This window comes from Dama dama, chromosome 15 (assembly GCF_033118175.1).
Source record: "Dama dama isolate Ldn47 chromosome 15, ASM3311817v1, whole genome shotgun sequence".
Classification (NCBI taxonomy): Eukaryota; Metazoa; Chordata; class Mammalia; order Artiodactyla; family Cervidae; genus Dama; species Dama dama.
In genome coordinates this window covers 48,554,948-48,699,126 of record NC_083695.1, presented here as the reverse complement: position 1 = coordinate 48,699,126, position 144,179 = coordinate 48,554,948, and the positions used below count along the sequence as shown (strand labels likewise).

General features: G+C 38.3%; 2 protein-coding genes across 2 annotated transcripts; one reads left to right on the top strand and one right to left on the bottom strand.

The window, feature by feature from the left end:
- Positions 1–59,106: 59,106 nt before the first annotated feature.
- On the bottom strand, positions 59,107–113,341 carry IPMK (inositol polyphosphate multikinase). The gene is made up of 6 exons (XM_061162068.1): positions 112,912–113,341; positions 92,685–92,770; positions 85,907–86,003; positions 78,520–78,692; positions 65,347–65,428; positions 59,107–64,258 (listed from the first exon to the last, which is right to left on the bottom strand). The coding sequence occupies exons 1-6, from the start codon at positions 113,099–113,101 to the stop codon at positions 63,639–63,641; spliced, it is 1,248 nt and encodes a 415-aa protein (XP_061018051.1). The 5' UTR covers positions 113,102–113,341; the 3' UTR covers positions 59,107–63,638.
- A 1,300-nt stretch (positions 113,342–114,641) lies between these two features.
- On the top strand, positions 114,642–132,342 carry CISD1 (CDGSH iron sulfur domain 1). Its single transcript, XM_061162067.1, has 3 exons — positions 114,642–114,800; positions 122,097–122,302; positions 131,933–132,342. Exons 1-3 carry the CDS (start codon positions 114,776–114,778, stop codon positions 132,020–132,022), a joined length of 321 nt encoding a protein of 106 aa, XP_061018050.1. The 5' UTR covers positions 114,642–114,775; the 3' UTR covers positions 132,023–132,342.
- Positions 132,343–144,179: the final 11,837 nt, after the last annotated feature.

Genomic DNA, 144,179 nt, shown 5'->3' with positions numbered 1-144,179 from the left:
TGGTCAGTTACTGCTACAAAATTGCTGTATGTCAATCAACTACAAAGTCACAGTGATATACAAGGAACATGTATTTTTCATACTTCTGAGGGGTTCCGCTGATCCAAGCTAAACATAGCTGATCTTTGCTGGATTTCTTACTCATTCATGTGGTCTGGCCAGCTCATGTTTCTATGTGGACTCTGCACCATGTGACTTCATCCTTTTCCTGGGACCAGGGCATGGGCATGGCCCACACCCTGGGCATGATCTTTTCATGGTAATGGCAGAAATAAAAGAGTGAAAGTTCGTTAAGCGAAATCTTTAAAGGGCCAAGCTCAGAAGTAATACGCTGGCATTTCAACCACATTTATTGTCAAAGAAAATCACATGACAAGGCCCAGAGTCATAGCAGAAGGGTACTGCAAATTTACATGAGAAAGAGCATGAATTCAGGGACGAGTGAAGGACTCGAGTCACTGTACAATCTACCGCAAGTCCACCATTAGACAAGAATTATGCATGTTACTCCCATGTGGAATATATGTTCATCAGCCATCCTAGGACTCCTGAGAGTTTTAGCAAACACAACATCAAGTTTGAATCACATGTAAGAGATGTGCATCCAAGACCTCCTGATCCAGAAGCCTATGAATGAAGAAGGCAATATAAGCACCTCACAAGCACACAGCACGCAACTGTGGAACAAGGACAGGAAAATCACAATGAACATTCCAGTTCAGAGAGGAGGAAAAAGGATGTCCCTGGTGGTCCAGTGGCTAAGACACCATTTTCCCAATGCAAGGGTCCTGAGTTCAATCCCTAATCAGGAAATAAAATCCCATAAGCCTCACAGTGCAGCCCCCAAAAAAGTAGACTTGGATTAGTTGGAAATATATACTGCAAACTATAGAGCAATCACTAAAAGAAAATTGCTGGCAGGAATGTAAAATGCTGTAGCCAGTAGGAAAAAGTTTGCTATTTCCTCAAAAACTTAAACATACAGTTACTATATAATCCTACTATATAATGCCTAGCAATTCCAATCCTAGGCATCCAAGAGAAATAAAAACATAAGTTCACACAAAAACTTGTATACAAATGTTCACAGGAAAAGCATTTATAATAGCCAAAATGTGGAACAATTCAAAATAGCCATCAACCGTGAATGAATATTTTTTTAAAAAAATATGGTATATGCAATGGAATATTGTTTCTGAAAAGTAGTTAACTACTATACAAATATATGCTACAATGGGCTTCCCAAGTGGCACTACTGGTAAAGAACCTGCCTGCCAATGCAGGAGACGTAAGAGATTTGGGTTTGATCTCTGGATCAGGAAGATCCCCTGGAGAAGGACATAGCAACCCATTCCCGTGTTCTTGCCTGGAGAATCCTATGGACAGAGGAGCCTGGCAGGCTACAGTCTATAGCATTGCAAAGAGTCAGACATGACTGAAGTGACTTACACTGAAGTGACATACACCCACACGCTACAACATGATCGAACCTTTAAAAAATGCTAAGGGAAAGAAGCTAGGCACAGAAGGTCACATGTTAAGTGATTCCATTGATATGAACTGTTCAGATTAGGCAAGACCACAGAGACAGAAAGTAGGTTAGTAGTTGCCAGACAAACCTAAAAGAAAGCTCATAATTTATATTTGTAAAATGTCTATGAATTTTTTATAAAATTCTAAAATGAGCAAAACTAATTTATAGTGGAAAACATCAGAACCCTGCTTGTCTCTGGTGGGTAGAGATAGGAATTGACTAAGAAGGAGCAGGAGGAAACTTTCTGGGACAATGAAAATATTTATATCTTAAAGAAATTAGAGTTACAGTAATCTTAATATATAGATCAATTCCCTTAAATGTAACCAGTCTCTCAATACCACTTTTACCACTCCTACATTGGTACAGTCAAACTCCTCTACCAATTCAAACACCCCATTCTGAGCCACCACCACTGTCCTCCCATGTAGACACCCTTTTCAGCCCACTCTGTCTCCAACACCCTGCTCTGGGCCACCACAGCTCACCAACACATGCCTGCTTTATTCAGCATTATCTGATGACTTTAGGGGAAAGGGCTTTTCTTTTACCTTTGAAAAGACCCTTCCATTTCATCTGAGCCCTCAAAGGCACTATGAAATAAGCAAGGTATGTAATTTTAACCCATTTTACAGGTCACAAAGAGTTAAAAATCTTCCCCAAAGTTACTTATTGGTAGGTGGGCACACTTCAGGATACCACATCCCTATTCTAATGTTGCTTCTACCACTTTACAATGAAGTCCTCATCCATACCTCTAATCCCTAAATCCCACTTTCAAAAACCAGGGGATTTGGAGAACAAAGAATCAGGCAGGAAAACAAAATGGAACCTGTAAACAGCCTCTGTGACTAAGGTGGGAAGCACCATAACACACTTTTCATTAAGTTGCACAATCTGCTTCCACAAATAACCAACCAGACCAGGATACTTACCTTCATGTACTTCTGATATACACTTCACATGATAGGCCCTCCGGTTCACTTCCCCAATCATTCTCATAATAAGAAGAGTTAGGGTAATGTATTAGACTCCTAATCCTGCCCTAAGAAATCATTACAAATATGGTGGCTTAAAAGAACCCAATTCATTCTCTTATGGTTCTGGAGGCCAGAAGTCCAAAGTCAGTCTCAGAAGGTTAGCAGGCCTCATTCCCTCCAGAGGCTCTACAGAAAAATATGTTTCCTTTCCTCTTTCAGCTTCTAGAGCTGCATTCCTTGGTTCATCATCCCTTTATCCATCTTCAAAGACAGCCAAGTAGTATTTTCACATCTCCCTGCTTCTATCCTCACATCATCTTCTGCCACAGTGTCAGATCTCAGCTCTCTTTTCACACAAGCTCTCTTTTCTTTCTCCTCTATCATAAAATCTCCCTCCGCCTTCCTCTTATAAAAACACTTGTGGACTTCTGGGGTTCATAACCTTCTGCTTCAAAATCCTTAAACATATCTACAAAGTCCCTTTTGCTACATGTTCCAAAAATTAGAACCTGGATATCTTCAGGGGCCATTATTCAGTCTACCCCAGGGAGCAGTGAAAACAGTATTACCTCCTTCAGAGGCAAGCACTAAACACATTTCTACTTAGAAGTGGTGTGGGAAGAATTAGAATAAAGCTGATTTATTTTCCCAGTCATGGTTAAGATAATGCCACCAGCCAAGGCATTTCAAACATTTTAGAGAGTCAAGAGTATCGTCCTGCTCTTTCTGTTTTCCACAAAAGAACTGTTTGTTGAAATTTACCAACTGATTTTCAACAGCCTCTTTCACTCAAGTAGCTTTTCCATCTCCAACTGATGTTCAGAGCCAGGGAATTATCATAGAAATGAAAATGTTTGGTGAAAACTAAATATACATTCCCTTAAAATGCAGTTTGAAAGCTTTGCCCAAGGAGTTTCACCCAAAGAAACAATTACTTTAAGCATGAAATTGAATGTTAACATTCTGAATATAAATAAACTTTCTCTGTCTCCCTTGGTCTTTGTCTTCAGGGAAGTGGGGGAAGGAGCCCCAAAAGCACAGAAATACGCAATTTTTTAGTTGTTCCTAATTTTTCTAATTATTTTATTTAAATTGTATTTTAGAAAGTTTCAAATTAATACAAAAGCAGAAAATATAACTTCATGTATCTATCACAAGCTTTCACAGTTTCCAACACTCTGATGCTACCTTTCCACATATTAATACTTCACACCACTTTTTTTTTCTGGATTATTTTTAAGCATATCTCAGACATCATAAAAAATTTCTCCTTAAGTCTTAGTTTTTATTATTAAAAAGGAGACCTTTTAAAATATATATATAACTACTACATCAATACCTCATTATACAAAATTCACAACAATTTACTAATAGTCTTCAGTATCACTCAGTCTTCAGTTACCACCACTTGTTTCAAAAATACCTTTTAACAGGTGACTTGTTCAAACCAGAATCCAAACAAGGTTATTATTGTTTTTAAAATCTCTCTTGTATCTACAATTACTTTTCCTTTTTAATTGTGTTATTTTTTAATTTTTGTATCTTTTCTCCTTTTTCTTAATTGGCATTACCAAAGTTCTACCAGTTTTAGTTTTGTGAATCTTCTCTATTATTTTTTGTGGCTGTTGTCCTTTTGTGTGTGTATGTTTGGTAAAATCTACTGATACTATCTTAACCATTTTAAGTGTACAAAAAAAATTCCATGACATTAAGTATATTCACAATGCTGTGCAATGACTACCATTTATCCATTTCCAGAACTTAGAAAGGATCCATTTTATAAGGAGACCCAAGAGAGTAACTATCCTAAAAAGTAGGTTAAATGCAGATTTCAAAAGTGATATTTACAGATTCATTAGTAGTTTCCAATTTCATGCCAATTTTTAAAGCCCTGACCTAGATTCACAGTTAGGTAGCTTTAACTGGCATTTAATAAATGTCATTTGCAGGAAGGATATATAACTGCATTATATATCCAAATAACTCATCCAAATAACTGTCAGGGTGCCAACTACTAGGTATTGATCTTTCATATTCAACACCCCATCAAACAGCATCACGAGGTAATTGAAACTGCTGATTTCATCCCAAGGTTCATAGAACTATAAAACTGTTGATAATGTCTAACTAATGAATGGCATCTCAATTCAGAAGCACTGGTTTACTCCTTGAAATGTTTGCACTCCATCAATAGTCACAACCTCACTTTGCCACTTTTCTTGCTATTAATTAGAAGAGGTACAAATAATTCATAGGAGAATAACTAGCAAGCTGTTCAAAATCTTCTTTGAAAATGTATTGAGGTTAAAGCAATTAGCAGAAGTGTAACCTGATTAAAACAATTGGTAACTTCAAGAGAACCTCTGTGATGCAATTTGCTCCTCTAGTACTAGTGGCAAGAGGTTGAAATAAAATGTGATACATGTATTAACTAAGTGTTTATTCAAGAAAATCACAAGGATAAGAGAGCAGACATCCTGAACACTGCATAGAATATTCCACATGATATTTGGTTTACAGCATCACAATTCACCGTCTTAGAAAATGTGAGAGATTCAGTCAGTGATGGGCAGGCCGTTAAGTACTCTGATGCATGGGTCTCCATTATAATGAGATTCATTTCTGATTGAAAAAATTCATAGAATTGAAGAGGAGAGGAAAAGGGGAAGAAGTAATCCTACTTTTACGTCTCATCCAAATGTGTAGATAACATTGGAAAACCTGCATGGGGAATAAGGTATGAAATTGCTTTCACGGTATATGAACATCATGGTCACTGCTAGGCTGTCATAATATTCTTTAAGGAGTTTTATTCCAAGACTTTAGATTTTAACTCTTGGCTGATAGGAGCCTACAAAACATCACCATGAATTAAACATGGAAGTTTCACGAAACTAAATGAAATAAGGGAAGGTTGATAAAGTTTGGCTTCTTAGGGGTACAATTAAAACATGAGAGAAAATACTTCTCAGAGACGAAGCAGTTTTACGGAGGAGTAAACAAATATGCCTCCAATGTAATTATCTTAACTAAATTGGAATAAGCGGAAATGGTTGGTTCAGCAATTTTACTTCTGCAACTGATTTTCTTGATTTGTAGAAGGAACAAGAAAAATAGCTCCAGAGCCAATGTTTTAGCTGTTTATTTATGGAAAATATGAGTGCCTGCCGTGCTCTGGCACTAGGCTAAGTGCTGGGAATACAGTGGGGAAAAAAACAACTTGTTCCCATCTTCATGAAGCTTCCATCCTGATAGAAGAGCTGATAAATAACCAGATACTTTCTAAAAATAGGAAATTAAGCAGAACCACAAAATACAAATAATTATAACAGTTTTAGCAAAAACAAGAACAACAACACCCCGGAGGAGACATGAGTGGTGACTCTGGTCACTAATTACTGTTTATGTAGTGGGTTTTCCACAATAGTCAGCCAGACCGCCACAGACTCAATTCATTGATGATGCTGGTTATGGTTGTAATTAAAATGAGAAAATAATCATGTGTGTCAAGCACTTAAGAAGCTGAGCTGCTTCTGGAAGTCTCCCTAACAACGACAAAGAGTGAGATGCAAACTGTTTTTATAAGAACATATGTATGTAGGTATATTCAGTGAATACAAGCAAATGCAATTTTCTACAGGACAGAAATGGCTCTAGAAAATGTGTCCCTAACAGAAATTTTATCCCTTATTTGGCCAGTTGCACACTCCCATGCTGTTCGTCTCGTTACAGAGAAAAGAGAAGTAAATGTAAAGGTCCAGCTTCCCCATCACACTCCTCCCTGGTCAAGCCCTGATTAGTGTGCAGGTTAAGGAAGCTGCCACACTCCACCCCAGCCCACTCCCTCAGCCTTATTGTTATTGTTCAGTCACTCAGTTCTGTCTGATTCTTTGCAACCCCGTGGACTGCAGCACGCCTATCTTTCCTGTCCTTCACCTTCTCCCAGAACTTGCTCAGATTCATGTCCATTGAGTCTGTGATGCCATCCAACCATCACATCTTCTGTCATCCCCTTCTCCTCCTGCCCTCAGTCTTTCCCAGCATCAGGGTTTTCTCCAATGACTCGCTCTTCACATCAGGTGACCAAAATATTGGAGCTTCAGCTTCAGCATCAGCACTTCCGATGAATATTCAGGGTTGATTTGCCTTAGGATTGACTGGTTTGATCTCTTTGCCGTCCAAGGGACTCTCAAGAGTCGTCTCCCACACCACAACTCAAAAGCACTGATTCTTTGGTGCTCAGCCGTGTTTATGGTCCAACTCTCACATCCGTACAAGACTACTGGAAAAACTATATAGCTTTGATTAGATGGACCTCACTCAACCTATGAACACTTATCCCAAAGACTAAAAGTCCCACCCAACATTTTCCTTCAGAGTTAGACATTAATAGCCTCTATTCATATTCATAAATGCTACCAGGTCCACTTGAGCCATTTCCTGACTGCATATGAGAATCACCTGAAAGGCTTCTAGAATTTTTTTTTTTTTTTTTTGGTGGCACAGATATTGATTTATTGGTTGGAATGGAACTTAGCATGGATCCATTTGAAAAGCTGCCCAGGTGTTTCCAATGATGCAGACAGGGCCAGGAACCACTAAGTAAATGCTTTAGTATAAATTAGTTTGCCCATTTGGTTTTCTTAAATTAATTAATTTTTGGCTGCACTGGATCTTCACTGCTGCCCGGGCTTTCTTCCAGTTGCAGTGGGGGGTGGGAGTTCCTCTCCAATTGAGGTGTGTGGGCTTCTCATTATGGTGGCTTCTCTTATGGCAGAAAAGAGGCTCTAGAGTATGGGTTCATTAGTAGTGGCCTATAAGAAAGCCTTCCTCAGTGATCAGTGCAAAGAAATAGAGTAAAACAATAGAATGGGAAAGTCTAGAGGTCTCTTCAAGAAAATTAGAGATTCCAAGGGAACATTTCATGCAAAGATGGGCTCCATAAAGGACAGAAATGGTAGGGACCTAACAGAAGCAGAAGATATTAAGAAGAGGTGGCAAGAATACACAGACAAACTTTACAAAAAAGGTCTTCACAACCCAGATAATCATGATGGTGTGATCACTCACCTAGAGCCAAACATCTTGGAAGTCAAGTGGGCCTTAGGAAGCATTGCTATAAAGAAAGCTAGTGGAGGTGATGGAATTCCAGTTGAGCTATTTCAAATCCTGAAAGACGATGCTGTGAAAGTGCTGCACTCAATATGCCAGGAAATTTGGAAAACTCAGCAGTGGCCACAGGACTGGAAAAGGTCAGTTTTCATTCCAATCCCAAAGAAAGGCAATGCCAAAGAATGCTCAATGGATATGGGTTTGGGTGGACTCAGGGAGTTGGTGATGGACAGGGAAGCTTGGCATTCTATGGTTCATGGGGTCGCAAAGAGGCTGAAGAGCAACTGAACTGAACTGAATTGGGAAGATTCCACATGCTGGGGAGCAACTAAGCCCATCAGTTCAGTTCAGTTGCTCAGTTGTGTCCAATGTCCATCGAGTCGGTGATGCCATCCAACCATCTCATCTTCTGTTGTCCCCTTCTCCTCCTGCCCTCAACCTTTCCCAGCATCAGGGTCTTTTCAAATGAGTCAGCTCTTCACATCAGGTGGCCAAAGCATTGGAGTTTCAGCTTCAACATCAGTCCTTCCAACGAACACCCAGAACTAAGCGTCTTTTAATTTCATGGCTGCAATCACCATCTGCAGTGATTTTGGAGCCCAGAAAAGTAAAGTCAGCCACTGTTTCCACTGTTTCCCTATCTATTTTGCATGAAGAGATGGGACCAGATGCCATGATCTTAGTTTTCTGAATGTTGAGTTTTAAGCCAACTTTTTCACTCTCCTCTTTCACTTTCGTCAAGAGGCTCTTTAGTTCATCTTCACTTTCTGCCATAAGGGTGGTGTCATCTGCATATCTGAGGTTATTGATATTTCTCCTGGCAATCTTGATTCCAGCTTGTGCTTCCTCCAGCCCAGTGTTTCTCATGATGTACTCTGCATATAAGTTAAATAAGCAGGGTGACAATATACAGCCTTGACATACTCCTTTTCCTATTTGGAACCGGTCTGTTGTTCCATGTCCAGTTCTAACAGTTGCTTCCTGAACTACATACAGGTTTCTCAAGAGGCAGGTCAGGTGGTCTGGAATGCCCATCTCTTTCAGAATTTTCCACAGTTTATTGTGATCCACACAGTCGAAGTGTGTGGTGAAAAGTCAAAGGCTTTGACATAGTCAATAAAACAAAAATAGATGTTTTTCTGGAACTCTCTTGCTTTTTCGATGATCCAGTGGATGTTGGCAATTTGATCTCTTGTTCCTCTGCCTTTTCTAAATCCAGCTTGAACATCTAGAAGGTCACAGTTCACATATTGCTGAAGCCTGGCTTGGAGAATTTTAAGTATTATTTTACTGACGTGTGAGATAAGTGCAATTGTGCAGTAGTTTGAGGATTCTTTGGCATTGCCTTTCTTTGGGATTGGAATGAAAACTGACCCTTTCCAGTCCTGTGGCCTCTGCTGAGTTTTCCAAGTTTGCTGGCATATTGAGTGTAGCACTTTCACAGCATCATCTTTCAGGATTTGAAATAGCTCAACTGGAATTCCATCACCTCCACTAGCTTTGTTCGTAGTGATGCTTCCTAAGGCCCATTTGACTTCACATTCCAGGATGTCTGGCTCTAGGTGAGTGATCACACCATCGTGATTATCTGGGTCGTGAAGATGTTTTTTTGTACAGTTCTTCTGTGTATTCTTGCCACCTCTTCTTTTTTTTTTTCTTTTTTTTTTTATTAGTTGGAGGCTAATTACTTTACAATATTGAAGTGGGTTTTGTCATACATTGACATGACTCAGCCATGGAGTTACATGTATTCCCCATCCCAATCCCCCCTCCCACCTCCCTCTCTACCCGATCCTTCTGGGTTTTCCCAGTGCACCAGGCCCAAGCACTTGTCTCATGCATCCAACCTGGGCTGGTGATCTGTTTCCCCCTAGATATTATACGTGTTTCGATGCTGATCTCTCAAAACATCCCACCCTCGCCTTCTCCCACAGAGTCCAAAAGTCTGTTCTGTACATCTGTGTCTCTTTTTCTGTTTTGCATATAGGGTTATCATTACCATCTTTCTAATTTCCATATATATGTGTTAGTATACTGTAATGGTCTTTATCTTTCTGGCTTACTTCACTCTGTATAATGGGCTCCAGTTTCATCCATCTCACTAGAACTGATTCAAATGAATTCTTTTTAATGGCTGAGTAATATTCCATGGTGTATATGTACCACAGCTTCCTTATTCATTCGTCTGTGAATTGGCATCTAGGTTGCTTCCATGTCCTGGCTATTATAAACAGTGCTGCGATGAACATTGGGGTGCACGTGTCTCTTTCAGATCTGGTTTCCTCAGTGTGTATGCCCAGAAGTGGGATTGCTGGGTCATATGGCAGCTCTATTTCCAGTTTTTTAAGAAATCTCCACACTGTTTTCCATAGCGGCTGTACTAGTTTGCATTCCCACCAACAGTGTAAGAGGGTTCCCTTTTCTCCACACCCTCTCCAGCATTTATTGCTTATAGACTTTTGGATAGCAGCCATCCTGACTGGCGTGTAATGGTACCTCATTGTGGTTTTGATTTGCATTTCTCTGATAATGAGTGATGTTGAGCATCTTTTCATGTGTTTGTTAGCCATCTGTATGTCTTCTTTGGAGAAATGTCTGTTTAGTTCTTTGGCCCATTTTTTGATTGGGTCATTTATTTTTCTGGAATTGAGCTGCAGGAGTTGCTTGTATATTTTTGAGATTAATCTTTTGTCTGTTGCTTCGTTTGCTATTATTTTCTCCCAATCTGAGGGCTGTCTTTTCACCTTGTTTATAGTTTCCTTTGTTGTGTGAAAGCTTTTAAGTTTCATTAGGTCCCATTTGTTTATTTTTGCTTTTATTTCCAATATTCTGGGAGGTGGGTCATAGAGGATCCTGCTGTGATTTATGTCGGAGAGTGTTTTGCCTATGTTCTCCTCTAGGAGTTTTATAGTTTCTGGTCTTACATTTAGATCTTTAATCCATTTTGAGTTTGTTTTTGTGTATGGTGTTAGAAAGTGTTCTAGTTTCATTCTTTTACAAGTGGTTGACCAGTTTTCCCAGCACCACTTGTTAAAGAGGTTGTCTTTTTTCCATTGTATATCCTTGCCTCCTTTGTCAAAGATAAGGTGTCCATAGGTTCGTGGATTTATCTCTGGGCTTTCTATTCTGTTCCATTGATCTATATTTCTGTCTTTGTGCCAGTACCATACTGTCTTGATGACTGTTTGCCACCTCTTCTTAACATCTTCTGCTTCTGTTAGGTCCCTTCCATTTCTGTCCTTTATTGAGCCTATTTTTGCCTGAAATGTTCCCTTGGTATCTCTAATTTTCTTGAAGAGATCTCTAGTCTTTCCCATTCTATTGTTTTCCTCTATTTCTTTGCATTAACATTCCCAGACCAGGGATCAAACTGGTGTCCCTGCATTGGCAGGCAGATTCTTTACCACTCAACCACCAGGGAAGTCCTAGTTTATCTCTTTAAATAACAGAGGTTGAACAGGAAAGAACGCATTTCACCAGGGAGGAACAGCCAGGCGGGGGATAAGCAGATTACCCATCTCTGGAGTGGGTGCAAGAATGGATAGCTTTGAGGAGACAGGGGTCATGAAAAGACACAGGAATATTGAAGGAGGCACAAAATACATGAGCCTCTGATGAGATAATATGCTCTTGGTCTCTGGAGCTTGTGTTGTGGGATTAAAGAAGGCTGATCCTGGGGAGGAGCTGTGTAATGAAAAGACTCAGTTCCCCTCCTGTTTCTCCTTTACTCTTCACATCACCACCATACTCACAACACTTCTGACAACAGCAGTGTGGGGGTTGTTTCCCCACACCCAGCAATTCTCTGAGAAATCTACTGAGTGTCCTACAATTTAACTCAATTCTGATGCTCTCTACCTGGAGATAACATAAATCCCATAGTTAAGAGCTTAGTCGAGACTACCACCCACTTCAGATGCCAATCACAAGTAGTAGGCCCCCAGGTTACCTACAATTTCTTTCCCACTTGGCTACATATCCAAGGTTCCCAAGACCTCCTCCTCCTTGGATTCAATTATTTGCCAGAACAGCCTACAGAACTCAAGGAAACACTTGCTTATGCTTACCAGTTTGTAGTAAGGATTTATGATAAAGAATATGATAAAGAATACAGATGAACAGCCAGATGAAGAGATACCCAGGGTGAGGTCTGAGAAGGTACCAAATGTGGGAGCTTCTGCCTCCAGAGTTGGGATGTCTCACACCCCTGGTATGTGGGTATGTTCTACCTGGAAACTCTCTGAACCCGGTACACAAACAATTGATATTTTAGACATATTATTCTTTAAGCATAAGAGGCATTTACTGCCCTATCCAATACTACTGATCTTTGTTTTGTAATAAATATTACAAAGAAAAATTGTTGCTCATTTCATGTTGATATTAAGAGTTCATCCAAAAACATTTTTATATTGGGTGTCAGCATACATGTTGCTTCTGATAAGTTCATTTTCATTCATGCTTGATTTTGGGTGTGACATTGAAATAGATACTGCTTTTACTAATACAGATCTTATATAATTTGTGATTGCATGTCAGAGTATTCCACATAAATATACACATCTTTTCTGTATTCCTCTGTTAAAGTATTTGCAATTTTAGATACTGGAAAATACCAGCAAACACTTTTAGGTATATTCTAATGCCTAAAATTCAGAACTTCTAGCAGTTAGCAGTACTACTAGAAATCATGTGTCAAAACTCCCAATTTAAGAACTATTTTGTCTACAAAACTTATTTTTTGGAATGCCACTCATATAAGTTGCATATAGTATATAATGCATGTAAACTTATTAATATTAATTCCTCTTTTACAGAAAGGACTCACTGTGAAAAGTAGACAAGGCCACAAGCCCCCAGTTATGTCAACAGCTCTAAGACTGAATAATTATATCATGACCACTTCCCTCCTATGTGCTCCTGTACCAGTTCCCAGAAATGTCAAACTCAACCTTCAACTTCACATGGCAGCTTTCCTGTTCTTGCTTTTAACTTGACTTCAGTGAAATCTCAAATTAGTAATATCTTTATGTTGATTGTTAAGCTTTAATTCCTTCAAGATCTGGAATTTTAAAAAAACATACAAGTCATAAGAGCTACAAGGAAGGATTCCTTCATGGAAATACAAAGGCTGATCAATAACTAATTAGTAAATACAGGCAATAAGTAAAATGTAACAGTGTTCAAGGTCCCCCAGCTGTGGACACCATGTTCTAGTAAAGCACTTACTTTTGGTCCACATGTATGAACTAACAATAGAGTTGTACTATCCCTGGCTTCTGGGATTTTTCTAAGGGCAGGAGCTTCCCACCATGCCAAAGGGATCCTCAAAATCCTCAAGAGTCCAAGGAGATAACTCACGGGAATACGAAAAAAAGATCGGGGAAACTTTCATCCTAGACATCTGTACTTATTTCTGTTGCCTTCAGCATAAGACTCCCTGCTTTGAGGCAGTGGTCTTTGAAAATGTGAAACAATTGACATGGGAAGCACTCAGCACGGTAGTAGAACATAGTCGACACTTCCGGTATGTTTAAATAAAATCCTTCCTAAGTAATACCCTGGCCTTGTCCCTTCCCCCTGAAAACCCATCTAGAGTCATTCATTTTCACTGGATTTTAATGGTCTTGTTGGTCTACATCCCCTCACCTCATCCTCTATGGTACCCACCTGTGTTGAATTCCTTCCTTTTGCAATCCTGCTCCACTGTTAATAGAAGCTTGTGAGCAGTTTGCCTTATTTCATCACGTCACTTCTGATCATTCTGCAGAACCCAAACAGGCAGTCAGAGTTCACAGGGCAGGGAAGAGGAAGGGACAATGATGCCAGTTTAACTCTAACACTTCCTAGTCCTAGCTGTGTCATTAAGATCTGGCCAGTGACTGACAGTACACTAACCAGGAATTCACAGCCAAGATGTGTGAAAACTGAAGAAACCTCACAAATGAGCCTTCTTTCTACCAGCCTGCTTCTATCCATTCATTTTGTCATCTTCTAATTTTACCTACTCATTCCCTTTTTACCTCTTCTCTTCTCTTCTCCTCCATCTCCTTTCTCTTCCTCATTTGCTCTTCTGCTTACTTTTTCTCCGTGGCAAAAGAAAAAAAAAAAAAATGGCATATAGAAATAAAAAGAACATAAACATTGAAGTCAGGTGAAAGAAAATAAACGTTGCAAAGCAGAAAACACATGCACATTAAATCATTTCTTGCTGTGTGTCCTTGAGTAATGTGTTTAACCTCTCTGAGCTTTGTTTCCACCATGAAGAAACATGTTACAAGAATTAAATGGGAATAATATATGTCATTTCTATTATATGTAACTAAAAGTACTCAACAGATGGTAACTACTAATATTTATTATAGGCAGCAACATAATTTGCTATCTTTTACAACAAACTTTGGAAAATTCTTAAATAGACGGGAACACCAGACCACCTGACCTGCCTCTTGAGAAACCTGTATGCAGGTCAGGAAGCAACACTTAGAACTGGACATGGAACAACAGACCGGTTCCAAATAGGAAAAGGAGTATGTCAAGGCTGTATATTGTCACCCTGCTTATTTAACTTATATGCAGAGTACATCATGAGAAACACTGGGCTGGAGGAAGCACAAGCTGGAATCAAGATTGCTGGGAGAAATATCAATAACATCAGATATGCAGATGACACCACCCTTATGGCAGAAAGTGAAGAAGAACTAAAGAGCCTCTTGATGAAAGTGAAAGAGGAGAGTGAAAAAGTTGGCTTAAAACTCAACATTCAGAAAACTAAGATCATGGTATCTGGTCCCATCACTTCATGGCAAATAGGTGGCAAAACAGTGGAAACAGTAAGAGACTTTATTTTTTGGGGCTCCAAGATCACTGCAGATGGTGACTGCAACCATGAAACTAAAAGACGCTTGCTCCTTGGAAGGAAGGTTATGATCAACCTAGATAGCATATTAAAATGCAGAGACATTACTTTGCCAACAAAGGTCCATCTAGTCAAAGCTATGGTCTTTCCAGTAGTCATGTATGTATGTGAGAGTTGGACTATCAAGAAAGCTGAGCACTGAAGAATTGATGCTTTTGAACTCTGGTGTTGGAGAAGACTCTTGAGAGTCCCTTGGACTGCAAGGAGATCCAACCAGTCCGTTCTAAAGAAAATCAGTCCTGAATATCTATTGGAAGTACTGATGCTGAAGCTGAAACTCCAATACTTTGACCACCTGATGTGAAGAACTGACTCATTTGAAAAGACCCTAATCCTGGGAAAGATTGAAGGCAGGAGAAGGGGACGACAGAGGATGAGACGGTTGGATGGCATCACTGAATCAATGGACATGAGTTTGAGTCAACTCCAGGAGCTGGTGATGGACAGGGAGACCTGGCGTGCTGCAGTCCATGGGGTTGCAAAGAGTTGGACACAACTGAGCGACTGAACTGAACTGAACTAACAGGCTGTCTCTTTCTCCCCAAACTGTGCTCTCTTAAACCCTCTTTGCCTCCCATCATTTTGCATCCCCCAGAGACGATTTTCATGATGATAATAGTGATGGGTTAGATGGAGATGAGTGGTTTGCAATTCATTTTGTGTTCATGATGGGCTATATCCTGTGCTATATGTTTAACACACATTATCTGATTTAATTCTCACAATAATTCTACTAGGTACCTACAGTATTAATATTATCCTCATTCTACAGATGAGAAAAGGAGGCTTAGAGAGTTGAATCAATTGGACAAAAAGTTCATACAACTAAGTTGCAATTGCAGATTTTGAAACTAGTGCTATGTCCTTAACCACTACAAAACTTGCCTATCCAAGGTGCTTCTCCATAATCAAAGGCAAGCACATCCACAGTGACATACCTCACTTTACATTCAGAGTTTTTATATAACTTCAAGGATAGAAATGCTCATAAAGTAAAACACTATATAGAGAGCCTGACAAATAAGTGACAGTGCAGGTGCCTGACTAAGCTTCCCTTGTTCAATCGCTCAGTCGTGTCTGACTCTTTGCAACCCCAGGATCTGCAGCACACCAGGCCTCCCTTTCCTTCACTATCTCCAGAGCTTCCTTGTGAATCCCTAAATTTTTAGTGTTGGGTGAGTGCAGGATCTATTTCATGCTCTGACATTTCACTGGAGAGGGTTCACGCTTTGTTCATATTCCTTTCAAGTACCTCTTACTTCATCCCAAAGACTAAGGAATATTGTTACAGACTGGTCATGTTCCTGGATTGCAGCTCCAAGAAGTAGATCTTTCAAAGGGATTGAAGTTCAAGCATATATGATCATGATTTCTCTTTAAATATACTTTATTCCTAGAGGCTCAAGAGGGCACAGGTGAAATTGGCTCAAAGAAGGTCTGACTAGATCCTAAACTTTATTTTGGACTGAGAGAAAGCAAGATGATCTCAAGCAACTGATTTTGAACAATGAACTGAATTGTACATAAAAAGAACCCCTCCTACACACACACACACACACACACAACCAACAAAAATAGTGCTTAAATTGGAGGAAATGCAAGGAGAAAGCAAATTAACAGAATTATCTTAAGAGATCTCCTCATTCATAATAAAATTCTCACAATTCCAGATGAAAAGGTACTCTGGCATAATGACAGTGCAAAGCCCAGAAAGGTTTAAGAATCATGCAAGACAGAAAAACACACAGATCCTGGAGCTACTCTCAGGGCATGACTTTAGAAATGTAGTGTCTTACCACAAGAAGCAATGAGCACTAAATCCCTAGAGAGAACCTACACTGTATGGACTGAATTGTGTGCCCCCAAATTTCATATCTTGAAGCCCTGAACCCCAGTGCAGCTACATTTGGAGACAAAGCCTTGATGGAGGTAATATTAAGGGTGGGACCCTAATCACATAAGATTGGTGTCCTTAGAAGAAGAAGAGATACCAGAGAGGTCTCTCTCTCTCTCCTTCCCTCTGTCTATCTCTGCCCCTCCCTCCCCCCTTCTCCTTCTCTCTCTCTGTTTCTCCCTCCCTCCCTCCCTCTCTCTCTGTCTCTGTCTCTCTCTCTCTCCCTCCCTCTCTCTCTCTCTCTCTCTATCTCTCCTTCCCTCATGTCTCTCTCTTCCTCTCTCAATGTGCTCACAGAGCAAAGTCCATGTAAGTACATGGCAAAAAGGCAACTCTCTATCTGCAACCCAGAAAGAGAACTCTCACCAGAAACTGAATCTGCCAGTCCTTTGGTCTGGGACTTCAAGCCTTCAGTACCATGAGAAAATTAATTTCTGTTGTTTAAGACACCCAGTCTGTAGTATCTTCTTATGGCAGCCTCACCTGACTAATACAGACACTAATTCAACAACGGAACCCAAGAAAGTAGGAAATCAAGAAGAAGTTGGAAAGAAAATGTAGGAGTTTTAAACAAGAAAATGGACACCAAAAGGAAGACGGAGACTTCAGAAAAGAACTGAGGGCGGGCAATGCCACTCTAGCAGGTTGCTAAATTTCCCAAAAAGACAGGAGCTTTAGATATCCCTCATGGAGAAAAGACAATTTGTAACAGGAGCAGATTTCCCCCTGGAGTACAAGAGCTGTTGTGCCGCAATTAACTTCCTGCTGGGAGTTTCCTTCCAGTGGAGTTTAAGTTCACATGTCCTCCACTCTAGAAAACTGGCGTGGATTCATCACCACCCTCAAAGCTGGAAACAAGGAATCTCTGTCTTTTGCTCTCCTGTTAACTCTATCCATCAACCTCTCCCACATAAATCTCTTAGTCCTTGGCTCATATCAACCATGTAGACCTAGAATATAATATATGTTAATTTCCAACTAATACTTTGTCGGAGGACATGCTACTCTCTGAAGAAACTGCTACTGTAGTTGAGAATGGCTGAAGCAGGAATGTAAGTTGCTGCAATTTTGTGTGTTATCTATATTATTGGAACTCTAGAACTGCAGGACACATGTAGAAGCTGGAATTAACTCAACTTTTTAGATGTTTGGTGGTGTTTCAGGAGTAAACTCAGCTCCAGAAGAAGTCAGTTGCAATAGGAGAAACCCAATTCCCAGTAAGCCACCACTGACAGCAGATGAGTCCACCGAGAAAACAAGGGCTGTTATACATATATGGGGACTTTATTCTTTCTATGGCAACAAGAAGAAACGAGATCCAGTTTATTATACTAATTTCTCTGGTGAAACAGGAATTGACTTACTAGGGAAATTCATATTGTTCAATGTTAGGTTAATGTGCTATAGCATTATAAAGCAGATGAACCTGGGTTAAAATCTTATATCCATCACTGATTAGCATGTTGTTTCAGTAAATTACTGAATGTTTCTGAACCTCACATGTAAAATGAAATAATGATACTAACCATCTCAAAAAGTTAATTTGAGAACTGAGTTAAATCATGCCTGAAAAGTACCTAGCACATCATAATTTCTCAGTAAATGTTAGATCCTCTTATTATTAATAATTACTATTTCTTACTGGACTTTATTCTGGGGCAAATAGCAAAACATTATCTGTTCACTGGGTTGGAGAAGGAGGCAAGTATAAGGAACACCTAGCACTGAATGAGCACTTACTCTGTGCTAGACCCAGTGCTGAGTGTTAAGACATAGATTACTTCATTTTAAAATTTGATTTATTTTTCAATTATTGTGTGTGTGCATGCTTAGTCACTTCAGTTGTGTCTGACTGTTTGTAATGCTATGGACTGAAGCCTGTCAGGCTCCTCCATCCACAAGGATTCTCCAGTCAAGAATACTGGGGTGGGTTACCCTGCCCTCCTCCAGGGGATCTTCCCAACCTAGGGATGGAACCCAAGTCTCTTATGTCTCCTGCATTGGCAGGCAGTTTCTTTACCACCAGCGCCACCTAGAAAGCCCCAATTACTATGTGTTTGAATTTTTATTTATTATTTATTAGCACCACCTTATGAAGTAGATACTATTACTTTAAAAATGATGAATCTGAGATTCAGAAAGCATTTTACTAAGGTCAACACAGACAGTAATTAGTGACTCTAGGAATGTAAATCCCAGTGATAAGACTCTAGGGTCTATCATCTTGACAAGGATCAACTAAAACATATTTCAACAAAATTCAAGTCAAAAATAAGAAGAGTATGACTTCTCAGGTACCATAGCGAATGGTGCTGGGTATAACCTCAAAAAGGTTTCTCGGGCAATGTCACAAAAGCCTTGAAAAACCAAGCTGCCCATTTCATGGTCACAGATGCAGACTCAGAGACTGAGCCAGTGATCTCAGTGAGGTCAGGACACTAACATTTCCTGACTTTCATATCTCATGCTATTCCTAAGGAGGAAAGGTTTATCTCTGGATTGACCTCTGTCCTTAAATGTGTATGTTCAAGGGAGTTAAAGATCATGAGCATACATGTAAGTTCTTTCCTTGTATTCCCTTGATTCCTTGAAGCTGGAGAAGGAAAACAAAAACAGGACCTGCCCTGTCCTGGGATAAAATATATTCATCTCCATTTCTTTCTGGCCCCTTTCTCCCTTTTGAGACCTACATCATCCCACCTGGTAAGGAAAGATGTGTCTGCTGATGACTCATTCCTGAGGGCTTCTAGAGCTTCTTATTCTTTTATTCATTGCTGGGCACTCTGGCCCCTGCCATTGGAGCAGAAAGACCTGAGACTCAGGGGTGCACTTAATGGGAAGGAAGCAGAATAGGTTAGTGGTTATTATCCTTGACTACACATTAGAATCCACCTTGATAGATTTTTTAAAGTTCTGTTGGCCAAGCCACATATTATACCAAATCAGCCAGTATCTTTGGTGGCAGAAAAGAGAAGAACCAAAAAAAACAGTGTTTTTTAAATCTCAGATCACCCCAATGGGCAACTAGCAAAAGAGGCTATATAACCTGTTTTGGTTCCAAAACTCAGAACCACCCTGAGAAGGAAAAAAACTTTTTTTCTTTTTGACTCAGTACAGATTGTTATAGTTCTACAACAAGTTTAAGGGTCATAGCCAGAGGATAATAAAGAATGCTCCTTGGTCCCACCATTTTATCCTGTTCGTAAGTATTCCCTTTGGGGACTTTGAATGATTAAATAGCAATGGTATTTGTTCCAAGGTTTTGGGTCATATACAACCCTCTTATTGCATGATATTTCTCACAAATTGCAGAGACCACGTTTCTCTCCAATCACAATCATGCTCTTTCCCTTTTCCTTTTCCCCCACATCTTCAGCAATGCATGAGCTAGAAATTAGTTTCTATATAATTATGATATTGTTCCATGAAATATCAGGATTGATTTTTTAATTTTTTTAATTTTATTTATTTATTTATTTCTAGATGTGCTGGGTCATCATTGCTGCACAGGCTTTTCTCTAGTTGCAGTGAGCAAGGGCTACACTCTAGTTGTGGTGTGTGGGCTTCTTATTGCAATGGCTTCTCTTGTGGAACACAGGCTCTAGGGTGCTCAGACTTCAGTAGTTGCAGCATCAGTAGTTGCAAATCCCAGGCTCAAGAGTGCTGGCTCAATAGCTTTGGCACACAGGCTTAGCTGCTCCAAAGCATGTGAGATCTTCCCAGATCAGGGATTGAACCCATGTCTCCTGCCTTGGCAGGCAGATTCCTACCACTGAGCCACCTGGGAGGCCCAGGAATGATTTTTTAAAGTGTCATAAAAACATTTCCAAGAGGATGAAATTCTTGTATCTGACGGAAATGTAATAGGTCAGCCAAAACTTCTATTTATGTGTCATGAAACAAAAATAAAGTTCTGTTTTTCCTAGAACTACAAAGAAATCACAAATTATCTTCACCAAAAAAGAAAATTTTTAAACAAAAATATCAAATTATGCACAGAGGGAGAAGCAGCAGTATCAGACTGAAACAACACGGTCATAGAAACATGCTATCGACTTGGTTCACATGTTACAACCTCATAGTGAGCTTTTTTTTCCTTTTTAATTTATTTTTTTATTGAAGGATAATTGCTTTACAGAATTTTGTTGTTTTCTGTCAAACCTCAACAGGAATCAGCCACAGGTATACATCTATCCCCTCCCTTTTGAACCTCCCTCCCACCTCCTGCCTCATCCCACCCCTCTAGGTTGATACAGAGCCCTGTTTGAGTTTCCTGAGACATACAGCAAATTCCCATTGGCTATCTATTTTCCATACGGTAATGTAAGTTTCCATGTTACTCTCTCCATACATCTCACCCTCTTCTCCCCTCTCCCCATATCTATTCTCTATATCTGTTTGTCCATTACTTCCCTGTAAATAAATTCTTCTGTACCGTTTTTCTAGATTCCATATATGTGCCTTAGAACATGATATTTACCTTTCTCTTTCTGACTCACTTCACTCTGTATAATAGGTTCTAGGTTCATCCACCTCATTAGACTGACTCAAATGTGTTCCTTTTTATGGCTCAGCAATATTCAGTTGTGTATATGCACAATTACTTCTTTATCCATTCATCTGTCGATGAACATCTAGATTGCTTCCATGTTCAAGCTATTGTAAATAGTGCTGTAATGAACAATGAACATGTGTCTTATTCAGTTTTGATTTCCTCAGGGTATATGCCTAGGAGTGGGACTGCTGGGTCATATGGTGGTTTTATTCCTAGTTTTTTAAAGAATCTCCATACTGTCTTCCATAGTGGCTGTATCAATTTACACTCCCATCAACAGTGCAAGAGCGTTGCCTTTACTCCACACCCTCTCCAGCATTTATTGTTTTTAGACTTTTTGATGATGGCCATTCTGACCAGTGTGAGGTGATATCTCATTGTGGTTTTGATTTGCATTTCTCTAATAATGAGCAATGTTGAGCATCTTTGCATGTGTTTGTTAGCCATCTGCATGTCTTCTTTGGAGAAATGTCTGTTTAGGTCTTTTTCCCACTTTTTGATTGGGCTCTTTGTTTTTCTAGTATTGAGTAGTATGAGCTGCTTGTATATTTTGGAAATTAATCCTTTGTCAGTTGTTTAATTTGCTATTATTTTCTCCAATTCTGAGGGTTGTCTTTTCACCTTGCTTATAGTTCCCTTTGCTGTGCAAAAGCTTTTAAGTTTAATCAGGTCCCACTTGTTTACTTTTTTTAATTTCCATTACTCTAGGTGGGTCCCAGAAGATCTTGCTTTGATTTATGTTCTTGGGTGTTCTGCCTATGTTTTCCTCTAATAATTTTATAGTTTCTGGTCTTACATTTAGGTCTTTAATCCATTTTGAGTTTATCTTTGTGTATGATGTTAGGAAGTGTCCTAATTTCATTCTTTTACATGTAGCTGTCCAGTATTCCCAGCACCATTTATTGAAGAGGCTGTCTTTGCCCCATGGTATTTTCTTGCCTTCTTTGTCAAAAATAAAGTACCCATAGGTGCATGGGTTTATTTCTGGGCTTTCTATATTGTTCCACTGGTTTACATTTCTGTTTTTGTGACAGTACCATACTGTCTTGATGACTGCAGCTTTGTAGTATAATCTGAAGTCAGGAAGCTTGATTCCTCCAGCTCCATTCTTCTTTCTCAAGACTGCTTTGGCTATTTGGGGTCTTTTGTGTTTCCACATGAATTGTGAAGTTTTTTGTTCTAGTTCTGTGAAAAAATGCCATTGGTAATTTGATAGGGATTGCATTAAATCTGTAGATTGCATTTAGTAGTATAGTCATTTTCACAATATTGGTTCTTCCTACCCAGGAACATGGAATCTCTCTCCATCTGTTTATGTCATCTTTGATTTCTTTCATTAGTGCCTTATAATTTTCTGGGTACAGTTCTTTTGTCTCCTTAAGTAAGCTTATTCCTAGATATTTAATTATTTTTGTTGCAATGGTGAATGGGATTGATTCCTTAATTTCCCTTTCTGATTTTTCATTGTTAGTATATAGAAATTGTTAGTATATTGTTAGTATATATGCAAGTGATTTCTGTGTGTTGATTTTGTATCCTGCAACTTTGCTAAATTCACTGATTAGCTCTAGTAATTTCTGATACTGTCTTTAGGGTTTTCTGTGTACAGCATCATGTCATCTGCAAACAGTGAGAGCTTTACTTCTTCTTTTCTGATCTGGCTTCGTTTTATTTCTTTTTCTTCTCTGATTGTTTTAGATAGGGCTTCCAGAACTATTTTGAATAGTAGTGGTGAAAGTGGACACCATTGTCTTGTTCCTGATTTTAGTGGGTGTGTTTTCAGTTTTTCACCATTGAAAATAAAGTTTGCTGTAGGCTTATCACATATGGCCTTTACTATGTTGAGGTAAGTTTCTTCTATGCCCATTGTTTCAAGAGTTTTAATCATAAATGGGTGCTGAATTTTGTCAAAGGCTTTTTCTGCATCTATTGAGATGATCATATGGTTTTACCTTTCAATTTGTTAACACGGTGTACAACATTGATTGATTTAAGTATATTGAAGAATCCTTGCATTCCTGGAATAAACCCAACTTGATCATGGTGTATGAGCTTTTTGACGTGTTGCTGAATTCTATTTGATAAAATTTTGTTGAGGATTTTTGCATCTATGTACATCAGTGATATTGGCCTTTAGTTTGCTTTTTGTGTGTTATCTTTGTCTGGTTTTGGTATCAGAGTGATGGTGGTCTAGTAGAATGAGTTTGAAAGTCTTCCTTTCTCTGCAATTTTTTGAAAGAGTTTTAGAAGGATAGGCATTAGCTCTTCTCTAAATGTTTGATAGAATTCTCCTGTGAAGCCATCTGGTCCTGGGCTTTTGTTTTTTGGGAGATTTTTGATCACAGCTTCAATTTCAGTGCTTGTAATTGGGTTGTTCATAATTTCTACTTCTTCCTGGTTCAGTTTTGGAAGATCAAGCTTTTCTAAGAATCTGTCCATTTCTTCCAGGTTATCCATTTTTTTGCCATAGAGTTGTTCATAATAGTCTCATAATCCTTTGTTTTTCTGCATTGTCTGTTGTAACCTCTCCTTTTTCACTTTTAATTTTGTTCATTTGGTTCTTCTCTCTTTTTTTTCTTGATGAGTCTGGCTAAACGCTTGTCAACTTTGTTTATCTTCTTAAAGAACAAGCTTTTAGTTTTATTAATCTTTACTATTGTTTCTTTTCTTTCTTTTTCATTTATTTCTGCTCGGATCTTTATGATTTCTTTACTTCTACTAATTTTGGGTTTTTTCTTCTTCTTCTTTTCCCAGTTGCCTTAGGCATAATGTTAGGTTGTCTATTCGATCTTTTTCTCGTTTCTTGAGATAGGATTTTATTGCTATAAACTTCTCTTTCAGAACTGCTTTTGCTGCATGCCATAGGTTTTGAGTTTTCGTGTAATCACTGTCATTTGTTTCTAGAAATTTTTTTATTTCCTTTTTTATTTCTTCAGTAACCTGTTGGTTATTTAGAAACATGTTGTTTAATCTCCGTGTGTTTGTGTTTCCTACAGATTTTTCTTGTAATTAATATCTAGTCTCATAGCATTGTGGATGAAGATGCTTGATACAATTACAATTTTCTTATATTTACTGAGATTGGATTTGTAACCCAAGCTGTGGTCTATCTGGAGAACTTTCCATGTGCACTTAAGAAGAAGGTGAATTGTTCTGCATTTGGATGGAATGTCCTGAAGATATCAATGAGATCCATCTCATCTAATGTATCACTTAAGACTTATGTTTCCTTACTAATTTTCTGTTTTGATGATCTGTCCATTGGTGTGAGTGGGATGTTAAAGTCTACTATTGTTCTGTTACTGTTAATTTCTCCTTTTATGTCTGTTAGTGTTTGTCTTATGTATTGAGGTGCTCCTATGTTGGGTGCATGGATATTTACAGTTGTGATGTCTTCCTCTAGGATCGATCCCTTGATCATTATGTGGTGTCCTTCCTTATCTCCTGTAATCTTTATTTTAAGGTCTATTTTGTCTGGTATGAGGATTGCTACTCCAGCTTTCTTTGGCTTCCCATTTGCATGGAATATATTTTTCCATCCTCTCACTTTCAGTCTATATGTGTCTTGAGGTCTGAAGTGGGTTTCTTGTAGACAGAATATATATGGGTCTTGCTTTTGTATCCATTCAGCCAGTCTGTGTCTTTTGGTTGGAGCATTTAATCCATTTACATTTAAAGTAATTATTGATATATATGTTCCTATCGTCATTTTCTTAATTGTTTGGGGTTGATTTTGTAGATCCTTTTTCTTCTCTTGTATTTCTTGACTATATGTGTTCCTTTAATATTTGTGGTAAAGCTGATTTGGTGGTACTGAATTCTCTTAACTTCTGCTTGTCTGAAAAGCTTTTTATTTCTCCATCAATTTTGAATGAGATCCTTGCTGGGTATAATAATCTTGGTTGTAGATTCTTCCCTTTCAGTACTTTAAATATATCCTGCCATTCCCTGCTGGCCTGCAGAGTTTCTGCTGAAAGATCAGCTGTTGAGCATATGAGGTTTCTCTTGTGTGTTACTTGTTGCTTCTCCCTTGATGCGTTTAATACTCTTTGTGTTTAGTCTTTGTTAGTTTGATTAGTATATGTCCCGGTGTGTTTCTCCTTGGGTTTATCCTGTATGGGACTGTTTGTGCCTGTTGGACTTGACTGACTATTTCCTTTTCCATGTTGAGGAAATTTTCAACTATAATCTCTTCAAATCCCTTTCTTTTTCTCTTCTTTTTCTGGGACCCCTATAATTCAAATGGTCTGTTTGATATGGTCCCAGAGGTCCCTGAGACACTATCCTCAGTTCTTTTCATTCTTCTTACTTTATTCTGCTCTTCAAAAGTTATTTCCACCATTTTATCTTCCAGCTCACTGATTTGTTCTTCTGCTTCAGATATTCTGCTATTGATTCTTTCTAGAGTATTTTTAATTTCAGTAATTGTGTTATTTGTATGTTTATTTTTTAACTCTTCTAGGTCTTCGTTAATTGAGTCTTACATTTTCTCCATTTTGTTTTCAAGATTTTTTATCATCTTTACTATCATTATCCTGAATACTTTTTCAGGGAGCTTGCCTATTTCCTCTTCATTTATTTGGACTTCTGTGTTTCTAGTTTATTCCTTCCTTTGTGTAGTATTTCTCTGCTTTTTCATTCTTTTTTTTAACTTGTTGTGTTTGAGGTCTCCTTTTCCCAGGCTTCAAGGTTGGATTCTTTCTTCGCTTTGGTTTCTTCCCTCCTAAGTTTGGTCCAGTGGTTTGTCTGAGCTTTGTATAGGGTGAGATTTGTGCTGAGTTTTTGTTTGTTTGCTTTTCCTCTGATAGACAGAGCTGAGTGAGGAGGTAATCCTGTCTGCTGATGATTGGGTTTGTATCTGCATTTGATGGGCCAGCCTCTCTATTGTTAGCTGCCAATGCTGGCATGTTGGGGGAGAGAGGCTGTGGTGATGGCTCCACCCACCATGTATGACTCAGCAGTATCACCTTGCTTCCATGGCTGCCTGACTTTCCTCCTCCACCGGCATTTCCCACCACAGTCCCCTCCCTTACAACCCCTCAATCCATGTCTCTGCAGTCAACAGCAGCCCTTGCCCTGGGATTGCTCCACAATCCCTAAACTCCAGCTCCCAGCCTCTGTACCTTCCAGGGGATCTATGACCCTGTCCAGGGTTTGTATGGCTGCAACAAGGACTGTCTGATTCTCATTCCATTTAGGCTGCCACAGATCAGTTGTTTCACTCTCAGCCTTAAATGTTTCTCCTCTGACTCAGACAATTGCCCCAATGTAGGGATTGGACCCCTGCTTCAGTTCCCCCACCTGCTGAGGGTGGTCCAGTCCTACTAACACTCCTGTTTTTCCTCCTAGTTCCTTCATCCTACTGAGTTTTATGTAGGTCTCTATATTCTTTTCCACTGGTCAGGTCCTCCTGTCTGCTCTCAGCTGGTGTTCTGCATGCACTTCTGTGTCTGAAGGTGTATTCCTGACGTATCTGTGGAGAGAGATGTACTCCACATCCACCAACTCTTCCACCATCTTGTTCTCCCTAGTGAAAAATGAATTAAACCAGAATCTGTAGAGATGAGACTTATATATGAGGTTGGTGGGGTGGTTTGTTTATTTGTTTTTTCAAGCTCTCCAGAGGACTCCAATATTCAGCCAAAATTAAGACCAATGTTCAAGCAATGTTTCAGGACCTTGAACAACTAGATACAGAATAGGCAGAAGCAAGAAAAAATAATAATAAATTGAGACACTGTTCACTTTTTACTAAAGACATGATCACTTTTTCTAAAGACACAGAAATGTAGAAAAAAACAGGAAGGAAAAAAAGTACAAAGCATCAAGAGAAAATTCCATTCTTATTTAAAATAATATGCTCAAACCAAAATGACATATACAGTTCAGATAGAAAATGTTAAGAAAAGAAACAGACAAGGTTTGTTATGTAATGGTGGTTTAAGTTTACTCTTTTGACAAAGACCCTCTTTACATATAGAGTACCCTTCAGTTACACATACACACACACAGACACATGCGCACACACACACGTTCTTTGATTCTTCTAGAAAAGCCATGACCTTCTAGGTCTGGGTTTTACTTTTCTACTTTTTTTGTTTTGTCTTGTTTCTTTATATGGAATCATAAATTGTCAGAGCAGGAATTTTAGAACTTTATGCTTATCCTTCTTTTTTTTTTAATTTTTAAAAATTAATTTATTTATTTTAATTGGAGGCTAATTACTTTATAAGATTGTGGTGGTTTTTGCCATACATTGATATGAATCAACCATGGGTGCACATGTGTCCCCAACTCTGAACACCCCTCCCACCTCCCACCCTATCCCCTCCCTCTGGGTTGTCCCAATTCACTGGCTTTGAGTGCCCTGTTTCATGCATTGAACTTGGACTGGTCATCTATTTCACATATGGTAATATATGTGTTTCAATGCTGTTCTCTCAAATCATCCCACCCTTGCCTTCTCCCACAGAGTCCAAGTCTGTTCTTTATATATGTGTCTCTTTTGCTGTCTCGTGTATAGGGTCATCATTACCATCTTTCTAAATTCCATACATACGTGTTAATATACTGTATTGGTGTTTTTCTTTCTGACTTACTTCACTCTGTACTGTTAATGGGAAAATATTCTTAAGACTTAATTGTATTTTCCTTTTTATCCAACTATAAGAAAAACAAGATGATAAATGGAAATTTTGGGGGAGAGGGGAACAGCATGAAGGTTAAACAGAACACATCTGTAGGATGATTTTGGCATAGATTACATCAACTTGCAACTATATAAAATTAACAAAATAATGCAAAACATGTGAAAATTTCTGTCTCACTTCAAAACTAAGCTCAAATTAATTCTCAGGCTTAAATGTGCTCTATGATTTATGAGGTATTTAAGGGGGAGAGATCTTTTCACTATTTATCATCAGCTTTCCTACTTCCCAGTCAAATTACATTAGCAAATTTCTGTTTTGCAAAGCATCTGTTGGCCTGATCCCTATCATTCACACAATGCAAAAAAACTGTAGCAATTACATGGACAATTCATGATGAACAGGGCATTGGCATAGCATTTGGGATATTCCATTATCATTTTCATTACAATGTAGGCAAATTATTTATTGGAAACCTAGATAAAGCAGTTCACATTTATCAGGCAAAGCCACAGAGGCTCTATGCAAATAGCTCAACCTTTTCTGCCACTTGAGTTATTTCAGTCAGTTCATCATTGAAAGCACCTTTCATTAAGCAAAGGAGTCTGACTGTGAAGGACTAAGCCAAGCAAAAGCTCTTTTTATCCAATCAATCATGAGAAAATAGATAGTACCCACATTATCTAATTTATTTGTAATGGATTTGTCATTGAAAATACAAAAAAATGAGAGAAATTTGCTTTCTCCATGAATAAAGTAAATCACTTTTATGTTATTTCTTTAAAAGGAGGATCCTTCAGGCATCTGGTTGGATCCAATCACTCTGGATGCTCTGATTTTAAATAGCATTCATCCCGGTAGATTTAGAAGCCAGTTTTTCATTCTACCCCATTGCACTCCTGTGAGCTCCGTGTACTACTCTTTCCAACAAATGGCAGGCCCTGGACCATGCTTTCTGTGACTTTGAAGAGGAGAAGCATTAAGGCATAATGTCAGAAATATTTACAGTTGCCAACAATTCCACCTCTGAGCTAAAGTTATAAATACTTGACTAAATTCCAAAGGAATATTTATGAGATGTTTTTCCCTCGAGAAAGAATTGCAATCTCCAAAACCGCCTGTTGTAAAAAATATATATAACCAGTTTGAAAAATGTATATTTCTTTCTGGGTTCACAGAACTTTAGAATCTATGATACAAGAGGACTAGGGCTCATCTCTTCAACCCTAAGGGCTGCCTGGGTGCCGTAGGTAAAACTCGGAGGCTTGGGCTGCTCTGAGTGCTGGTGTAGACTGTCCTGGCTGAAGCCTCTCAGATCAATCCTGATTCCTACAAAGTGGCTACAACCTGCCCATCAATTAGGAACTGGGATGGCATCACTTTTCATACTGGAAGGCTGAGCAAATCGATTTCCAAAGATTTCTGAGATTGATTAACCACATGGGCACCCAGAGACCATCAAATGTCACTGCACACAGTTCATTCTATATCCTGAATATTCTATGCTTGCCTTCCCTCAGTATAATAAAAATGAATACAGAGGAAAACTCTAGTGATAAAAAAGACATGTGGTAGATGGCTAATTTAGAATTGATAAACAGAAAGTTTCCCCCAAGTGGGAAATGCTCTTTCCAGTTACCATGTGTGTATCTGTGTATCTGTTTTATTTAGGTGAAATTCATATAAAACTAACCTTTTTTCTTTATTTTTTGTCTTTTAATCAGCGGAAAATTGCTTTACAATTTTGTGTTGGTTTCTGCAATACAACAACACGAATCAGTTATAATTATATATATATATATTTATTTATTTTATATTTATATATAAATATACTTATTTATATATAAATATATATATATTTAGATGGTAAAGCGTCTGCCTGCCGAGCGGGAGACCCGGGTTCGATCCCTGGGTTGGGAAGGTCCCCTGGAGAAGGAAATGGCAACCCACTCCAGTACTCTTGCCTGGAAGAAGCTTCCATGGACTGAGGAGCTTGGTAGGCTATAGTTCATGGAGTCGCAAAGAGTTGGACACGACTTCACTTCCATATACGTATATATTCTTTCCCTCCTGAGCCTCCCCCTCCCACCCCTCTAGATCATCACAGAGCACCAGGCTGGACTCCTTGTACTTTTTTAGCAACTTCCCACTGGGTATCTATTTTACATATGGTAGTGTATATGTTAGAGACTTCCCTGGCAGCTCAGGCGGTCAAGCGTTCTACCTACAGTGCGGGAGACCTGGGTTCGATCCCTGGCTCAGGAAGATTTCCTGGAGGAGGGAACGGTATTCTTGCCCACCCCCACTCCCCCCAAAAAAGGGTCTCCCTCCCCTCCCAGCCCTCTAGATCATCACAGAGCACCAGGCTGGACTCCTTGTATTTTTTAGCAACTTCCCACTGGGTATCTGTTTTACACTTGGTAGTATATATGTTAAGGCTACTTTCTCAATTCACTCCACCCTCACATTCCCCCTCTGTGTCACAAGTCCTTTCTTTACTAGGCTCATTTGTACCATTTTTCTAGGTTCCATATATATGCATTAATATATGATGCTTGTTTTTCTCTTTCTGACTCACTTCACTCTGTATAAGAGCTCTAGATTCATCTACCTCACTACAACTGACTCAGATTTGTTCGTTTTTAAATGGCTGAATAATACTCCGTTGTATAAATGTATCACAACTTCTTTACCCATTCATCTGTCAATAGACATCTAGGTTGCTTCCATGTCCTGGCTATTGTAAATACTGCTGCAGTGAGCATTGGGGTACATGTGTCTTTTAGAACTGTGGTTTTCTCAGAGTATATGCTCAGTAATGGGATTGCTGGGTCATATGGTAGATGTATTCCTAGTTTTTAAGGAATTTCCATATTGTTTTCTATAATGGCTGTATCAGTTTACATTCCCACCAATGGTGTAGGAGGGTTCCCTTTTCTCCATATCCTCTCCAGCGTTCGTTGTTTGTAGATTTTTGATGATGGCCATGCTGACAGGTGTGAGGTGATACTTCATTATAGTTTCAATTTGCATTTCTCTAATAATGAGTCATGTCGAGCATCTTTCGATGTGTTTATTGGCCATCTGTAGGTCTTCTCTGGAGAAATGCCTGTTTAGGCCTTCTACCCATTATTTTTTATTGGATTGTTTGTTTTTCTGATATTGAACTATATGAGCTGCTTATATATTTTGGATTAACCTTTTGTCAGTTTCTTCAATTGCATTTTCTCCCATTCTGAGGGTTGTCTTTTCATTTTGTTTATAGTTTCTTTGTTATGCAAAAGCTTTTAAGTTTTATTAGGTCCCATTTGTTTATTTTTTATTTCCATTAATCTGGGGGGTGGATCAGAGAGAATTTTGCTACAATTTATGTCAAAGAGTTTACTGCCTATATATTCCTCTAAGAGCTTCACAGTTTCTGGCCTTACATTTAAGTCTTTAATCCATTTGAGTTTATTTTAGTGTATGGTGTTAGGAAGTGTTCTAATTTCATTCTTTTGCATGTGGCTGACCAGTTTTCTCAGCACCACTTATTGAAGAGGCTGTCTTTTCTCTATTGTATATTCTTGCCTCCCTTATGAAAGATAAGGTACCCATAGGTGCATGGGTTTATCTGGGCTTTCATTGGTCTATGTTTCTGTTATTGTATCTGTACTATACTGTCTTGATGACTGTAGCTTTGTAATATAATTTGAAGTCAGGGAGGTTGATTCTTCCAGCTCTGTTTTTCTTTCTCAAGATTGCTTTGGCCATTTGGGGTCTTTTGTGTTTCCATATAAATTGTGAATTTTTTTGTTCTAGTTCTGTGTGTAATACCCTTGGTAATTTGATAGGGATTGCATTGAATCTGTAGATTGCTTTGAGTAGTATAATCATTTTGACAATATCGACTCTTCCAACCCAAGAACATGGTATATCTCTCCAAAAATATCACACACACAAAAGAAAATTATAAGTCAATATCACTATGAACATAGCTGCAAAAATCCTCAACAAAATTCTAGCAAACAGAATCCAACAAACATTAAAAGAATCATACACCATGATCAAGTGGGGTTTATCCCAAGGATACAAGGATTCTTCAATATATGCAAATCATGCATGCATGTTAGAACATGCTTTTGATACCACTGGATTTAGCTTCTTCATTCCTCCCCAAGGAAGAAGTATACCATACAGTGGACTCCTCCATACTAAGAATTGTGCCTGGGGCAATACACTGCAAAATTAGAAAACGTACAAAGTCTGCTTTAGGGAACCTCCAGACCTTCTTACCAGACTTCTTCTCCTGCCTTGTTTTGCTCTGGTGTCCAGTGCATTTCTATATGTCCCCATAGCCAAGCCTGCCCTTCCCAAGAGGACACCAAAATCCTAAAACTTCCTCATTTCTGAGCAACCTAGTGCTTAATGTCCAGTGCTTTACTGACTGCTTTTCTTCAAGATTTTTAAAAATTTTTATTTATTGATTTTTTTGGTTGTGCTCGGTTTTCATTGCTGTGCAAGCTTTTCTCTAGTTGCAGTGAGAGGGGGCCACTCTCCAGCAGCGGTGCGTGGACTTCCCACTGCAGTGTGTTCAAGGGCACAGGGTGTAGGGCACACCGGCTTCAGTAGCTACGGCATGTGGACTCAGTAGCTTTATCTCCCAAGCCCTGGAGCACAGGCTTAGTTGCTCCACAGCAGGCGGGATCTTCCCGGATCAGGGATCAAACCCTGTCTCCTGCTTTGGCAGGTGGATTCTTTACCACCGAGCTACCAGGAAAGCCCTACCGATTGCTTTTAATAACACAATAGACAATTCAGAACTATTAAGCTAAACATTAATGATGAGAGAAGGCTGAGGGGAGAACGAACTTGGGACCCCAGAGTTCTTTCTGTGCTCCTGAAACCACCACTGTGGTCTGTTAGCTTGTGAAGTTGATCCTGAGAATGTGTTTACTTTAGGCTTAAGAGATTACAAGTGTTACTCTAGGGTGGAAATTTCACTCCAGATTCACCCATTCTCAAACAGAAGATGCTCGTGGCTGTTTCCGCCTCCAGGGATGCTGTCTCTAGCATCCAGGCATCTGTACTTTTTTTTTTTTTTTTTTTCATTTATTTTTATTAGTTGGAGGCTAATTACTTCACAACATTCATACTTTTTGAAAGCACCCGGGTGAGTTTCAGCCACAATCAAGGTTAACTCCCTCTCTGTGGAGATTCTAATCAGGTGACCACTGAGGGTCAACCTGTCTCTCAAGTTCTTTGATATTCAGTGAAACTTCTCTTTCTCCACGATCATGAGAGAAAATTACTGTCTGTTCTGTTAGCCTCTTCTAAGGTCCCAAAATTTTTAGGCATTGATTTTTAGTACCAAGCATGACATCCAGGCCTTAAATCAGATTTCATTTTTCTCCTAATGCTCACCATTGATGAATGAGAGGTTGAGGCCTGCGTGACTCCGTTCCATTACTGAAATGAATTGAAAGGCCTCAAAAAAGCATCCTCAGCCAAGCCATCAATAATGTAAAAACATGGTCCCCGCGGATTGCAAAAGTGATGTCTATTTCGATGGGCACATCCTGTGTGGCCTTTGTGTGTGAGGAGGTGACTGTTTAATTAAGAAAGAGCACTGTCCCTGGCAGGACAAAGCAGCGCTCCAAACTCAATCGTCGTCTTAACTAGAGCACGTCTGCCACCTAGTGTTCAGAGCTAGCATAACATTCTGTTAGTCTTCAGGGAAGACTGCTTTATTTCAGGCCTACTTCAGTTTCACTTTCTTTAGTTAAGGTTGTTTCTAGAATGCTTGGGGGTAACAGTGGGAGGTATTATTTCTGAGTAATACCTAAACACTAAACCTAAAAATACATACACTTGCACTCATCACTCACTCTCACTAAGGACTGTAGTATTTTGGTGCTGAAATTTACATTTCATGAAATACAATTCAATCAAAATGTCTGTCTCTAGGAAATGCCTGGGGCTCACAGTTCAGCAGACTTAACAGCCCTCTCTCCCTGGATGATAGTTATAAAGACACTAAATAGAATAAACATGAACTTACAGGGAGATATTGAGGAACAGCTATTAGATGTAGGGGTAAAGGATCTTGTCAAAGCAAAGACATAGGTGTATCTTATGTGGTTTAGTGCCCTTTCCCCAGCCAGAGTAAGAGCTGTCCTACAGCTAATGTAAGTGGGGATGGGTCACCAGGTAATGGGTTCAGAGAGAGAAACCTATGGGGATAACTAACTTTCTTCCTCGTGGTGCCACCTCTACAATGCAGTCTATCCTCTTTGCTCTCTTCCAGGTTCAAGAAGAAAAAGGGCTAACAGCTATCAGGAGAATTTATCCAGGCACCACTGAAATTAACTGGTATCAATCAAGCACTTACGACATACCAGGCCCTATGCTTCACCTACATTACTACTCCAGTGAGAGAGAATCAACTGTCAATACCCTGTGCCAGTCAGCCTGGAAGAACTAAAGATCTTCCCTACATCCAGGGGATTCCCACATTCCAATTTTCCTTGGTACCAAAAGCCAGTTGACTCTAGGAACTAGGATAAAAGTTTTTAAGGATGCTAGGACTGAACCCAGGCAATGGGCAGCCAGTTCTAGAATCTGGGCTCTTGAACACTGCACTGCACTCCCCTCCTACAGCACAATGTTATACATTCTCCCTGACAGCTTATTCTTAGCCCAGTAAAAACAAAAGAGAAATATCTCAATCTGATGCCATTTAAATTTAAATCAGACACTGAACAACTCCACTTTTCCCTAAAAAAGAAAGAAAGAAAATCATTATAGAAACATCTAATTCTTACCCTAACTCTGACAGCTGTTCCTGAAAGCATGGTTCAGTGCCATGATGAAGAAGGAAACCACAAAACCATTCCTGGGCCACCAGCTCTGACAGCAGCAAGCCCAGGATGGCTGTCCAGGCCCTAACAATGGTGTACATCTCACAGCCTCCGTCCTTCTCTTGGTTACACAAAATGACCACTGTTTAATATTTAAAGTTCCTTTCTACTGGATTGGACAATATCAGTATAATGCATTCACGTTACTTATAAACATTTGCAAATATTTACAGTTTGCCAAGCAATTTAAGACAAAAAATGTAAAGATAATCTAAATCAGTGAGCAATTTCCATGGTTTTATTTTCTTATTTTGGGGTTGTTTTACTCATATATGTTGGACTATTTCCTCCCAGCAGAAAAAAATGTGCATCTGGCTTGTGAAATAGCTTTAGGAAGACAGAGCTCCCAGGGTTTAAGTCAATATTTCAAGACCTGGCTAATCATCAAAACTTCCTGCCCAGATTTTCAGAAATACAGGCTCCCAGGCTCCATCCTGAAGCATCTGAATCTAATTCTTCTGAGGATACAATATTTACCAATATAATTTTTTAAAACTCCCAGTGATTCTGATGGACAGTCAGGTTTGAGACCCTCTGCTCCAGACCACAAGAGGAGCCCTTCTCTTTCTTTCTCTTTGTTCCTATATTGGGTCATTTAATGGGAACTTTCAGAATAAATTTTACCCTGAATATTACAGGGAAAGTTTCTTCCAGCCCTTGGTTCCTCTTTCCCTCACTTGCTTCCACCAGAGAAGAGGAATGACCTGTCTTAGTTGGGGAAGTTGAAGGAAAGTCACTGCATGTGCACGGCCTGTCCTCTGGTTGCTGCTGGCTCCCAAGTAGACCAAAGCAGGAGCGTCTTCTCCAATCTGCTTCTGCTTCCAGGCTCTACGAAGCCCTACAATGGCCCCTTCTTCAAGGCTTCTCCCTCAGCCCTCTGACTCTTGGCTATTTAAACTTGAAGGGCTATGACCCTCCAATTCCTTTAATATGCATCACATCAAAGGGATTGACATTCTTAAGTTATCAGTCAAGATGACATCCTAAGCAAGATGTTATTTAATCGGATATTTGGAAATCATCCAAGTTCACATGCAATTGAGGGAAAGAAAACTCATTAACTGGCAAAGAAAATGCATTTTCACCTATATGAATATTGATTTGGTCATATGAATGAAAGATAACTGATTTATCTTACCAGCAGAAATATATCATTTGGACCTTTGGGTCTATACTGTACTGTAATGTCAAACATTTGAAAGTTAAATTCTTCCAACAAGTTCCAAATTTATTCCTCTCACAATAAAAATTTATTTCTGTGTGATTTTCCCATGGTAGCACACCAAAAAATATATTGCTAGATGCCTTTATAAGACAGCAGGAAATACGATTACCTCTTTGATATTCTTTTAATCAAAAAATGGACTGGAAAGCATAAGGAACATTTAGTCATACCTAGAGGGAGAGAAATTTAACTAACTTGCTATTTCCTCATGAAAATGTCAAAAAAAAAGAGGAACGGTTCTAAATAACTTTTTCTGTTTGTTACATCTTTCTTCCTAGAGAAAAAGACAATGGTTGAGTGATGGTGACAAGAAAAATCATATTGTAACTTTATGCTTTTTCTGAATGATTCATGTGAAAAACAATAAAAGGAAAGAATAAAATTCTTATTTCATAATCACAAGAAATAAGATTACAACTGTCATAGCAGTATAATATGTGAAAGGAACTCCTTGGGATATTAAATAAAAGGAATACAATCAGCCCACCCTATTCAAAGGTTCCACATCCATGGATTCACCCAACCTGTGGATTAAAATTATTTGGAAAAAATTTTTTTTCTAGAAACTTCCAAAAGGCAAACAAATTTGCCAGGCACCAACAACTATTTACATGGCTTTTACATTACATTTACAACCATTTACATAGCATTTATGTTAAGTTAGGTATTATACATAATCTGGAGAGGATTTGACCTAAATCAAATCCCTTATGATTACCTAGTGGAAGTGACAAGTAGATTCAAGGGATTATATCTGATAGACAGGGTGCCTGAAGAACTATGGACAGAGGTTTGTGACACTGTACAGGAGGCAGTGATCAAGATCCTTCCCGAGAAAAAGAAGGCAAAATGGTTGTCTGAGGAGGCCTTACAAATAGCTGAGAAAAGAAGAGAAGCTAAAGGCAAAGGAGAAAAGGAAAAATATACCCATATGAATGCAGAGTTCCAAAGAATAGCAAGGAGAGATAGGAAAGCCTTCCTCGATGATCAATGCAAAGAAATAGAGGAAAACAATAGAATAGGAAAGACTAGAGATCTCTTCAAGAAAATTAGAGATACCAAGGGAATATTTCATGCAAAGATGGGCACAATAAAGGACAGAAATAGTATGGACCTAACTGAAGCAGAAGATATTAAGAAAGGGTGACAAGAATATACAGAAGAACTATACAAAAAATACCTTAATGACCCAGATAACCACGATGGTGTGATCACTCACCTAGAGCCAGACATCCTGGAGTCCGAAGTTAAGTGGGCCTTAGGAAGCATCACTCTGAATAAAGCTAGTGGAGGTGATGGAATTCCAGTTGAGCTATTTCAATCCTAAAAGATGATGCTGTGAAAGTGCTGCACTCAATATGTCAGCAAATTTGAAAACTCAGCAGTGGCCACAGGACTGGAAAAGGTCAGTTTCCATTTCAATCTCAAAGAGAGGCAATGCCAAAAATATTCAAACTACCGTATAATTGCATTCATCTCACATGCTAGCAAAGTAATGCTCAAAATTCTCCAAATCAGGCTTCAACAGTACGTGAACTGTGAACTTCCAGATGTTCAAGCTGGTTTTAGAAAAGGCAGAGGACATGTAACTCCATGGCTGATTCATGTCAATGTATGACAAAACCCACTACAATATTGTAAAGTAATTAGTCTCCAACTAATAAAAATAAATGAAATAAATAAATAAAGTAACTGCAGTAGCCACAAAAAAAAAAAAAGAAAGAAAGAAAGAAAAGGCAGAGGAACCAGAGATCAAATTGCCAACATCCACTGGATCATCAAAAAAGCAAGAGAATTCCAGAAAAAAATATCTACTTCTTTATTGACTACACCAAAGCCTTTGACTGTGTGGATCACAACAAACTATGGAAATTTCTTAAAGAGATGGGAGTACCAGGTCACCTTACCTGCCTCCTGAGAAATCTGTATGCAGATCAAGAAGCAACAGTTAGAACTACACATGGAACAACAGACAGGTTCCAAATTGGGAAAGGAATATGTCAAGGCTGTATATCGTCACCTGGCTTATTTAACCTATATGCAGAGTACATCATGCGAAATGCCAGGATGGATGAAGCACAAGCTGGAATCAAGATTGCCAGGAGAAATATCAATAGCCTCAGATATGTGGATGACACTACCCTTTGGGTAGAAATCAAAGAGGAACTAAAGAGCCTCTTGATGAAAGTGAAAGAGGAGAGTGAAAAAGTTGGCTTAAAACTCAACATTCAGAAAACTAAAATCATGGCATCTGGTCCCATCACTTCATGGCAAATAGATGGGAAAACAATGGAAACAGTGACAGACTTTATTTTCTTGGGCTCCAAAATCAGTGCAGATGGTGACTGCAGCTATGAAATTAAAAGACACTTGCTCCTTGGAAGAAAAGTTATGACCAACCTAGACAGCATATTAAGAAGCAGAGACATTACTTTGCTGACAAAGGTCTGTCTAGCAGAAGCTATGGTTTTTCCAGTGGTCATGAATAGATGTGAGAGTTGGACCATAAAGAAAGCTAAGCACCTAAAAATTGATGCTTTTGAGCTATGGTGTTGTAGAAGACTCTTGAGAGTCCCTTGGACTACAAGGAGATCCAACCTGTCTCACCTAAAAGAAATTAGTCTTGAATATTCATTGGAAGGACTGATGGTGAAGCTGAAACTCCAATACTTCAGCCACCTGATACGAAGAACTGACTCATTGGAAAAGACCCTGATCCTGGGAAAGACTGAAGGCAGGAGGAGAAGGGGACAACAGAGGATGAAATGGTTGGATGGCATCACGAACTTGATGGACAGGAGTTTGAACAAGCTCCGGGAGTTGGTGATGGACAAGGAAGCCTGACATCCTGCAGTCCATGGAGTCACAAAGAGTCGGACATGACTGAGCGACTGACCTGAACTGAACTGGAGAGGATTTTAAAGTACACAGGAGGATATGTATAGGTTATATGCAAATACTACACCATTTTATATAAGGGACTTTAACATCCACAGATTTTTGGTATCCAAGGAAGTCACAGAACCAGTGTCCCACAGACACTGAAGGACACCTATAAATCAACATCCTCATCTATTGCAAGATGATGTTCAATACAATAATTGATATACCATCATATCACAGCAGTATTAAAGGGATTGTGCTATTCAAATTCTTGCCTGGGAAATTCCATGGGCAGAGGAGCCTGGTGAGCCCCAGTCCAGGGGGTCCGAAAGAGTCAGACACAACTCAGCAACTAAACAGCTGCTATTCAAATTTTATTGTATTTCAGGGGTTCCAATTTAAGCTGGTGACATAAGAAGATGCTGAACTCACCTCCCCCAGTAGCACACACATGTATAGCTATATACAGAAAAATTTCCTCTGGAAAAAAAAAAAAAAAACTTTAAAAATAGCTGGCAAGCCTGGATGAAAGGGGGGCTTGGGGAGAATGGATACATGTATATACATGGCTGAGTCCCTTCATTGTTCACCTGAAACTACCAAAACATTGTTAATCGTATGTACCCCAATACAAAATGATTTTGGTGTTAAAAAATTAAAAATAATAATAATAAATTTTTAAAAATAAATATAGCTGGCAGATAAGAAAAAAAGACTTCAAAAGGGTAGGCGAGGCTGGGATACAATCTCATCATACACCATACCCACGGGGGGGTGAACCACAATCAGAAGGAAACCAGAAACCTGGAACTTTTCCCCGAGGAAGGAAAGGCTTATATCCCACATTGGGCACCCCAACTTTTAAGGCCTGCACCTGCAAGACAATCCCAAAAAAAATCTGGCTGTGAAAACCAATGGAGCTCGCATCCACAAGACCCACAGGGCTATGGAGAACTGAGAAACAGCTCTTCCTAGGTCCCCACACAACTTACTCACCTCAGGGCTCAGCACAGAAGCAGCCCTTTGCAATGCACTTGGACTTCCTGTGAAAAAGGCTCATTTGCTAGTTTTCAAGCATTGGACAGAGGCCCGCTGAATACTCAGGGGGCCAAGACTGGTACATGCCACCTTCCTGCTCTCCCTCTGCTGACCTCCAGAGGGGCAGTATCTCCTGGAGAGGAGCTTCTACACACAACTGGTGGCCTGGCTTTTGTGGCTACAGCCCAAGGGACACCCCTTGATTGCCTGATTCTGGAGGCCAGGGGGGTTTGCACTGTATTTTAATATTTTTATATCTTAAAGGTGAACATTGGAGGCTATGCACCTAGCCCACCCCTTTTGTTTTATAAATGAAAAAGCTAAGGTCTGGGGAAGATAAGTCACTTATCCAGGGCTACAAAAGTAATGCTAGAGGGAGGGTTTTCAAGCCAGTGTTCCATGTCAAATATGACTAGCTCATCCAGTTGGCTTGGGGCAAAGGATCAAACCAACATTTGTTGAACAGTTACTATGAACCACAAGAAAACCCTGTGTGCCAGTTATCAATGTACTGCCTCTCAGCTTTACCTTAAATGCACCCCTTCAACACATGCTCTGCAATAAGTGGATTTCCTTAATACATTTCTCTTTTACAGTGAGTGCAGTTCTAAAACATTTTCAGTAGAGGGTGCTACAGGAAAATTTCTAAAAGAAAGATACCTGCTCTTGGCTGTGGCTGCAGGGTCAGTCCTTGGTGTTGGTGTGAGGGCAAAATGTAGTACCTGACCCCAGCCAGCTGCCAGAATGTATGGTCTTTTGACGACCTTGCAGCCTCAGCCTGACCTAGCAATCACCTTCTCAGAGTCCTCTCAACAGCGAAGGCCACCCACAATGGTGCCCTCACTCTTTCTGCACAGCCACATGCCAGCCAGCTGGCTACAGCTCTCCTGTACCCGACATGTTCCTGGAGAGTTGTTTCCTGCTTGCCCAGAATGTGCAGACCATGCAAATCAAAATTTTTTACCATCTAGTGGGCTGTAACTACAACTTTTCCAACAAAATCTGAACCCCAGGCTTAAGGCTGAGCCCTTCTTCCAGGTGTGTCTTTCCTGTGTACTCTCCGTCAATCTAGGAACCCTTAAAAAGTCTTAAAACCCTTAAAAGTCTTCTTTTATCTTACAGTTACCCTTTTCTCAGCATTTAATAGGTCTTTATATGATACACCCCTGTTTAAATTATTTTGTGGTTTCTCTCACCAGATTGGATACAGACTGATGTATTTTGCCAGATGCCTTCAAAATGCCCATCCTCTCCCATGACATCCTTGCATGTATGTGTGCTCAGACAAAGTTGTGTCTGACTTTGCGACCCCATGGATTGTAGCCCGACAGGCTCCTCTATCCATGGGATTTCCCAGCCAAGAACACTGGAGTGGGTTGCCATTTGGTACTCCAGGGGATCTTCCCAACCCAGGGATCGAACCCCCATCTCCTGCAGTGCAGATGGATTCTTTATCATTGAGCCACCATGATGCCCTTAATAATTATAATTATTGTCATCATCATCCTAACAAAAAATAGCACTTTTATTGCTTACCGTCATACCTCTACACAGCAGACACTCTAGAAATCAAATCATGTAATCTCCTCAACAATTTTATGGGGTAGACGTGCTGGAGGAGGTCACTGAGAGGATGTGCTGCAGGTTGGCCCTTGGGCTGGACCCAGACAGTGGGAGGCTCCCCACCCACTTCGTTGTCCTTGGAATGAACTTGTGCTTACTGTCCCCCTACTAGCAGCCCATTCAAGGATGTAGCCTTAAAAGAGGAAGTTGTTGAGATCCTCTGGATGGTATATGTGACTGAACCCCTGAAGACCTCTGTATAAACTTTTAAGATTCTGTTGTGCAGGTACAGAGATCTACTCATCCTGTGGTCACAGAAAACAAACCTCACATGTATATTTTCTTGCTTACTAAATCAGCCACATACCAATCTGTAGTGGTCAGCCTCTTGCTTCAGTTTCTCCCTTCCCTCCATGTATGGGAGCCAGTTTTAACATTCGCCGAGGGAACTCTAAGGTTTCAAACCAACAAGGTATTATTATAATTCCCATTTTCAGACAGATGTGAGGCAGAGAGAGGATCACTAACTTGTGCAGGACTACACGGCCAGGAGATAATGGAGTCCACAGTAGTTGTGTCTGTTAGCAGCTCCCTTCATCTCCCAACTACCTGCTTCCAGACCCCTCCCCTCACAATGCTCCTGGTATTGTTTCCTGCGATCCTTATCAAAAGTCAGAAGCAGCCAGGCCCATCCTTTCCTTTATAAAAGGCACCACAGCAGAGCTGTCTTTTACATGCTGCAATTGCAAAAAATTTCCAGCCACTTCTTGAACAGGCAACAGACAGAGATACAGAATGTGACAGTGCTCCACTCCAGAGTCGCCACTGAAAAATGATGTCATTAGTGGTAGAGAAGAAGCAGGTAAAATAAAAGTCCCCCGCCCAAAGGCTAAGACAACCTTTTTAAAAATAACAGCCCCTATCTGTAGACAACAACACATGCATCCATCAAGACAGCTGACTCATTGCCTCTATCCCCATCTCTGGATTAGGTTCAAAAGAACAGTTAGAGAAAATACAATACTATCAGAGAGCCTTGGACTTTTTGTTACCCTGGGATATTCTGGTCACTTATTATCACCACAGATGCTCAAGATAACCATGACATATTTCTCTTCTCTGTTGAAGCTCCTGGGAGCCTTTCTTTCAAATAGACAGCAAGCTAAGAGTCCTGGGTCATATATGCCTTAGATACACTCTCCGCAGCTCATTTTCCAAAGAGAATTGAATCTGTTACCCTTTGTTTGCACAAACCAGACACATCCACACTCCAGAACATACGAACAAACATACTGAGTCCTAGGTCACATATGCCTAAAACACACTCTACAGCAGCTCATTTTCAAGAGTACTCAATCTGTAAGTTACCCTCTGGGGGCACATTCTAGAACAAACAAACATATCCATTCAAAATAAATTAGTCGTGTCAGGAAAGTACAGGTTTGCTGAAAAAAGACAAACTGCAAACCTGATGGATGGCCCTGGTGCCTCATCTACACCTCCCCCTGACTGTCCCCCTCATCACTGCCCATCCTTCTAGTGATCCGGCAAAGAGTTTGCTCAGTAGGAGTAAGCTGGCTCAGCTGAAGCTCTACAAGGTAAGTAGCTCCGACCAGCTTCTGGCATGTGAACCCCCTAAACTAATGACCCCTGGGCAATGAACACTCTTTTTTCAGCAAGGCCACTTCTTGCCACTAGAAAACTCTCATTGTACCTGATCAAACAAGTGTTTTCTGCTCCCTTTCAGTATTTTCTTAGTCCTTTCAGGCTGCTATAACAAAATAGATTATAAACAACAGAAACATGTATCTCACAGCTTTGGAGGCTATTCGTCTGAGAACAACATGCCAATACAGTCGGGTTCTGGTGAGGGGCCGCTTCCAGGTTGCAGAGTGCTAACTTCTCACTGCGTCCTCATGGGTTAAAGAGGCAAACTAGCCCTCTGGAGCCTCTTTTATAAGGGCTCTAATCCCATTCACATGGGCTTCACCCTTAGGACCTAATTGCCTCCCAAAGGCCCCACCTACTAATAGCATTGCCTTGGACATTGGGTTTTCAACTTGTAAACTTTGGAGGGACACAAATATTCAGACCACAGCATTCTCCATTTTCCAAGAAGTACAGTGGCAGGATTCTTCTCAGAAGCTGCTTTCAACAGTACATCCTGCTAAGCCTAAACTAAGCACCCTACACATGATGGGCTGACCTTCTTTAAATCTCCCCTAATAAACTTCACTTGATCCTTACCCCTTGTGGCCCTGGAGGTGTTTGGCTCTACCCCATGGCATGACACTTACATGACAAAACTCAAGAGGAAGTAAGTTTCTTTGCTTTGCATGGTGTGCTTCAGCCGTGTTCAACTCTGCAACCCTATGAACTGTAGCCCACCAGGCTCCTAGGTCCGTGGGATTCTCCAGGAAATAATACTGGAGTGAATTGCCATACCCTCCTCCAGGGGATCTTCCTGATCCAGGGATTGAACCCAAGTCTCTTACATTTCCTGCATTGGCAGGTGGGCTCTTTACCATTAGCACCACCAGTAGTTTTTATTCCAAATAAAGTCAGCCTTGTCTATCCTATGGCCATACCACCCTGAATGTACCCAATTTCATCAAACAAAGTCAGCCTTAAGGACACATAATGGTGGAAAGAAAAAGTCAGTCTTTGGAGTGAGACAGATCTGAGATTGGGTCCTAGCCCTGGCTCCATGGACTGTGAACCCTCAGACCATTTACACAACTTCTCTTAGGTAAACTGAACTTAATGATGCCTACTAAATATATTTTAATGAGTTTTAACAAAATGTATTAAAAGTTCATTTCCTTTCTAGTACACCTTCTTCCACTTCTGCTCCTGAGTCTCTTTCTCTCCAAACTTAGCAGACTTAATTTCAACTCAAGTTTGGTTGTTTGCAGAAACCAAGTCATTTTCACATGATAAAGGCTTATTCATATTGAGTTACAAAGAAAAAAAAATGCCACAGATGTTGAAGGCAATTTATAAGACCATTTCTCAAAATATACTGAGCAGTGGCAGTAACACTTATTGAAAGATGTTTAAAGACCCCAGTGTGACTACTTTGGAAATAGTAATAAGCATTCTATGAGTTCTGACCTTCAAAATAAAATTAAATATCTGATAGTGGTTGGTCATACCATTGTTAAGTACTAGCTTTCTTGAAGATACTGTTGCCTATGAAAAGTGAAAAAAAAAAAAAAGAATAAAATCCAGTCTTAGTTTTCCTACCTAATTGATATGTATATTTTGAGAATTAAAATAAGAAAATGGCACATGCAAAACATTTTGTAACTAAGTAAAGAAGAGAAGTAATAACCAGGAATCTTTAGTCATAAATGACAAGTTCAAATGGCTTGAGAGCTATTGACTCAAGTAATTAGAGGCCAGGAATATTTAGCTTCAGGGATGACTAGATCAAAATGCTCAAATGATGTTACAATCTTTTGGTGTCTTTGTGTGTGTGAATGTGTGGGGGGGGGGGGGTGTGTGTGTGAACTCCATGCCAATATTTTCCCTGTGTTGGCCTCTCTTTCAGACAAGCCCTTGTTTATGCTAAAAAGAGCCTCAGATTCAAGTCCTCATAGTTTATCAACTGTGGTGGAAAAAGAGCTTCTCCTTCCTATTAGTTCCAACAAAAGTCTAAGATTGAACCTCATTAGTCTGGGATGGATCCTATGACTATCTGTGAACCAATCACTGTGACCCACTAGATGGAATGCTATGATTGGTGAGGCAAGGCTCACATGCCCTTTCTTGAAATTGGGGGACTAGTTTCAGCCTCATCTAATCACATATATAAAAATAGGAAAATTGAGATAATATATCCTGAAGAATGGAAAGTGTATGCTTGACATGCAAAAACATTGTGGAGTCTGTTAGCTAAGATTATATTAGAATGCGAGTGCCAAAATAGCTAAAAAAATCATAGTGGGTTTAAACAAAAATGGAAGTTTATTTCTCTCTCATATTCAAGAAGCCAAATGGTAGGCATATCAGAACTGTTAAAGCACTTGTAGTATAAGAAATCAAACTTAATTATCTTGTTATTGCTCTCTATAGGATTTCTAGTCTAAAGGTCACCTCATTGTCTAAGATAAATGCTGTAGCTCCAGCTATTACATCTTTATCTGCCCAACAAATAGAAGAAAGTATAAAAGAAGACATATTTTCCCCCCTCAACTTTATACATTACTTCCAGATACATCCCACTGAGTGGAACATAATCATTTGGCCATATCTAGCTACAAAAGTCAGAGAAGGCAATGCCAACCCACTCCAGTACTCTTGCCTGGAAAATCCCATGGATGGAGGAGCCTGGTAGGCTGCAGTCCACAGGGTCACTAAGAGTCGGATACTACTGAGCGACTTCACTTTCACTTTTCACTTTCATGCATTGGAGAAGGAAATGGCAACCCACTCCAGTGTTCTTGCCTGGAGAATCCCAGGGACAGGGGAGTCTTGTGGGCTGCCGTCTATGGGGTCGCACAGAGTTGGACACGACTGAAGCAACTTCGCAGCAGCAGCAGCTACAAAAGAGGCTGGGAAATCTGTTCTTTTTTCTGAGTAACCAAGCACTGAACCAAAAATTAGAGTTTAAAAATTGGGGAGAGACCAATGAATACTGGGGGAAAACTATAAGTTTTTAACACCAAGAGTTAAATAATTACAGTGCAATACAAGCTAGTAAGTGACAATAAAACAAAATAAAGGAATGATGTGTTTGGCTTTATATTTCTGGAACTCTAAGCAGCTATAATTCAAATTGGTCTCCTGATAACACTGTCAAATTAGGGAATCATTGATCCAAAAGAATACTAAATCATGATAAAATCAAACTGTGTCAGCCAGAGACTTTAGGTACATCACTTACATAACTGTAGACATTCACTGAAGACATTGTTTTGAGAGTACTAATGAGATAATTTTTCAGACATTGGGAATTTATCATTTCAGATCTTCAAATAATGTCACAAACAGTCACAAGTAGTTTACATGACAACGTTGAGAATAATATTAAGTAAATGTTTTCCCTGTTCTATTATTAAGAAACCAGAAGCAAAGCCAAACCAACAGAGTATTTCAGAACTGTACAAAGTCTGCAGGATGAAATGAAAAGCCTCATTTCAAAGATTTTTGCTAACATGGATTCAACATACACTTCCACACTCCCCTCCCAGAGATACACAACGCTGCCAGTACTAAGCATAACCATTCATTCAGCACAGTCCCCACATTTTCAGCTGAATCTTTCAGTAATGTTGTCATTCTGGGTAAAACTCCCTGAAAATATCCATTCTTGTTGAAATTTCACACTTCTTTTTACAGTTGTGAAACCACTAAAGAAGAGTGGATGAGCACAGCAGGAGAGAGAGAAATAATAACTAAAATAAAATTTCCCTCTCAAGAATGCCCTCCAAATGCCAAAATCATTGAAAAGATCTAATCAAGCCAAGGAATAAACACAATCAACTTCTAATTGTTTGGCAAACACCAGAATAAGCATAAGGTGATCATCAAAATAATTGCAAAAAGCATTATTCTAAGAAGAACAACTATAATTCTAAAACTATTTATATATTTACAACATAGTCCTCTCAGAAAGTGATATACAAGAACAAAGATATGAACAATTAATACTGTACTGGATTTATCAAATATATTAAATGTTGGAATACACACACACAGAGCCATTAAGAATATGTATTTTTTGGATACACATACAATATTTATAACAGTAAACCATTTTAAGCCTTTAAAATAATCTTAATAAATCCCAAAAGATCAACATACAACTCAGAATACTTCAACCATAATGCAATAAAATTTGAAATTAATGCCAAAAATATATAGTTATTAAGACCTTTCAAATGCTTGAGAATTAAATAACATAAGACCAGGCAACTCATGGAGTTTAAAAAAAAAAAAAAGAGAAAATAAAGATCTGCTTAGAACTGAACATGAACAAAACACTACTCATGTAAAAAATTGTTTAACATAGCTAAGCCAACACTTAGAAGGAAACTGATTGTTCTACAAGCACTCATTAGGAACTAAGGTTAAAAATAGAAATCTGTATTACTTTTCTTCTTACCTCTTTGGATGTGCTTTGTTACCCTTTCCCAATTCACTGAGTTAGATGCTGTTCTTAAATGACTAGAAAGTATATGAAAACTATGCTCAACCTCATTAATATTCAGAGATAAGCAAATGAAAACAATGAGATACAAGGCTGGTTTGTTACACACATCTGCATAGTCCACATTTGCATTCCAGACATCAGAAAAAGAAGGACATGGAGGGGAATGGAAAATCCCTTCCTTTAAAAAGTACATGGCCTGAAAAATACACACATAACCACAGCTCAAAACCAACAGACCAGAACTTGGTCACATGACTATACATGACACCTCAGAGCTTTCTCGAGGTCTGGGATATGTATACTTTATAGTATGGCTTCCATATACCAAGATGATAACTGGAGTTTTACATTACTGGTGAAGGAGCAGAGAATGGATGCTGAGCAGGGAGCTGGCATGCTCTGACACAGTTGACTTAAATGAATTATTCTTTTTTACTTTGGACTTCTATGAAGGTTCCAGCTCCCTTCTGATGTTCTCATTTAGTTGTAAAAAAAGTCTTTGCTGCTCAGATTTGGATCTCAAAAACATGCCAAAAGTAGCTTGGAAAGAAAAAAATATATATATGGAATTTTCCTCTAGGAAACTCTTTAGTCCAGTACTTAATTTTTAAGCTTGTCCCTTTTATGGAGTGTTCAAATTAATGCTATCTGTGGTCTTACAAAGTGGAGCTAATTAGGAAGTTCAGACCCTGAGGACTGATGGCAGTCAACTATGTATACTTAAAATCAGACTATTTTGCATTTCTGTTCATGATATTCCATGATTTACCAATGTTTTTATCTTTTCAATTCTTTCACCCTAAGAAAAATGTATAAACCTCCTTGCACACTATGACAAGAACTTTTAACACCTCCTTTGTATCTCTGTTAAATGAATGGGTATTTGACAAATAAACTCTTTAACTGAATACAGAGCAGAATATTTTCTTTGGAATAACTAACTCCTCTCAATTAATGTGAAAAGTCATAATTTCCTCTCTCAGACCCTTCCCACTTATTTCCCAGGAAACAAGATAGCCCAGGCTTATCAGTTTATAAAAGTCTGATTTCTTTATACAGAAACATTCTAGTCTTCAACCTTCAAGGCAAAATCTTAAGATTCTGTCACACACGGAAAGAATCAAGAGACCTATTGTCACCTATGACTGACTCGTGATAGAAGCAAGCAGGAAAATGAGAATAAACAGGTAGAAAAGCAAAAGCCAAGAGATGGAGGGTTGTGATACAAAGCAAGGTGCTAGCACTAGAGTTCAAGGTCATTGCACTTACATCAAGGGTCAGCAGATCCTTGATTAAGGGTCCAAGATCCTCACCCCATTGACTGAACAAGGATGAAATATCACTTTTTATTCTACCTCTTCTCTGCTGTCCCCCATAGCACTCAAAGGAATGTAGATATACAAGTAAAATCCATCTAACATTTGCATTTGTTCCCCAAAAGTGCATAAAAGAGAGAATAATGTAGGAAGTGGCAACACTATCTCTTTCCTGGGGTGCCACCGGCTGCCTATCAGAGTCAGTGCTCATACCAGGTAAGGAATTCATGATACCCTAGGGATGAATCTAACTGTAGCCAGTGAAAATAAGCTTCTTTCACTTGACACATACATTTCCCCATGTCCTGAGTTCTGAAATGTATTTGTGCAGAGAGGCATTACCCTTCACTGGTCCCAAGCCTACTTCTGAAGTCTTGGGAGAGATTTAGCAGGGAAGTGTAGGTACAAGACAGGCAAAAATGGAAAATGATTAAGAGGAGCTATAAACACCAAAGTTGGGCAAAGATGGTGTCATGAGCTGAACTGTGTCCTTTACATATTTTTACCTCAGTTTCCCCATTTGTGAAATTACAGTAATAATTTTTTTACCCCTTAAAGAGTTTTTGTAATTACTAAAATGTCTACATATTTAAGAGCTTAGAATAGCTGGCACATAATAACAGCTCTGCAAGTCTTACCTATGACTGTATGCTACGTTAAACTACCTTTAGAACACAGTCCACATAGGCTCCAGCCAACAGCTGTTCCACTGAAAGCAGTAGCTAGGACCTTTTCTGGTGCTCTGGCTCCATCCTGCTGTGTTTCACATCTCTTGTCTCACTGCCTCTCCCAGCAGAGCTAGTCTGAACATCTTCCATGCTGAGCTGGTGCATGCAGCTAAGGAAACAAAGACAATGACAAAGACAATGATATGCTGCTACCCAGTTCATCACACATGACCTGTAACATGGAAAAGAACTGTACAGTGACACTGAAATGCTGAGACCCAGATGACGGCTCTCCCCCTGCATATAACCTCCGTTTCCTGAGGGCCTTCAGTGTGACAGGCACTGTGTACTTCCCACTTTCCATGCCGTCATGAACTGATATTTTCATCCCCCCAAAATCTATGTTTAGGTCTTAAATCCCAGTGTGATGGTGTTCGGAGGTGGGGCCTTTGGGAGGTAATTAGGGTTAGAGAGGTCATCAGGTTAGAGCCCCAGTGACAGGATTTGTATCCTTATAAGAAGAGCCCCCAGAGGACTCCTCTCTCGCTCATTCTCTCTTTCTACCATACCAGGACACAGCGAGAGGGTCAACCATGCTGACACCATGATTTCACATTTCTAGCCTCCAGAGTTGTGAGGGAAAAAATTATTCTTATTTAAGCCACTTGGTTTATGGTATTTTGATAAGGCAGCTCAAGCTTACTAAGAAACAGGCATTATCCTTTGTTCTCATCAGGGTGCACAAGACCCAGTCTCTGCCCTCAGGGGACTTACAGCTTAGTGATTAAATACTAATCTCAAAGCAATTACTTAGTGTGAGGAGGAAATACAAGAATGATAGTTCAAGGGAAGAAATATGTAAACTACCCCCTACATACATGCCCATAGCTTTCTGCTGAAAGCAAGGGATTTATTTCTGTCTTCATGACAGCAAGCAATGAAATTTGAAAATACGAAGCACCATTTTTTTTCCACTCATCATCCTGGCAAATTCTCCAGAGCTGTGCTTCTCTCTCTCTTCCTCACACTCTCCTCCTATCTCTCTCCATGTGTGTGTGTGTACACATTTCCCTTCACTTAGAAATCACCAGTATCCTAAGGTTTCACAACAATTTTGCCCTTCTGTGTGATGGTGGTTTCAGAACCAAGGACAGCACCTGAGCCCTACCATTCCCATACTTTTTACACCTATGGAAGCGGTATGATCAGATTTCTTCTACAGTCACAGGTTAAGTCATCCCTCATACACCACTCTAAGAAAATAATACTAAGAGTAAAGTAATAGCAATGATATCTAACATCCATTGTATTCTTACTATATGGTATACATGCATTATTTTTTATCTCCAGCTTTTAGTTGAGAGATAGTCAGCAAAAGGAGGTCAAGTGATTTGCCCAAGATCACACAAATAGTAAGAGTTAAGGCAGCATTGGAACCTATATTAGGTAATTATTATTATTATTCGATTTGACATTTCTAATTATATAACCGAAATTACTGTTTCTCTGAAACATATTTCTGGAATAAGGTACTGTTTTTTAGGAATGCTATCAGAATTATGTGCATTTCACCATATAAATATTACACTGTTGATCACAATTTAATTAATTTTGGGTCACTGAGCTCCAATGAACTCAGGTAACATGTGGGGTCTCCAGCAAAAACATCAAGCTGTGAAGCTGAATCAGGTGCTCCTTGAGTTAGCTACTGCCTTCAGTCCTAGCCTGTGAGTGATGTATTTACTGTCACCAATAGGGAAGAATCTAGAAGGGGGAAGTAATGGAAAATTACTATCTTTTTCATGGACTTTGCTAGATTTTTTTGCAATATTTTAAAAATTTGATATTCACCTTTAAAAATAAAAGTGTTCAACTATAAATACACACTCGAGACAGAAATAAGACCAAGAGGAAGAATTTATTCATTTCCCAGTACCCAATCACTCTTTTTTATTTTTTGTGTATTTCTCCAGTCTTGTATTTATAAAAATTAGTTTCATCAAGTAGGGGAACAAGCAGTCCCCAACCCTGCTTCAGTTGTGAAGTACTTATCAGCTAAACATATTGAGACTTCATGTAAACTTTCATTTGAAGAATGCCATTAATTTTTAATTAAGCATTTAAAATTCATCTAGTAATGGTTTTAGATAATTTTGTAGACACTTTCAAATTGAATTTTATTCATAAACCATAAATATTTATAGCTGATTTAGTGATCCCATGGAAGAAAACAAGGAAACATGAATCTGAGGATTTCAGGAATTCAGATATCAACTTGCTATCTACTCAAAAACCACTAGGTGGTACTAGGTAATTTTTCTTTTCCCTTAAAGTGAGACGCGTGTGTGCGTGTGTGTGTATGGGTGTGTGTGCGTGTGTGTCCTCTCTCGGTCCTGTTAAGAATGGTGAAAAAAGTGCAATATGCTTAAAGGAAATCTGGGGGTTGATGAAAAAGTTCCCAAATTGGATTGTGGTGATGGCTCACAAATTTAAATCATAAATTTTTGCTAAACCAGCTTGAATTGTACTTCAATAAAATAATAAAAAGAGGAAAAAAGCTAAAGTAAACATTTCCATACATGGCACATCTTGAAATTTACATATACTTTATATATTCATAAAAAAGCTCTCTGGTTATCTACAAGTTAAAATTTTTAATTCATGTATACAATCTTAATCAAAGTAATTAAGGATATATTTAACTCTTTTCCTGTGTTAGGTAGTACTCTCAAATAGAAATAATCCAGTATTTAGTCTTGGCCTTTTCAACATCTTCTTTACCATGCAGAGTACCTCCATGTTGCTCATAGTGGACCTTGAAGGCATTATACTGACTGGGGAAAAAAACAGAGAAAACAAACATCACCTGATGCTACTTATGTTACTGTGCTAAGTCGCTTCAGTCATGATCCTTCAGTAGGATCTTTGGAACCTACTTATATGTGGATTTAAAAAAGAAGAACTCATAGACACAAAGAACAGATTGGTGATTACCAGAGGTGGAGGGCCAGGGCTGCAAAACGGGTTGTTGTTCAGTCACTAAGTAGTCTCTGACTCTTTCGACCCCACGAACTGCAGAATGCCAGGCTTCCCTGTCCTTCCCTATCTCCTGGAGTTTGCTCAAGCTCATGTCCATTGAGTCAGTGATGCCATCCAACCATCTCAGCCTCTGTCGCTCCCTTCTCCTTTTGCCTTCAATCATTCTCAGCATCAGGTGGCCAAAGGATTGGACCTTCAGCTTTTGCATCAGTCCTTCCAATGCATATTCAGGGTTGATTTCCTTTAGGATTCACTGATTTGATCTCCTTGCTGTCCAAGGGACTCTCAAGAGTCTTCTCTAGCACCACAGTTTGAAAGAATCAGTTCTTCAGCACTCAGCCTTCTTTATGGTCCAACTCTCACATGTGTACATGACTACTAGAAACACCACATCTTTGACTAGACGGACCTTTGTTGGCAAAGTGATCTGCTTTTTTAATAACACTGTCTAGGTTTGCCAGCTCTCCTTCCAAGGAACAAGCGTCTTTTAATTTCATGGCTGCAGTCACCAGCCACAGTGATTTTGGAGCCCAAGAAAACTATTACTGTTTCCACATTTTCCCCATCATTTTCCATGAAGTGATGGAACTGGATGCCATGATCTTTGTTTCTTGAATGTTGAGTTTTAAGTCAGCTTTTATATGGGGTCAGAAAGTACAAACTTCCAGCCATAAAGTAAGTCATTCGTGGGGATATAATGTACAGCATGGTGACTATAACTAATAATAACATATCCATTGGATATTTGATATATTGCATATTTAAAACTTGATGTGCAGCACCACAGCAGGAGCAGAGGCTGGGTGGCACTGGAATCACTTTGAGGAGACAGCCCACGTCCAACAGCAAAGGAGAAGCCCCAGCAAGACGGTAGAAGGGGCAAAATCACATCTAGACTCAAACCCCATACCACCAGAGACGCTCAGAGGGCTCAAACAAACCTTGTGCACACCAGGACCCAGAGACCCCACAGAGACTGAGTCAGAACTGTGTTTGAGTGTCTCCTGAGGAGGTACAGGTCAGCAGTGGACTGCTGCAAGGGCAGGGGCTCTGGGTGCAGTAGACCTGGCTATGGCATAAGCCCTCTTGGAGGAGGTCACCATTAACCCCACCATAGAGCCGCCAGAACTTACACAGGACTGGAAAACAGACTATTGGAGGGCACAAATAAAACCCTGTGGACACCAGGACCCAGGAGAAAGGAGCAGTCACCCCACAATGGACTGACCCAGACTCGCCCGTGAGTGTCCAGGAGTCTCTGGCAGAGGCATGGGTCGGCAGAGGCCTGCTGCAGGGAAGGCGACTCTGAGTGCAACGGTGCCTGCACGGGACCTTTACCTCCACCATAGTTTGGCCTCAGGTCAAATAATAGGGAGGGAACACAGCCCCGCCCATCAACAAAAAATTGGATTAAAGATTTGCTGAGCATGGCTCCACCCATCAGAACAAGACCATTTCCCCCTCAATCAGTTTCCCCCATCAGGTAGCTTTTATAAGCCTCTCAGAAGACTAACCAATCTGATCACAGGACCACAGTCGTGTCTAACTCAATGAAACTATGAGCCATGCCATGTAGGGCCACCCAATATGGACGGTCATGGTAGAGAGTTCTGACAAAACGTGGCCCACTGGAGAAAGGAATGGCAAACCACTTCAGTATTCTTGCCTTGAGAACCCCATGAACAGTGTGAAAAGGCAAAAAGAGGACACTGAAAGATGAACTCCCCAGGTCAGTAGGTGCCTAATATGCTACTGGCTATCAGTGGGGAAATAACTCCAGAAAGAGTGAAGAGGTGGAACCAAAGCAAAAATAGCACCCAGTTGTGGACGTGACTTGTGATGAAAATAAAGTCCGATACTGTAAGAGCAATATTGCAGAGGAACCTGGAGTGTTAGGTCCATGAAACAAGGCAAATTGGAAGTGGTCAAACAGGAGATGGCAAGAGTGAACATGAACATTTTAGGAATCAGCAAACTAAAATGGACTGGAATGGGTGAATTTAACTCAAATGACCATTATATCTACTACTGTGGGCAAGAACGCCATAGAAGAAATGGAGTAGCCACCATAGTCAACAAAAGAGTCTGAAATGCAGTACTTGGATGCAATCTCAAAAATGACAGAATGATCTCTGGTCGTTTCCAAGGCAAACCATTCAATATAACAGTAATGCAAGTCTATGCCAGTAGATGCTGAAGAAGCTGAACGGTTCTGTGAAGACCTACAAGACCTTCTAGAACTAACACCCAAAAAAGATGTCCTTTTCATTAAGGGGACTGGAATGCAAAAGTAGGAAGTCATGAAATACCTGGAGTAACAGGCAAATTTGGCCTTGGAGTACAGAATGAAGCACGGCAAAGGCAAATTAAGAGTTTTGCCAAGAGAATGCACTGGTCATAGCAAACACCCTCTTCCAACAACACAAGAGAAGACTCTACACATGGACATCACCAGATGGTCAATACAGAAATCAGACTGATTCTATTCTTTGCAGCCAAAGATGGAGAAGCTTTACACAGTCAGCAAAAATAAGACTGGGAGCTGACTGTGGCTCAGACCATGAACTCCTTATTGCCAAATTCAGACTTAAATTGAAGAAAGTAGGGAAAACCACTAGACCATTCAGGTATGACTTAAATCAAATCCCTTACAATTATCCAGTGGAAGTGATAAATAGATTCAAGGGATTAGATCTGATAGACAAGATTGCCTGAAGAATTATGGATGGAGGTTCACGACATTGTACAGGAGGCAGGGATCAAGGCCATCCCCAAGAAAAAGAAAGGCAAAAAGGCAAAACGGCTGTCTGTGGGGGCCTTACAAATAGCTGTGAAAAAAAAAGACAAGCAAAAGGCTAAGGAGAAAAGGAAAGATAATCCCATCTGAATGCAGAGTTCCAAAGAATGGCAAGGAGAGATACGAAAGCCTTCCTCGGTGATCAATGCAAAGAAATAGAGGAAAACAATAGAATGGGAAAGACTAGAGATCTCTTCAAGGAAATTAAGAGATTCCATAGGAATATTTCATGCAAAGATGGGCACAATAAAGGACAGAAACAGTATGGACCTAACAAAAGCAGAAGATATTAAGAAAAGGTGGCAAGAATACACAGAAGAACTGTACAAAAAAGATCTTCATGACCCAGATAATTACGATGGTGTGATCACTCACCTAGAGCCAGACATCCTAGAATGCAAAGTCAAGTAGGACTTAGGAAGCATCACTATGAACAAAGCTAGTAAGATGATGAAATCCAGTTGAGCTATTTCAATCCTAAAAGATGATGCTGTGAAAGTGCTGCACTCAATATGTCAGCAAATTTGGAAAACTCAGCAGTGGCCACAGGATTGGAAAAGGTCAGTTTTCATTCCAATCTCAAAGAAAAGGCAAAGCCAAAGAATGACCAAACTACAAGTGCACTCATCTCACAAGCTAGTAAAGTAATGCTCAAAATTCTCCAAACCAGGCTTCAACAGTACATGAATTGTGAACTTCCACATGTTCAAGCTGAATTTAGAAAAGTCAGAGGAACCAGAGATCAAATTGCCAAGGTCCACTGGATCGTCGAAAAAGCAAGAGTTCCAGAAAGACATCTACTTCTGCTTTATTGACCATGTCAAAGCCTTTGATGGTGTGGATTGCAACAAACTGTGGAAAATTCTTAAAGAGATGGGAATACCAGACCACCTGACCTGCCTCTTGAGAAATCTGTATGCAGGTCAAGAAGCAACAGTTAGAACCAGACATGGAACAACAGATTGGTTCCAAATAGGGAAAGGATTATGTCAAGACTGTATATTGTCACCCTGCTTATTTAATCTATATGCAGAGTACATCATGAGAAACACTAGGCTCAGTGAAGCACAAGCTGGAATCAAGATTGCCAGGAGAAATATCAATAACCTCAGATATGCAGATGATACCACCTTTATGGCAGAAAGCGAAGAAGAACTAAAGAACCTCTTGATGAAAGTGAAAGAGGAGAGTGAAAAAGTTGGCTTAAAGCTCAACATTCAGAAAACTAAGATCATGGCATCCAGTCCCATCACTTCATGGCAAATAGATGGGGAAACAGTGGCTGACTTTATTTTGGGGGGCTTCAAAATCACTGCAGATGGTGACTGCAGCCATGAAATTAAAAAACACTTGCTCTTTGGAAGAAAAGTTATGACCAACCTAGAGAGCATATTATAAAGCACAGACATTACTTTGCCAACAAAAGTCCATCTAGTCAAAGCTACGGTTTTTCTAGTAGTCATGTATGCATGTGAGAGCTGGACTATAAAGAAAGCTGAGGGCTGAAGAATTGATGCTTTTGAACTGTGGGGTTGGAGAAGACTCTTCAGAGTCCCTTGGACTGCAAGATCAAACCAATCCATCCTAAAGGAAATGGTCCTGAATATTCATTGGATGGACTAATACTGAAGCTGAAATTCTAACACTTTGGCCACCCAACGTGAAGATCTGACTCACTGGAAAAGACCCTGATGCTGGGAAAGATTGAAGGCAGGAGAATGGAACAACAGAGGATGAGATGGTTGGATGGCATCACTGACTCAATGGACATGAGTTTGAGTAAACTCTGGGAGCTGGTGATGGACAGGGAGGCCTGGCGTCCATGGGGTCACAGAGTCAGAGACAACTGCACGACTGAACTGAACTGAACCTGATCTAATACTTCTTCCTGATGAAAAATCATGGACCATGAATGACATAACACGACTTGATTTTGTGGGGCCCCATGTGAGCTGGTCTGAGATTAGAGCATGCTGTTGATTGCACTGTGGCCTCCTGGCAAGTCCTTCTGCAGAGTCCTCCCTCACTGACTCAGGATTTGGCAATCTTCTCTTGGACCCGAAACTACTATTAAGAGAAAATGCCTGGACTTGCCTGACTGGACTAGCTCACAACCCATCCTCACTAGGCCCCACTCAGCCAACCTGCCAGCTGATTGTAAGTGCCCAAGTCCAGCCAAGATTAGCAGAACCACTCAATTAACTTGCAGATCCATACAAATATTAAAAGATGGTTGGTTGTTTAGACCACTTACATTTTGGGGTGTTTGCAGCAATAATTGCTGACAGGGTAGTCAGGCAACTGCAACTTAGACTGTCCTCTCTGCCTCTGGCATAACCTAGATGGGTTCAGTTCAGTCGCTCAATCGTGTCGGACTCTTTGCAACCCCTTGGACTGCAGCACACCAGGCTTCTCTGTCCGTCACCAACTCCCGGAGCTTGCTCAAACCACAATGGATTAGAGTCAACCATACTAGAGTGAAAAACGTAAGTTAAGATGGATGAGAACTTAAAGTTATATTATAGCTTCTAAACAAATTTACAACAACAAAGATAGTCTTTGAACTGGATCCAAGCTCTATAATCTGTTAAGCCTATACATTTAACTTAAATTCATATTCTTCAAAATGTGTGAGGTGATACTCTTTTATAAAAAATTTTTTTAAAACCTTGCTATTCAAAGTGTGGCCCATGTATCAGGAATATCACAAACCCCATGCAAACATGCTGAATCAGAATCTGCATTTTTAAAAAACTCTCCAAGTGATTACTTTTCACTCTTAATTATACTACTATTATTTTCATTTACTATTTCATTTCAGGCTCTATTGAGTTCTTACACTTAGCCATAACTTGGAGACTACAGCAGTGTGATTCCCTACTGTTTTCAGTGGTTAGGCAGGCAGTCTTTTTTTCTTATTCCTTAAAGAGCCTGTCTTAAAAAGACTGTAGGTTTCAATTGGGTGTGTCCACTTACATATGGTTTTTAGATAAGTGTATGCAGGTCCTCCATATCTGTGGATTTGAAATCCATGAATATGGACTGCTGACTGTACTAGCCATTTTATATGAGGGGCTTGACCTGTGGATTTGGCATCCGTGGGGGCTCCTGAAACCAATACCAAGATACTGAAGGCGTGTACTCCACACAGCACTGCTCCTCCCCGCAGGGCACAGCAGCAGGCACGAGTAATGCCACACAGCCTTTGAGAGCTCTGACTCACAACTGCTGTGAAGTGTTCACCCTCTTACCTGCCATCAGAGCCGATGCCCCTTCTCCATCTCTGCTGGATATTGATAAGTATGCATCATAGCCCCAATAACATGTTCCCCACATTTACATGTTCTTCTTTTATCAGACAGTGCATATCTTGAGGGCAAGTACTAGATCCCTTATTCAACTTTTTAGAATCTCCAAGGCCAAATACAGTGCCTGATACAGGGCAGGTAGATGTCGGATTGTGCTCTTTTTAATTAATGAATGAAAGGAAAAAAAAAAAACAAACTTGGTCACTAAGTAAGTGACTCATGAAGTTTCAAATACATGCAAAAATATCTTACCTATTTCTGAAGTTTTAAATTATAGTATATATTTTCACAGTTAAGTCAATATTTTTCTCTTATAGTCTATTTCTCCTACTAGACTGATTCCAAAGATTTCAGACTATGATGGGAAAAAAATTAATACAAAATAGTTTACGTATTTTTTCATTTTCAATGCATATGCTTCTATCCATTAATATTTTGTCTTAATCATCTTTGACTCTCCAATGATTCCTACAGTTTTTGGTATATAACATGTACTCAAATATTTGTTGAATGAGTAAGTTATTTTCAAACTATCAGGAGTTTGTGAGCATATTACAATTAATAAAAAAAGCTCCAATGCAAAACATTTTAATAGGTGGTCAAATATACAGTTATTAGAATTACCTAAATATCACTTATATAAAAATTGGTATATATCACATTAGATGACTCTATAAAAACACAAATCACACACTGACAACAACCCCTGCAGTCCAAGAATACCCCCCTCATCAATAGTACAAATTACACATTTTTAAAAAAAAGACATTGTTTAGACATTTAAACCAAAGTAACTTTGACTAGACTAAATACATTCATTCATCAAGTACAATAAATTTAGCATAGTCACTAACAACACAATTTTAGGTGCAATTTCACATGCTTTCATAAATCTTCCAGTTCAGTTCCCACAGTAAAGTGTCTTTGTGCACACCATTTTCATTTATATATAGGTGCATCATACATCATACTTAAGACTATTTTACTTCATAATTAAATGTGTTAATGTATATTGTAAGTGAATACCAGGCCAAAATTTAACCCCAGTGATGACCAATTTCAACAATTAAAAAAAAAATTCTTTACAGTATATTCTAATTTGTTTAATTGCATGGGTACTATTTTCTCTTACTAAATACTATCAAAATAAGTAATAAGAATTTAAATATTAAATCCAAAAACATGGAGATTCCAACCTTCTTAAAATATTAACAAGCATTTTAGTAACATGATCATTTAAGTCAAAAAGTAATTTCATATTCATTGCCAAATTAAAATACCTATGATTTGAAAACAGAGACCTAAAATACTTGCAGTAAATTGAAAAGTACAATTTTTAAAATGTGCAGTAATTTGCTTGTGAATTTGTAATGGAATGTTTTTCACAGTAATACTATGTTAAAACACTACTCTAAATGATCAGCCTAAGTACACGTACCTTTACCAGCAAGAAAAATTAAGGCCTTTTAATGCTATCAGTAATTACAGCTGAACTCAAATGTCAAATAGAGGTTACAATGCTGCAAACTATTATTTTTAACCTTTAACATATTGTTAGTTGCTTCATCTCAACTCAATTACTTATCTTTCCATGAAGTTGAATGTTAGTTAACTATTACCTTTAAATAAGCATTTCTCCGTATCTCTATTTTTATTTAGCCCTGAACCCAGTCAATCTAGAGAGAATGCTGGAAATATTAGGGCTTTGTCTGACTGGATCACAACTATATATTCAGGGGTTAAAAGTTTGTCCCATTTATATTTCTGAATGAACTAAGATGCCTGGCCTCCATAGACAACATTACTTATTTTCCCAAAGCATTGGCAGATAATTGCTACTTCTTCACTTGACCAAATTGACTTTTTTTTTAAATTTAAGTCTAGGCTATGAAGACATGATGTAAGGAAGGATAACCAAAGCTACAAATATATCAAATCAAGGTTAAAGGCACTGGATAAGGAAGATTATTACAAAGCACTGTAAACAATTTTTAAAGCAAATCAAGTTTTACAGTATTAAATGCCAAACTACTAAGAGCAAATGGTACTAAAATGATGACAATGTTTTAAAATAGTGGACAAAATTTCTGTAATTTCACAAATAAAATTTTCATTGTTCTACCATTTTTTTTCATCCTACAAGTTCTTTAATATTCCAAATCCTAGAAACAAAAGAGTTTTCAGTTGCATGAAATAAGAAAACTGCAACTGAAATATCTCTGAAAATTAATTTTATCTTAAGTTAAATTATAAATTTGATATATATACATATATATATATATGGTACAGAGATATGAAGATCATCTTGGAAATCATAAAACAGTAAATTATACTCAATTAAAATCACAAAAAAAGATCTTATTCAGTTGAACACAATCTAAAGCCCCATAACAGCAAACTGTAGTGTAAAGAGGCACAGTAAGTACAATTTCCAGACACATTAAACAAATAATGAATACGGAGTTGAAAATACCACATGCTCCAGTTTAGTCATTTAATACACACATTTTCACAACTGTTTCTTGAAAAACTATTTAGATAAAATATTTAGCATTTATCATCAATTTTAAATTTATCTGAATCTATGCAACTTTCATCCATATTAAAATACTGATTACTGTAAATACTTTATTATAAAACTATTATACAATTTAAATTTTTATTAGAGAAATGTATTATTCACTATCCATAATTAAAGTCTTTTTCATGAGTGCATTTCGTAAGAAATACACAAAAATCATTATTTATGATTCCTAGGGAGAAAAAACTATGGTAATCCTATTAACCCAAACTATATCCTTATTATTTCTTAAACATTTAAATGTTTAAATATGGTTGGTGACTAGTGATCATTCATCCCCACAGTGGTAAATTTCAGCATAATGTTAAATGACTGGACTAGACAATAAAAGAGTCACATGTAGATAAACACAAACCAATACTTGTTCTCTTACATGAAAGCTTACTTATAAAGTAACACCAAATGGGCAGTGAATAACAGTGATTAAAAAAAAAATGTAAACAGAATAAAATGTGAATCCCTTCCCTGAAGAACAAAAGATAAAAGTATTTCTCATTTTATGAAAACAAAACATTATCTATCAAAAAGGTAAGACGCTGATTTTACAAATCTATTATTTCTAAATATGGATAAAGAAAATCTAGAACAATAGATTCACATTTTATTGAGCTAAAATGCACAAAAAATATGATAATACTTAAATTTATTAACTCATTGTAATAGGTTGATACTATCCCATACTAAAAAGTATCTTGTTAAGATTCAAAATAGTGTTTAATTATCTGAGCTTAAGATTTACTGAATCACTATCCAAGTAACAACAACAACAAAAGTCCACATTGTAGGATGAAAAAAGCAAAACTGAAAAATTTCTATTCACTATGACTTTAATTTCATCCCCACAAAAAAAGCTACAGCAATACCCATTTAGGCAATAGGCAAAAATATGAAGTCCTTATGGAAAATACCTACACTGACCCTAAATAAAAGATGCAAGATAATCAAATTTTGCTATAGTAAATGCATGTGAATTTTAAAGGTGTACAAGCTTAATAAATTTACTAAGCATAGAATTAATTTCATACTTCTCTTTGTGCTCAGATGATTGCAAAACTACATTCAGAGAGAGGGTTGGGAAGGTGAGATAAAACTGTGATACTTTCCTTCACACTAAAAAAGGGTATTTTAATTCTGAGGGGGAAAGAAAGGGAAGAGTCTAACAGTTCACAACTCTAAAACAACCTCCAAGAATATGACAAGACTGTTAACTACTTAAGACATTTTGTTAGTGAATCAAAGTTCAATGAAAACAAACATTTTTGCAAATTTAAGTTCAAAATTTTAAATGTTTCTGATAATAGCTATTTTTTTTAAAGGTGGTGAATGTGAAATAGAGATAATACTTACAGATCTACTTTTTTCAAGAAAATTAGCACTGCCCCCTTCATGAAATTAAATTATAATCTTTCTTGAATATGATATAAAACTGTTTTGAGTAAGAATGAAACAGAAGCATGAATTTAGATATGCACCAAGCTCTGTATGACATGCTAATTTACACTTGGTATTTTTGACAACTGAATGTTGCCCTTCACTGCTTATTAGAATTCTGAGAAACACTTTTTAGTAGCATACAGTCATACCAGTGCTTAACTAAATGGGGACATATAAATACATGAATTATAAAAGAAAAACTTCAAAATGAGTTATTTAAAGGGGAAATAAAAAGAGCTTCAGTCATCCATCTTTTTGAAGCTACAGAGTAAAAGGCAAGATATTTTATGGTTTATAAATACTTGTCACAATGCAGTAAATACATATTCCAATTTTCCCATAAATTAAACATTTTCAAAGAAAAATATTTTGTTCCTTGCAAATAGCTTCACTTTTCCCTAACCTTGGCAAGACTAGTAAGTGCCCTTAATTTCAAGACTTTTGTTGTTGTTGTTTTTATCCATTTCAATGATCTTTTTCATGAAGTATGTATATAAGTGAAAATGAAAGGAAAAAATCTGCTTTTGGAATGCAGTAATTCTAAATCATTTTACTAAGAAGCACCTTTTGATATGCTGGTTTGAACTTTTAATACAAAACCTAAAGAGTAATTTTTTTCTGTAGAATTTTCTCCAGTTTTAATAACTTCATACATAGCAATACTAAGGATATCAGCCTATGCTTTCTACATTTTTTAAAGTGTTCTAATAATGTAATGAGTTATAGATATGGCTCACTGTGGCCGGGTGGACAGAGGTTTCATGATAAATGGCTACAGAAAACAAACTAAACTCATTATGATTGAATAATGGTTTGCATTTTGCTTGAGCCAACAGACATTTAAGCCACGTACCACCACATTCCCTGCATAACATTCCTAAGTTTCTTTACTCTTTATAGTTTTCTAATGAACAAATAATTAGTTTTCCTGAGTAAGATTATAAAAAAGTTAACTCTTCTACCAAAAGTATAAAGACAAAATGTAGACTCACAATACAAATTTTTTACACAGCATTACAAGTGCAGAGTTATTAACTGCTGCTCTTCATTATGATTGCCCCACCCCTTTAAAAGACTGCAGCAAAAGATTCAATTGTCTAATATGCTCTGCAGTACAGTAATTAAATGCTTCAGCCCATAAACATACCCCTCATCTACTGTGTTGCTAGGGAACACATGAGCAAAGTCTATCATTCGCACTTCTACTGCAGTCTCGTGACAACCAGTGGGAAGATGGTAGAAAACTTTTTCCAGTTGGGAAAGTACATTTCCATTTAAACGCTCCTGTGACATGCTTTTCCACCCATTGTCTTGCTCTATATTTTCAACCTTCAATGAAGTCTGACTGTGATGCTTTTTTGAATACATTTTTCTGTGACAAGCGTACATTTTGGACAAGCTTTTACCCACTGAAGCTTCTATTTTTCCATTTGCTGTAGAATTTAACACATGAAAGTTATTATTGTACTCCAGTACATCTGTGTCTGAGAGCTGTCCTTTGGACAAAAACTTTTCTGCCAAAGTCCTGTCATTCAATTTTGTAGTAGTTGGCTGAGATGAACCTTCATAAACAAATAGTAATGAACTTGCATAAAAGTTAAGCTGCTTCTGGCTTTCAAACCACTGGAGAATTTTCTCAATCTTCTGAATACTGGCAGCAATAGCATCTCTTCTTAAGCAGAATCCATTATGAAAAAAACGGGAGACTCCTATAAAAAGGAAAGTACTAGGATTATAATGAAATTATGAAATAATCATCATTTGGGAAGTAATTTCATCTTAGATACAAATTTTAAACTTTCACCCATCAGCCCCTGCAATTAAGTGAACAGATAAGGATTCCAGTTAAACACAGAATCTTGGAGCTCAACTTAATTTCTGGTGAAGATGTTCTTATTAGAAAACATACAGATGACACTTATGTAAAGCAAAATACCTTATTTAGACAAAAAACTTACTACAGGTAGACTACTAGTTTAGTGCCCTCTATATATATTCTCTTAAGGAATAGGATTCCAAGATTTGTTTCATTTGCTATTATGAGGAATTTTATAGTAAGACTGTACGTTTATTAGAATCATGAACTAATCTAGAACCTAGAGTCAAAGTATAACCATTTTCAATTATGTCAACAGCCCATCACCAAAATACCAAATCATAACTGTACTTAATTTTTTATGCTCTCAACAATACTAATTAAACCAGCCTTTTCACAAAAGGTGAGCTCACTTTGGAGACTATCAGTAGTCCAATATGCTATTCAATATTGAGACTTAATGTTTTAACCTATCATATTAGGCCTCTTTTAAAATTATTTATGCATATTTTATCACATTTGGGAATTCATGGAATTTGATTTTTGCTGTTCCCCTACTTGGGGATAGAAACTGCTAAAAAATATATTCATATTGGCCTGAGAAATATTTTAATATAGAGCCAATCTAAATGTTATCTTGCTATTGGTTAAGTATACCAAGGCAAATATCAATTGATAAGAGTAAATCGTAGATGAGTATTCTGTAAACATAAACATTTTTTCAACTATTTACATTACTCAACTTCTTCCTCATCCTGGATACAGTTAATAATAAACTTTAAAGAACATTATATCTGGAAGTCTGTTATCATTGCTTTTATAATATCTTGGCCATACCTATTTTAGAAGTGTATATATTAAGACAGTATTGAGAATTGAATCACTACACCAAAGAAGAACTAAAACTGAAATCACTTTAGAATTATTCTGATTAATTCTATAGTAATAAAAGGCACTGAAGTATGGTTTTTCAATCCTTACCATCCTTTAGAGTTTCTTTTGTTAAGCTTCTTCCATAGTGCTGGTTTTTTGTCTCATAGCTATCAGAATGAACATGATAAACCTGTCAGAAAAAATACTGAATATTAAAAATGAATACTCCTTAACCCTGGGGGTTTTATTGCAGCAATGAAAGGATGGCTAAAGACGGGAAGATCTACTCATATAATTCATTCTAATGGATTTAAGATGAAAAAAGAGTCATAGTGTCAAATCAATGATGCTAAAAAGGCAGTTAGCATATTTATATCCACTACTGATGAAAACTCTCTAAAAAGATAGATAAGTATTTCCAATATGAAAAAAATTATCCATTTCAATCCATCAAAAGTTAGTCTCAAGTTTAAAAAAGAAATAAGGAAGCATCTGTCTTAAAACAGAAGAAACTTCCACAAAAACTACTCTACCACTAACACATATATATGGAATTTAGAAAGATGGTAATGATAACCCTATATGCAAAACAGAAAAAGAGACACAGATGTATAGAACAGACTTTCGGACTCTATGGGAGAAGGCGAGGGTGGGATGATCTGAGAGAATAGCATTGTAACATGTATACTATCAAGTGTGAAACAGATCGCCAGTCCAGGTTGGATGCATGAGACAAGTGCTCAGGGCTGGTGCACTGGGAAGATCCAGAGGGATGGGATGGGGAGGGAGGGGGGAGGGGGATCAGGATGGGGAACACATGTAAATCCATGGCTGATTCATGTCAATGTATGGCAAAAACCGCTACAATATTATAAAGTAATTAGCCTCCAACTAATAAAAATAAATGGAAAAAAAAAGAATTAAAAAAAAACTACTCTACCACAATACCTTTTATCATTATTATTACCTAATATTGTTCCAGAGCTTCTAGCAAATCCAAATAGATTACAAAGAAATAAGACACATAATTTGAAAAGGAGGAAAAAAAATATTACCCTTTGTACATAATGGTTATATAATTGGAAAAATCAATTTAAAAAGTAACACAAACAATAAAAACCTGAGATGGTGACAGTACAAATTAGTAAACAGAAAATAAGCTTTCATATATACAAACAACTGACTAGAAAATGTAAGATTCCATTTATAAATCAAGTTAAGAAATAAAACAAAGGAATAAAACAGAAGGCATGAACCTTATGTGCAAAGTACTTACAAGATAAAATGTAAAAGAGATTATATGGAAAAGTGACAGTGTTAATCGCTCAGTTATGTCCCACTCTTTGAGACTGGTAACTAGGGAAGGTATTTCCAACTAAAACTCAATCTACCACATACAATATGCTTTTTAAAATGTTGATAGTGTTTTTGCCATTCAGAAATCAAAAGACCAACAGAAAAAAAAAAGGTATTTGAAATTTATCTGATGAACAAAGAGCATGTTTACTCATGGGAAAATGAACAATGGATCTGAAGAGTTCACTGAAATCAAGTCTCAAACATATCAGGAACACAGACTATCTCAAAACTGTGGCAATCAAAATATCTCCAGACATTGCCAAATGATTCCCTGGGAAATTAAACTACCCGAGGTTCAAAATCATCTACTTTTGCTTTACTGACTATGCCAAAGCTTTTGACTGTGTGAATCACAACAAACCGTGGAAAATTCTTAAAGAGATGAGAATACCAGACCACCTGACCTGCCTCCTGAGAAAACTGTATGCAGATCAAGAAGCAATAGTTAGAATGCTGCAATAGTCACATGCTGCAGCCCATGGGATCGCAGAGTTGGACACGACTGAGCAACTGAACTGAACTGGTTCAAAACCACTGCTCTGTATCAAGCAGACTGCCAATATCTACCACAATTATAAATGCATACAAGCTCAACTCCCCTCTAGGTACTTAATCCATAAATACCCTAGCACACCGGTGAAATGAGGAAGGCCTCCAGTCATTCATTTCTAACATTATTCATGATAGCAAAAGACTGGAAACAAGTCAAAAGATCCATTAAAGAGAGCTGGTAATGCCACTATGGAAAAATCTCCATGCTACGTTAAACAGAAAAAAAGCAAGATACAGAACAGCGTTCAAAGCAGACAGTTTTGCATTATAGGAACAAATATATCTGGGAAAGGTACATTGGTGAGGGAAAAAAATCACTATAAATATAATATCCTGTGTGGGGAGGGTGACTTCTCGCAGTATATGTTTCTATACTTATTGGCATCTGAACCATACAATGATGTATTTCATCAATTTTTAATTAAATATTTTTAAGAAGCATTAAGAATATATTGCTTTAGAAACTGGTATTTTATAACTTTCAGTATGATATGGCTAATTACTCTCTATCTCAAATGCTTCACTTTATTCAAAAAATCCAAATAGAACTGTGTTCTTTTTAATACATACACTTAGCAGCCTATTTAAAGAAAGACAATTTATCTTGAACGAAGTGTTACTATGAATAGAAGAAAAACACTTTATATATACACCAAAATTACATTTGACTACAGGAAAAATTATTTTTATAAGGACAGTTAATCATATTCGGAAAGTGTTTTTTAAAAAGTACTCATGTTCTCTATGCCCAGAAATACGTGTAAAAGAGGATTTTCACAGTGACAGAGGTATTAGCTAATACTATATGGCAATAAGATGGTAATATATAAATTTATCAAATCAACATGCTGTACAGCTCAAACATACACAATGTCATGTGTCACTTATCTTGCAATAAAAAGATAAAATTGAGGAAATTAATAATGTGATAAAATTAAATACAAAAAATAAATGAGAAGAATTTTCAAATACCCAGTCATGTAAACTACCAACTAGGAAATGTTTGTAAAATCCCCAAAAAAGGATTCTCAAAACTTCACCATTCTACTATCCAGGGAGGTATTTTCTGAGCTAAATTAAATTTCACATATGAAAAATCTAGATTTCACCTACAGAATAAAGCTAACTAGTTTCATGGGTCTCCTTTATTTATATTCTATTTACTTAATTTTATTTATTCATTTATTTTTTATTGAAGTATAGTTGATTTACAAAGTTGTATTCATTTCAGGCATGTCTGTTTACTCCTACTTTACTAATAAAAGCTAGAACGTAAAGAGATCTGAGAACTTCTCCAATCTCAACCCACTACCCAGTCTTGGTCAGTTACAAAGACATTTGTAAATCAAAAGTTAACAGTACCACCTTGAAAATATCTTAACAGGTAATAAAAAAGATGCTTAATTTTCTTTTTTTTAAAGGAAAGGTAACCTGGAAGACATGAGGAGGGGGAGAAAATGACAAGTATAAATCAACTAAAATCTTGAATTATATGTTTTAAAGAAATTTCAGGTGAATTTCTACAAATTCTATTTCAATTACTTGTGGTTAATATTTTAAGTGTTAGTCTCTCAGTCATGCCTGACTCTTTGCAACCCCAAAGACTGTAGCCCAACAGGTTCCTCTGTACACAGAATTCTCCAGGTAAGAATACTGGAGTTGTTAGCCATTCTCTTCTTCAGGGATCTTCCCCACCCAGAAACTGAACCCACATCTCCTGCATTGCAGGCAGATTCTTTACTGCCTGAGCCAACAGGGAAGGCCAATAAATATAATAATCCCCACAGTTATACAGCACATGTTTAAAAAGTCAATACAAAACTGGAAAATTAAACAACCATTCATTCACACACATAATAGTTGACCACTAAGGACGCTACTTGAAATAGGCAGAAAGTCCCAAAGCAAGCTGCTGATATATTTACTTCTCTCAAGTCTGATACTTTAAGCTGAAATACACTCCACCTGCCTATGTATAATATGCTCCTCACATAAACTTACAGTCACCTTTCATGAACTAATTCAAAAGATGCTCTGCTTCTTGGTTTTCTAGAACTATTTTCCCTGTTGCCAGTTCAAAATACTATCTTTTCCAAAGTCACTCCATACTCCACCTCTCTCTCTCACTGCTTTGCTCTCATACCTCTTATTTTCTTTCTCTTTCATTACAAATTATCTTAATAAATCTTTCGTTATTAAATCAAAGTGAGTCTTATCATCTATACCATCTTGGAATCAAGGAAATAACAGTATAATTGTTGACAGTCATTTCAAAACAAGGAACTACTGGGACTTCCTGGCAGTCCAGTGCTTAAGATTCTATGCTGCCAATGCAGAGGGCATGGGTTTGATTCCTGGTCAGGACACTCAGATTCCACATGCTGCACAGTGCAACCAAAAGATTTAATTAATTAATTTCTGGTAATTATATAAGGAATTTATGTATTTATATGCAATAAATTCCTTTAAATGTAATAAACTCCTATAAATATATTTATATGTATAAATTCCTTTTATTTATATAAGGAATAATTATAAATAATTCAGTTCTGTTCAGTCACTCAGTCGTGTCCAACTGTTTCTGATCCCATGGACTACAGCACACCAGGCTTCCCTGTCCATCACCAACTCCCAGAGCTTGCTCAAACTCATGTCCATCAAGTGAGTGATGCCATCCAACCATCTCAGCCTCTGTCATCCCCTTCTCCTCCTGCCTTCAGTCTTTCCCAGCATCAGGGTCTTTTCCAATGAGTTAGCTCTTCGCATCAGGTGGCCAAAGTACTGGAGCTTCAGCATCAGACCTTCCTTCCAATGAACATGCAGGACTGACTGTTCCTTTAGGATGGACTGGTTGGATCTCCTTGCAGTCCAAGGGACTCTCAAGAGTCTTCTCCAAGACCACAGTTCAAAAGCATCAATTTTTCAGCACTTGGTTTTCTTTCTTTTTTTTTAGCACTCAGTTTTCTTTATGGTCCAACTCTCACATCCATACATGACTACTGGAAAAACCATAACTTTGACTATACAGACCTTTGCTGGCATATAATTAATTAAACATAAGGAATTTCTAAATTGGCATTTTCTTCTGCCCACCAAACCTCTTCCTACTTACTGGTTAAACACAACAGAAAAACAGTTTAAAACTGATATATTTGGTAAACTTCAGTATATTCAGTAAGGTTTGGTTTTGGGGGGGTTTTTTGTTTTGTTTTTTAATTTAAATTAGGCATGATTGTCTAGGAGGAAAATTTTTAAAATTTGAAACACTAATCCTAAAATTATCCAACTCTATCTTTAGTATTAATCTATAAACCCATTGTGATTGAAAAGTTTAATAAATTTACCAGACACTAAAGAAATAACTATCTGAAAAAAAAATCCTAATAGGATTTTATTAAAATTCAAAGTATGTCTCCCAATTTTAATATTCTAGAATTACATAATTTAGTCAATATTTACATTCTCATTCTCATTCATTATTTCACACTGCAATCATATCCTTTCTCAGACAAGCAAATTATATGTAATTATAAACTGCTAACTACTATACAAAGGAAAGCCATGAGAATAAAATTAGGAGAACTCAAATTAATCTACAGATTCAACATAATTCCTACCAAAATCCCAGGTAGACACTTCCTTGCAGAAACTGACAGACTGATCCTAAAATTCACAAGGAAGTTGAAGGGACCCTAGGTAGTCCAATCTTGGAAAAGAACAAAGTTGGAAGTCTAACAATTCCTACTTTCAAAGTTATTCCAAAGCTACATTAATCAAGACAGTGTGGTTCTCGGGAATACCCTGGTGGTCCAGTGGTTAGCATTCTGCTTTCACTGACATGGGCCAGAGTTCAATCCCTGATCAGGGAACTAAGATCTAGGAAGCCATGTGGTACAGCCAAACAAAACAAAACAAAACACAGTGTGCATCCGAGAAAATAGCTGCTGCATATTAATGTATCTGGTAAAGGGTTAATCTTCAAAACATATAAAGAAGTCAGACAATTTGACAGGAAAAACTAACAAGTGTTGTTGAGAATACGAAGGAAAGGGAAACCTTGAGTACTACTAGTAGGAATGGTACAGCCACTATAAAAAACAGTATGAAAGTTCCTCAAAAACTTAAAAATATACACCCAAGAAAAAGAAAACACAATATCCTGGCACTACATGCACTACGTGTTCACTGCAGCATGATTCACGATAGCCAAGATATGAAACAATTTAACTGTACATCAATGAATGAAAGGATAAAGATGTTGTATGTACAGGCATACCTCATTTTATTGCACTTCATAGATACTGTGTAAACCTTCACAGTATCCATTCAGTTCAGTCGCTCAGTCATGTCCGACTCTTTGCGACCCCATGAACCGCAGCACGCCAGGCCTCCCTGTCCATCACCAACTCCCGGAGTCCACTCAACCCCAGGTCATTCGAGTTAGTGATGCCATCCAGCCATCTCATCCTCTGTGGTCCCCTTCACCTCCTGCCCCCAATCCCTCCCAGCATCAGGGTCTTTTCCAATAAGTCAACTCTTCGCATGAGGTGGCCAAAGTATCAGAGGTTTAGCTTCAACAACAGTCCTTCCAATGAACACCCAGGACTGATCTCCTTTAGGACTGGTTGGATCTCCTTGCAGTCCAAGGGACTCTCAAGAGGCTTCTCCAACACCACAGTTCAAAAGCATTAATTCTTCGGCACTCAGCTTTCATCATAGTCCAACTCTCACATCCATACATGACCACTGGAAAAACCATAGCCTTGACTAGACAGACCTTTGTTGGCAAAGTAATGTCTCTGCTTTTTAATATGCTGTCTAGGTTGGTCATAACTTTCCTTCCAAGGAGTAAGCGTCTTTTAATTTCATGGCTGCAATCACCAACTGCAGTGATTTTGGAGCCCCCAAAAATAAAGTCTGACACTGTTTCCCCATCTATTTGCCATGAAGTGATGGGACTGGATGCCATGATCTTAGTTTTCTGAATGTTGAGCTTTAAGCCAACTTTTTCACTCTCCTCTTTCACTTTTATCAAGAGGCTTTTTTTTTAGTTCCTCTTTACTTTCTGAAATAAGGGTGGTGTCATCTGCATATCTGAGATTATTGAGATTTCTCCCAGCAATCTTGATTCCAGCTTGTGCTTCTTCCAGCCCAGAGTTTCTCATGATGTACTCTGCATATAAGTGAAATAAGCAGGGTGACAATATACAGCCTTGACGTACTCCTTTTCCTATTTGGAACCAGTCTGTTGTTCCATGTTCAGTTCTAACTGTTGCTTCCTCACCTGCAGGGTTTCTCAAGAGGCAGGTCAGGTGGTATTCCCATCTCTTTCAGAATTTGCCACAGTTTATTGTGATCCACACAGAAAAAGGCTTTGGCATAGTCAATAAAGCAGAAATAGATGTTTTTCTGGAACTCTCTCTTTTTTGATGATCCAGCGGATGTTGGCAATTTGATCTCTGGTTCCTCTGCCTTTTCTAAAACTAGCTTGAACATCTGGAAGTTCACAGTTCACGTATTGCTGAAGCCTGGCTTGGAGAATTTTGAGCATTACTTTACTAGCATGTGAGATGAGTGCCACTGTGCAGTAGTTAGAGCATTCTTTGGGATTGCCTTTCTTTGGGATTGGAATGAAAACTGATCTTTTCCAGTCCTGTGGCCACTGCTGAGTTATCCAAATTTGCTGGCATATTGAGTGCAGCACTTTCACAGCATCGTCTTTCAGGATTTGAAATAGCTCAACTGGAATTCCATCACCTCCACTAGCTTTGTTCGTAGTGATGCTTCTAAGGCCGACTTGACTTCACATTCCAGGATGTCTGGCTCTAGGTGAGTGATCACACCATCGTGATTATCTGGGTCATGAAGATCTTTTTTGTACAGTTCTTCTGTGTATTCTTGCCACCTTTTCTTAATATCTTCTGCTTCTGTTAGGTCCATACTATTTCTATCCTTTATTGTGCCCATCTTTGCATGAAATGTTCCCTTGGTATCTCTAATTTCCTTGAAGAGATCTCTAGTCTTTCCCATTCTATTGTTTTCCTCTATTTCTTTGCATTTACCACTGAGGAAGGTTTTCTTATCTCTCCTTGCTATTCTTTGGAACTCTGCATTCAAATGGGAATATCTTTCCTTTTCTCCTTTGCTTTTCGCTTCTCTTCTTTTCACAGCTATTTGTAACGTCTCCTCGGACAGCCATTTTGCTTTTTTTCATTTCTTTTCCATGGGGATGGTCTTGATCCCTGTCTCCTGTACAATGTCACGAACCTCTGTCCATAGTCAATCAGGCATGCTGTCTATCAGATCTAGTCCCTTAAATCTATTTCTCACTTCCACTGTATAATCATAAGGGATTTGATTTAGGTCATACCTGAATGGTCTAGTGGTTTTCCCTACTTTCTTCAATTTAGGTCTGAATTTGGCAATAAGGAGTTCATGATCTGAGCCACAGTCAGCTCCCAGTCTTGTTTTTGCTGACTGTATAGAGCTTCTCCATCTTTGGCTGCAAAGAATATAATCAGTCTGATTTTGGTGTTGACCATCTGGTGATGTCCATGTGTAGAGTCTTCTGTTGTATTGTTGGAAGAAGGTGTTTGCTATGACCAGTGCATTCTCTTGGCTGAACTCTATTGGCCTTTGCCCTGCTTCATTCCGTACTCCAAGGCCAAATTTGCCTTTTACTCCAGGTGTTTCTTGACTTCCTACTTTTGCATTCCAAACCCCTACATTGAACAAGTCTATCAGAGCCATTTTTCCAACAGCATTTGCCTTGGTTCATGTCTATGTGTCACATCTGGTAATTCTTGCAACATTTCAAACTTTTTCATTATTACTGTATTGTTATGTTAGCTGTGATCAGTGATCTTTGATGCTACTATTATAATTGTTTTGGCATTTCTTTAGCAATAAAGTAGTTTTAAATTAAATTAGCATTTAAATAATGCTATTGCACACTTAAGAGATTACAGTACAAACAAAATTTTCATATGCACTGAGAAACTAAAAATTCTTATAACTTGTTTTATTGTAATATCTGCTTTATTGCTGAACCCACAGTATCTCCAAGGTATGCCTGTACATAAACAATAGATTATTCAGTCATTAAGAAAAAGGAAATCTGCTATCTGGAGTAACATAGATGAACCTTAAGGGCATTATGCTAAGTGAACTAAGACAAAGACAAATATCGCGCATCTTCACTTAAACACGGGAATCCGAAAAACAAAGCAAACTCATAGAAACAAGAGAGTAGAAAGTGGTAAAGTTTACCAAGGACTGGGAGGGGAAATAGAAAGAGGTTGGTATTCATCTTTCAACTATAAGATTAAAGTCTGAGAACCTAATGTAAAACATGGTGACAGATCAATAACACTACTGCATAACTGAAATTTGCTAAGAGGGTAGAACTTAAATGTTCTCATAAACACAAATAAAAGATAAATATGTGAGGTGAAAGATGTGTTAATAAACTAAATGAGTGAATCCTTCTACAACGTGTAGGTATTTCAAATCACCGCAATGTATACTTTAAATATCTTGTGTAAATGATACCTCAATAAAGCTGAAGAAGGGGGAAAAAAAAAAAGACTGTGGTTCTGGCATAAAGATAGACAATATGAATCAAGAGAAGAGAATTGACAGTCAAGAAATAAACTCTCATTTACGGTCAACTTATTTCAACAAGTATGTCCAGAGCATTCAATGAGGGAAAAAATGGTCTTCTCAACAAATGGTGCTGGGACAACTGGATATCCATAAGCAAAAGAGAAGGGTTGACTCCTTCCTCAAACCACACCCAAAAAACTAACTTAAAATATACATATATCTCAATGTAACAGTTAAAACTATAGAAGAAATATAGGAGTAAATCTTAATGACTTTAGTTTAGGCAATGGTTTCTTAGCCATGAAACCAAGAGCACAAATAACAAAAGGCAAAATTAAATTAGACTCCAAAATTAAAAATATTTGTACTCCAAAGGTATTATCAAAAAAGTGAAAAAACAACCCAAATTAAAAGTAGACAAAGGACCAGAATAGACATTTCTCCAAAGAAGACATGCACACAGGTCAATAAGCACATGCAAAGAGGCTCAATTCCATGAGCCATTATGGAAATGCAAATAAAAACCAGAGTGAGATACAATGTCACACCCACTAGAATGCCTTATAAAAAAAAAAAGGAGACAGAATAACAAGGTTTGGGCTTTGGGTAACAATGCAGAGAAACTGAAACTCCTATACATCATCCGTAGAAATGCAAAATGGTGCAAGAACTTTGGAAAACACTTTGGCAGTTTCTTTAAAATTTAAATTTAGTCACGGCATCCACTAATCTCAAATTCAGGAACTACATACCTTAAAAAACATATGCACGTAACATACATAACAGCATTATTAATAACAGCCCCAAAGTGGAAACAACCCAAAGTTGATCAATGAACCAATGGATAAACAAAATGTAGTATATCCATACAAAAACAAAAAAGAATAAAATACTGATTTACTACGCTAACAACATGGACAAACTGTGAAAACATTATGAAAGAAGCCAGTCACAAAAAACTACCTATTGTATTACATGATTCCCTTTATATGAAATGTCCAGAAGAGGCAAAGCTATACAGTCAGAAAGTAGACTAGAGGTGTCTATGGCTAGTTAGTTGGAAGGAAATAAGTGACAGATAGTATGTATAGCTTTTCTTTTCAGGTGATGAAAATGTTCTACAGTTGAATACGTTGATGGCTGCCCAACTCTATGAGTATACTAAACCAATGAACTGCTACTTTAAATGAGTGAATTGAATGGTGGGTAAATCATATCTCAATAAAAATGTTATTAAAAAATACAAACATCCATGGCTGATTCATGTCAATGTATGGCAAAAACCACCACAATATTGTAAAGTAATTAGCCTCCAACTAATAAAAATAAATGAAAAAAAAGGGAAGAAAAGTTTAAAAATAAATAAATAAAAAATAAAATAAAATTTCTGAACAATACTCCTCAAAAAAATAAAATAAAATAAAATAAAAAATACAAACAGAGGAACCTCTATTTGAGGAAATAACACAGAGAGCAAAATTATGCAGTGCCTTATTTATTTCTACTCTGTGTCTATACACACACACACACACACACATATAAATAAAGGCAATGGAAACCAACTGAAGCATTTTTAAGCTGGGGAATGTCAAACTTAGATATACATTTTATAATGTTTGGAGAACAGACCAGAAGAGAACAAAACTGAAATTAAGAGTTAAGATACTTGTCTAGAGAGGAATAATTTTGAAAATGGGACTCAGGTGTTTGAAAATTAAGATCAACAAAATTGATGGATGGCTTTGAGAGATGACGGTACTAAAAGGTTTCTCCTTCATAAAACTGGACGTATGATAATGTCATTCACTGAGAGAGAGAATAACAGAGATTGCTGTTACTGCTTTGGTTGTTATTTTGCAAGAGGGATGTAAGTCAGTTTTTTACATGTTAGTCCTAGATGTCTTTAAGTTATCCAAGTAAAATGTTGAATAGGCTGTTAGCTATACAGATTAGGAGATCAAAGAAAAACCAGAGGCTAGATATGTATGTTCAGGAGTTATCAGTGTAAGTGAAACTGAATCAATGAGAATAAAGGGCACTGCTTGAGAAGAAACAGAAGGCAGTAAGTGGAGCTAAATGGAATACCTCAATATTTAAAGAACAAAGAAATGAGCTGGCAAAAAAAAGACTGCAAAATGCTCTTAGGGAAAAAGCAGGAGAGACTGCAGTGTTATGGACACAAAACTGAATGTTTCAAGGAGGACATAGCGATGTTGAAGACTACTTTTAAAAGTGAAGTAAGATGAACAATGAAAAATGCCATTTGAATTTAGTGACACAGAGATGTCATTAAGGGACCTTCATGAGGCACCAGTCTGGTGGCAGGATGAAGCTAAAGCCAGATTTAAATGGATTAAAGAATACAGCATGGGAAGTAAGGGAACAGTAACAAATATAATAAGTTTGGGTACAAAGGGGAAGCAATTTAAATTCACTGCTAGAGAACAGAGCAGGATAAAAGTGGGGTTTGATTTTTTTCTTTTTCAATTGAGAGTGATTTGAACATTATTTGAAACAAAAAGGAAAAACAACTAAAGAGAGACCAAAGTTGAAGATAAAAAAAAAAAATAAAATAACAAGAGAGAATCAAAAATATTAGGTTCAGAAGAGGTGGAAAAGAAATGCAATCCAGAGGGCAAAAGGGAAGGGCTGCCTCTGACAGGAGGATGGAAAATTCTTCAATGTAGGGAGGAATAATGAGAAAATGAAAGCATAGGCAGGTTAAATGTGTACGTCTGTTAGCAGGAAATTAAAGGAAAACATGTATAATGGCTTATTTTTTCTGAAGCAGAAGCCAAAATTATCTCCTAAAAGAAGGAAAGGGGAGGGGTGAATGATTTGAAAACAGTGAAGGCTTAAATAGGCATCACTTTATAGAATTTTATTCCACATTACCTAACTGTGGCATACTGTTTGCAAAGAGGGCCTCAACATCCTTGTGCACACTGCCATTCGTATTATGACTTCCCTTTTTCCACAACCAGAAGTGGAGTCTTCTCCTCCCTAACAATATGGACTGGCCCTGTGACATACTTTGACCTATATAATTCCATAAAAGTGATAGAAGGTGACTTCCTAACCTACATTTCAACAGACCTTGTAGCTTCCATTCTTGCCTTCCTAAAATGTATATAGTACATGAAGAAGCTCCAGTCAGCCTTCTGGAAAGAACCTTATGGGAAAAAGCCCAGCCAACAGTTAGTATCAACTTGTAAGACATAAGAGTAAGGTCACCTGGACCAACTAGACCCAGAGGAGCCATCAGATGAGTATAGTTACAAGAGGAACTCTGGATGAGATCAGAACTGACCACCTGAGCCCAACTCAAATTGCCAGTCCACGGAAAAATAAGCAAAGAAAACAATGGCTTTAAATCACATTTTTAAACCAGTAACTTATTTCCCCTTTTTTGTTTTAAATATACAGAAAAATTACTGGCACTTTTCTCATGGGAAAAAAAAAATCACAAATAATATCACATTCATTTATCAGATTATTTCTTTTGTACTAAACTTAAAACTTCTTTAAAACAAAATTACTAGAGTCAGAGCTTTGAGGTTCAGCCACTCATTCGTTTATTAATCATGTACTGCGTCCCAGAATAAACCCAGACACTGCCCATATACCAGTGAACAAAAGAGATAGAAATCTCTGCCTGCACTGAGGAGTTATGGATAACCTAATTCTAAAATATATGTGACATCTGTAACCTTCAAGAAAACATGTAATGAGAGATGTACGTATTACACTAAAAATCACTCTTACCCTCATGCCAAGCACCAAGAACCCAATCTCTTCCATTAATGGGTACTTGCTGACCTGTTGCTGAATCTTCTCAGATGAAGCAAAAGGATCATAGCTTTTCCGCCCTATCTTTACATCCATTATACAGGGCTTATTAAATTTATGGGTCACATCTTCCAGTTTTAGGTATAAATCTGTTATTAAAGAAAAACACTAATTAGTAATAGGAAAACATGTTACTACTTAAGAGAAAACAAAAATGAGGAAATCTTAAAACTGAGAAAAAAGTTAAAACAAATCCAGAGTCAAGAATTATTATTACTTCACCTGGAGGGAAAAAAAAGACTGACTAATAAATTTATAACAGGTATAAATATCACAGAGAAACTCTTACAAGAGGTGGAATAAATATTCAACCATAAATAAAAGGTATGAATTAGATATGTCTTCCAAGAACATTAAAAAGGCAATGAGATAATTTTTAAAAACTGTCCTTGAATACATTCTCCTTTTGAACATGATTTACATCTATGTACCTCAGCAGGCATCTTAGTATTTTAAGAATTTTTTAAATTCTTCATTTAAGAATAGTAAAAGGAATAAACCTTTTCCACAGAGGATACAACAGGTATAGGTTAAGAAAGGTAAATCAATCCAAATGATGTTAATGCTAAATATACATTCTAGGCTTACTAGTCCTAAGGGAAAAAGAAACACCCTGCTTTTCAGAACACAAAAAGTCCTCAAAAGTTCATTTGTAAGTAACTTTGGCATCCTGTATACACCTTCCCTCAGAAAACTATTATAAAGGGAGATTCAAGTAAAAAAGTATAAACATCTCAGTTACCATACACTGTAGCTGACCTTATAGTTTTAGGTTGAAAATACAGGTCCGGGTGCACTGAGGGAAAGAAGTAAGGAAAGAAAGTCTTTGCCCCTTCCTAGGTGAATAAATCTTCCCAAACAAAACTCTGAATGAGATCACAAATTTCAATCATGTCATAAGAAGCACTTCTTGTAAAAACCTTTCCTTACAAACAGAAAATATTTTACTTTTTATCAAAGTAACAAGGTTTGATTTTTTTGAAATAAATGAATTTATTTTTTAAAATCTTATCCCCTAGTCAAAGAAAAATGGAGAGAGGGAGGATTGTGTAGAACCAGGTGAAATTAAGACAAAAAATGAACTGCAGCCTAAGAGACTAGCACTCACAGAAACAAAAAGGAGCGTGCCACATTTAAAAGAAAGGTTCTAACAAAGGGACATTTTCAACAAGATAAAAGGTCTGGACACAGACATGAACCTCTTGATGGTGAGAGATAATGAGAGAAGTAGGAATATCCTGCTCAAGAAACTGGAACCCACCCATTTCTGTACTTTAAAAGATAACCACAGGAAAGTATGATAAGATGGAGAAGGAGGAAGCACAGGAGTCCCCTTCACACTCTTCCCATTTTCAGCTACCTTGAGGAAAGAGAAAGAAAGGGATTCATCCTCTCCCTAAAATTGCATAAAAATTTCAGTAACAAGGCTTATGTTTCAAATATCAGAAGAGATTAATTAGACCCTAATGCAGTAAATCATTAGCATTCACAAGTTTATCATCATTAATTTCCATAACTCAAGAAACCCTGAAGGCTTTGGTGAGGTAAGGCTACACATGGGAAGAAAAAGATAGTGTGCAAATCTAGCTAAATATCACAGCATCTACAGTTTGGTGTAAGGTTATTTTCTACCTGCCAATTTGGTAGTGATTAAAAACAAAAACTGTTTTTTTGCCATACAACAGAAACAAGAGAAGCTAAAGACTTTGTAAATCCCTATTTCATCCTTCTCTTGGGAAAGAGAAAAATACAAATGCAAACTCTCCTTACAGTAGGAATGTAATAAATGTCTGCTTGACTGAATCAATGTTTGCCCTCTCATTCATTCTCTTTCTGCCCAGAGGGACTTTGGGTTTGGCCTTCTTCATTGTGTAGTAAGTTGAGCCGTTCCTTCAGTAAACAGGCCTAAGTATCATCAGTTTTATCTGACATTTACTTTGATTAGGCAAGGGCTTCCCTGGTGGCTCAGATAGTAAACAATCTGCCTGCAACGGAAGAGACCTGGGTTCAATCTCTGGGTGGAGAAGACCGCCAGGAGAAGGAATAGCAACCCACTCTTGCCTGGAGAATTCAATGGACAGAGGAATCTGGCAGGCTACAGCCCATGGGGTCACAAAGAGCTGGACATGACTGAGTGACTAATTCTTGACTAGGCAAATGTGTTTTTATCTTACTTTCAGATTCTTGATATGCTTTATCTGACTTGAATTACCAAATCATATAAAATACATATATATATAAAATGACTAAATTATTGATTATTAGCCTTAAGTTCATAATCCTTAAATTAAGGCCTACTGAGAGTTGGTTTATTCTTTTAGTTTTCTAAGTGAAAAGTTGAAATTTTGAGATTCTTGTTTCTCTTTCCCTCTAAGTTATTAAAATAAAAAATCAGCATCAAAACCTGCTTTAGAGATGCACAGTTTTTTTAAAAAAAAAAGTTATGTATCTAGCAGCTTGCCACAGTTGCTTCTGAATAAAACAGGGAAATGAGACATGATCTGAGAACTGAGATTTAAATTGATTTTTTTTTTTCAGATTATCATCACTAGAAATAAATCTGAATACTGATTCTATCTGAAAAAAATGCAAGAGAGCTTAATTCAAAGTAAGTCAATCTCAAAACAATAACTTAAATGATCAAAGGCATTTTAAATACAGGAAAGCCTCATTTATAAGGCTAATCTACAGACTGGATAACAAAGGACACTCAGCTAAAGCCCCTCTGGGTATAGAATGGTACAATAGTTTTCAATTTTTAGATATATAGAGAATATGTTCCAAAAATCTGATGGACTAAGAATAAGATAGTGTTCTATCTGGAATAGTTTAGCTTCATTTTGAACAAAATCAAGGAAATAAATTAAACTATATTGATATGATGTTTGGAAAATAATTATGACTATTTGCTACAATGTAACTTGTAAGGAAAGTAAAAATTAAAAAACATTTAACATTTTTAAATATTAAAAAATAAAGAAAAGTTGATTTTTCTTATATACATATGAATTAATGTGTGTATAAATCATATAGATAGCAAAATAACTATATTTACTTTTTTAAATTCTTAAAAGCTCTATTTAGTACAACAGATTCTGATGAAGCCAGTCTGTCAGAGGTCTAAAGACTGACACTTGTGAACCTCAAATCTAAGAGATATTCCATTAAGCTTAGTCTTAATATTTGTGTAATAAATAACAGGACATCTACTTTTCATAAATATATGGATCTCATTATAAGAAGTCACACTGACTAGAAGTATAGTTCTCTATGGCTGTAAGAGAGAAATCTGTTATCTATTAATTTATGGAAAATGTATATAGAATTTCTATAGTTCTTTAATTTTTTGAGGTAAAAATCATAAAAATATCTACCAGGTAGTCCAAAATATACCACTTCATGCTTTTATAAGAAGTGTATTAACTTAAGACTTAGTGGCTGTACCAACAGCAAGGTTAACATGCTCAAAATATTTAATATATTTCATGCTGTTGATGATAGTATGTTTAAGATTACACAAGGTTACTACGAACAAAAAAGCTTTTCTATTTTAAATGTATTTTCTATTTAAATATAAACAAGTATAATTATCTTACATATAAATATAAATTCAATACTTACATTGTTTTCTAATATATTACACATAAAAAAATTCTACTGCTGGAATACAGTCCTGATACTAAGAAAAAGAAAAAAAAAAAAGGCAGAAAATTCCCCAGTAATAAAGGAGAAAAAATAAAAACATTTGCAATATTATGGAAAACTGAAAGATCTGCAAATAACTAAACAGTAAAGATAACTATTCCTTTAAAGGAAAGACAAAGGTGAGGACATTTAGAGGGTTGAAGATTTATTCAGATCCTCTTAATGAATATTGATTATATATATTATTACAACATAGGTTCCAAGTTTCATCACATTCCTTCCCACCCTATCTAGGTATTGGCTACCATCTTCATTTCTGAACCTCCCAAAATGTAAAAAAGGCCTGGTGGTGAAACCCTGCCCATTTATGAAGCCAAATGGAAAAACAGAGGATGCCTTTCTTCTGCCTTTCACACCAATTATCAGCTATTTCTGAGAGCAACAGAAGCTTGAAGTATAAGGAATTATAAATAGAAAAACCTTGAGTCTCCAAATGTGGGGTGAAGGGGAAGAAAGGGAACAGTTTATTTCACTTCATGCTTCTCAAAACCTAACTAGTAGAGAGATCCATAAACCTATCAATCAATGAGAGTAGAGATTACATTTGAGAACTCTAAATTGCTCAAACCTACTTGAAGATATACTATTCTATTCCTCCAAATAAGTTTTCAATGGTACATGTATTAGGTATCTATGTGCTTATACACAAGTAAAATGAGATTTAACATATATAACTAATTTCAAATCTTCAATTATAATTGTAACAAATGCTTTACCTTAAAAAAAAAATACTAGTCATATTCTAAGGTTTGCTAATGTGATGTTTGTATAACTCTATGACTGTCATTTAAAAACTACTATACACTTTAAATGGGTGAGATTTATGGTACATAAATTAAATGTCAGTAAAACTGCCATAAAAATTTTGAAAGATAAGAAACTGTTGGTCAGGACATCCTTATGCTTCCCTTAAGTGACAATAACTTGCTGTGCAAACTGGCAGTACTTTCTACGTTTTACAACTTTGGATTCTAAGAATTATACAAAGTTGTATAACATACTACCTTGAGACTTCCCCGGTGGAGCAGTGCAGTAGATAGGAAATCTTCCTGCCAAGGCAGGGGACACGGGTTTGATCCCTGATCTGGGAAGATTCCACATGCCTCTGAGCAAGTAAGCACGCATGCCGCAACTACTGAAGCCCCAAGCTTTTGCTCCAAAACAAGAGAAGCCACTGCAATGAGAAGCTCATTTACCACAACAAAAAGTGGCCCCTGCTCACCACAATTACAGAGAAAGCCCACACACAGTAACCAAAGACCTAGCAGAGCCATAAATAAATAAATAAAGATGCTCAGGTAGAAAGAGGGGAAAGAGTTGAGAAATAAACTATATCAAGTTAATACTATGTAAAGTATAGTAATGCAAATCACAGTGTTCTACTAAAATTTAAGAAAATATTTATTTTCATGATCCTGTGGGCTAAAGATGTCAGAAAGTTTCCCATCTTATATTTGTTTCATTTACAATCAAAATGATAAAAACAGAAAGAGGACTCCATGAATTCTCTAGCAAAATCAAAGCTTAACAACCTCTATGGGGCAGTTCTCCTTCCAGAGCTAAAAACTGGAAAGGAAGGGGGTTCCCTGACTGTCCAGCGATTAGGACTCAGTACTTTCACTGCTGTGGCCCAAGTTCAATTCCTGATCAAAGGAACTCCCAGGAAGTTGCACAGTGTGGCCAAAAAGAAAAAATACGTTTTTAATTTTAAACAATAAATTATTTTTCAAAAGATTACAAAGGAATAGGAAATTTCCTAAGGCTATTGTTCTTATTACAGGACCACATCTATTTACATCTATACTTCTATTTATATTTTCTCCTCTTTTTTCTCATTTTCCTCACCTCATCTCTTCAACTCAGTACTACCAACATCTCCATTTATACTCAAAATAAGAGTTTCAGAGTTTAGAAAGCATTTTCACATAAAATAACATGCATTTTCACAATTCCACGTGATACTATTTTCACTCATTGTATAGAAGAAAAAGTGGAGCTTCAAAAGGTTAGAGTTACAGCAGTTCACAAAATTTGGAAATAACCAACGGAGAAGCCAAGCCTTCTGACTTCAGTTACTGACCTTTCTACGGTAGCACAGATATCCCTCAGGACTATTTGGTATTGAAAACCAAAAAGGTATTGATTGCTAGCAAGTCTTTGATTTTTAAATTATTTTAAATTATGTAATTCTAGACTATAAAATGTTTCAATTAAAACATTTCTTCTTTTACCCAGATTCTTCTTGTATACTCTACTTTTCAAAATAATGATGCTGTTGGCTCAGTTATTTGACCCATTCTATTTTTTCTTTTTTTTTGGTTGTGCCTTGTGACATGCAGCATCTTAGTTCCCTGACCAGGGATTGAACCTGTGCCCCTTGCAGTGGAAGCGTGGAGTCCTAACCACTAGACCACCTGAGAATTCTCTCTACCCCTTCTAAATAATTTTTTAAACTTTACATTTAACTATCTAGATATAGATTAGATAAGGAAAAAGGAGGGAAGGGAAGAGGGAAGAAAGGCAAGGAAAGAAAAAAAGGAGGGAGAAAAGAAAAAGGGAAAGGAAAGTGAGAAGAGAGCGGGGAAGAAAGGAAGGAAGGAAAGAAAGGAAAAGCAGAGCAGAGCAAAGCTCAAGTCCCCTGCCTCCCCAAATGAAGCACAGAAGAATTCTACAAATCCTGGGGAACCATTGATTTACTATTATCTGAGGATACTCACAAGAGATACCATGATTCCTTATTAATGAAACCTAGCACAAGTAGTGACAAAGACCTGAGGGAAAGAACAAGCTCAAACTGGAGTCCCCATCTCTTCCTGTTCTCAAAATGTGGTTCAAGCACTATCTCCATTAAAAAAAAAAAAACCACACACTTTTATTTAACAAGCATATCATGAACTCCAACACAGATATGCATTATCAAAATGTCTGGGAGTTGAGCTTATTAATTTGCATTTTAGCAAGACTATGGGTTTTTCTTAAACTCTGACTAAGTCTGAAATTCTTCCCTCATTCACGAATCTTCTTCAATTGTTAGCGGTCATGTTACCAGTTTAACTGACTTTTGTCTCCTCTGTCAAAGGCCTTAATGTGGCAAATACTGCTTCAAGTATTAACTAATATTAAGAGAGAAATTCTGTGCCCTTACATAAAAAATTTTGTCCTCTATATGAAAATTACCAAAATTTTTTAAAGCGTGCAAGTAGGGAATCAAGGAACAAGACAGAGGATAGGAAGGACGTTATACAAAGAAAATATTTCTTGATTTTTATTTTTTCAAAATGGGAAAAGAAATTGCTCAAAATGTTTCGAAAAAAGAACATCTGATAATTAAGAGTATTAAGTACTAGTGTATATATATACATATACATATGTTCATTCAATTGTTTAAGAAACTGGTCATTAATCTGTATATGTTATTTAAGAAACTGGTTATGAAAAGCAAAAGTATTAATAAGTTTTCTTAATGAATAAGAGAAAGAGTAGTAAGAAAAACACATATATTCTGTTTTTATAATACTAGGCTTAATCTTACTTAAATCTTTTAAAAAGCAATTCTCATGAATTAAGGCTAAAAGATGGATTTTAAAGAAAAGATTACCATTTGGTGCAGTAGGAGGTGACCAGATGCCATAATATTTTGGCAAATATTTTCGTAGCTCTAAAAGAACATCATCAGTACAATCAGCAGCAAAAACCTAAAACAAAGAGAAATGGAACATTTGCAAGTTAGTTCCTTGTAATGCTTTCTAACTGCTCCACACATTTCTCAAATAACAATACACTGAATCATAATTTATCTAGTATGAGTTTTAACTGGAATTTAATGAGTTTAAGTCTGGAATAAGCCAAAAAAAAAAAAAAAAAAACAAACCTCTGTGTGTCTCCAATGAGAAACTCTGTATTATTTAGAGCACATTCTTGGTTATCTAATTCTAGCCTTTCACTGTCCTTGAACTATTTTACAACAAAGTAAATTGTAGATAACTCTTAGCAAATGCAAAAGAATTCCTGTCCATAGATAAAGATTAAATTCTGGCCAGAGGAGGATCTGTGCCTCCCGAGTCTCAGTGGTAAAGAATCCATCTGTAATGCAGGAGACTTGCAGGAGACATGGGTTCAATCCCTGGGTCAGGGAGATCCTATGGAGAAGGAACCGGCAACCCACTCCAATACTTACGCCTGGGAAATTCCATAGACATAGGAGCCTGGCGGGTTGCAGTCCATGGGGTCACAAAGAGTGAGACACAACTAACCATTAAACAACGACAGAGGAGGATTACTGACTTACCTCCAACCTCCCTGGAAGGGGAGAGTTTATAGTGTTCTTATGTACACTCATTTCACCTTCCCTTTATGCCATATAAATTTGTGCTTCTTTGACTTTTCTTTTGAACCAGTTTTAACGTCTGCTTAGTTCTGATACTAAGTAGGGCTCTGTGGGGCTCCTGAGCACAAAGCCTTTCTGTAGCCCCCATTTCTTTGATTATAAGAAAGAGGCTTCATTTCAGCCTCCATGACCTTCCCAATGGGCAGATGCAAGCAGTTACTAAACAGGAAAGAGAGGTGAAGTGAGACCAGGGAGAAACAGACACGAGCAGCCTTGGGGGAAGGTCCTGTTTCCCCATCAAGGGATACACACAACACTATCTTTGAGCTGTTTTGACCCCAGACAAGTTTGAACCTGAAAGCTGATGACACTGACTCCTACTTACCTCACCGCTAACCCATCAGAAGAATGCAAGCCAGTCACTGCTTTGATCCTTATCACCTACCCCCACCTCATGTCTGTTGAGACCTTTCCCTATTGCCCAGGGATGGGGGCACAGTTCTTGAGGGGATAGCCTGCTGGGTTCCCTTTTTGCCTGGCAAAGAAATAAAGCCACTTTTTCTCTCGCCTCCATAACTATTTCCATATTTCTGTTTGGCATCGGCACACAGAGTCAATATTTTTGCATCACTTACCTCATTAAATGAGTTTAAATAAAATCTTTAACATATATTTACATCTTTAAGGAAATTGTGATTTTACCTTAAAAAAAAAAAAGTATCATTTAACTCAAAGTCTAAGTATTGTTCATTTAATTATTTGATTTATAACCAGTAACAATTCTAGAAACCAGTGGAAATATCCAGATATCCTGAAACTAGATTTTTTATTTTTCTTCTAGAAAAGCAGAAAGAAAATTTTTGTTTCAGACTCACAGACTGAGGGAAAGAACTTGTGGTTGTCAGGGAAAAGGTGAGTGAAAGGAATAGTTAGGGAGTTTGGGATAACAGGTACACATTGTTATATCCACAATGGAAAATTAACAAGGACCTACTGTATAGCACAGGGAAGTCTGCTCAATGTTATGTGGCAGCCTGGATAGGAGGGTAGTTTGGGGAGAATGCATACATGTATATATATGATGAGTCCCTTTGCTGTCCACCTGAAACTATCACAACACTGTTAATCAGCTATACTCCAATACAAAATAAAAGGTTTAAAAATAATAACAACTTGCAAGACCTCTCACCTTTGCCAAATAGGTCTACTAATAATAATGACTAGCAAGACATCTTACCCATTAACTCTTGCCAAATGTGGTCTACCTAAGTACTCAAAACCATTTAAGTTTACTCATGTAAAATGCTTATGAAATCTCAGTATCAGAATTCTAATTATATATGTCAAACCACATTCACATCAAGTAGTTATATATGACATAAAATTCTATTGAATAAACTCAAGTATGGCAGAAACTCACCAAACGTGATACACTGTATTTTCTAGCTTCCCCTACTGAAACGTGAGCAGAAATGATATCAGTTACTTCCTGGCCAAGGTAATTAAAAGCAGGGTGTACCTATCATCCCTTTGTTCCTGGCACCAAGACATTGAAGACACAGTGTTCATGATGACCTAACAAGATGGAGGAGCCAAGTACATCTCCACGTGCTTACCTGAAGAAGTCCACGATATAAGTGAAAATATAAAAGATTAGAAGAGTAGAAAGGTAAACTTTCTCTTATGTTAAATATTTCTTTTAAAGTAGTAAGACTGATCTTTACTACAACATGCCAAATAAGATAACCTAAACAACTTTGTACCTAGAAATGTAGGATGAAATGTAATATTTCCTTAAATGCATAGCTGAGCTCCCATGATTAAAAAAAGGAAATTCACAGAGACCTAAAACAAAGAGGAAACCCAAAGTGCTAAGCTAAGCAGTGCTATTTGGGCTCAGAGGTCCACTCTGAAGACCTGAACCAAAGGATCTCTGAACTTAGGACCAGTCCGAGATGAGGACAGAGATACTCAAAGACGGAAAAAAGAATACTCCCAAGAGTAAAGAATGCTCTGGGCCAAGCTAATACAGAAAAAAACAGCAAATAAACAATATCAGGAATAAAAAGGGAGTCATAATTAAACTAGCAAAGCATTTTAAAAAATACTATGAAGAACTTTACCAGATGAACAATTATGTAAAACTATACTTTACATTTTAATACCACATTAACAAAGAAAATCAAAACATTTAAGAAACTGAATCATTAGTTAAAAAATACATCCCTTCCCAGGAACAAATGAGAGAAAGGAAAGATGGAAATGACTTATGGAAGAAAAAGAGACAAGTCAACAGGCTGCTCTAACGAATTTATAGGTAAGTTTTATCAAGTCTAAGGAATCAAATACTTATCTGATACAAATTCTTCCACAAAAAAGAAAAAGGAACGCCCCTCAAAACTCATTTTATGAAGCTAAAAGAAACTTCGTTTCAAAACCAGACAAGGACAATATGTGAAGAAAATAATAATCTCATTCATGAGCATAGCTGGAAAAAATCTTATATATACAACACTAGCAAACAAAATCCAGTAATGCATATTATTAAAAAATAAAAATGACATGTCCAAGTACGTTTTATTTCAAAAATCAAAGGTAATGTAATATTAGAAATCTGTTATGGCATTTACCAGTGACTTCCCCAGTGGTGGCTCAGATGGTAAGGAATCTGCCTGCAATGCAGGAGACCTGGGTTTGATCCCTGGGTTGGGAAGATCCCCTGGAGAAGGAAATGGCTACCCATTCCAGTATTCTTCCCTGGAGAATTCCATGGAGGAGAGTGAAAAAGCTGGCTTAAAACTCAACATTCAAAAACTAAATTGTGCCATTTGGTTCCATCACTATATGGCAAATAGATGGGGGAAAAGTGGAAAAGGTGGCAGATTTTATTTTTCTGGGCTCAAAAATCACTGCGGACAGTGACTGCAGCCACAAAATTAAAAGACATTTGCTCCTTGGAAGAAAAGCTATGATAAAGCTAGACATCGTATTAACAGTCATCACTTTGCCAACAAAGGTCCATCTAAGTTAAAGCTATGGTTTTTCCAGTAGTTCTGTATGAATGTCAGAGTTGGACCATAAAGAAGGCCGAGTGCCAAAGAACTGATGCTTTTGAAATGCAGTACTGGAGAAGACCCTTGAGAGACCCCTTGGACAGCAAGGAAATCAAACCAGTCAATCCTAAAGGAAATCAACCCTGAATATTCATTGGAAGGATTGATGCTGAAGCTAAAGTTCCAATCCTCTGGCCACCTGATATGAAGAGCTGACTCACTGGAAAAGACCCTGATGCTGGGAAAGACTGAGGGCAGGAGAAGGGGGTGGCAAAGGATGAGATGGTTGGATGGCATCACTGACTCAATGGACATGAGTCTGAGCAAACTCTGGGAGACAGTGAAGGACAGCAAAGCCTGGCGTGCTATAGTTTATGGGGTCAAAAGAGTTGGACACAGCTTAGCAAATGAACAAGGGTATTTACCACATTAACAGATTAAAAGAGGAAACTCATGATCATTTCAACAGATACAGAAAATCTCTGTCCTCCTGCATTGTCTCTTCCTGGCACAAGAGACTGGGGGGTTGGTGAACAGCTGAGGTCGCTTATTTACTTCTGAAGTTGCCTCCTTATCAGTCCAAGTCTTGTCCTAAAGTTACCTTGCTGAGTGCCAGCAGCCACTCCCTCTCCATGCTGACCAGGCCTACAGGTGGTATAGCCTTACCTCCTTATCACTTAAGCAGGCGACCTTAAACTCTGACTACATCATGGTAAATAGTCCTTTTATTAAACTGAGAGAGGGCATCATTTGTTCCTTGAGAGAATCTTAACTCAGAAAGAAAGCACTTTCCTTAATCTGTGGAGAAGTATCTCTCAAAAACTTAGCTTGAAAGTCATACTTTAACAGGGAAATGTTAGAAGCACTTTTACCAAATGAGAAGATCCCCGCACCATTGCTTTACTTCATCACACTGAACTATATAGAAATCCCCGACAGAAGTATATAGATTCAAAAGGGACAAATACAGCTTCCAATCACAGAAGGTGTAACCATCTATACAGAAAGCAACTAAAAATGTTAGAAAGTCTCAGATAAATATAAGTTACTAAGAGTTCACCAAGATTACTATATGTAAGAACACCATACAAATATCTAATTCATTCCTATGTATTAGCAATCATTGGAAAATGTAACTCAAAAAAATACTGTTTACAATAGAAACAAAAAATAAGAATAAATCCAACTTAGAATGAATCCAGCAAAGTATGTGCAAGACTTTTAGAGAGTAAATATAAAATATTTTCTTTGAAGCAATTGAAAGCATATTCTAGAGCCAGACTGTCTATGTTCAAATCCAGGGACCATCATTAACTATTTCAATGATCCTGGTCAAATTATTTAAACTAATCATATTTTATTATAAAATGAGGATAATAACAGTGTATCTAACTCACAGGTTGTTGTTAAATGAGTTGGTAAAGCATTAATAGCAAATATTTGGTTTTTGTTTTGCATTATCTTTTTACTTGCACCTAAATTTAAGAGGTAAAGTTATAATTCTTAGAAGAAAATATGAGCATACACTTTCATGACATTAAATATGACACTAAAAGTCTGCACTTCAAAAGACACTAACAAGAAAATGAAGACAACCCAGAGAATAGGGGAAATATTTACAAGTCACATATGAAAATCAAAGCAAACTACAATAAGATTAACACTTCACACTCACTTGAATGCCTTTTTAAAAACAAAAACAAAACTAACAAGTGTTGATGAGGATACAGAGAAACTGGAGTCCTCATATATTAGTGGTGAAAATATAAAATAGGGCAGCCACTTTGGGAAACACTTTTGGCAGTTTCTCAATTAATTAAATGTAGAATTACTATATGACCCAGTAATCCCACTCCATATCCAATTCTAGTATCTAAAAGAATTAGAAACAGGTATTCAAACAAATACTGATACATAAATGTTCATAACAGCCTTATCTACAAAAGCCAAAAGATGGAAACAATCCAAATGTCCTTCAATGAGTGAATGAATAAACAAAATGTGGTGTGTAAATTTAATAGAGTATTACTCAGTCACAAAAAGGAACAAAGTACTAGTGCCTACCACAAACTTTAAAAACATGCTCAACAAAAGAAGCTAGACACAAAAATAGCTAAATCCATAAAAGGCAGGTTGGTGGGTGGAAGACATTGGGGTGAGGGAGGAATAGGACATCATGGCTTAATGGGTACAGGGTTTTTCTTAGGTGTGTGGTGAAAATGTTTTGTAACTAGATAGAGGCGATGGTTCAGAGAAGGCAATGACACCCCACTCCAGTCCTCTTGCCTGGAAAATCCCATGGACGGAGGAGTCTGGTAGGCTGCAGTCCATGGGGTTGCTAAGAGTTGGACATGACTGAGCAAATTCACTTTCACTTTTCACTTTCATGCACTGGAGAAGGAAATGGCAACCCACTCCAGTGTACTTGCCTGGAGAATCCCAGGGATGGGGGAGCCTGGTGGGCTGCCGTCTACGGGGTCGCACAGAGTCGGACACGACTGATGTGACTTAGCAGCAGCAGAGGTGATGGTTGCAAAACATTGTGAATCTTCTAAAAATTATTCCTAGTAATAAGGCTAATTAAATGTTAACTGTCCCCCAACCCTTCCCCTCTACCCTCCTTTGGAGTTTCATAGTACACACTAGCATGTTCAAGGCTCTAAGAAATTCTGTAGTAAAAAAATAAAGTACTTATTTAAACTCAGCATTTCTGAAAAATACAGTCTACCATTTAAGTGTTTTTCAAAAATGTAGGTCAGAACCCATCAATCAAAATTAATTCAGTATATCAAAATAAGAATCCCTCAAAAATGAAATAGAATAGAAAATAGTAGAATATATTGGTAAAGATAAACATTGTATTTTTTTTGAGCTGTTGTTTCAGTCACATACACAGTATACTAAGACATGCTATCAAATGTATTTCTTACTGAGTCAGCAGCAGAAAATTATGAAAAGCACTTTGAATACAACAAAATAAATCTTACCTCACTTACCATATTATAAAATTCCAGCTCTCTTGGACCCCTTGGAGGCGGCTGCAATTGTTTCAAAACTGTGCCATCTGGATGTTGCAATATACCTACAGAACAAAAATAAGATATTCTAAAATGCTTTAATAGCCAATTTCATAAATTTAACAGTTTCCTTTTACTTATTTCAGAAACTGAAACATTCAAACAACATATTTCAGTGCCTGTTAGAGGCAAAGCACCAGGAACACAAATTCTAAATAGCTTGCTTTTGTTTCCACCTGTTATGCCCCTTATAGCTCCCTCAGACTTTCTAATAAATAGAACATATTTAAATTTTTATAGAAATTCTTCAGTAATAGACTTTCCAGGAGATGTTAATTTATAGTTAAATACGAAGCAAATTGGGCCTCCCTGATAGCTCAGTTGGTAAAGAATCCACCTGCAATGCAGGAGACCCTGGTTCAATTCCTGAGTCGGAAGATCCGCTGGAAAAGGGATAGGCTACCCACTTCAGTATTCTTGGGCTTCCCTTGTGGCTCAGCTGGTAACGAATCCACCTGCAATGCCCAGGGAGACCTGGGTTTTGACCCCTGGACTGGGAAGACCCCTTGGAGAAGGGAAAGGCTACCCACTCCAGTATTCTGGCCTGGAGAATTCCATGGACTGTATAGTCAATGGGGTTGCAAAGAGTCGGACACGGCTGAGTGACCTTCACTTTCAAGAAGCAAATTAAAAGCAGTAGCATAAACTGATCCCACTTTTATAAGCAAACAAAAAAATGTTAACAATGGTTCTATATGAATTTCCCATTTTTTCATTTTTTTAAGTTCCTCTCATCTGTTATAAGAAAGCAACTGAAGTTTTTCCTGAGTCAGACACACTATGTAAAGCTGTACTGATGGCATGAGTGCACCAAGTCAACGCGAAATGTAGGGGCTGAAATCCGGCGCCAAGCCTGGCCAAGAAGGGGCGCCACTTCATCATACGCCCACTCAAAGGGGAGACTGTTTTTCATCTACATGTGAAAAATCTTACATTTTCATATACTGAGATTTCATAAAATCATGCCAGTTAGAACACAACAGAGCTCAAATAAATCTATTTCCAATTTTGATAAAACACTAATTACTTAAGTTTCTATTTCTTTGGCAAGCGTCAGCAATTTTTAAGGACAAAAATGCAGAATTTAATCAACAAAGTATCAACCCAAAAGATATAGTAATCAAGTTTGTTTAAGTGCTACTTATAGAATATAAGGAAGGTAAACATTAATTCATATGGGTAAGATTGGTTGGTAAGCAATGAAAAGATTTTGGGACTTCAAAGAACAGTCTAACATAGCTAAAAGTTACTGAAGAGAAATACTGTTCCCAAAGTCTGAGAAAGCCTTGACGCCCATGGTAACAAACATTTCCAACGGGCTAACGAATAAAGATAGATACAAAAAAGCCCTGGAGCTTCCTGATGGCTCAGTGGTAAACAATCAGCCTGCCAACCTAAGAAACACAGGTTCAATCCCTGATCCAGGAAGATCCCACATGCCGCAGGGCAACTAAGCCCCTGTCCCACAACTACTGAGCCTGTGTTCTAGAGCCCGGGGGCTGACACTGAGCCTTTATGTCACAACTACTGAAGCCCATGAGCCCTAGAGCCTGTGCTCCACAAGGGAAGCCATCATAATGAAGTTTATGCACCAAAACTACAGTTTAGCCCTCTCTCCGCAAACAGACAAAAGCATGTGCAGCAACGTAGACCCAGGACAGCCAAAAATACGTAAATAAATAAACCTTAAAAATATTTTATTTAAAAAAAAAGGACTGATGAGCTGAATTGGGAGGGGGCACGGAGCATTCATAAGTGAAGAGAGAACTATGAAGCTTCCCCACCTTGAGGCAGACACCTCATCTAGATACAGGTGAATCTGCCATTAGACAAACATTTTAGCAGGCAAGCAGAAATCAGACTGTAGACAACAGTGTGGGGTAGCAGAATGGATTAGAGACAATAGTCCTAACACAAAAACAGATTGCTTGATCCAGCAATTCTCCCACACTATTCACTCTGAAAAATACCACTCCAGGTTTTCAGAGAAAGAAGCCATGGAGAAGGAGATAGTAATACCAGGCATTCTCCCAGTGAATGAATTATAGGATCTAAAAGTAAACCAATAGTATCTTACACTGCAGCCAAATCCCTCACAGCTGAAAAACAGTCACGATAAGAAAAGAAACATCTTGTAAGGCTGAGCCAATACCACATGAGCTGAATCTAAGAATGCAGCCCAGCACCAGTTCAACTAAATTCTAAAGGGAATATGAGTTATCAGTCCCCCACTCTAAACAGAGGGAAGGGCTTATACTCTATGTGGAACAAAACAAAACAAAAAATAATATATTTCACTTCCCAGGGTTCTTTTCTTTCTTCCCACTGTTTTTTAAATAAGGTGTCCAAAATTCAATTTAAAAATTGAGACACACCAAAAGAAGGAAGTGTGATGTATAACCAAAAGAAAACACAGTCAACAGATGATGACACATAGATGAACAAGTACTTAAAATTACCAAACAAGGATGTTAAAACAATTGTAAGTATGATGCAATAGAAACTATAGGAAAAATGGATATAAACATTGAATAGATACTTCAGGAGAAATGCAAAGTCTAAAAAAGAAACAAAAATTGTAGAAGTAAAAAGACACAGTATCTGAAATACAATTATCAGCAGATGATTAAGAATAGGCAATCAAAGAGACTGATAATAAACTTAAAGGAAGGTCTAGAGAAAATATCTAAATTAGTGCAGTGACAGAAAAAGTATCTAAAAAGAAAAATGGAATAAAGCACTGGTAGCCTATAGGATAATATCAAGCATTCTAACAAACACATAGTTGGAGTATCATAAGGAGAGAAGAGAATGGGTCAGAAAAATAATTCTGGACTTCCACTTTTACACAGGATACAAAAAGCTGAAAGAACACCCACTCCCATCTAAAAATAAGGAAAAGTTAGATAATCTACAAAATTATAACTTTTCTTGAAACCATAAGAGCACTGAGACTGTAAACTACAAACATATAATCTACCCACTACAATATGCGCGATGGGAGCACTCCCTTGCTTATGGTAGCACACGGCAAGAAGATGCGACTACCTTACAAGGCCGTAAGAATAATTCAGCTAATATTTTTAACAGTTAACAATAACAAAATACAGGTTAGGGAGAGAATACTGACTTCGAAAAGTTACAAAACACTTTCAACATCTTTTTCAGAAACTCTTCTCTGTGTCCAAGAGAAAGACTGGAGTAAAAGAAAAAAAGAAAAAAAACTGAATAAAAAGATAAAAAGCAACCCTCAAAGGTACAGTCCTTGAGGAAGCAGACACCATTCCTGTAAGTGGATAGGGCAGGGAGTCCCTGGAGAAAAAGAACCAGGCACAGCTTTCTTGACATAAGAGAAACCATTTTAGATCTAAGTCGTTTGGGGATCTAAGCCTGGCCACAATGCTTGCCCTTGAACAGGACCCAGTAATTAACAATCTTAAGGGAAGTTGGATGGCATCACCGGCTTAATGGACAAGAGTTTGAGTAAATTCTGGGAGATAGTGAAGGGCAGGGAAGCCTGGCATGCTGCAGTTCATGGGGTCACAAAGAGTCACGACTTAGCAACTGAACAATATGGGAAGTGAAGGACTGCAGGAACAAAGTAAAAACAGTCAAGAAACAATGTGCTGTGTTGCTCACTAGTGTTCCACTCTTTGCGACCCTATGGACAGTAGCCTGCCAGGCTCCTCTGTCCATGGGATTCTCCAGCCAAGAATACTGGAGTGGGTTGCCATTTCCTCCTCCGGAGGTTCTTCCCAACCCAGGGATTGAACCCAGATCTTCCGCATTGCAGATGGATTCTTTACATTCTCAACCGCCAGGGAAGCCCCAAGAAACAACAGTTCAGTGATAAAGTTCCTCCTCAAGTTATACATATAACAATCTGGTACAGATCATAGCTGTTCAGGAACTACGCTCCTACTCCAGTGAAGGATGGAATGAAGAGGTTTCCTTTTCGAACCCTCTGCGATTTCATTCAACTAAAACTTGGACTCTATCGATCTCTGCCTCGATTCTATACTGAATTCTCTGCTCAAGCCCCTTCATGAATATTCCATACATCCTTAACTTAAAGTTTGCCCAACTTTACCATTTGGGGAGACACTGCTTTGGGAAAGAGCTCCTTACTTACTGCAGGGAATAAATCCTTCTTCTTCCGATCTTTGACTTGGTTATGTCTTTTGGCTCAACACTCACAAAGAGAAACCCAATTTTTCAAGTAACACGACTACAGGAAAAAACAGTTCCTCCCAGAACCTTTTCCCCTGTGAACAAAATTCTTAAGCTTCTAGGGTAAGGGCAGAAAATCATATTGCCCCCAAGGCACAAAGATGGGGAAAATAGAGAAAAAAATCCTTTAATCCTGGAGGCAAAGAGAACAGAAAAGCATGATGAGTCCTGACTCCAGAGGTGGTCTATTGCTAGGGGAAGAAAAAGAAACTCACTTGCTAAAGAGTTTGTCTCCCACACAAAAAAAGGAGCACGAGACAGGAGGGAAAAGGGTAGGACACACATGCTAGATAAGTGAAGGGGTGCAACCCTTGGGATAGACTGGCCGGAACCAGCTAAAACTAAGGTGGCTCTGAGAACAGTCCAATCATTGACCTTTAGTTCATTATACCTTCATTGTAATAGGTGGTACAGTTGGTAATGAACCTGCCTGTCAATGCAGGAGACATAAGAGATGTACATGGGTTTGTTTGATCCCTGGGTCGGGAAGATCCCCTGGAGAAGGGAATGGCAACCTACTCCAATATTCTTGCCTGGAAAATTCCACGGACAGAGGAGCCTGGTGTGCTACAGGCCATGGGGTCGAAAAAGTCGGACACGACTGAACACATACAACCACAACCAGTACTAAAAATCACCCCCACTTAAGCTGAGACACTTACAAGATAGATCATAAAAGGTCAGAAGGTGGGCAATGGCCCAAACCCTGGGAAATCCCCACCCTTCCCAGACCTAACAAGAATACTCACCACCCTCATTAGCACATGAAATTACTGAGCCCTTAAATTCCAAGACCCCCACGCCCTGGGGCAGCTCTCACTTTCTGACATGGTCTGTCACCAATAAGCAATAGTAGTCTACATATGGAGGAGGGGCATGAACATAGAGAAAAAACACTTATGGAGCATGGGTGCAAAGAAGACCTAAAGCAGAAGGCTGGAGAGGAATACTGAGAAAAATAATCCAGCAAATCATTCTCACTCTAAACAGAAGATTACAACAGAGGAATTTCAAGCCCATGATACACTAAAGGTATATTAGTCTGCTTGTACTTCTGAAATACCAAAGATTGGATGCTTAAATAACACAAATCTATTTTCTCACAGCTATAGAGCTAGAAGGCCCAGATCAAGGTGCCAGGTACTTTGGCAAGAGCCGTCTTTCAGGCCTGTGGACAGCCACCTTCTCACTGTGTCCTCACACAGTGGGGAAACAAGAGTATACTCTCTCATGTCTATTTTTATAAAGACACTAGTCCTATCGGATCAGGCCCCACCTTATGATCTTGTTTAGTTGTAATAAGAAAAAGGAATGGCTAAAAGATCAAGGGAAAAGCCCTCAAAAATAGAACAAAAGAAAATCGAAGTACCAATACCTCAGGTGAAACAAACACGCCCCCTTCCTAGCTAGCCCTAATTTGCATAGGGGAGGCAAGAGGGGAGGAGATAAAACTTATAAAAAGAGAGAGCCAAGACACGTTGAAACTCCAATACTTTGGCCACCTGATGCAAAGAACTAACTCATTGGAAAAGATCCTGATGCTGGCAAAGATTGAAGGCAGAAGCAGAAGGCAGAGAGGATGAGATGGTTGGATGGCATCACCAACTCGATGGACATGAGTTTCAGCAAGCTCTGGGAGCGGGTGATGGACAGGGAAGCCTGGAGTGCTGCAGTCCATAGGGTCGCAAAGAGTCGGACACGACTGAGCGACTGAACTAACTGAAGATGGGTTGAGGCCTCTCCTCATTAATCTGAAAGGCCCTGTCTCCAAATACAATCAAATTGGGAGTTAGTGTTTCAATATATTAATTTTGGAGGGCACAACAGTCAATCCACAACAGAGGGTAACTACAACAACAGAATTCAAACTTGGCTCTACTCCTGACTAGACTGGTTCAATCACCAACATTAACAGTCTAGCAGAAGAGGTATATTCATTTCAGGCATAAATACTGTTTGCCTCAGTTACTTCAGTCTACATATGAGATCCAGATTTTAATTGAAATATCACAAGTCATATAAAAAACTAAGGGAAAAAACACTGCCAAGAGATAATGCGACATACAGAACAGTTTCAGAGATTACACTGATGTTAATCAAACTTAAAATAACCATAATTAATCTATTAAAAAACTATAACAGAAAAGGTAAGACATGCATGAAAAGGTGCGGAATTTTAGCACAGATAAATTTTGAGTTAAATGGAATGTAAGAAACAAAAAACATGGTAAGAGAGATTAAAAACTGCTTTCTATTGGTTTACCAGTAGACATAAAACAAGAGGAAGAAATCAGTAAATGTGGGGACAAGGAATCCACAGGGACAGAGGAACCTGGCAGGCCACAGTCCACAGAGTCACAAAGAGTCAGACATGACTGAAGCGACTTAGCACACACACATGCATGCAACAGAAATTACCCAAACTGAAACACAAAAAGAGAAAAAAAATAACTGCATGTTAAAATTTCTATCTGCGGATGGAATCGTCTAGGTAATTTTTAACTTTTTTTTTGGTAACTTTTAACAGAAATTTCTACAATAAACATATTTTGCTTTCATTAATAGAAAACATACTTGACACAGGAAAACATATACGCTAAATAATTACATACTCCGTATAATCTCAATTATGTAACCAAGTTATTAAAAAGACTTTTTTTTAAATGACCAAAATGACAATGTCTAAAATGTTCCAAAACTAATAAAAACAAACTATAGAGCCAGGAAGCCCAGAGAATCATAAATACTATGGGGGAAAAAAAAACCTCCTAGACATTTAAAAACAAAATTTAAATACAAAAACAAAAATGGTTAAAAGGATGGGGGGTTAAAAAAAGATATACTACTCATAAGAAAGTTGATATATTAACATTCTTATATATCAAACTATGCTAATGTCATATAGACTTCAAGAAAAGAAATATTGAGGACATGCCATAATGATAAGAAGGTCAATTCATTAAGACACAATGGTAGCAGTTTCAAAATGAAACAAGAACTGAAAAGATAGACTCACAATTACTATCTCAATAATTCATGAAAACAAATATTCAGAACATTAGTAATGATATATAAAACTTGAACAACAGTATCAAACAACTTGACTACACTGACACTTATAGAATACTATGTCCAACAGAATATATATATTTTTTTCACGTATAAATGGAACTTTTACCAAAACTGACCATCTGCTGGACTACAAAAAATAAATCACACAGAGAATATTCTCTGACTACAATGGTAGTAATGATAAGACATCTGGGAAAATACCAAATAGACAGAAAGTAACTAATCCATGGATCAAAATTCACAAGGGAAATTAGGAGATTTAGCTAGGTGATAATGAAACCAACATATCAAAATTATGGAATGCACCTAAAAGTACCACCTAGTGCTTAGAGGAAAATGCGTAGTTTTAAATGCTTATATTGCAAAAGAAAGAAGGTTCCAACTTAAGATGCAGGGAAAAAAAGATATTAAAGAAAGACAGGAGCAAAAAAAAAAAATCAGTCAAATAAAAATGGACAACAGAAAAGAATCAGTGAAACTAAAAGGTTCTCTGAGATCAATAAAACTGATAAACCTCCAGCTAGACAGATCAAGGAAAACAAATAATCATTATTAGAAATAAATGAAAGATGAGATGTCACTACAAATGCTACAAACATTAAAAGCATAAAAGAATTATAAACTTCACACCAATAAATTCAACAACTTAGATAGGGGTTTCCCCAGTGGCTCAGTGGTAAAGAATTCACCTGTCAATGCAGGAGACAAAAGGTTCAATCCCTGGTCCAGGAAGAGCCCACAGGCCACAGAGCATCTAAGCCCGTGTGCCACAACTACTGAGAGCCCAGGAATCGCAGCTACTGGGCCCACGCGCCGCAACCACTGAAGGCCACGCACCTAGAGCCCACTCTCTGCAACAAAAGAAGCTACCATAGTAAGAAGTCCACATACCACAAGAAAGAGTAGTCCCAGCTCACTGCAACTAGAGAAAAGCCTATGCAGCAATGAAGACCCAGCACAGCCAAAAATAAAAATTATTAAAATTTTTAAAAAAACTTAGATAAAGTGTACAAACACCTTTAGACAGAGAATAGAAATTTTAAGTTGTCCTATGTATACCAACACTGTGGCCACCTAATGCAAAGAACTGACTCATTTGAAAAGACCCTGATGCTGGGAAAGATTGAAGGCGGGAAGAAAAGTGGATGACAGAGGATGAGATGGTTGGATGATATCACCTACTCAATGGACATGAGTTTGAGTAAACTTCTGGAGTTGGTGATGGACAGGGAGGCCTGGTGTGCTACAGTCCATGGGATCGCAAAGAGTCAGACACGACTGAGTGACTGAACTTAACTCAACTGATGTATACCAAGGGCTTCCTGCATAGCTCAGTTGGTAAAGTATCTGCCTGCAATGCAGGAGACCTGGGTTCAATTCCTAGGTTGGGAAGTTTCCCTGGAGAGGGGAAAAGGCAACCCATTCCAGTACTCTTGCCTGGAGAATCCCATAGACAGAGGAGCCTGTCGGACTACGGCTCATGGGATCACAAGAGTTGGACACAACTTAGCACTAACTTTTTATGTATACCAAAAACATTGATTTCATATTTTTAAATATACTGAGACAACTGAAGCCAAAATGTGCTCATTAGTAAATTCTATCCAACATTTACAGAAAAAGATACCAGTTTTACCAAGAAATGTAGGGAACATTTCCCTGCTCACTTTATGAAGCCAGCATATTCATTTTTAAAAACCTCAACAAAGACTTAAAACTACAGGCAATTATCTCAAATGAATACAGTCACAGATATCTCTAATGAAAACACTAAGAAACCAAATCCAAATATGCCAACAAATTTGGAAGACTCAGCAGTGGCCACTGGTCTGGAAAAGGTCAGTTTTCATTTTAATCCCAAAGAAGGGCAATGCCAAAGAATGTTCAAACTACCCCACAACTGCACTCATTTCACATGCTAGCAAGGTTATTATACTCAAAATCCTCCAAGATAGGCTCCAACAGTACATGAACCGAGAACTTCCAGATGTACAAGCTGGATTTAGAAAAGGCAGAGGAACCACAGACCAAATTGCCAGCGTCTGCTGGATCACAGAAAGAGCAAGAGAATTCCAGAAATAACATCTACTTCTGCTTCACTGACTATGCTAAAGTCTTTGACTGGGTGGATCACAACAAACTGTAGACAATTCTTAAAAAGATGGGAGTACCAGACCACCTTACCTGCCTCCTGAGAAATCTGTACGAAGGTCAAGAAGCAACAGTTAGAACCAACCATGGACAACACACTGGTTTAAAATTGGGAAAAGAGTGCATCAAGGCTGTATATTGTCACCCTGTTTATTTAACTTGTATGCAGAGTACATCATGCAAAATGTCAGGATGGATGAATCACAAGCTGGAATCAAGATTGCTGGGAGAAATATCAGTAACTTCAGATACACAAATACCATTTTAATGGCAGAAAATGAAGAGGAATTACAAAGCCTCCTGATGTAGGTGAAAGAGGAGAGTGAAAAAGCTGACTTGAAACTCAATATTCAAAAAACTAAGATCATGGCATCTACTTTCATCACTTCATGGCATATAGATGGGAAAACAATGGAAACAGTGACAGACTTTATTTTCTTGGGCTCCAAAATCACTTGGGCTCCAAAATCATGCAGCCATGAAATTACAAGATGCTTGCTCCTTGGAAGAAAAACTATGACAAACCTAGACAGCATATTAAAAAGCAGAGACATTACTTTGCCAACAAAGGTCCCTATAGTCAAAGATATGGTTTTTCCAGTAGTCACGTACATGTCTGAGTCGGACCATAAAAGAGGGTTGAGTGCTGAAGAGTTGATGGTTTTGAACTGTGGTGTTGGAGAAGACTCTGAGAGTCCCTTGGACTGCAAGGAGATCAAATCAGTCAATCCTAAAGGAAATCAATCCTAAATATTCTTTGGAAGGACTGATGCTGAAGGTGAACCTCCAATACTTTGGCCACCTGATGTTTCCAAAGAGCCGACACATTGGAAAAGACCCTGGTGCTGGGAAAGACAGAAGGCAGGAGGAGAAGGGCATGACAGAGGACGAGATCCTTGGATGGCATCACCAACTCAATGGACATGAGTTTGAGCAAGTTCTGGGAAATGGTGAAGGATAGGGAAGCCTGGCATGCTGTAGTCCAAGGGGTTGCAAAGAGTCAGACATGACTGAGCAACTGAACAACAACAATTTATCACAACCACGTGGACCTTAATCCAGGAATGCAGTTGATTTAAATATTCCAAGATGAGTAAACATATTGATGTTTGGGAAGACAGTTTTCTGAGAAAAAAGGGAGATGTGAATATAGAACAGGGAGAAGAAAGAACTCTGTGATATTAGATTCTAATTACAGATATGAATATTAACTTTAATTTTTACCAATAAGAAATTATTTCTTAATTGATTCTGCTGAAAGGACCAACAGTAATAACAATCAAGGAGCAATGAGTATACCTGTTGCCCAGATGTTGGTTTTTAAATATCATTTATCCCCAAAGGATGTACCTTTCCCTCTCTTCCTTGCTTTTTGCTTCTCTTCATTCTTCCGCTATTCATAAAGCCTCCTCAGATAACCACTTCACTTTCTTGCTTTTCTTTTTCTTTGGGATGGTTTTGTTCGCCACATCCTACACAATATTACAGACCTCTGTCCATAGTTCTTCAGGCACACTGCTATCTAGATCTAGTCCCTTGAATCTATTCATTAGCTCTACTGTGAATTCATATGGGATTTGATTTAAATTATACCTGGCTGGCCTAGTGTTTTTCTTGGTTTTCTTTAGTTTAAGCCTGGCTTTTGCTATGAGAAGCTTATCATCTTAGCCACAGTCAGCTCCAAGTCTTGTTTTTGCTAACTATACATATAGCTTCTCCATCTTCGGCTACAAAGAATGTAATCAATTTGATTTTGGTATTGACCATTTGGTGACATCCATGTGTAAAGTATTCTCTTGTGTTGGTGAAAAAGGGTACAGAGCTGGCTTAAGACTAAATATTAAGAAAAACTAAGATCATGGCATGGTCCCATTACTGCATGGGAAACAGAAGGGGAAAAGGTGGAAGTAGTGACAAATTTCCTCTTTTTGACTCCAAAATCACTGTGGACAGTGACTACGGGCCATGAAATCAGAGGACAATTGCTTTCTGTCAGGAAAGCAATGACAAACCAGAGACACTACCCTGCCATGATGCTGAAGCTCCAGTATTTTGGTCACCTGATGCGAACAGATGACTCACTGAAAAAGTCCCTGATGTTGGAAAAGATCGAAGGCAAAAGGAGAAGATGGCATCAGAGGATGAGATGGCTGGACAGCATTACTGATGCAATAAGCATGAATCCAACTGGGCAAACCCCAGAAGATGGTGAGGGACAGGGAGGCCTGGCATGCTGCAGTCCATGGGGTTGCAAAGAGACATGACTGGGCAAATGAACAACAACAACCCGCAAATGAACTAGGTTCTTGAGAAAATAATGTCTTATTCTAAGGCTGGGACCCGAAAGGTATAAGATGAACATGGGACATCTTTTCATGCCACAAAGTGAGAAAATGCTTTAAAATATGGGAACATTAAAAAGACACAGAAGTCAGCTTGAAGAAGCTCCCACTGCCAAAATCTGGGACAACTGAGCATCAAAATTAAGCAGCAACAATAAAGGCTAAGATCTATCCGTTGAAGTTTGAAAAACCCGGCAGTCCATCCTACTAATTAAAGAAAGAGAGAAGAAAAATCTATATTCCTTAAAGAAGAATGCCAACTAACAAAGGTAACAGGAATAAGAGATTAGAACATCATTTTCCAGCTAAGACGGTAATTAGTTCAGTTGGTCAAATATTAACGAGTGCTTGTAACATTTGGCGAAAATGCCAATGATATGCAGGATGTTTAACAGTTTCAAAATATTCCTCTCAAATTATTTACCTACATTAGGAAAAATTAAACTTAACAGTGGAAAAATCTGGCAGACATCATTTAATCAGCCGATCAAAGTTATATCACCAGTAATGCAACTGACATCCTGTGCTATATGATATGATGCTTCGAGAAACAACATAATTCATTTGGTATTCTTATAAAAAGTGCAATCATCTGATTCTAGTCATAAGGAAATAATTAGAGAATCTTGAAGAATATTCCAAAAGTCATGTGCCTATAGTCTTCAAATATTTCACAGTTAAAAAAGATAAAGATAAAATTTTAAGAACTGCTCTGTATGACAGGAAACTAGAGGGTGATAACAACTAAATGCAATGTATATAACCTTAGATGGGGGGAAACTGCTCTAAAGAAATATTATAGGAATAGTGGCAAAAGCCAAATGATAAATATTCTGGATTTGATAATTTTACCAAGGTTAGATAAGAAAATGTTCTTATTTTTAGGAGATAGACAAGAGGTCACGATGCCTGCAACTTGCTTTTAAATGGTTCCACAAAATCATTATCATACATGATAAAGCAGTTGTGGCAGAATATTAATAGGCAAATCCAGATGAATGGTAATATGTATTAGTTTGTTGTTCTATATTTGCAACTTTTAAGTTTGAAATTTCCCAGCACAAAAATTTTTTAAATTCCTTAAAAAGGAAGTATGATATACAGTAGCATCAATTATTTAGATAAAATCTAGTGTAAGACTTTTACACTGAATGCAAATGGCCAGAAATAGTCAAGACAATCAGAAGTGAGATGTTTACTCTACCATACATCAAGATTTATTATACAGCAGCTTAACTTACTGCTAGGATAAACAAACCAGTAAAACAAGTCCAATATGAAACTGAAAAAACTGAAGTATATATGCACAATGGAGTACTAATAAGCTATAAAAAGGCAATAGGGAAGCACTCTATGAACTGCTAATACTGATTTCTAGGAAATACTGCTAAGTTTAAAAAACAAAGTACAAAAGAGTATATACAGCATACTACTTTTTGTCGGAAGAAAGGAAAAGAAGAAAATAAGAGATCTGCTTAATTCTGCAACAAGAAATTCAGAAAAGATAAACCAGAAACAATGAAACTGGTTATCTACAAGGGATGCAGAGAAATGGGATGGAGTGACACAGAAGAGAGTGACACTTCTGATATACTTTTGTAAAGTTTTGCTTTTGGAAGCATATTAATTTTATAAGTATTCAAAAATGGATCACTGAAGGAAGAGAAATGAATTTAAACAGAAACAAACATATTTCAAATGAATAATATTACCAATGGGAAGAGGGAAGTAAAAATAACCACACACACAAAAAATCCTAATCCAAATAGCTTTTGAAAAGTTTCCAACCACATATCCTCAATGAAAGGGAATCTAATCTTGAATTCTTTATTCTAGGTTTGTTTTCTACAGTAGTATGGGTATAGAAACTCTGAAGATCATAGGATTAAAAAAAAATTTAATATTGCTGGCAGCCAGGTTCTCACTGAGGTAAATGGAAAATACAAATTTAGAATCAGGAAAAGGAAAAGAACTCCATGGAGTTGGAATGAAACTAGAAGTATCAGTATGCAATTATGATTTCTAAAATATTTATACACACTTTTTAGTAATGTCCATTGAAAAGACCTGGAAGCAATGACATTCCAGTGGTAACAAGCAAACCTGCACCCAAATCTTGGTTTCTAAAAACCATTTCCCACTAAAAATGAATCAGGGCTCCTTGGAGAAATGGCAGGTTCCAGAGCTGTGGGGACTTCCCTGGCAGTCCACTGGTTAAGACTCCATGCTTCCAATGCAGGCCTTCAATCCCTGGTTTGGCAAACTAAGACCCCACAGGTCATGTGGTGTGCCCCACCCCCCCGCAAAAAAAATTATTGGAAAAAAAAAACAGCTTGACAGAAAGGAAGGAAGTGCTTCAAACTGGTCAAATCTGGGACAATTTGAAGAGCAAAATAAACAAGTTCTATAATAGATTATGACACTATAAAATAAAAATCCATGACTCCAAATTGATCATAAAAAAGAACACACACACACAGGAATAACAGAGAGTTATTTTTTTTTCTTTTCTTACAAAGTCAACTATGCTTCAGTAAATAAAATATCAACTATATTCCCTATGTTGTATATTACATCATTGTAACTAAATTTATATTTCACAGTTTGTATCTCTTAATCCCCTTCACCTATTTCACTCCTCCCCAGTGCCCATCCCCTCTAATAATCATTAGTTTGCTCTCTATATCTCTGAGTGGAGGGGCTGCCCCCACCCCCTGCACTCTCCTGGAGCTATTTCTTAGAATCAGTGCTCAGTCACTCAGTAGTGTCTGACTCTTTACAACCTCACTGACTATAGAATGTTGACTGTTAAAATAGACAGAGTGGTAGAAAGAAAAAAGAAAATCACAACTTTTCAACTATCAGAGTAAAGGCTGCTTCAGGCAGAATCATCATTAGATGTCTAATCTAGGGGTAAAGTATGAGGATCCCAATATTTGCATGAACTTACAAATATCTCTCCACAGACAGCTTAGTCACACAGGGAGAAAATATTAACTATATACTGGAGAAGCCAAACCACACTTGGACCAAACGATCAAGTTAACACCACTAATAATGGGCAGATAGACAGTGTGGACCTCTAGATGTGATACCCTAAAAAGGATATCTTATATATCACTTGTATAACATTCCAGCCAGAAAAGTATCACCTGTATCTCATCATAAGAATCCATCATAAATCCAAATTAAATAATACTTTATTAAGTAACTAGCCTGTACTCTTCAAAGTCTTATCATTTTTAAAAAGGCTGAGAAACTTTTACAAATTATAAAATTCCAAAAGACAAGAGGACTAAATGCAACCAATGATTATAGACTAGACCCTATCCTGAAAAAACCAAATATACGACATTACTGGAATAGTGGACAAAATTAGAATATGGACTATAGATGGAAGTACTGTATTGTTATCAAAACACAAGTTAGTGTGCCCAACACACAGTGAGGTCAAACGATACCAAAACAAGCTTGGAACAGAGAAAGATTTACTGCAGGGCCATGCAAGGAGATCAGTGGTTCATGCCTTAAAAACCCCAAACTTCCCAAGAGCTATCAGCAAAGCACTGTTAAAGGAAAGGTGAGCGAGGGGTGTGGTTAGTTGTTGCATGATCAGATCCTTTGTTCCTGAGGTCAGGTCATGGTCAGGTAATGATGTTCCCATAAACCTCCACCAAATTATGTGTTAATGTGTAATTCTCTGTTCTGACAAGAAAGAACCAGATCCCAAGGCACAAATTTCAACCTTTGAGATCCAGGTCCTGGTTAAGAGGAGGCAGGTCTCAGCTGGTGGCTCCCTAGGGGCCAGGTCCCCAGACCGTGCCCAACTGTCATCAGTGAGGGAGCCTAGTGCCCTGGACCCACCTGGCCCTCAGGCTCCTCAGTCCGCCCAAATGGCAGGGGCCAGCGCCCACAGATGGCGCCCCATGCAGACCACCACTGCCATTAGTTGGCACAGGCAGGGGTAGAGGAGAAGTTCACTGCGGTCCCCAGGCCTGGGCCAGGCCAGGGGGTGGCCCTGGCCAGCGCTCTGGAGCTCTGCAGAATACAGCCCCCAGTCTGTCCCCTGGGCCCCCCAGCTCATCCAGCGGCCCAAGGTTGGGTGAGCCGGAGGGCCCCTCCAGGGGAAGGCTGGGGTCTGCCTCTTACCTCACTCTCCACCTGACGACCCCCACTCCCCCAACTGTTGGCTGAATCCCCCACTAACGGTAGTTCCCCGACAGCTCGTGGGAGGGGACCACTACAGCACTGACCAATGGCAGAGCAGGACCACTACCGGTTGCTCACTGACAGTTGGTTGCTTGTGGGAGGGGCCCACTGTGGTGTCAACCAATGGCAGAAGAGGACCGCTACCTGTTTAGGGGTGAAGGCCTCCGGTGTGAGGCGGTAATGGAGCTCAGGGACAGGCAGCTGCTAAGGGCTGTGCTCCACGGCTCTGTCGCCGTATCAAACTGTTACATTTTCCGTATTTGATAAACGTGCTGTGGTTACAGAAATACACACTAAATTACATTCTTAAGATTTACACACTGAGGTATTACTGTGTAAAGAAAGGCGCATGATGTATGCACCTGACTCTCAAATAGTTAAGAAAAATATTGTTGTTCAGTCGCTAAGTCATTTCTGACTCTTTTATGACCCCATGGACTGTAGCCCACCAGGCTCCTCTGTCCGTGGGATTTCAGAGACAATAAATCTGCCAAGTGTTGTCATTTCCTTCTCCAAGGGATCTTCCCAGCCCAGGGATCAAATCCACGTCTCCTGCACTGGCAGGTGGATTCTTTACCACAGAGCCACCAGGGAAGCCCAAGGTAAAAATAAGTATGTATATACAGAGAGATAAATTCAGAAAAATGTTAAATTCTGTATATTGTTCTTATATCTTTCCTGTAAGTTTGAAATTATTTTAACTCAATTAGTTTCAGAGTATCTTAAAAAAAATAGACCAGCAGTAAGCCAAAATAGTTGTGGGTTTTCCCCCCAGAACAATATCAGTTTAAATCCTTCTTTTCCCTATAGACCATCTCATTTCTATATCCTAAATTGGATTAAGATACAAATACCTGATTTCAACTTGTTTAAAACCTCAAGGACGTTTGAAGGAAATTAATGGTACATGTCAAATATCAAAACAAAAAAGGATTTTACACTTTGGTACGCTTCGGGATTTCAAATTGATGGCAATTACATTTTTGTGAAACATACCTATAGAAAAGTTGTCTAAAACAAGACCCAGGAGTTCCCTGGTGGTAAGGATTCCAGGCCGTCACTGCTGAAGCCCAGGTTCAATCCCTGGTCAAGAGAAATGAGATCCTACAAGGCCCGCAGCATGGCCAAAAAAAGGCTGTATAATGTGCAAGGTATACTATAATGTACAAGAATGTGTAATACATTATTTTTAACAGCAAAAAAAAAAAAAAAAACAGTGAAAATCTAAAATTTCATCACACTATAAATTTCATATCCACACTATAGAATACAACAGTTTTTGAGATGAAGTATATTATAAGCATGAAAATGACATACTATATAACACAATACAAAATAAAAGCAAGAAGTTGCAGATATATTGTATGAAAAATTAGAAGTGTGTTAATGTGTTTACATATGTGACCAGAAACAAAGGCCTGAAAGGATACACCAGAAAGTTACCAGTGTTTGTGATTGTCCTGAGAGAGGGAAAATAGGAGGAAAGGCATTGATATAATGTTTAAACTTTTCTTCCTGAAAGATCATGTACAATTTACAACTTGAAAATGCAAATATTTTGTATTCTTAAAAATAAGAAATAAACATACTTTGATGAAATGATTTCACTGAAGAACAAAAAATATAGCTCTTGATATCAGAACTATAACATACCCTTCTTAAGCAGTTATAATGATATAACAAGATCTATTTTTCTGTTCAAGTACTTGGTGCTATTAGTTCTATGTTTTTAAATTTTAATTTAATAAAGCCAACAAATCCCTTTTGGAAATAGGTAAGACATTAATCCTAAACTGAAAAACCCTGTTTACTAAAGGGTAGTAACAATTTTTTTTTAAAAATCCATAATGTCTTTAGCAAAGTTTATTCTGAGAATTTCAGTTGATAGCCAAAGTATGAACTACAAGATATACTTTACAACTCTAAGTGATTTATGATAGTACAGAGACATAATAAACTTGAACTTTGAATTACTGACCATCTTGTTATCCATGCTATGAATAAAGTAGATTATCATCATTCAGGTGTCCTTTCACTAATAACATTTTAAGTTAAATGTAATAATAAATAAAGCTAAGGACTTCAGATTCCAGAATCTATACTATTCCTTTTATTAGTTCATTTGGATAACGAAACTCTTTCAGTCACTGTTTGCAATGTAGCTTTAAGGTACATTTGTTATTAGAGATAACTCTGAACAGGTTCACTATTACATACTTTAATAAGCAGCAGTCACACTAACATGTTTGTGGTTTAATTTCGGATATTTTGTTCATTCTCCTTTGTATGTAAGTCCATCTTAGGGGCCCTTAGGAAAACAATTATTTTTTTCATGCCTCTAGAATATTATTAGGAATAGCATCCTTACAATTCATTAATATAAATCAATAGGTATGCAGTATAAATCTATTAAAAAGTATTCCATAATTAACTTCCATTAACAGAGGGGACAAACAGGAGAATGTCTCTCTTCTAAGCACCTTGATAATGTTTCCTTACATTTAGGCCAAGCACTTGAGAACAATTATTTGTTTCCTAACCTGGGTGTATCAAAAGAACTGATAATTTTCACTCTTTCAACATTTCCTGAGTTTAACTGAGCCTCAGGCTGCAGGAGGCTGCTGGGATAAAAAGATTCAGTCTCTAAGGAAGTAACAATTTAACAATTTAAAGGGAAAAAACGGAATACAATTGACTCATCATTAACCCCTAACTTTGAAAAAGAGAAAAGTAGAGAAAAGAATTGGGAAATGCTGTTCTCTGACAATTAACACACATACATTGTCCCATCCATTTTCAAAAATCCTCGTTTGAGTGGTTTTCTGCAAGCACAAAGTGTGTGTGTTCACTCAGTCTTGTTCAACTCTTTGAGACCCCCATGGCCTGTAGCCAGTCTGCCAGGCTCCTCTGTCCATGGAATTTCCCAGGCAATACCGGGGTGAGTTGTCATTTCCTCCTCAAGGGGATCTTCCCCACCCAGGGATGGAACCCATCTCCACAGTCTCCGGCAGCGGCAGGCGGATTCTTTACCACTGGGCCACCTGAGAACATGGTGGGGAAAAAGTGCTACCAGGCAGGGGCCTTGGTTTCTAGATTCTCCACACAGTAGCTGTATGACCTTAGGTTTGTCACTTAACCAGCCTTGGCCTGTTATCTCACCTTAAAATGTCAGTATTGTCTTACTAGCCTAAACCAGAATCATCTTACCAGCACAAACCAAATCGTCCTCAGTGGTTTCCAGGTCAAAGATCCGCATTACTCACATACTCATCTGATTCTCCAAGTAATCATGGCCTAGGAACCAGTGTGAGTAAGCTAGGTGAATTCCAGTTCCTAAACTGAACTTTTACATCACCAAGAGAATAAAAAGGCCCTGGATTGTGCTTTGAACGCTGTGACTCAAAAAATGTATTACACAAACTAAAGATACAGTCTTAAAAAGATGATCAAGAATGACTGTCTTAACTGTGTACCATCCTAGTACAACAGCAGGGTGTATTTTCGACCGTGAATCCGAGTTTCAGCATTACTGAAACCACGCCTCCCATAGAAAACCAGGAGCTATCAGAAAAACCTCTCCAAAGGGCGGGGGAGAGAGATAAACCAGGACAAGCTTTCCAAAAACAAAACAGAACCCAAACAAACAAACATTAAAAAAACAAAACTGTTTTTTTTTTCTTCCCCTCCAGCTATGCAGCTGCACCGAAAAGAGAAGCCCTTAGATTAGCTTCATCTGCGTTTCATTCCTTTTCTTTTGCAATACTAGCTACCCGCCTATAATAAACAGACCTTGTGCTCAGGGGAAAATTTACTTCCCCATCCAGTAAAAACGAAGTTCCTTATTTTCACTAACAACGAACGCCGTCTCCAATCAGTATCCACCCTCCCTGGGGAGACCAGACACTCCTCTCTCGCCACCTCCCACTGCGGGCCTGACACCCCACATCCCAGAAATCGCCCCACTTTTCGAGCCCCTGCTGCACGGGTCGCGAGGCTCTGGGGGGAAGCGAAAGAGACCCAGGGTGCGGCGTGCACCCCAGCACAGGCGTTCAGCCCAGTCAGTGAGCCCCCCGGTGCCTCCGCCGGCCGGGGTCTCGCGAAGGCGGAAGGGGAGCGGCGCGCCCCGCGCCACCCCCACTTACCCACTTTGTCCTTCCCGTACATGTGGCCGGCCACCTGATGCGAGAGGGGCACGCAGCCGTTGAGGAAGCGGAGCCTGCCGCCCGCCGGCTTCGGGGTGCCCTCGGGGGCGGTCTCGCTCTCCAGTGGGGTCCGCATTTCTGGGGGGCCGGGCGCCTCAAGCCGGAGAGGGGATGGCGGCTCCGTTGCCATAACGGTGAGCTGAGGCGGCAGCGGCGGCGAGAGCAGGGAAAAAAACAGGGCGGAGGGAGAGGGCGCCGGAGAACCCGAGGGTCGCTCAGGCTCGGCCGCGAGGAGGCCCGGGGGTTCCTGCGGCTGGTGCCCGCTGTGGCCCGGGAAGGGAGCCCATGACGCCGCGGAGGCGCGGGCGCTCCCCTGCCCAACTCTCCGCGCGGGGCGGCTCTCGGCTCCCGCCTCTCTGCCGCCGCGGCTGCCGATCCCGGTGCAGCCCTGGAGACAGATCCAAGCACAAGAGCAGCGGCGGCGGCGGCGGCGCCCCGCGCTCCCCGGGGCCTTGACGGCGACGACAGCCCCACCTCCCGCGCCCCCGCCCCCTCCCGCCGTCCTCCAGTCCCCTTAGCTGCCGCGCGCGCGTCAGCGCCGCCTGCACGGCCGCCTCCGCCGCGAGCTTCCTACTGCGCGACCCGCGGCAGCCGCCGCTACTGAGCATGCCCAGAGGCCGCCCGACGGGACCCCCGCGGCGGGGCGCGCGCTCGGCGCTGCCCGGGCGAGCGGAAGGACCTGGAAGGGGCGAGCACGAGCGGAGCTCTTCTCACCCCCACCCGATGGGCCTTTTGGTGCTGCACGGGCTAGTCCATTCATTCAGTATGCGTTTTAGCGCGTCCCCGGCTTAAAGACGTCTGGTTCTCGCAGTCTTAAGGGGCAGTCAGTCACTGGTTAAGAGTTGGGAGGCAGAAGCGTTGTCCTGGGTGGCTTGGAAGACCACCTTTTACCGCAATCACCTCCCTCCAACTCCCGCTCCGGAAAGATACAATAGGAGTAAAACCAGGCAGCCTTCAAAACACCCTTTAAGTAATCCTATCCTCCTCACCAAATTGGTGCCTCTTAACAACTTATAACAAGTTATAAACATCTTATTCAAAAAAATTTTGAAAGCGACACTAATTTCAGACTGTAGAAGATAGGAAATAATCTTAATTTTTTTTAAGTGAGAACGCTTTTTAAAAGAAATCAGCCGGATTTTTTTTCTCTCTCTCCCACTGGACCCTTAGAGCAAGTTCCAAGATGCTCAATAGATGGAGAATTGTGTCGAAATCAGGGGGAAAAAAAGGGGGGGGGGGGTGCACACTGGGAGCGAGGGGGAGATTCTGGATGGGACACCACAGTTGGTTCCTGTGTTTGGCATTTCAAATGAAAACTGGACCTGGCCTTACAGGTACCAGACTAAGCAAGAAATTTGGGAGTGAAATCTTAGATATCCGACTATGGCAAGTGTTATATCAGCACAGACAATCCGCCCCCATAAATCCGCACACCTGGGAGAGACATAAAACCTGGCCCGGACTCCCTATTCCAAAGGTGGGTCCGCTGGGCTCTAGGACCAAGCCCCTCAGGATTGCGCAAACTCAGTTGCTATCCCTCTCGGTCTCTTCCTCCTCCCTCCTCTTGTGGCTGTCAAAATCCGTAGTCAACACTTCCTAAAGGGCCGGGACTCAGCTCCGCGCATGCTCAGTATCAGCCCGGGTGCTTAATACACACGTGCTGACGGCCAGTCGCGGCGCCTGCGCGTTAGCTGCCTGGAGTCAGTGCCCTTAGGACGTACGCCTGTCGCACCTTGAGTCCTGCTGTCCGCGCGAGCCGGTTTGTGCTCGGTGTCCTGTGCACACCCTTGCAAGTGACGGCGCCATGAGTATGACTTCCAGCGTACGAGGTGAAGTGGGGCGCGGGAGTGGGTGCGCCTGGCGGCCTGCGCATTGGTTGCAGCTTACTCAGCACCTCCTTGGACTGATACTGCTGCCGTGCGTTCCCGCCAGTCCTATAACCTTGAAATAGAGAAGGGCAAAAGCTCCACGGGCCTGCAGGTTCCCCGGGCCGCATGGGACAGAGGGGCAAGATCAGGCTACGATCGCGGGGCATAAGTGGCGTGGGGGCCATGCAGGTATCTACCCAGGTCTAGACCTCGTTTCCCCTAGCTAGCCAAACCCTAAATCCTAATGATCCCGGTACTCTGCTAGCTTTTCTTGTTCTCCCCTGAAACTCCTCTCTGTTAGGTCACAGGGCTTGGGAAAAAGGAAAGGTGAAAACAAAAGCAAAAAAAAAAAAAAAAAAAACCTTCCCCCTTCTCAAGGTTTAAATCACCGTGGAGTGAAAACGTGGGTTTCCTGAAGCTCTCAAGCGAGGCATGACTAATCACATCTTAGTTTTGCACATTTTTTTAAAAGGAAGAAACGCAATCCGAAGTCTTCAGTTTTACCAGTTTGGGGGTGTGTTGTGTTTTTTTTTTTCAATTATGCCTCTGGCATCTGGCGCTCCGTGGCGGTAGTCCAGGAGAGAGGATTTGAAAACAGCTCGTTGAGCCTTCACGTTTCTCAGCCTTGCTTCCCTAGTGCTGCTACCTAGTTTTCTGAAATTTTACTTCACAGAAGGTCCGATTAAAATTAAGGGACCTTCTAGAAGTCAATTAATATGGAGCTTCATTTTATAGCAATTCTTAGTGGTAATATAATTGTTAATATAATAATTATACCCGGTGCGTGATAGAAGTGATCTTTGCCCAGATATAAAACGCCACACCTCAGAGTTTGGTTGCCTGTAAAAGTAGTTAGGTAAAGAGATTGTCCAGAAGTTAATTAAAATAGCATTATTGATTCATTTAGTGCCAGGTTCTGTAACAGATCCCTGATAACTTGTGCCCTAATTTTGTAATAGATTCTATAAATTGGCGAATTCACTTGTAGCCAAAAGTTACCTAACTGAATGAGAGTGATAACACATGACATTTTTAAATTACTAATGCAGTGTAGAAGAGCTGGTTATTTGCACAACTTATTTTGAAGTTTTGAAAGTTTTTATTTCACCTAAAAGCATAAGGATTGTTGTGAGGACTATGGGGAGGGGCCCAAAGCCTTTGTAAAATCACCTCTATGGGTGCCTTCTTCCACAAATACTGTGGTGTGGCAAGGGACAGAATATCCATCTAGATCTCAAATTCTTCTACTCTGTTTTTAAACCAAACCTGTTCATTGCTATAGATTGAAAATCAGCTTAAATCTTTTGATTTGGGGGAGGATGCTCATGTCTTTTCTCAGTTAAGTAAGTGAATTATATATATGTTTTATAGTTTGTGTATATATTATATTGTTATAAAGGGAATAGGATGGCATTTGGCCCTGGACAGAGGAACCTGGTGGGCCACAGTCCATGGGGTCACAAAAGATTCAGACACGACTTGGCAACTAAACCCACCATAACAACAAAGCACGATATAAATAAATGTTAAATTTTTAAAAAAGGGTGTGTATATGCATGCAGAATTCTTGTCTATATTCAGGGAAAGAAATAATGGGTGGGAGACTTCCTTGAGGGTTTGGTGGTTAGGACTCTGGACAGATGGAGTAGCAAATCTCTTAGAGAAAATCTTCATCTAAATTATTTCATCTGATTGATGATTGTCATTTATAACTTTATTGCTACTTCTATTTCAGATATGCCTTTGGAAAAGGTGTGTGGATTCATTACATATTCTAATATATTGTCTATAGGTCTAAGATAAAGTCAAGCATGTATCTGCTGATACTTTTTAAGTTGACCTATCTTTATACTTAGAAGTGTCTCTTAATAGTAAGCTTCCAGGGTGGCTCAGATGGTAAAGAATCTGACTGCAATGCTGGAGACCCGTGTTTGATCCCTGGGTCGGGAAGATCCCCTAGAGAAGAAAATGGCAACCCACTCCAGTATTCTTGCCTAGAGAAATACATGGACAGAAGAGCCTGGTGGGCTACAGTCCGTGGTACTGCAAAGAGTCAGACATGACTGAGAGACTGTCACTCACTCACTTCCAATGCAGGGGTCCTGGGATCCGTCCTTGGTCGGGGAACTAAGATCCTGTATGCCACTCACCTCACCCAAAAATTAAATAAATTACAATAAGAATAATAAAATAAATTTTAAAAAAATAATGGTTGAGCTAGAAATAAAATGAATGCAGATCAGGTCAGGACATGAATCTGGGAGAGGCAATGAGGATGAGTAATTGGAATTGTAATCCAACAATCCCAGTCAGAGAGATGGCTTTTGGTACCCACTTTTTTTCCTTACTGATGTATAATTGACATTCTTATACCAAACATACTTTTTATGTAATGTCTGTGAGTGTGTGTTTGTATGTGTGCTCAGTCGTGTCCAATTCTTTGTGACCCCATGGACTATGGCTTGATAGACTCTGTCCTTGAAATTTTCCAGGCAAGAATACTGGGGTGGGTTGCCATTTCCTACTCCAGGAGATCTTCCTGACCCAGGGATTGAACCTGAGACTCTTGCATCTCCTGTATTAGCAGGCAGATTCTTTATCACTAGTGCCACCTGAAAAGCCCCTTTTTATAGGACCCCAAATATTTATTACAGTTTTAGAAACTATAAGAAACATTAAGCAGCTTTCACTGCTACAGAGTCCCGTTCTCGAATGACTCTTCCTCATACCCAATAGGTTACTTCTAGGAAGTTTACTAAACTTCTTGCTCCTCTGTGTCTCTAAAACTCATTGAATCTGCTCTCATCCTTAATACCTTTCCTTCTACTTTACTCTCAAGGTATGAAATAGGTGTTAGGCTATCTGCCTTGTGCTTTGTTATGTAACCCAAGCCCTGAGCACTACAATGGAGGTGGTGGTTTAGTTGCCAAGTGGTGTCTGACTTTTTGCGACCCCATGGACTGTAGCCCGCCAGACTCCTCTGTCCATGGGATTTTCTAGGCAAGAATACTGGAGTGGTTGCCATTTCCTTCTCCAGGGCATCTTTCCAACCCTGGTCTCCTATGTTGCAGGGGGATTTTTTACCGACTGAACCATCAGGGAAGCCACCAGCACTACGATGCGTGTAACCAAAACTAATCCTCTGACTGTTATATTGTTGTCTCTTTTATTTGAAACTGACTATAATTCTCCATTCCATTTAATCTCAACATATAAAAATACTGCTTGGGTTCAATAAATTTATTGAGTCATTTAAAGTAACTATTCAAGGATTTGTTTTTTATCTGAGAAGGAATGTGCAGATCATACTGCAAATAAAGGCGATAGCTCCTATAGGTTATAAGCAATAAATAATGAAGGGACTTGGGAGCTATCGATGAAACAAGATTGGGAGAGAATTGATATTTGTTGGAGCTGAGTGAGGATAAATGGGAGTTCAGTACACTATTTTCTGTGTTGGTCTGAAGCGTTCCATCATGAAGTTTTATTTTTAATCTCAGGAAGTATTTGAATTCCACACTTTGATACTGAAGGATAAGATGAGGCCATAGAGAAGTCATTTTTGTGAGAACAATGTGATAGTAGGATGGACAGATGGAGTAGCAAATTCAAATTAGGAATCTGTTATATCTTTTCATTGAACTAACATTGGACACTGCCTGTACACTGGGCCTGGAAAGAAGAACATTACCAAGCATAGCCTACGGAGCTGAGGGAGACCCGAGAAAGGCAGAGATTTAAGCCCAGCTCCCCTCCCCGTCTCCTGAGGCGGAGGGTGCATTCTGATTCCATGGCAGTTGACACTGGTCAGGAGAGGACAGTTTGGGGCCAAGGGGCTAAAGGAAAAGAAGCAGGGTGAGGTTTCTGTCTTGGGTTAAAGCAAATGATTCCCACAGTAAAGAAAAGTTAAGAAATGAGTTATAAGTGAGGGTGTGGGATTTGGGAATAAGTTGATGTTTTCTCTATCTGTAATTAATACTAAGAAAACCAAAGATTATATACAAAGAATGTAAGCCAAGGGAAGAGTAAGAAAGGGAAAGATTATTTCAAAATGTATTTTTTGTATTTTCTATATTGGCACATGTGATAATTGTATAGATAGAAAGCATTGTTAAGCAAGGTAAGCATTTGATCTAACTAGGACTACTGTACACTGAGGCGTACGAAAAAGGGAAGTAAGGGTAACTAGAAGAGGCAGAAATAAAGCTCAGGATATTTCTGGACCCCAATTTTGAAAGAATGTCTGAAAGGTGCCAACTGAAATATCTTTAGAAATTAGGTCTTGATAAAATCCCTTGTTTACCCTGAGATTGTGTCTGTTCTTCATAGACGTATACACTATCAAGAACTAAATGTGACTTGGGTTTTGCTTATTGCTTTTATCTGTTTACTGTCTTGAGTTTTCAATTCCTTGTCCATTGTAATTGTTGACTTTTGAATCCATCATTATTCTCGTCTATCTCCATATAGTTCCCTTTTCTCTCTTTTCCCTAGAGTTGCCAGTGGCATCCATAGCTTTTTGCCAGAAAGACTGATTCAGGCTGCAGTAATGAAATGATAAAACAGCAACATTTTTCTTATTCTGGGAACTTTTACATTTGTCTCTAATGAGGTTAGAGAATTAGAATTTGGGAAGGAGGGAGGGATGGAAGTTGTTTTCTTAAGACCTTATCTGACTGTATGATTATATCAAACTCACTGGAGCAAATGCAAAGCCATTTCCCTAGCACACATATGGTGCCGTGAAATTTATATACTGTCATAAGTGACCCTCCTTGGGTTAGGGTAACAGAGTACATGTTTTGAGACAAATTAATCCTAGCCAATTATAGTTCTTTTTCAATCTCAGACCTTCATGTACTATGTAGGCACCATTAAAACAAATATGTTAGCAATACTTCAAATTTCACCTCAAAAGTAAGGAGTAACTAAGATCAACAGCATTTAGGGAATTATTTTATTTCAGTCTTTTGGCTGTTTCCCACTTGTAAGTTTGCCCTAAGGATTTAGCATTCAGAAAACATAATTGAATATATACCTTCAAAGCTCTATTTTAGCCCATTTTGTGATGGGTAATTAGCTATTCAGAGTGGCTTTCCCTTAGCTAAGAAGTGGATTCCCATACCTCCTGACATTTTCTCAAGGTAATTCCATGATTGAAAAAATGCGTCAGAAAGGAAGATCTTGAATCAAACTAGAAATCAGAGCTAGTGTTAGCCCTGCTTGGATTTGCCACAGAATGATACTATGAAGCAGGTAAAATTCAAGGCAGGAAACTCTCCAGCAATCCAGCAGTTAGGACTCCATGCCTTTATTGCCATGGGCCTGGGTTCAATCCCTGGTCAGGGAACTAAGATCCCATAAGATGTACAGTGGCACCAAAAACAAAAAATATATATCCTTTATCACTGAGGGAAAAAAATAACATTTGTAATACAGAAAGAAATTTTGTAAAAATTTTTGATTAATGAGACATAACATTCAAGACAAATCTATACAAGGTGTGTAGCTGAAAATATCTTTCAGCCAAAGGTTTGAAACTCTCAAATGACTTATTAACTTTTCTCAGTCATGCAGCACATGGGAAGGGTATAAAGTTAATGTTTGTTTTAGGGGATTATAGCAGGGAGGAACAGAAAGGTTATGTTGCCAGAAAAACAAACTAAATTTTTTCGCAGAGAAAAATACTGTGGTTGAAAACAGGAGCCAAGGAACATGCTAATTAGAAACACTTGATAAAAACTAAATTATTAAACAAGCTAGAAGAGAAGACTAAGATAAAAGGAACTAAGTGTAGAATGCTTGTTTCCTTCCATTAGAGTTTTGTAAGAATGAGCTCCAATTTTATGTAAGGTACAATTAGATTCAGTGATTACTCACATTAGTACAATAAGAAATTTGACTCAGTAGTGCAAGTAAGCCATACAATACAGTTAATTATTCATTTTATGTTTTTATTTGGCTTTGGAATGTGTTTTTTGTACTTATCTCTCTAGGGCTTTACTTGATAGTCTGGGAACTTATTTCAAACACTGAGAAGATCTGACTCAGGAAATGCTGGGACGCAGTCCAGTGTGTTTATCCTGACCCCTGTTCAACTTCTTCCTGCAGTCCATTCCATGCTGGGACTAGACAACTCTCCTCTGAGGCTGAGGCTAACCAGACTATGCAGCACCCTCTTCTCTCCACAATTCTCTGGAACTGGGGTAGATTTTAAGTGCTTGGATTTCCAAGGGATCCTTGAAAAGCTACTTTAAAAAAGAATAAATAGATGGCCTATTAGTCAAGCAAATAATTGGGCAGGAAAATGTCATTAATTTTTTTTTTTTTAACACTGAAAACATTCTGTATTGAGGTCTAGTCTATTAACAATGTTGTGATAGTTTCAGCTGAACAGTGAAGGGACTCAGCCATACAAACAGTGATTAAATTTAAAATGAATTTGTAGAGAATTCATATCATCCACTAGTGGATCATGGAAATTTAGAATTTATTAAAGGAGAATCTAACCATAACTATATTTTCTATGAAATTAGTATATTCTGGTTTTTATTTTAATGAGACACTTTGAAATTAAAAAACAAACAAAAAAATTTGCATGACTTGAAGACCAGAATACTGCTGGATATATTCCTTTGAATGTTTATTATTAAGGGTTGGTTTAATTTTATTTGTCCTTTCTTGCTTTTTCTTTGGATAACATTTCTCTTTGAGGTTATTCATTTTTAAATGACTAAAGGACCTACTATTTAAATGAACTCTGATGAGTCATTTTGTTAACATAATCACCTCCTGATAGTAAGAGGGATAAGTGGGTCTTGTTTGTAACCTGAATTTTTATGGCCTTCTTTGTAATCTGAATTCGTTATGTATCAGAGTTATTCTGCCTTTTTTTTTTTTATTAAGCAATAGGTATGTGCAGGCTCACAGGTTACTTTAAATCTATTTATGAACACTTTTAAATGATTACCAAGCCTTGTTTTTCCTTCTCCAACCATGGAATAATTTTTACATTTCTCTCTTCTATCTTAATTTAGCTAACGTCACTCAATAGAAAATATACAATTGCTTCAGTAAGGGCTGGGGAAAGTTTTAACAAGGGACTACTACACCAGTGTGTTCTGATCATTTTGTTAACATTAAAAACCTTTGTGGGATGCTTAATACTCAAAACTTGGATTTCCTGAACATTGTTGTTAGATTATTAGTACGCATTTTGGTTTTAGTAATTATTCCTGTTTTCCTTCCCTACTCTAGTTGAATGGATCGCAGCTGTTACCATTGCTGCTGGAACAGCTGCCATTGGTTATCTAGCTTACAAAAGATTTTATGTTAAAGATCATCGCAACAAATCTATGGTAAACCCTCACATCCAGAAAGACAACCCCAAGGTAGTACATGCTTTTGACATGGAGGATTTGGGAGATAAAGCCGTGTACTGCCGTTGTTGGAGGTCCAAAAAGGTAAGAGAAACAAGTCCTTCATGTCAATGTCATGTTTATGTAACATTTCTTTTTAAACTATTCTGTCAAGAATTGTTAAGATACCTGTTCTTTGGGCTTCCCTGGTGTCTCAATCAGTAAAGAATCCACCTGCAATGCAGGAGACCTGGAGTCCTTGGAGAAGGAAATGGCAACCCATTCCAGTATTCTTGCCTGGAAAGTCCCATGGACAGAGGAGTCTGGTGGGCTGCAGTCCATGGGGTCGCAAGAATCAGACACGACTTAGCAACTACACCACCACCACGCCTTCTTCTTTTCTTTCTCTTTTTAATGGAATCTCTGTTTTCTCTATTTTCTGTGTACTCTTCAGAAATATATTTACTGAAATGTATAACCACCATGAAGTAAAGTTACATCACACCCTCATTGAGTTAGGTGAATGTAACCATATTTTTTGCCAAAGAAGAGGGAAAAATTCCTTTGCTTATGTTTAGAATTTCCTCCCCAAGTGTGTCTTAGCGTCCACTATCCCAGGAAAAGGAGTATGCAGCCTAAATAAAAAGAGAAACAAAAAATTAAATAAAATAATAAATAAATACAAAGAGAAATAGAAGAGGTTCTTTTTTTTTTTTTCCTCTTGGGATTTCAAGCTCCTAGATTCTAGGACAAGATTTGGAAATATCTAGAGATTCACCTGAAACTATCACAACATTGTTTGTTAATCAGCTAGTAGCTCTGTTGGTAAAGAATCCTCCTGCAATGCAGGAGACCTGGATTCGATTCCTGGGTCAGGAAGATCCCCTGGAGAAGGGATAAGCTACCCATTCCAGTATTCTTAAGCTTCTCTTGTGGCTTAGCTGGTAAAGAATCTACCTACAATGCAGGAGACCTGGGTTCAATCTGTGGGTTGGGAAGATCCCCTGGAGAAGGGAAAGGCTACTACCCACTCCAGTGTTCTGGCCTGGAGAATTCCATGGACTATACAGTCCATGGGGTCGCAAAGAGTCAGACATGACTGAGTGACTCACTTTACTTTTGCTTTATACCTCAACAGAAAATAAAAAGTTTTTTTTTTTAAACAAATAAAAATTAAATGCTAGTTAAAAAAAAAAGAAATATCAAGAGAAACTGTTAGAAAATTGCCCCTGAAGATTTCTTACCTAGTACATATTTACTGACCCTGTATCCTAAGCTTTCTTTAAGTTGCAGCTCCTACATTTGAATATCTAACCCAAGATTTTTTTGTATCTTTTTTTCTTTTGTGAAAATTGCATTTTACCAAGTTCCATTTGGAAGTATCTCTGTGATACCTGCAGCTTCTGGATAGTGATGACAGCTAGTGACCTAAAGATGGTAAAATGTTCTTCTGAGGTCATCTTGAAAAGCTTCATACATTGAATGACTTTAGAATTTCTGGTATATTTAGAGAAATATGATGACATATTGTGTGTACTTCCACTATTTAGCATGTAAATAAAATAGATTTGACACCATCAGGCCTAAGAACATAGACAGTAAAAATGATGTATCTATTTCTGAAAGCAAGTTGTATCAGGGACCTTGTCCCACAGTGGAAAGCCATTATCACAAATTACATGTTGCAGATAAGGAAGAAGTCACATACCAGGTACTAGAAAGCATATTCTACTTACGCCCTTCTCTGGCTGCAGTTGATGTTGTATAATCCAATGGTGATAGACCACTTAGATTATGTCATTCTGCTTGAAAACTGCTTGATGAACATACGGAATATGAACCAAAAATTAATAGTCCTGTTACAACAAATTGTTCCTTCAGAAGAGCACTGTTCATTTGGAGTGTGGGATTGTTTATACATACTATTGAGGTTGCTAGAAAATAATCCTCAATAATATTCTATAGACTAGATCTGTTTTTTTTAATTAACACCTATAATAGGTTTCATTCTGTAGTTGCTCACCAAGATATAAAAAGTAATATCTTTAGAAATTAAGGAATTTCTAAGTCCAGAGTTGTATTGGTTCTTTAGTCAGTGATCGTAAATAGTTCATTTAGCTTCTATTACTAGATACATTCGTGGAAACACTTAAATAGTGAAACAGCAGGTGTCATAGATATGTATAGTTGGTGCACTATGGGTGCTTTAAATAAAGAGAAAGAGTTTGTTACACTGTGGGCTCGAATTTTCTGGAAAAACTTAGTGATATCCAAAGGAGTTCAATTGCCCCCTGGGAAGATGAATCAGTGAAGACTCTAGTCTGGTCCTTGCACCTCCTTCCTCGAAAGAATGAGTCCAAATCAAAAATCTTAAGTACCAAGGAAACAGTTCACCTCAAACTGGAGCTTGAACCCATGTTCTGGGTCTCGAACCCAGCGAGAAACCTGCTTGGGACTGTAGCCTACGTGGCTTGGACTTGAACCCATGTGGTGGGGACTGGAACCCAGTATTACAGTGATCTTATATGGGGGCTTAAGTTCTAGTGGAAGTCGACTTGTTCGCCATCTTGGACCTGTTTGGTTCTAATGAGTTTATGTCATGTCCTTGGGCTACGTCATTCTTCTCAAGATTGTGCACTGCCCCCTTCCCTCCTGTTTCACCTTCGCAAGGAGTTTGCCTCCCAACATGGGGGCGCTCCCTGTCAGGGAGTTCAGACATAAAATTGTACTTAAACCAGAGTGCTTACTGTGGGAATGAAGAAAAATGAACAGATACATGAAACATTTTGAAGGAAGGATTAGCCAGTGAAGGAAGGATTAGCTGTGAATGATTTGTGCAGAAGATTGAGGGAGGAAAACTGAAGCTCACTGAAGTGTCTTGCTTAAGATAGGATTGTAGGGTTAGATGAGATGGTACCATCAATGGAAATAAGGGATTCGGAGTGAATGGCTGATTTTTCAGCACACCAATGAAGAGTGCAATTTCAAAGAGTGACATTGAGGTGACATTTGAATGGAAACATTCAGCAGTCTGAAGTGTGGGACTAAAGTTGAGACATCAGGGTTGGAGATGGCAATCAGCAAAACTCTGAGTCAAGGGTAGGAGTGCAGCAGATCCTTGATACAGATAAAAATCAAGGAAGGGCTAAGTAAGAAATCTTTGGAGAATTTTCTGCATCTTCTAAAAAGGAAAAAGAGCCAAAAAAAGGGAGATGAAATGGACACCAGAGCTAAATGTAAACTAAGAATATCATGGCTTCAGTGTGAAAAAGAGAAAAATTTCAAAGAAGATTTTGTTACGAACGTCAGCATGTGCAAAAGACAAGAAGGTGAATAGACTATTATACTAAGACTGTGGGGTTAAGCAATTGACCTTTTGGCATCATTTGGACGGAATAATTAGAATAGGAGCTGTGTCCAAGTTGGTTACAGTATGAATGTGTAAATATGACACTGAATGGAAAGAAAAAGAAATACAAAGACTGCTTGAGTGAAGCCAAGTAAAGAGTGTTTTCTTTGGTTGGTTGTTTGGACTGCAAGGAGATCAAACCTGTTGATCCTAAAGGAAATAAACCCTGAAGATTCATTTGAAAGACCAGTGCTGAAACTGAAGCTCCAATACTTTGGACACCTTATGCAAAGACACAACTCATTGGAATTAACCCTGATACTGAGAAAGACTGAAGGCAAAAGGAGAAAGGTGTGGCATAGGATGAGATGGTTAAATAGCATCACCAACTCAATGGACATGAATTTGAGCAAACTCCAGGAGATGGTGAAGGACAGAGGAGCCTGGCATGCTGCAGTCCATGGGATCACAAAGAGTTGGACATGACTAAGCGACTGAAAAACAGCAACAAAGGGTCAGTAAAGCAAATATGGACTTTTTTTTTCAAATATGGACTTTTACAAACTAAAATCTCAAGTATTTCAGGAAAAATCACAAATGGACACAAGTTAATGGTTTAAATGTTTCAATTTTCTCAATGTCTTCTTTCTTTTTAAGCTAGTCTTTTATGTCATTATTAATCCTCTTTGCATCTATGATTTGTGAGTTCTAAAGTTTCACTGAAGCTTGGGCACTTTTTATTCCCACATGAGTGAATTCAGAGATCACTTTGAATGCTTTTCAAATTAGTGCATGTGCTTGCTCTCCAGAAATTTTTGGAAAGTCCGCACATTCCTGAGGCTCTTAAGGTTGTCACACAGGTGCCAAGTCATATATTTACATGTCTATGCACAGAAGGCTTATAACCGATAACTTTGATTGGATGGCTATATTGAGTTTATATTCAGTAGTTTTTCTTCATATAAACCAGTTGTTTTTATAATATTAATAATATAACAAAATTTAAACTCCTATCCAAAAAAAAAAGTTGCCTGTGATACAAGCTAATTCAATTTTAATTCATTCTTTTTTTATCAAAGTGTAGTCAGTTTACAATATTGTGTAAGTTTCAATGTATATGTTTGGCTGGGTCCCTTTGCTATTCACCTGAAACTATCACAACACTGCTTGTTAATCAGCTATACCCCAAAACAAAATAAAAAGTTAAAAAAAAATATTGTGTAAGTTTCAGGTGTACAGTGTAGTGATTCAGTTTTGGGGAGTTTTTGCTGATTATATTCCATTATAGGTTATTACAAGATGTTGGATATAATTCTCTGTGCTCTATGGTAAATCTGTATTGCTTATCTATTTTTTATGTGTGATAGTTTATATCTGTTAATCCCATACTCTTCATTTGTCCATCTCTCCTCTCATTCATTCTTAAGGTACAGTCACTAGTAATCTGTTGGGTGTTTCTAACATTTTGAGCAGTTTTCTCAGACCTAATGAATCAGATCTCTTAGTCATGTTCAGAAATTACATGCTTTTAACATGCATGCTCCTCTCTTCCCACCCACACCCCGCCCCACTGGTTTGGCTCTGCTCTTCAGAAACTGGCCTGTTTCACAGTGTTTCACAAGAGGGCTATCCCTAAGTAAAGTGAGAGAAAAAGGAGCCACTACAGAGGAAATGATTAAAACAACTACAGGGAGAAATCCCATCTGAGACAGTGGTGTGTGGAGAGGGTGGAAGGAAACAAGAGTACCAGCAGTGATTTGAGACTCGGCCTTAACAAGAAATAGTCTTTCAAGACAAGGTGAGGGAACCTTGATATTAGAGGGAACAGTGTTAGCAGTCTTACTAGATCCCCACCCCCTACGCACCTCCAATAGGTTACATCATTTACTCAGTTGTGTGGTGGCTGTTGGGTAGGCAGGAGAAAGTTTGAACAAGGACGGAAGGAGAAAGCAGACCAAGAAATAAGAGGAAAGATGAGCCAGTTTTTATCAGGAGCTCAGCTGAAACTGAAATGAAATGTAACTGGAGAATCATTTTCTTTGCTTTACAACTTCAGAATTTGTGGTAGGTTTGTTTCTGTTTTGGGGGGCTGGGGTGTGATTATGGAAAGTCTCCATCCCATTAATGGTTAGAGGTGCATTGCACTGACTACCTTTCTTCACAGACACGATATTCTAAACATTGGTTACATCACTTGCTCAATTCATATGAAGACAGTCTTGTAAAGTCTTAATTTTTTCTTACGTATTTTCCTATTATCTTATGCTTAACTTTGCTAAAGTTAAGTACACAAGAATGGTATAAAATATCATATTCTCTCCTGTAGTCTAAAAGATCTCATTGCTTTTATTTTCTTTCTCTACCAAAGCAAGTTCATTCCTCAGAACAATTTATGGTAATGAGCCAAATGGCCCCAGGCAGCCTCCTTGGAAATTATAATCCAAACTCTAAGTAAAAATACAGAGTTTAGAGAAGGAAGATTCAGTTGTTTTTTTGTTTTTTTTTTTATTTTTACAAGTAGAATAGATAATTCAATAAGGAGTGTTTATTTATCTCCATGTTGAATCTCCCTAAAAACAGAAGCAGCTTAATTTCTGTTACCAACCATTAGAAGAACCGACCATTAAGAAGAAACACATTTTGTGTTTTCTTATGAACATCCTGCCGAGTTTGCTAGCTTTCCAAGAGGAGAACAAGGATCTCTAGAGTTTTTTTTCCCCTAAACATTTATTCCCATCTCTTCTCCACACCCTGTCTTCTCTAGTTGTAAAGCTGTTTGGGATTTTTAATTTTCTAATTGGGTTAACAAATGATAGGATATTTTCTGGACATACAGAGAATTCAGCCAATTTAATTCTCAAAATTTTCTCCAGGATTTGTTAATAAACAAACAGTGACATCTTAGAACAAATTTAGAGTCATCTGTGAGCTAAATGTTTTCTCCTCATCAGTTTTCTGATTCTTTTAAGTATTGGTACTACATGAACTGAGTTAAATATACCCTTTGTGTTTTTTTTTTAATTTCAGCCCTTTGCTTGACATTTTTAACACATATAAAATTTTAAATGAAAGAGGGCTAATAAAATTCATGTTTTCATTATATTATTATTTAATACAAAAACTGCTGTACCTCCTAGATTATGCTCAAAAGTATATATCCACCACATGTTTTCTTTCTCCTGCACAGAAAGGTTAAAAATGAAATGAGACACTTTCTGAAAAACACAAATATTGTCAGGTAATTTGCCACTTGAATTTTTGTACCAATAATTAACATTCATTAGTTTATACTGTATTCAGAAATATGAGTTAATTTTAATAAATATATTTCTTTAATACATACAGCATATTTTTATGAAATTGCTAATCCTTTCTTGAAATAACTCATTTTGGCTCTTTGTTGTTTGTGGGGGGAAAAAAGTCGGGTCTTCTCATCATCTTAAAATAAGAAATCTCTAATGGATAAATATAGAATGCCTAATCTTCACATGAAGTTTGGGAGATTATTCTGACTAATGTTAGGTAATATAGGAAGTACTATTAAAAGATATATGTGCCTCTGAACAGAATGATTTTGAATCCTGAGTTTACATTTTAAAGGCATGCAAAGCTTTATATACTTTTAAAAAAGCATAAAAGTTAAGAAATAGCCAAGGTCTACTTAGTCACTCTTTTTTTTGGAGGAGAAATGTAAGTGAAAGTCACTCAGTCGTGTCTGACTCTGTGACCCCATGGACTATACAGTCCATGGAATTCCCCAGGCCAGAATACTGCAGTGAGTAGCTGTTGCCTTCTCCAGGGGTTCTTCCCAACTTCGGGATTGAACCCAGGTCTCCTGCATTGCAGGTGGATTCTTTACCAGCTGAGCCACAAGGGAAGCCCTTTGGGAGACGGGAGGGGAGTATAATTGATTTACAATGTTGTGTTAGTTTCAGGTGTAGAGCAGAGTGAATCAGTTACACATATATGTATATCCACTCTAGTTTCTTTTCCCGTATAAATCATTACAGCGTAGTTCATCTATTTTATATACAGTAGTGTGTATATGTCGATCCCAATTTATAAAAATGGAGGTTTTTTTTTTTTACAATGCAAACTTTTTTACTCACTGTAAAATCACCTATGTTTGTAAATTAAATATGTCACTTTGAAATGCTGTTCTTTGCTGTGGAATACATTTGATTTTGATTTGATTTTTGTATGGCCTGTTTGGTCATCCATGCAAGAAAACCCTGAAAGCTTGAGTTCATGTTTTTGCTGCAAGGACTTGTTTTTAATACGAATATACTGTGCCACATCTTATTGACAGAAACAACATAAATTTCATATATATCACATTTGTATTGCTACCCCAGGATAGACTTTACATCTAGAAATTTACAATATGATGATACCTTGAGTTTTTTTAAGGTAGTTTTTAACTAATTTACTGCCTCTCAGAATTATATACAGATAGTAAAATTAAGATTGAATTTCTTTAACATCAACTAAATATTATTTTAGTCTTAGACACATTTCATCAAAGTTAAAGATTATATACCATCATTGTCTAGTTTCAGGTACTGAAAATTATACTTCCTTGATGGAGTAATAAGGTGATTTTTACTCTTCAGACCAAGACTCCTAGTACTTTACTCTTCTAAATAGGCTCCTTCAGTGGAAGAGTGTACCTTATACCAAACAGTGAAGCTAGATTCTAGAGTGAAGGTACGTTCCAGACAAAAAGAATAAAACAAAGATGCTAGGTATCATCATTTGACATGAAATAAAAATCAAAGGTAAACTATAGAAGGAAAGAAAATAATTTACTGATAATTGTAAAATCCTGAGGAGACACCTAAAAACATTGTTGAGTTCTTATTTTTATCATTTAACAACAGAAGGATATACTTGCAAAAAACAAGTGATATACAGGCACACACACACAAATATTTATTTATATATATATGTGATATATATCAAGAATAGTCAGATATGAAAATATTATACTTAATACCTGTAAAACATATAAAGCAGAAATGTTCTTATCAGAAAAATGCATGAGACCTGAGGGTGAAGAACAGAAGAGAAATAAAATAGGACTTGGCCCAAAAACTCTCAGATTTATTTGGAAGAATAAATAGGTAAAGGATAAATCGGAAAGTTTTAACAAAGAAGAACTGTGAAGGAAAACCAGCCCTGCCTAATAGTGAAGCAGTCTTAAACACAGTCATTATCTCATAGTAAGCTGATGAATATGATAATGTGGAACCTATAAATAAGCACTTTATATGTAGACTTAATTTTGATAAAATTTTGAATAAAGGTATAACAATTTGGGAGGTAACCACTTCTAATAATACTGAAGCAACAGGTTCTTAGTGCTGTTCTTAGAACAGCATTTTGCAAATTGCATTCCGCAGAACATGATGATAATGGACATCAAAGGAGAAGTGTTTGTAAATCCAGTCAGCCTGGGAAATTTGAGGTTAAAATTGTGTGTGTATCTGTGCATGTTTTTATTGGAGGATAATTGCTTTACAATATTGTGTTGGTTCTGCCATACGTCAACATGAATCCTCCACAGGTATACATATGTCCCTTCCCTCCTGAACCAGCCCTCCCATCTCCCACCCCATGTATGTGTGTTTTTAATAGTAGATCCTCTTTAAAATAACAGTATATGTTGTGAATCAAGAGAACTGTATATGTTTTTTGTGTACGAAATGAAACCAAATTAGAATATTTTGCAGGACTTCTTAGTTTACAGAGCTCACTTTGGGAAACACAGTGTTAGATATTTAATTTTGTCCATTTTCCTCCCACTGAACACCAAAATGTCTGTTTTATCTAAAATGTGAGATCTTGAAAACGAATGGAAATTTATCACATCTCCAGGAGAAAGAAGTCTCCATGACGGATGTTAACAAGGGAAATACTTGCTTATTTGTATGAAAGTAGAGAAATTAAGTATATGAACAAATAAGCAAATTAAAAAGGGTTGGGGTGAAAAATTGCTATAAAGTTGATTAGCAGAAGGATAATGAACAGATTGATTTTGAACAAATTATGAACTTAGACTCTTTCCAGTAGATAGGTCAGGGATACAATTCACTAGAAAGGAAATATGACAAATACATAAACATTAAAAAGGTTTTTCTCATCCATAAGCAGATATCACAAATGGAAATGCAGTTAATGATCTGCGTTTTATCCACAAGTCAATTTCTTCCTCCTCCTTAGTGTGTACACTTTACATATGCTCATTCAGAAAACCATCTCTAAGGTAGCCAAGAAAAGTCTACCGAGTTATCATATTATATATGTGAATTAAGTGTCACCTTACTCTGCCAAACATGATACTACTGATTTTGCAGTTAGACATTTCACATTCTTTCTCTTCCTAGTTCCCACTCTGTGATGGATCTCACACAAAACACAATGAAGAAACTGGAGACAACGTGGGACCTCTGATCATTAAGAAAAAAGACACTTAAATGGACACTTTTGATGCTGCAAACCAACTTGTCATGGTGTTTCCTGATTGTTTAATTAGAATGACTACCACTTCCATCTAATTCACCTCCCCTGGGTTCTAGATGTGTGGTAAACTATAGCTTTCATATTCACGGCATTTGCCTTACATGTGGAACCATTGTGGTGCACATCTCTTGAAACAAAAAAGGAAAAACAAAAAACCAATCTCATGGCCTGTGGGTTATTTTGGTCTTGTAAGGATCTGTTTCTTTACAATTAAAACTGACATTAGAATATAGTTGTATGTCAAAGTTAACGTATTAAATTATTCTCAAAATTATGTATGTGCAGATTGTACTTGTAAGTTTTAAAGAAGAATTAATCACCATTTAATATTACTTAGCCTAGAAAGTAAAATGGGTGTGATTAAGCTACATTAATCTCCTAATAACAATCTAGGAAAAACTATTATGACCTTGGTTTTCTTCTTGATCGTAGTACTGATACTAAGAAAATACAGTTCCTATGTTTTCAGTCAAAGCGAACTTTGAATGTTAATTCTGCTTAATTATAAGTGGGCCAGGTCAGTAATAAAGGGACAGTAACTTTTTTGTATTCATCTTCCTGGATATTTAATTAATCCATTAAGGAAACCAATAGTGGAAATTTAGATCAAATTAATAAGAGATTTTAAGTTGTCATGAAGGATGTCTTAAAATGTTATGTTCCAGAATTCTTACCAAGGAGTGGCAAGCACTTGAACTGGGGACACTGAAGGAATTGGAGCACATAATGCCAAGTCTCTTGAATGCTAAACACACATCCTTGGCAGAAATAGTGATAATGAGGGTAGATCAAAGGCATGGGAAGATTTTTATTCCCTCATTCTCAATCACCAGGCATATGGTTACAAAAGAAACTATTTTGGGGAGAAAAATAAGAATCATATCCTCTTTTAAATTATATAATCTTAAAAGCAAAAATTTGAAGACAAGTTTTTGTTTATGTAATATTCTTCAAAGACAGACCAGTAACTTTGCATTTCATTGCTGATTTAGGAAAAAATATGAAAAAAGATAATTAAGAGCAATAAAATAATGAAGACAGGAATAGTTTATATATATATGTATATATACACACACACACACATGTATATAGGCAAACATAGTTGGAAATTGACAAAGGTAACAGGTAAACTCGTTTCTTTGCAGATGCTTGAATTCTCAGTAGTAATCAGTCATGTTTCTACTTGGTAGAATCCAGAATTTCCTTGGAAGTAACAGGAGTCAGTGAAACCAAATATCAGTGTTCTTGTATTAAATATGGTCATTGGTATTTTTTTTTAACATATGGCTTTGTATATTACAGTAGATAGAGTTGATCCCAAAATTGTGTGTGCAAATTTTTAAGTAGTGCATGTGACTTAGTTGAACTTGTCTTCAAGACACATCTTCACAAAATCTAAAGTTACTGAAACTGAGTGGGACCCTGTGGGGCTTTCTCCCAGGTCTTTCTGTCCCCCATTTCTTATTAGGCAAGACGCCCGCCATTATGACCTTCCATGAGTTCCAAAGGGTAGATTTGAGCAGTTGCAAATCAAGAGAAAAGCAGCCAAGAAATCACCTGAGGCAAGATTAAAGGGAGCAAAGAAGCTCATCGAGACTCAGTTCAGTTCGGTCACTCAGTTGTGTCCAACACTGCTACCCCATGGACTGTAGCACTCCAGGCCTCCCTGTCCATCACCAACTCCGGAGTTTACCCAAACTCATGTCCATTGAGTCAGTGATGCCATCCAACCATCTCATCCTCTGTCTTCCCCTTCTCCTCCTGCCTTCAATCTTTCACAGCATCAGGGTCTTTTCCAATGAGTTAGCTCTTCGCATCAGGTGGCCGAAGTACTGGACTTTCAGCTCCAGCATCAGTCCTTCCAATGAACACCCAGGACTGATCTCCTTTAGGATGGACTGGTTGGATCTCCTTGCAGTCCAAAGGACTCTGAAGAGTCTTCTCCAACACCACAGTTCAAAAGCATCAATTCTTCGGCACTCAGCTTTCTTTATAGTCCAACTCTCACATCCATACGTGACTACTGGAAAAACCATAGCCTTGACTAGATGGACCTTTGTTGGCAAAGTAATGTCTCTGCTTTTTTAATATGCTGTCAAGGTTGGTCATAACTTTCCTTCCAAGAAGTAAGCGTCTTTTTATTTCATGGCCGCAGTCACCATCTGCAGTGATTTTGGAGCCCAAAAAAATAAAAGTCAGCCACTGTTTCCACTGTTTCCCCATCTATTTGCCATGAAGTGATGGGACCAGATGCCATGATCTTAGTTTTCTAAATGTTGAGTTTAAGCCAATCTTTTCACTCTTTCACTTTCATCAGGAGGCTTTTAGTTCTTTCTGTCATAAGGGTGTGTCATCTGCATATCTGAGGTTATTGATATTTCTCCCGGCAATCTTGATTCCAGCTTGTGCTTCATCCAGCCCAGTGTCTCTCCTGATGTATTCTGCATATAAGTTAAATAAGCACAGTGACAATATACAGCTTTAACATATTCCTTTTCCTGTTTGGAACCAGTCTATTGTTCCATGTGCAGTTTAACTGTTGCTTCCTGATCTGCATACAGATTTCTCAAGAGGCAGGTCAGGTGGTCTGGTATTCCCATCACTTTCAGAATTTTCTAGTTTATTGTGATCCACACAGTCAAAGGCTTTGGCATAGTCATCAAGATTAGGAGTCCCTTATCAGAGACCACCTTTGATCCACTGTTAGAAAAACCCTCATCAAGCTCTCCAGTTGAGACAGTGTTTCAAGGGTGAGGCCAGATTTGTCTCCCTTTGCCTCGTAAAGCAATGAAAGTCATCCTTTGTACTACATCCAAAACCATCTCTGGAGTTTGATTGGCACCAGTATACAGAGAGGCGGAGCTTTGGTGATAGTACTACAAACTCTGATTCTACCTGTAAAATTCTTAGGGTGAATCTTTTCATGCCTCTCTCCACCCCCCACCCCCGCTTTTTTAATAAGTATGACTAGGTCAGCAATAGCATCATACTTTTAAAGGTGAATTGCTTTAAAGAAAAATACATCTATGAGCTCCCAGATTTACTGATGAAAGGACATCCTTTAAACAGACTAAGCTGTATTTTTTTTTTTTTTTTTTTTTTTGGCCATGACATTGTGGGATCTTAGTTCCCCGACAAAGAATTGAGCCCGTGCCCCCTGCTGTGGAAGTTGTGAGTCCTAACCACTGGACCACCAGTGAATTCTTCTGTAATCTTAATTTTGAATTTAAAGTGATAAATTATGAGTCATGCATATTTATAGCTAGTGGGAGAAAAAAATACTAGTGCCAATTCTCAAAACTTTATGAATAGTATAGGTGGGTGAGTATGTTTATGGTAAAATTGGAAATGATGACCTTATTGTGAAAGGCAGATCTACTGTAGCATTTAATTAGATGAATGTAGTTCCAGGGTCATGTAAAATTCTATTACATGCTTTTGAACTAGAATTCCTTTAGGATTTTAAAACCTTTTCATGTTACTAACCTACAAAGTAAAGTAAGTGTTGTATACAGTTACTGCTCTCACTTAAAAACCTTAAAACTTCTAACTGCTTTTTCCTTTGATTAGAGATCAAGCAAGTGGGACTCCCCCATACCATCACCATCTTTTTTTCTTTATATCGTTTATGTTTTATGGATTTCTGCAGTAAGAATCTGCTGGGTTGGGAAGTTTCTAATGTTATGAAGAAATTGTTGTGCAGCTATTTAGAGTGATATACACCTATTCATAGAGATATTTATTAAGCATTTATTATAGACCGTGTAATTGAGAACAAAACACTTTATAGAATTAAAAGCTCACAGTCTGGATTATACCATCTATGACATAGGTTATATTATTATGATAATTTGTGACTTGGGGTTATTTTCCTTGACATTATAACAGGTGCAGTCAGTACACCAATTCTTTCTACCAAGTAGGTGGATTTATTTGATTTTATATTAGTTATCAAAGATTTTAAGATGAACATTGGTAGGACTTCCCTGGTGGTCCAGTGGGTAAGACTCCACACTTCCAGTGCAGGGGGCCTGGGTTCAATCCCTGGCCAAGGAACTAGATCCCACATTCCTCACCTAAGAATTCACACACAGCAATTATTAGTAAAATATCCCACATGCCACAACTAAAGAGCCTGCACGCTGCAACTAGGACCTGGCTCAGCCAAATAAATACATAACTTTTTTAATTGGTTACCGTTCCTCCTAATTAGCAACATGTTTAATGCTTGGGTATCTGTCAGGGTATTTTACTCTACAAGTTGTCAGGAGCTGTGCTTTTCCTCCCCAATTTTAACACCAACTGATGTCAGGCAAAGCCACCTCTTAGCCTTTTAATTAGAACAGATGGACAAAATGGTCTGTTAGGCATTTGTTCCCCAATTCTAGGCTACAACTAAAATTTCAGCATCCCTAAAGGGGCAAAAAAAAAAGGTTGACAGATGATCAACTTGTACTCCATTTTTATTACATGATTAATCCCTACTTTTATGGTATCGAAGTATTTTATGAAATACTATTGTCAGTAGTATTAGTTGGTTTCAATATTCTTGGCAAAATAAAATGTTGACAGCCCCATATTAGCTCCCACTTTAACTGCTCCATGAAATCTAAAAATCTGGGAACCACTAAACCAAGAGTTTTTCTAAAGTTCTGGGACTTAGTTATTATTTTATAAAGATGTTGACACAGTAGGTTCATTGATCTTGACATTTAGTTTGTATATTTGAAATTTTTCATATAATGACCTAAGACAATGAGTGAACCTTCATGCAAAGTTATTAATGTAAGAAAAGTGGACTTTACTTCCACTCAGCTTACTATCATGATCCAGATTAAGAATAATGTCAATCCGGGCTTCCCTACTGGCTCCGTGGTAAAGAATCCACCTGCCAATGCAGGAGAGACGTGGGCTCGATCCCTGGTGCAGGAAGATCCCACGTGCCTCAGAGCAACCAAGCCCAGGAGCCACAAGTACTGAGCCTGTGCTCTAGAGTCCAGGAGCTGGGACTGTTGAGACCATAAACCAAAACTACTGAAGCCAGCATGCCCTACAGCCCATGCTCCACAACAAGAGAAGCTACCACAATGAGAACCTCGCAGCACAACAATGAGAAGCCCCTGTTCACCACAACTAGAGGAAAGCCCGCACAGCAGTGGATGGCCAGCACAGCCAAAAAATAAAAAAGAATAACGTCAATCCATCCTAGTCCCTTCACAACTTACGATGTTAAAGGGTAAATAAAATAACACTGAGATTTACATAGGATGACTGCTAACTGCACATCTGCACTTTCTGAGAAAATGTATTTTTTATGTTTCCGAGAAAATGTATTTTTTATGTTTCCGAGAAAATGTATTTTTTATGGACTTAAGCAGTATTTTATAAACAAAAGAATTGCATGCATGAGCTGAAGTTACCAGTAATCATGCTCAAGGGGAGAGACTAGAAATCAAATTTTAATCAGTAAATGGGTAAATATCATTCAGATTATAAATTAAGGGTATTGGTATGATGTTTGTCCTAAGGTCTTTGAACAACATTACAGGCAGTTTGACCTCAAACATGGAACTGAACAGTGCCAGGCTGAGAATGTTGTCAGCTAGGCCATGTAGAAACTGCATGTTCATCAAGTGCAGTAATACCTGTGTCTTTGAGGATTGTCTCTATCTTTCTTGTTCTTTCAACTTGTCCCTTACAGATGAACAGAAGTCAATTTCTGTCAAGTCTTAGTTCTTCAAGCGCTATTTCCAAAGCTTTTTTCATTTGTAAGCATATAGAGTTTTATAGATTCTCAGCTTTATTTTCAATCTAAAATAACTTTGAACATTGCCCACTGCCTCTACATGCTCATTACTATAGGATAAATTGATTTTTTTGCTGGTAATACTGCCTGTCAACATTTTCATTATTGAACATTATATGAACATTTCATATTCATTAGGCAGCAGCTCATCTCATTCCATGTATAAGATAGACATGAGAGATGGTCTTTTATGTCTGTATCAACCATTAAACTTAGCTAACTAAATGTGTTAAATTTATTTCAAAATCTCCCAACTATGAAAAGTAGAGTTCCACTTATGTATTCCATCTCTGCACAGCACTCTTTAACCATAAACTTTCTTGATACTGACTTCCTCTCCTCATTCTAGACAATAAGATATTATATGTTCCCTTTAATATCATTATGACTTTAACTTTTAGAATTGGTCAGCCTTTATCTTTCCAACTTGCAGTCTGCCTGGCAGTCATCACGTGAACTTTGGGTATCTCTCCACCTCTGCAATCCTTCAGGCGAAGAGCATTTTGATCATCATATAAAGCAACCTCATCCCTTCCTCATTTAATACTATTCCTCAGGACCCACTGGGAAGCTGCTTCTAGTACAGAAGCTAAAACAATATTGACTTTTCATTGTTGGTTTCTGTTTCTATCCTAACCCTGAGAAACACCTGCTGTAGACTCTCTTGTAATGGGAATATTATACCATGAATTACATGTCTTCATTTAACAGTGCCACCCAGCAGCATATGCACTAGAGGTCAGTCCCTGTTCCTGAAGAACCTTTCAGTTCAGTCACTCAGTCATGTCCAACTCTTTGTGGCCCCATGGACTGCAGCATGCCAGGCTTCCCTTGTCCATCACCAACTCCCAGAGTTTACTCAAACTCATGTCCATCGAGTTGGTGATGCCATCCAACCATCTCATCCTCTGTCGTCCCCTTCTCCTCCTGCCTTCAATCTTTCCCAGCATCAGGATCTTTTCCAGTGAGTCAGCTCTTCACATCAAGTGGCCAAAGTATTGGAGTTTCCCTTCAGCATCAGTCCTTCCAATGAATTTTCAGGACTGATTTCCTTTAGGATTGACTGATTAGATCTCCTTGCAGTCCAAGGGACTGTCAAGAGTCTTCTCCAACACCACAGTTTAAAAGCATCAATTCTTTGGTGCTCTGCTTTCTTTATGGTCCAAGTATCACATCCCTACATGGCTGATGGAAAAACCATACCTTTGACTAGATGGACCTTTGTCAGCCAAGTAGTGTCTCTGCTTTTTAATATGCTGTCTAGGTTAGTCGTAGTTTTTCTTCCAAGGAGCAAGTGTCTTTTAGCTTCGTGGCTGCAGTCACCATCTGTGGTGATTTTGGAGCCCAAGAAAATAAAGTCTGTCACTGTTTCCATTGTTTCCCCATCCATTTGCCATGAAGGGATGGGGATCATGGATGCCATAATCTTAGTTTTCTGAATGTTGAGTTTTAAGCCAGCTTTTTCATTCTCCTCTTTCACTTTCATCAAGAGACTCTTTAGTTCTCCTTCGCTTTCTGCCATAAGGGTGATATCATCTGCATATCTGAGGTTACTGATATTTCTCCCAGCAATCTTGATTCCAGCTTGTACTTCATCCAGCCCAACATTTTGCATGATGTACTCTGCATATAAGTTAAATAAGCAGGGTGACAATATACAGCTTTGATGTACTCCTTTCCCTATTTGGAACCCGTCTGTTGTTCCATGTGCAGTTCTAACTGTTGCTTCTTGACCTGCATACAGATTTCTTAGGAGGCAGGTCAGGTTGTCTGGCATGCCCATCTCTTTAAGAATTTTCCACAGTTTGCTGTGATTCATACAGTCAAAGCCTTTGGCATAGTCAATAAAGCAGAAGTTGAAGTTTTTCTGGAACTCTCTTGCTTTTTCGATGATCCAACAGATGTTGGCAATTTGATCTCTGGTTCCTCTGCGTTTTCTAAAACCAGCTTGAACATCTGAAGTTCACGGTTCACATACTGCTGAAGTCTGGTTTGGAGAATTTTGAGCAGTGCTTCACTACTGTGTGAGATGAGTTCAACTGTGCGGTAGTTTGAGCATTCTTTGGCATTGCCTTTCTTTGGGATTGGAACGAAAACTGACATTTTCCAGTCCTGTGGCCACTGCTGAGTTTTCCAAATTTGCTGGCATATTGAGTGCAGCACTTTCACAGCATCATATTTTGGGATTTGAAATAGCTCAACTGGAATTCCATCACCTCCACTAGCTCTGTTTGTAGTGATGCTTCCTAAGGCCCACTTGACTTCTCATTCCAGGATGTCTGGCTCTAGGTGAGTGATCACACCATCGTGGTTATCTGGGTCATGAAGATCTTTTTTGTATAGTTCTGCTCTGTATTCTTGCCACCTCTTCTTAATATCTTCTGCTTCTGTTAGGTCCATTTCTGTCCTTTATTGTGCCCATCTTTGCATGAAGTGTTCCCTTGGTATCTCTAATTTCCTTGAAGAGATCTCTAGTCTTTCCCATTCTGTTATTTTCCTCTATTCCTTTGCATTGATCACTGAGGAAGGCTTTCTTATCTCTCCTTGCTATTCTTTGGAACTCTGCATTCAATGGATATATCTTTCGTTTTCTCCCTTGCATTTAGTTTGTCTTCTTTTCTCAGCTGTTTGTAAGAACCTTTATATCCCCAGAATTCTAGTGACTTACAAGTTCAGTTTACAGTTCTGTGATTCTCATGTGCTTTTGGTGTCTGGTTTGCCAAGAATTGGTAATACTACATGACTCGCTTTTTTTTTCAGTCCTGGGAAAGAAAATGTTTCAAATTTTAATCATTACATAAATCTGCCCAGTACCCCCAAACAATTGGGGTACTGTGTGTACTGAAATTACTACACTACAAAGTAATTTTGAAGAAGGTTAAGTGGGTATTTATACCAAAATCATCCTAGTTATTCACTGCCCATCCATGAGCCTGCTAGAAGGTCCCTAACAAAGCAAAAAGATAGTGAAGTGAAAGGACTTCCCATGTGGCACTAGTGGTAAAGAACCCACCTGCCATTGCAGGTAGATGTAAGAGACATGGGTTGGATCCCTGGGTCAGGAAGATCCCCTGGAGAAGGGCACAGCACCCCACTCCAGTATTCTTGCCTGGAGAGTCCCTTGGACAGAGGAGCCTGGTGGGCTACAGTCCATAGGGTCACAAAGAGTCAGACACAACTGAAGTGACTAAGAGCTAGGGACTCTGTTTTCCACTGTGTAAACACTGTGAACTTGATCAGATCACTTAACCTAGTTGAGCCCCGTAAAGCAGCAAATAATAGGGCTCTCCCACAGAGCTGTCAAGAACATGAAATGCATGTGAAGCCCTTCACACTGTGCTCAGCCCCAGGTAGGTGTCCTCAATTATTATTGTCCTTTATTGAATTTCAGCTGTTTAACAATGTATCAAAATGCCGTAGGAATCACTACGGTTGCATCTGCCATGACCATTTCAATTCAAAGAAACCTTTTCTTAATTAAAAAAAACTATTGTTTGGTTAGAACTATAGTCAACCAACCATATTTAGATTTGAGCGTAAGGAGGCTTGGATTGTTACACGCTTTATTTGATCAGTATCCCGAACAAGAAGCTGGAGAAAAACAGAAGCAATAAACACACCACACAAAGGTAATGAGATTGGAAATTTAAGCTGAGAGAAGTAACCCAAACGTTGCTACGTTATTCTCCTTCCCTTTTTGTCCTTTGGTGATTTAGTCACTAAGTCGTACCCAAGTCTTGCAACTCCATGGACCGTAGCCCACCAGACTCTTCTTACTAATGGGATTTCCCAGGCAAAGATACTGGAGTGGGTTGCCATTTCCTTCTTCAGGGGATCTTCCTGACCCAGAGATAGAACCCCTGTCTCCTACATTGGCAGGCGGATTCTTTACTGACTGAGCCAACAGGGAAGTCTTTTGTCCTTTAGCCTTTTCTATTACAGAGGAGGCAATGGCAACCCACTCCAGTACTCTTGCCTAGAAAATCCCATGGACGGAGGAGCCTGGTAGGCTGCCTTCTGTGGGGTCGCTAGGAGTCGGGCACGACTGAGCGACTTCACTTTCAATTCTCGCTTTCATGCATTGGAGAAGGAAATGGCAACCCACTCCAGTGTTCTTGCCTGGAGAATCCCAGGGATGGGGGAGCCTGGTGGGCTGCCGTCTATGGGGTCGCACAGAGTCGGACACGACTGAAGCGACTTAGCAGCAGCAGCAGCAGCGGCTTTTCTATTAATGTCTACTCCAGAGAATGAAAAATCCTAGTGAGAAATGCCAAGTTCTAAAGACTCCCATGTACTTTTTACCATAACCACCAGGAGGAGCCCTGGCCACACATTTCTATGGCAAGGTACTAGATAGAGTGGAACAATCTTATTTTGCAAGTTTCTTATTAACATTTAATCTAGATTAGAACAACTACGATGAACTAAAGAGCCTCTTGATGAAAGTGAAAGAGGAGAGTGAAAAAGTTGGCTTAAAACTCAACATTCAGAAAACTAAGATGATGGCATGTGGTCCCATCACTTCATGGCAAATAGAGGGGGAAACAGTGGAAATAGTGATAGACTTCATTTTGGGGGGCTCCAAAATCACTGCAGATGGTGACTGCAGCCATGAAATTAAAAGACGCTTGCTCCTTGGAAGGAAAGCTATGACCAACCTAGAAAGATAGTGAAAGTGAAGTCACTCAGTCGTGTCCGACTCTCTTTGACCTCATGGACTGGAGCCTACCAGGCTCCTTCGTCCATGGGATTTTCCACGCAAGAATACAGGAGTGGATTGCCACTTCCTTCTCCAGGAGATCTTCCCAACCCAGGGATTTGAACCCGTGTCTCCCATATTGTAGACAGACGCTTTACATCTGAGCCACCAGGGAAGTCTGACCAACCTAGACAGCTTATTAAAAACAGAGACATTACTTAGCCAACAAAGGTCCGTCTGGTCAAAGCTACGGTTTTTCCAGTAGTCATGCATGGATGTGAGAGTTGGACTATAAAGAAAGCCGAGCGCCGAAGAACTGATGCTTCTGGACTGTGGTGTTGGAGAAAACTCTTGAGAGTCCTTTGGACAGCAAGGAGATCCAACCAGCCATCCTAAAGGAAATCAGTCCTAAATATTCATTGGAAGGACTGATGCTGAAGGTGAAACTCCAATACTTTGGCCACCATTGGAAAAGACCCTGATGCTGGGAAAGATAGTAGGCAGGAGGAGAAGGGGACAACAGAAGATGAGATGGTTGGATGGCATCACTGACTCACTGAACATGAGTTTGAATAAACTCCAGGAGTTGGTGATGGACAGGGAGGCCTGGCATGCTGCAGTCCATGCGATCACAGAGTCGAACACAACTGAGCGACTGAAATGAACTGAACTGAGAAGAACTTCAGTACTGTTGACTAATGGGGAGTACCACTGGATTTCAAAGAAGCTGTTTCATCCAGTTAAGTTTTTATTAGTGTCCTAAGAAGAAGAGAATGTAAACCCTAAGGGCAGAATCAAACTCCAAATAATAAGCAGATCAAAGCAAGTGGATCTGAGACTGTTCTTTATCAGTAAGCACAGAAAAATGCACACTTGCAGGGGAAGAGCTTCGTAAAAGTCCATGTGTAATATCAAATAATATTTCTAATCTCCTACTGCCTTCAAACACATCTGAAATGATAGAAACTTTTCAAATAATATACTTCCTAAGTGAAGTACATTTCTCTAGGCTTAATCTTCTAATTTCCAAAGAGAAATAAGATTTATTTTTCCATCTTAGTCGCTCGGTCATGCCCGACTCTTTTTGACCCTGTGGACTGTATGTAGCTTGCCAGGCTCCTCTGTCCATAGAATTCTCCAGGCAAGAATACTGGAGTCAGTAGCCATTCCCTTCTCCAGGGGATCTTCCTGACCCAGTGATCAAACCTGGGTGTCCTGCATTGCAGGAAGATTCTTTACTGTCTGAACCACCAGGAAAGCCCTTTTCTTCTTGATAAGAAGGATTCAATATACTCATAATTCTCTGGGAAGGTGAAATTAAGAGTCAGTTCTTTCTCTCTGTGCATGTATATATGTGGTAAATATTTATATATTTTTTGTTTTGTTTTTCTTTTTTTATTTTTTCCTTGTCTTTTCTTTCTCATAAATATTTATATTTTGCATGTATTAGCTCCAAGTCAAAAACTCATTTTACAAATACAAATCAAAATAAAAAGTATACACTTGCAAAAGAAATAATCCTGCCTTTGCGGAAGATGTACCAGCAGAACTTCTGTCCATAGCTCTTCAGACACTTGATCAGATCTAATACCTTGAATCTATTTGT

Bases quoted from the DNA above. Each gene is read 5' to 3' on its own strand.
- IPMK (XM_061162068.1), bottom strand. From the start codon at position 113,101: ATGGCAACGGAGCCGCCATCCCCTCTCCGGCTTGAGGCGCCCGGCCCC. The intron at 92,771-112,911 runs GTAAGTGGGGGT...TTTGTTCTGTAG, and splicing joins GTACGGGAAGGACAAAGTGG to GTATATTGCAACATCCAGAT. The intron at 65,429-78,519 runs GTAAGAGTGATT...TTTTTCTGACAG, and splicing joins TCTTGGTGCTTGGCATGAGG to GTTTATCATGTTCATTCTGA.
- CISD1 (XM_061162067.1), top strand. From the start codon at position 114,776: ATGAGTATGACTTCCAGCGTACGAG. The intron at 114,801-122,096 runs GTGAAGTGGGGC...TCCCTACTCTAG, and splicing joins TATGACTTCCAGCGTACGAG to TTGAATGGATCGCAGCTGTT. The intron at 122,303-131,932 runs GTAAGAGAAACA...TTCTCTTCCTAG, and splicing joins GTTGTTGGAGGTCCAAAAAG to TTCCCACTCTGTGATGGATC.